This window comes from Schistocerca nitens, chromosome 5 (genome assembly GCF_023898315.1).
Source record: "Schistocerca nitens isolate TAMUIC-IGC-003100 chromosome 5, iqSchNite1.1, whole genome shotgun sequence".
Classification (NCBI taxonomy): domain Eukaryota; kingdom Metazoa; phylum Arthropoda; class Insecta; order Orthoptera; family Acrididae; genus Schistocerca; species Schistocerca nitens.
Window position 1 is genome coordinate 484,823,511 of NC_064618.1, and position 144,179 is coordinate 484,967,689.

Sequence of the window (144,179 nt, forward strand, 5' to 3'; positions counted from 1 at the left end):
TTTATATTATAATTTTGTTCTGTGTTGTATGTGTCAATAATTTCTGTGTAATGACTGAAGTTAATATTTTGTATATTGTTGGTAGGCATGTTATGGGGCGATATTCAGCTGGGTTTGCTGTGTCTGCTTGATCTTTAGGTTTCAGATAAGTTATTCCATGTGTAAGTGTATCAGAGATTGTAACTGTTAAATAATTTAGTTAGATGTGAATGTGTTGAGGTGAACTTCTTTGGCCAGAAATTTGCTATTTTATCTTTTCCATGGGCTTTCCAATTGTGAGTAGAATTAATTGCTTGGGTGACTTCATGTTGCAAAATTATCACTTCAGGCATTTGTGGTATCATCTTGTATGTGTCTGTTTCTGCTTGTATCCAACGTGCATGCCTGTTATGTTGTACCGGGTTTGACCATATGTGCTCCAGAAGTGTTCCATGTCTGTTATGTTTGGTGGATTGTCTATTTTAATGTGTGTGTTTTCTATTGTCTGGTAAAATTTCTTCTGGTTTGTGTTGAATGTTTGGTTTTGTTTCCTTCTATTTTCAGTTTTTTTGTATCTTCTAATTCGTTTGGCCAATGCTTCTTTTCATCTAATTGCTCTATCGCTTCTTGTTGTGAGATTTTACCTAACCTTTTTCGTTTTTTTTTCTGCTATTCAATTCTTATAAATTGTGTTAGCTGTCCGATGTCTTTTCTCAGTTTCTCTATTCTGATCTGTAGCCTGTGTTGCCATGCTGGTTTTGTGGGTTTCTTCTATGTGTTGGTTGGTTCTGATCTCTGATTAGTGTGTATATTTAGTGTAGTGAGTGCTCCTATATAAACCAGTAGTTGTAACTCTTCCATAGTTGTGTTTTCATTTATTTTGTTGTGTATGATTGTGTTGATAGTTTTTATTGTTGTTTCGACTTGTGGGTTATTTGGCGGTCTATGCAAGAATGGTCTAATGTCTGTATTTGCGTCTTTGTATTCTATATATGTCAGCTGAAATTTTTCTTCTATATCTAACATGTGTGTCACTTCGTGTTCTATTTGTGCTTGTTCTGGTGGCTGTCTTAAGATTTCGTTTTCCTCTGATTGTTTAATTGATGCGTGTTGTTCTTTGTTTGTTTGCTGTGTGATGTTTGAGTCCATTACTGTATTTTCTTCTTCTTCTGATTGCACATTATTTTGTTCCAGTATTTGTTGTACTTGTTGTTTGATGTTTTCTAATTCTGACTGGGGTATCCTGTTATTTTTTATTATTACACAGATCTGATCAGCTAGTCGTTGTTCTGTTAAAAATTTTAATTCTGGGTATCTGGTAATAAATGTTGTGTATACTTGTGATCTGTATCCAGTTGTGTTGGTTCCTAGGTTTGTTGCTTGGTAATAACAGAACATGAGGTGTCGATTAACTTCATCTGACCATTATTATTATTATTATTATTATTATTATTATTATTAACCATAGATAACATTGGCATAGAAACAAAACAAGTAGAGATTTGCTCTTCAATTTTTTAATTTCTTTATATTCATCTCTGGGTGATAGCAGATGGAGGTATTACGAGTTCGGCTGAATTAATATTGTTAAAAAATCTGTTCGTCTCTGTAAGTGATAGTGGGCGGACGTATTAAGAGTTCCGCCACATTAATATTGTTCCAAAATGCGTATTCTAATCACAAATTACTTAGGAGATGAAGTTTATTAAAAACACCATCTGTTCATCATTCCACCTGCGCCGAGAATCCTGCATCAAGAGGATCAAAAACAAGAGGAAGGGGTGTGAGCAGCGGAGGGGCGATCGTCATGACCAGCTCTATGCACAATGGCGATAAAGAGAAGTAAGTAAATTTAAATGGTGAATGTTGATCTTAAGATGTATTGACTATTTAAGGTGTGTTGATATTAATGCCAGCTAAAGTTCACTCAGGTTATGTGTACCTTCCAATTTCTTTCAATTATTGTTTCAAAAATTTCCTTTTTAATTATTTAAGCACCAATTTTTAATCATTTTCCATTACATATTACATTCTATCTGCCCCTCCCCTCCACCACTCCGCCACTATTCACCACTTATGTTTCCCTCGTCAGGCAGACTGCTACTGTGATCATTTTACTGTACAGGAATTTCTTCTGGCCCTCTCTTCTTATGATTCAAATCCCCTGGTCCTGATTCAATCCCTAACAAATTGCTTCAACAACACAAAAAAATCAGATTCAGCATTGAAAGCAAATTGTAGCTGCTCACTTTTGCTACACCAGCTTATGCAAGACCACCTGATGAGCATTCCTGATTGGAACTAATTTATAGTTATAAGCGACATTGGCAGATTCCAAAAGAAAGAATAATAATCGGAAGAAAAATGAAGCCAATATGATGATGAATATGATGCAACAAAAGATTAAAAATAAAAAAAATATTGAAACAGATTCACTGAAAATAATAACCAGTCATTTTGGTAAAGGTTCAAAAAAGAAAAAAAAATTATCTGCCAATATTCGAACCTGCATCCTTTTGCATTGCAGACTGTGATGAACCACTGCGCTAATGTCCTTCAGATTACATCGTTATTTTATCTGTAGGACCAGTTGCAGTGATCATTTTCTAACCTTCAAAAAGTTTGGTCACCTTGCACCATGCCGTATGAAGTTTATCTACTGTAGGCTGATCTCTGTGATGATGATTGAATATGTGAAGCAAAATCGTGTAAAAGAATGCAGTAGTCTTTGGCTAGTGAAGCAAAATCGTGTCTTGTGCAAAAGAATGCAGTAGTCTTTGGCTAGCGATATGTGTGAAATGTCTGTATTTAATTACCTTTGTTTTCCGTGTACGTGTGTTTTGGGTGTGTTTATCGTTTATGATGAAATGTGAAATATAAGGGCCGAACACAGGACTCAGGGTCCAAACAGAAGGAAAGAAGCCAGAACAGAAATTGGAAGTTAACTGACCATTTAATGTAACAGTTTGGCAATGGTGGACAGTCTGGCTGTTTTCATAAACTCGATGTCCTTTGCTTCCTTGCCTGCATCTCTTGGAGCATGTATCATTCGACACTTCCTGCCTTTATTAGGGTTGGGGACTATGATTGTTTCAACTGGACTATGATTGTCAAGTTTATGGCTCAGATACCCCTACCACAGTACTGGTCTTGGACTAGGTTCACCATCGTGATAATCATTCAGCCTGTGGTGCCTTTCTCATGAGCCATGTTGATAGTCTTCGGGTTGGTGTGGGAAGCCCTCCCCATTGGGTTTGGGCGTCCCAACTCCTGGTTCCCTGTGCCACCACTATGTGTCTAATAAACTCTGTGCGATCAAGGAGACTCTCACCACTTGGTGTTCTTTCCTCTGCCTCTCCTAGCAGGTGTCTTTTGTCCTCTGCCGTCTTCGATCCAGTCATACTACTTTGATCCATGGGTGTTTACTCTGCAATGAGCTGTTCCCACCTACCTATGTAGTTGCAGGTCTTCCCTCATGGTGATCCATATTTTGCTGAACTGCCCCTTGCTTTTCACCCTTCACACTAAATACAACCTCCCACCTTTCTTGTCCTAGGAGTCAGCAGATGACCCTCGCATGGCTACATCTATCCTTAGTTTTCTTCACGAAAGTGGTTTGTCCTTCCAGGTTTAGGTACCTGAATTTCCTTTTCAAATTGGTGTCCCTCCATTAGCATTGGCGTTGGTTATGGAGACCTTGGCGTTCTCTCAACACTGGCAAGGTTCTCTCCCCTTTTCCCTATATTTTGTCATATCTTTTGTGCTGTTTTGTTTCCCCTTTCTATGGTATTGTTCCGATTGTGTCATGATCGTGGTGTGGGGATTTAGAAGGGTCGACAGCGGTGCTAGTGCCCCAACTTACATAATGTCTCTGGGACACCTATGCTCTCGCTGTTCACCACCATCACTCCTCATCCTCATCCTGTTCTTTACTCTTCCTGCTGTTCTGAAGTTCTACCTCTTTGTTTGCCTGTTTTCCCTTCGCCTTACATGGACTGTGCTCTTTGTGTAGTTCCTCCCTTGGTCCCTGCCACCTTAAATCATAGGATCGATGACCTTGCTGTTTGGTCGTCTCCCCCAAATAACAGACCAACCGTTCATATATTTTTGCTAGGCCTTTGTAGAGTGAATGTATCCAAAGAAAGAGCTGCCAAATAACTACATACACAATTGTAACAATCACTACTTTTACATGTGTTTGTCCATACAGTAAATTACTTTTATTTCTTATTTCTCTGGGCTTATAATAATGCCAAAGTGCCTAAGGCATTAAAACAGTAGCCAGAGGTGCATTTTGTGTCAGTCCAACAACACGGAAATTTTGTCCATATAGAAGAAGAATCTAAACCACTGAGAACTTGATGAATAAACCTATGCCGTGAGTTCACTGCATTTTTTAAACTACATGACATGGTTGTATTCTAACAGATCGAATGGAGTAGTAATTGCTGGTGTTTTGACATTTTCCAGAGCCACTGGTATTTGTGAATATACCGTTTTACAGTCAGTGATGCCAAAAATCTGTACTCAGGCATTAGCATTGTTGGCCATGACCGGCCTCATTTGAGCTCTTCTGTTGGGAGAGTTAATTTGGAGTTGGAACGGCTGCTTGGGTCGGGTGTGGGGGCTCATATTGGTGTGGTTCCTGTTGATTATCTCAGCAGGTGGGACTATACCAGGCACGGCCTACATCTCAACAGGAAAGGGAAGGGGAAACTGGCTGGGGTAATAGCAGGAAATTTAAGGGGGGGAGGCACTGCCATGAATGGTAAAATACCAGTGGTTACAGGTGTTGGAGCAGCACCTTTTTTAGGATAGGTAAGACAGAAAGATGTCAAGTTCTACAAGAGGTCAGGATTGAAACAAATCTTCAGTTTAGGAAAGAAATTAAATAGCACAATTCTAGCACATTGGATCACCAATCACAGCTATCAATTATAAATTTTCACCGATCACCAGAAATTTTATCTCCACCAAGTTGTATCTCAGTCCTAGGTAATTGCATTTATGAATTAAAGTCACCCAACCCAGTTGACATAATCTGCCTCTCTGAACACCGTGTGACCACTGGTATAGGAACTAGGCCTAAGCACAATGAGAAACTCAGACAGGAGAGTACTGCAAATGTTAGAATAAGGAAAGGTTCTCATAAAAGTATAATTAAAAATAATGTAAGTATATTTCATCAAAATATTGGGAGTTTAAAGAATAAAGTAGATGAGCTTCTGGTTTGTTTAGAAGATTTAGAAGCTGAGAATGAAGTAGATATACTATGCCTGTCTGAGCATCACATTGTTACTGATATGGATAAGGTAAATGTAAGTGGATATAAGCTCTCTGCACATGTAATGAGAGAAAATATGGAGAAAGGAGGAGTTGCCATATATGTCAAAAGTTATCATTGTGCAAAAAGTATAGAAACAAAAAAGTTTTGTGTAGAGAAACATATAGAAGCATGTGCCTGTGAGCTTAAATTAAATAAAGGCACATTTATAATTGTAACTGTATATAGGTCCCCATCAGGAAATTTTCATCTATTTCTGAAAAATTTGGACTCCTTGTTGTGCTATCTGTCAGACAGGGGGAAGCAAATTATTATTTGTGGGGACTTCAATGTAGATTCTCTGAAAGAGGGTAATAGGAAAAATGACCTTGAAGTATTACTCGGTTCTTTCAATTTGACACCCGTTATTGATTTTCCTACTCGGGTGGTAAAGGATAGCAGCTCACTGATAGATAACTTCTTTATAGACCAAGATAAGTTTAACCAGATAAATGCTCAGCCTGTTGAGAACGGTCTTTCTGATCATGGTGCACAGCTAGTTACAATATATGACATAGCTCCATTCAGCAATACTAAACAGTCCTCCAAAGTAGTACGTTCAGTCAACGATTTAACAATTGCAAATTTCAGGGAAAGCCTACAGCAGTTAGACTGGGATGAGGTGTACCGTGAACCTGATGCCAATTTAAAATATAATTTATTTCATGACATTTTTGTAAATGCATTTGAAAACTGCTTCCCCAAGAAAATAGTTAAATATACTCGTAAGAAACCTTGTAACAAACCCTGGCTTACTAAGGGTATAAAAATATCTTGTAACCGGAAATGGGAAATGTATCTGACAGCAAGAAAGAGTAGTGACCCAGAAACTATCAAAAATTATAAAAACTACTGTGTTATATTAAGAAAAGTTATTAAAAAATCCAGGAGTATGTGTATCATGTCTGAAATCAGCAACTCGGATAATAAAATTAAAACAATTTGGAATATTATTAAAAGAGAAACAGGTCAACCAAGAGCAGAGGAAGACAGTATTACCATCAAATTGAATGAAAACTTTACGAACAAAAAGTCAGAAGTTGAAAATATTTTTAATAATCATTTTCTAAATGTTGTGGATATAGTAGGATCCAGGTGTTCATTAGAAGATGCTAGGCTGTTACTGGAAGAGGCCATACCTATGCAATATGATACAATTGAAATCTCACCCACTTCTCCCTCTGAAATTAGGAAAATAATAAACTTGCTTAAAAGCAAAAACTCACATGGAATTGATGGCATTTCCAGCAAAATACTAAAAGCTTGTTCTCAACAGATAAGTAAGATTCTCAGCCACCTGTGTAATAGCTCTCTGGAACAGGGCATTTTCCCTGATAGACTGAAATATGCTATTGTTATACCTTTGCATAAAAAGGGGGATTGATCTGATGTCAACAATTACCGTCCAATCTCCCTTCTAACAGCTTTATCCAAAATTTTTGATAAAGTAATGTATTCAAGAGTAGCTTCACATATCTGTAAAAATGAAGTACTAACAAAATGTCAGTTTGGTTTCCAGAAAGGTTTTTCAACAGAAAATGCCATATATGCTTTCACCAGTCAAATTTTGGATGATCTGAATAACCGAACACCACTCATTGGGATTTTTTGTGATCTCTCAAAGGCTTTTGATTGTGTAAATCATGAAATTCTGCTAGACAAGCTCAAGTATTGTGCCATGAGTGGGACAGTGCACAAATGGTTTAATTCGTACCTAACTGGAAGAGTGCAGAAAGTTGAAATAAGTAGTTCTCGTAACATGCAAAGATCAGCACATTCCTCAAACTGGGGAACTATCAAGAATGGGGTTCCACAAGGGTCAGTCTTGGGTCCTTTGTTGTTCTTATTATATATTAATGACTTGCCATTCTATATTCATGAAGAGGCAAAGTTAGATCTCTTTGCTGATGATACAAGTATAGTAATCACACCTGACAAACAAGGATTAACTGATGAAATTGTCAATACTGTCTTTCAGAAAATTACTAAGTGGTTCCTTGTAAACGGACTCGCACTGAATTTTGATAAGAGACAGTACATACAGTTCCGTACAGTGAATGGTATGACGCCATTAATAAATATAGACCTTAATCAGAAGCATATAGCTAAGGTAGAATATTGCAAATTTTTAGGTGTGTCCATTGATGAGAGATTAAATTGGAAGAAACACATTGATGATCTGCTGAAACGTTTGAGTTCAGCTACTTATGCAATAAGGGTCATTGCAAATTTTGATGATACACATCTTAGTAAATTAGCTTACTACGCCTATTTTCACTCATTGCTTTCATATGGCATCATATTTTGGGGTAATTCATCACTGAGGAATAAAGTATTTATTGCACAAAAGCATGTAATCAGAATAATAGCTGGAGTCCACCCAAGATCATCCTGCAGACATTTATTTAAGGATCTAGGGATATTCACAGTAGCTTCTCAGTATATATACTCTCTTATGAAATTTGTTATTAACAACCAAACCCAATTCAAAAGTAATAGCAGTGTGCATAACTACAATACTAGGAGAAAGGATGATCTTCACTATTCAAGATTAAATCTAACTTTGGCACAGAAAGGGGTGAATTATACTGGCACTAAAGTCTTTGGTCACTTACCAAATAGTATCAAAAGTCTGACAGATAACCAACAAGTATTTAAGAAGAAATTAAAAGAATTTCTGAATGACAACTCCTTCTACTCCATAGAGGAATTTTTAGATATAAATTAAGAAAAAAAAAAAAATATTTAAAAAATAAAAAAAATAAAAATAAAGAAAAACAAAAAAACACAATAAAATAAAGTTGTTATATTAACTTAAGTATGTTGTTAAATTAACCTAATTATGTCATGTATTGGAAAATTTGACTCGTTCCACATTCATGATCCATGGAACTAGTATTTATCTAATCTAATCTAATCTAAAGTCTGGCACATGAGGAACTGCATATTTATCTGGCACTGTATGAGCGATAAGTACTCTTTAGTCACCATATGGGCACCATGCCTTCCTCTTCTTCATTAATAACATGTGAACTGGTGAAGCTCACTGGCTATTGGAGGGTGCTACTACAACTTCTTGTATTTATGTCTTGATGTCTGCCCTTGCCACCAAAAACATTATGGATGTTAATCTTTTCACTTTAGCAGTGAACTGTGAGGTCCAAATACAGTGGAACCTTGGATAGTGAGCACAATTCTTTCCATAATCACGATGCAAAACACTCTTTAAGCGAAACAATTTATCCCATATAAATTAATGTAAAATACAACAATGCATTACATGCAGAAAAAGTAGTAAAAGTTTTTTTTTTTTATCTTAAGCATGCCATATATTCAAAGAAAATTATACATACAGTTCTATGTACTTTATTATTCATGATATGTAACATTTCATTTTAGTAAGAAGGTATCCATAGTCATTTGTTTCTATCGACACTTGCCGCAAATGTGACACAGGATTACTGTCAAATAAATTTATAGTGTGTAGCCACTGCTTTATTGGGGTGATGACTTTCAATATATTAAGCAACCGATTCCAGTGCATTCAGAAGTTCCCTTATTGCGCCAGAATATTGCTGCTTTGCTTTTACCACCACCCCCTCCTCCTCCTCCTCCTCCTCCTCCTCCTCCTCCTCTGCACAACTTCCTGCTGTGCAACACACTGCAACTTCATAAGCTCTTCAGTAGTCATTTCTTGGCTGTGATCTTCCTTGAGCATACTGATATCGTTGTTATCGACTTCTAGTCCCAAGCCCTTGTCTAAAGACAGTCTTTTTTACTACAGACTACACCAGTACTGACTCAAATGCCTCAGGGTCACATTCGAAACGCAACCCAGTGAAAGCTACTTCCAAGCAGAAGTAAGTGTTCTCTTCGTAACTCCATCCCACGCCTTTTCGGTCATCTTGACATAGGCAATGATGTTGAAGTGGTATTTCCAAAACTCTTTGAGAGACAGAGATTGGTAGCTTCAGTCAACTCAAAGCAATGCACGAAGAGTGCTTCAGTTTAGAGCTTCTTAAAGTTAGAACTAATCTGCTGGTATATGTTGCTGTTGTTGTTGTTGTCTTCAGTCCTGAGACGGGTTTGATGCAGCTCTCTGTGCTACTCTATCCTGTGCAAGCTTCTTCATCTCCCAGTACTTACTGCAACCTACATCCTTCTGAATCTGCTTAGTGTATTCATCTCTTGGTCTCCCTCTACGATTTTTACCCTCCACGCTGCCCTCCAATGCTAAATTTGTAATCCCTTGATGCCTCAGAACATGTCCTACCAACCGGTCCCTTCTTCTTGTCAACTTGTGCCACAAACTCCTCTTCTCCCCAATTCTATTCAATACCTCCTCATTAGTTATGTGATCTACCCATCTAATCTTCAGCATTCTTCTGTAGCACCACATTTCAAAAGCATCTATTCTCTTCTTGTCCAAACTATTTATCGTCCATGTTTCACTTCCATACATGGCGACACTCCATACAAATACTTTCAGAAACGACTTCCTGACACTCAAATCTATACTCGATGTTAACAAATTTCTCTTCTTCAGAAACACTTTCCTTGCCATTGCCGGGCTACATTTTATATCCTCTCTACTTCGACCATCATCAGTTATTTTGCTCCCCAAATAGCAAAACTCCTTCGCTACTTTAAGTGTCTCATTTCCTAATCTAATCCCCTCAGCATCACCCGACTTAAATCGACTACATTCCATTATCCTCGTTTTGCTTTTGTTGATGTTCATCGTATATCCATTCAACACACTGTCCATTCCGTTCCACTGCTCTTCCAAGTCCTTTGCTGTCTCTGACAGAATTACAATGTCATCGGCAAACCTCAAAAGTTTTTATTTCTTCTCCATGGACTTTAATACCTACTCCGAATTTTTCTTTTGTTGCTCAATATACAGATTGAATAACATCGGGGAGAGGCAACAACACTGTCTCACTCCCTTCCCAACCACTGCTTCCCTTTCATGCCCCTCAACTCTTATAACTGCCATTTGGTTTCTGTACAAATTGTAAATAGCCTTTCTTTCCCTGTATTTTGCCCCTGCCACCTTCAGAGTAGACCAGTCAACATTGTCAAAAGCTTTATCTAGTCTACAAATGCTAGAAACGTAGGTTTGCCTTTCCTTAATCTAGCTTCCAAGATAAGTCGTAGGGACAGTATTGCCTCACGTGTTCCAATATTTCTATGGAATCCAAACTGATTTTCCCCGATGTCAGCTTCTACTAGTGTTTACATTCGTCTGTAAAGAATTCACGTTAGTATTTTGCAGCTATGACTTATTAAACTGATAGTTCAGTAATTTTCACATCTGTCAACACCTGCTTTCTTTGGGTTTGGAATTATTATATTCTTCTTGAAGTCTGAGGGTATTTCGTCTGTCTCATACATCTTGCTCACCAGATGGTAGAGTTTTGTCGGGACTGGCTCTCCCAAGGCTGTCAGTAGTTCTAGTGGAATGTTATCTACTCCTGGGGCCTTGTTTCGACTCAGGTCTTTCAGTGCTCTGTTAAACTCTTCATGCAGTATCATATCTCCCATTTCATCTTCTTCTACATCCTCTTCCATTTCCATAATATTGTCGTCAAATACATCGCCCTTGTATAGACTCTTTACATACTCCTTCCACCCTTCTGCTTTCCCTTCTTTGCTTAGAACTGGGTTTCCATCTGAGCTCTTGATATTCATACTAGTGGTTCTCTTTTCTCCAAAGGTCTCTTTAATTTTCCTGTAGGCAGTATCTATCTTACCCCTAGTGAGATAAGCCTCTACATCCTTACATTTGTCCTCTAGCCATCCCTGCTTAGCCATTTTGCACTTCCTGTCGATCTCATTTTTGAGACGTTTGTATTCCTTTTTCCCCTGCTTCATTTACTGCATTTTTCTATTTTCTCCTTTTGTCAATTAAATTCAATATTTCTTCTGTTACCCAAAGATTTCTACTAGCCCTTGTCTTTTTACCTACTTGTTCCTCTGCTGCCTTCACTACTTCATCCCTCAGAGCTACCCATTCTTCTTCTACTGTATTTCTTTCCCCCATTCCTGTCAATTGTTCCCTTATGCTCTCCCTGAAACTCCGTACAAACTCTGGTTTAGTCAGTTTATCCAGGTCCCATCTCCTTAAATTGCTGCCTTTTGGCATTTCTTAAGTTTTAATCTACAGTTCATAACCAATAGATTGTGGTCAGAATCCACATGTGCCCCTGGAAATGTCTTACAATTTAAAACCTGCTTCCTAAATCTCTGTCTTACCATTATATAATCTATCTGATAGCTTCTAGTATCTCCAGGATTCTTCCACGTATACAGCCTTCTTTTATGATTCTGAACCAAGTGCTAGCTATGATTAAGTTATGCTCTGTGCAAAATTCTACCAGAAGGCTTCCTCTTTCATTTCTCTCCCCCAATCCATATTCACCTACTATGTTTCCTTCTCTCCCTTTTCCTACTCTCGAATTCCAATCACCCATGACTATTAAATTTTTGTCTCCCTTCACTACCTGAATAATTTCTTTTATTTCATCATACATTTCATCAATTTCTTCACCATCTGCAGAGCTAGTTGGCATATAAACTTGTACTACTGTAGTAGGCATGGGCTTTGTGTCTATCTTGGCCACAATAATGCGTTCACTATGCTGTTGGTAGTAGCTTACCTGCACTCCTATTTTTTTTATTCATTATTAAACATACTCTTGCATTACCCCTATTTGATTTTGTATTTATAACCCTGTGTTCACCTGACCAATAGTCTTGTTCATCCTGCCATGAACTTCACTAATTCCCACTATATGTAACTTTTAAATTTTCTAACCTACCTGCCCGATTAAGTGATCTGACATTCCACACTCCGATCTGTAGAATGCCAGTTTCCTTTCTCCTGATAACGACGTCCTCTTGAGTAGTCCCCGCTCGGAGATCTGAATGGGGGACTATTTTACCAAGAGGTCGCCATCATCATTTAACCATACAGTAAAGCTGCATGCCCTCGGGAAAAATTACGGCTGTAGTTTCCCCTTGCTTTCAGCCGTTCGCAGTACCAGCACAGCAAGGCGGTTTTGGTTCGTGTTGCAAGGCCAGATCCGTCAATCATCCAGACTGTTGCCCCTGCAACTACTGAAAAGGCTGCTGCCCCTCTTCAGGAACCACACGTTTGTCTGGCCTCTCAACAGATACCTCTCCGTTGTGGTTGCACCTACGGTACGGCCATCTGTATCGCTGAGGCACGCAAGCCTCCCCACCAAAGGCAAGGTCCATGGTTCATGGGGGTAGGGCTGGTACATAGGCTGGAGTAATAGAGTAGTGTTGGGAGGCAGTAATTGGATCTTGATGAATTGAAATTCTTCAAGGTGGTGGTCTTGTAGGCGTGGAGAATGAGCAGGAGCATCGTCCATAACAAGCAGGACATGGAGTGGTAGATTCATGTCAAGCAAATATTTTTTCACTGACGGACCAAACACTTCATTGATCCAATTACAAAAAAGATCATGTGTCACCCAAGCCTTTTTGTTGGACCCCCACATTTAACCTGCTGTTTTGGACTTCTCACTTCTTGAAGGCTCTTGGAATTGCTGAATGGTAAACAAGCAGTGGTTTAATTTTCAAATCGCTGCTTGCATTGACATAGAAAAGCATTGCGAGACGGTCTTTCATTGGCATGTGACCGGGCAATGCATTCTCCTCTGCTGTTATAAAGGTATGCTTCAGTATCTTTTTCCAGAATATACCTGTCTTGTAACAATTAAAAACCTGTTGCGGCAGATAACCCTGAGAAGCTCCTATCATCTTGAAGTTCCTGATGAAGTTCTCTGCTGCCTTTGTGTTGGAGCTGGCTTCTTCTCCATGCCTCACAAAGCTGCGGAAATCTGGTTCTTCTCTTAAACTCCTAGAACCACACATGGCTTCCCTTAAACGCTTCTTCAGCCACTGATGATCCTGGCATCTTCTTAACGAAGTCTGCGAAAATCATTCTCGCCTTCTCACAAATGAATTTCTCGTTAACAGTGTCACCTTCCAATTGCTCTTCATTTATCCATATAAGGAGAAACCTTTCGACATCGTCCATAAAACGAAAACGTCGTTTAGACACTCTTGTCACTCTCTTTGTAGCACTATCTCCTTAATCTTGTCGTTGTTCTTGAGGAAGGTGCAAATAGTTAAGGTAGCTCGATAGTTAAGGTAGCTGTTGAATGAGCAACCCTCACACCACGTTCGCGTTTTTCAGTAATTTAACGTTTCGTTTCTAATAACATTTTCTTTCTCTTATGGTCGTCCTCTTGCGGCTTTATACTAGGGGACATTTCTACGCAGGTTATTAAAATTTGTACACAAAAAACGCCTGTGCTGACACAGGTTTAGAAAAATGTGTGATAACAAACTACACTACGATGGTTGCAGAAAGAGCGCTAAACCCAGATGGCAATACCTACTAAAGACTTTGTTCATATGCCGCTGCCGACAATGAAAGGTGTTCATATCGTTGAACGTTTCACCTGCCGCGCGGGCGCGAACGGCTGGTGACGACATACTAAATCGTCCTCATTCGTTATGCGAAACATTTTTTTACAATTTGTTTTGCTCGTTATGTGAATTGTGCGTTATGGGAGGCACTCGTTAAGCGAGGTTCCACTGTATGTTACACTGTGGCATGTTTGCATTGCCGACAGGACGTTGCCACTACGTGATCTCTGGAAACTCTTGAAAATGATGTGTTCAAAAGGAGAGTTAATTTGCAGTAAATAGACTTATGATAGAGGCAGGAGCCATCCCTTGCGGAGGTCTGCAGCCAACCAAAAATGGTGTAGAAGGTCAGCTCTTATAAGAGGCCAAGTGACAACAGCCATGATGAAACACCACCGAATCATCGTTTTCTGACCAAGGTCCAATTCAGTTCTTTTTTGAGATGTCTGAATGTGGGAGTTGTTGGCAGCTGTCAGCAGCTACATGCTAAGAGAGTTGTCTCCGTCAGAGCCGTGTCGCAGGAGCATACTACACTTAGAGCCCATGTCTACCAGAAATGTGGTGCCAGGCAGTTTGTAAGTCACAAGCAAATCTCTCTAAACTGTTCCTTCTGCATGTGCAAAAGCAATCTTCAGTATTCTGTCGACCTATGAAGAATAACTCGCTGCCTTTTCCATATCAGTTAATCTTAATTTTTCAAACCTGTGATCCTCAAAACCTGCCATAAATGGGCAGGGTGTTCAGCGTCCTGGAAAATCGAAAAGTCGAGGAATTTTTGTGTTTTGCCTAAAAAAAAAGCCTGGCGTCTCATTTTAATTTTGGCAGAAGCATTTGCTTGCCTTCTGCTTGACTTGATGCAGTACTGTGTTCGCTGTTCACCCTCAACTCGGTGCTGTGAGAGCACCCTTTACTGGCATTGTGGTATCCCCCGACCTTTGCTCTTGCGCAGTCCAATGCAATGCCAACCAGCCCAGCCTGGCCGAGCCCAGACAAGTTGTGTGGAGGTTCGTCATTGCAGACATTGAATGGCTTGCGTGTCTGGCCATGCTACACTGCATTGTTATTGTTGTCATGATTTTATGTAAAAATAAACTTCCTTTACTTTACGTCTATGGGCACAACTTTTATATCACACTACCGGTTTCAGTCTATAATGACCATCTTGAAATCTGTTTCATAAAAACATGTCCTAATGTATGGAAGCCATATTGCCATCATCAAATGTTAAACACAAAATCAGCACCAGTGTCATAAAAAATATATAAATAACAGCATATGGAAGTATCGTCTTGTCAGCAGCATTACTGTTCAAAACTGAAAGAAATAACCCTCCCACAAATTGCTGCAGATTTCAATGCTAGGCCATCAACAAGATAAGTGTACGAACCATTCAATGAAACATCATCGATATGGGCTTTCAGAGCCAAAGGCTCACTCATATACCCTTGATGACTGCACGACACAAAGCTTTATGCCTCACATGGGCCAGTCAACACTGTCATTGGACTGTTGATGACTGGAAATATGTTGCCTGGTTGGACAAGTCTTGTGTTGAGCGGATGGACATGTACCGATATGGAGACAACCTAATGAATCCATGGACCCTGTATGTCAACAAGGGACTGTTCAAGCTGGTGGAGGCTCTCTAATGATGTGGGGTGTGTGCAGTTGGAGTGATATGAGACTCCTTATATGTCTAGATATGACTGACAGGTGACACATACGTAAGCATCCTGTCTGATCACTTTCATCCGTTTATGTCCATTGTGCATTCCGACGGACTTGGGCAATTCCAACATGGCAATGCGACACCCCACATGGCCAGAATTGCTACAGAGTGGCTCCAGGAACACTCCTCTGAGTTTAAACACTACCACTGGACACCAGACTCCCCAGACATGAACATTATTGAGCATATCTGGATGCCTTGCACATTGCTGTTCAGAAAAGATCTCCACCCCCTTGTACTCTTACGGATTTATGGACAGCCCTGCAGGGTTCATGGTGTCAGCACTACTGACATTATTAGAGTCCATGCCACAACACGTTGTGGCACTTCTGCATGCTCGCAGGGGCTCTACACGATACAGTTTCTTTGGCTGTTCAGCTTATGTGCAACTGTTAAGCATACGGACTGCCTACATGAATCAAGGGGCTACCAACAGTGTCTCCTCAATGACCGGTCAGCGATCATTGCAGCATATGGGCCTTCGCAGCAGGTTCCTGGTTCTTTCGCGGCACACTGGTGAGTGTCCAGATAGTTTTACAAAACTCAGGGAACGCACGTAGATTCACTGGCACTGAAGGAGTGTTCATGGGAATAAGTGTCATTTCTCCCCACATGGAAGCTTGGAGCACTATGTGTACTGACTAATTGGGTGGTAAGAAGCCATTGCTCACCCAGAATCACATTCGTTGTAGCAGAATTACTATGCAGAAAGGCACTCGGCGCCTTCACAGTGCTATCACCTGTAAGTCCACACTGAGAATTGGACACACCTCTTGGCTGATTTGGTGTGAAGTGACGTGGAAACAATGGAAGCATTGTTGTTGGTTCACTACACACTGCCAAATGAGACACTTCGCTCAGGTTTTGGCGAAACTGCATCAAACTGAGGCACGCAATGTTCGTGGAATTCACAGGCATTGACGAAGAGGTGAGACTGACATTCCTCACAACAAGAAACGGTTGAGTTGGAGGTAGCTGCGGCATTGCAGAACAACAGACAGACGCGGGAGATTTTATATTTAAAATGCACGTCACCACTGTAGGAAGTATGGTACTCGGGATAGTAGTTATGTATAATGTATGTTATGTATAATAACAACTAACAGGTTGTACGATTCCATACACATACATTATATTGTCCTACAAGATACGAAACATCTTGTACTTTGTAGGACAATAAATATATTTTTACAGAATCATACGACCTTTTAGTTGTTATTGTACATAACTACTATTTTGAGTACTGTAGTTCCTAGTTCTACAGCTCTACATAAAGCGCTCAGAAACTGGACAAGATTCCAGTGAATGCAAGTACAAATTGTCTTAAAGTCACCATGCATACTATGTAAGCTACATATTCTGAAGTCCAAAAGCATCAGACTCTCTGGATTACCTTAAACTTTGACCTGGCTTTTCAGCGCTCTTAGGAATGCTTTATTAACATTAGTGCCATCCGTGGACACATGGATCAGAGCGAGCTAATTGCAAGTCCAGAGAGGTTAAGCTACCTTAGAGCAGCGATATTGTTCTGGGCGACTCCATATAATCATGAAAAACTACTATAATAACTAGAATTAAGACCAGTATCACCTTGTACCCGCCGGCCGCGGTGGCCGAGTGTTCTAGGCGCTACAGTCTGGAACCACGCGATCGCTACGGACGCAGGTTCGAATTCTGCCTCGGGCATGGATGTGTGTGCTGTCCTTAAGGCCCGTCCACACGTTACGATCTGTCTGCGCAAATGTCTGCACACATCACATCTGCGCAGACAGATCGTTGCGTGTGGACAGAAGATTTGCACCAACCTGAGGTGTGTGCAAACCTGGAAGTTGGAGTTGGAGGTTTGAGCGAAACCTCTCAAATCTGTGGGTTCAAACCACATCTGCGCAGACAAGTTGGAGCGTGTGGACAGGAGATCGCCGCAAATCTGGCGCGAAACAGCTGTTTGCTCAGTCTAGTGTTTGTATTTGTGCGCACAGGGCATTAAATTGGCTGATACTCGTCAGTGTTCTCGAGAGTTTGTAAGTGAATTCATTGAATTTGTAGAAACCACCCATGTTTGTGGAAGATTAAAAGTAAAGAATATAGTGACCGAGACAAAAAGATTGCAGCATACAATGCTCTAATTGAGTTATCCAAAGTTCAGAAATCTAGATCTGGTGTAGGAGTAGATAAAGTATACCAGCCAACGTTATAGTATTTTGATCTGCTTGGCTTTCTTAGTGATCAAGAAACACCAAGACCAAGCAGGAGTACAATTGAAGATGAAATTGGAGTGTCAATGTTACCGCCAGCCGTTCATGAGGAGAAATTGCCCTTCTCATACAAGTATTTTTCCTCATAATATGAAGGGTTACAAGCTTTAAGAGATAATTATAAGTTTCGACATCCATCCGCAAATAATTTCGCCAGTCGTTAGGTTCGTCCTGCAACTCTCTCAGTAAATTTACGTGAGAAAACTGTTTTCGCTTTAGCAGCCACTGTCTACACCATTTTGCCCGCTTTCTCTGTTTCCTGCGGTTGGTCGGAATGTTTTTTGCAACACAAGTTGCGAACACAGACCACAACAGAACTTCCTCCATTTCTATATTTCAAAATAACTGAATTAAATGTTTGACGTTTACGGGGAGCGTAGTCGCTTGCCACTGATATTTCTTTTCTACACCGACAGATGGCGAGCGAGTAGTAGATTGGGGTTTGTGTCGTGTGAACACACCACATTTGCAGCGATCTTTTGCATGTACAGACATCTGCACCGATGTCTGCGCAGACAGATCGTTGCGTGTGGACCGGGCTTTAAGTTAAGCCCGGTCCACACGCAACGATCTGTCTGCGCAGACATCGGCGCAGATGTCTGTACATGCAAAAGATCGCTGCAAATGTGGTGTGTTCACACGACACAAACCCCAGTCTACTACTCTCCCGCCATCTGTCGGTGTAGAAAAGAAATATCAGTGGCAAGCGACTACGCTCCCTGTAAACGTCAAAAATTTAATTCAGTTATTTTGAATTATAGAAATGGAGAAAGTTCTGTTGTGGTCTGTGTTCGCAACTTGTGTTGGAAAAACCATTCAGACCAACCGCAGGAAACAGAGAAAGCGGTCAAAATTGTGTAGACAGTGGCTGATAAAGCGAAAGCAGTTTTCTCACGTAAATTTACTGCGAGAGTTGCTGGGCGAACCTAACGACTGGCGAAATCATTTGCGGATGGATGTCGACACTTGTAACCCCTCATATTATGAGAAAAAATACGTGTATGAGAAGGACAATTTCTCCTCACGAACGGCTTGCCAAGCAGATCAAAATACCATAACGTTGGCCGGTATACTTGATCTACTCCTACTACAGATCTTCTAGATTTCTGAACTTTGGATAACTCTTTTCTGTAAACAGTTCGCAACGATTTTTTTTAAATATATATTACTGTTTCTCTGTTGGCCGAGGCGTCAACTGCCCGCAATTTTTCAATTAGAACATTGTATGCTGCTGTCTCGGGCACTATATTCTTTACTTTAAATCTTCCACAAAAATGGGTGGTTTCTATATATTTCAATGAATTCACTTACAAGCTCTCGAGAACACTAAAGAGTATCAGCCATTTTAATGCCCTGTGCGCACAAATACAAACACTAGACTGAGCAAACAGCTGTTTCGCGCCAGATTTGCGGCGATCTCCTGTCCACACGCTCCAACTTGTCTGCGCAGATGTGGTTTGAACCCACAGATTTGAGAGGTTTCGCTCAAACCTCCAACTTCCAGGTTTGCACACACCTCAGGTTGGTGCAAATCTTCCGTCCACACGCAACGATCTGTCTGCTCAGATGTGATGTGCGCAGACATTTGCGCAGACAGATCGTTGCGTGTGGACGGGCCTTTAGTTAAGTTTAAGTAGTTCTAAGTTCTAGGGGACTGATGACCTCAGAAGTTGAGTCCCATAGTGCTCAGAGCCATTTTTGAACCTTGTACCCTGTACAACATATCATGAAAAGACTAAATAAATAAATAAACAATCAAACGAATAAATCTATTTAAAAACGAACCCTCCCACCAAGCTGATTTCAACGATATAGCAAGCACCTTTGTTTTCCCACAGAACTTTGGCGCTGTTTGGTGGGTGGAAAATGAAATAGTGTCAGTCTTGGCTCAGCAAATATTAATGGCTGTTTTAAAGTGTGTAAAAGAAGTAGAAAGAGTAAAGAAGGACCAGAAGTAGGTGAAACCAAAACCTAGGGTCACTATTGGAATTCCTAAGAATTATGGCCATCAGCTAGAGTGTAAGTCTTTGCATGGCAAGATGCTTATAGTTCATCACGCCATTTTTGAGACTATGGCTGGCTGCCCAGGTTGAGACGTTTCTGACTAGATTTCAGTCAGATGCTCCCTTAGCTCCTTTCCTCTATAATTCTGCGAAGTCTGTGGCCAGATAATTAATTAGCAAATTTGTCCCAATAAAATTTAACAAAATGTGTTGCAAACTAAGAAAGTGGGCATCGGGTAAGAACCAAAAAACCTCTGGGTCAAGGTGACATATCAGAGAAAGATATTTTGGAGTTCTGGAATGAGTATCTTACATTTATGAAGACTCTGGTATCCAAAATTCTGGATAAATCGCCCCTTGCTTATTTCATTACAAAGGGCATTCCATGTTCAGTCCCAGAAGTGGCCATTAATGCCGATCATGAGGAGAGATGGTTAGGCATAGGATTGCTTAGGTCGTCTTGAAGCTCACGCCATTGCCTCCGAGTTCCAGACTCTAATACAGATCTTTTCAGTAAAGGAAATCCTCAAAGAATTTTATGCAGATCATGTTCACACCAGTTAATTCTGGATGATGATCATTGGGGTCCAGAGTGGGCATGAAAATGTGAAGAGATTTATCAAGGTTGCTTACAGTCTCTTCCACAGAAAATGCCACCCTTGAAATGGGTATGTCAGACAACTCCAGTCTCGTCAAAAATCTTTCTCATAGTCGTTCGTGCTGTTGGCGATGCGGTCAAGGTCGCTGAGGGTGTTGATCTGTAACTATCATAAAGCAGTTAATACACAGCTTCCAAAATGCACATCGTAGGTACAGTGAAATGGTAGCAGAGAATAGGACAGCTGAAAAGTCCTCAAAAGAAAATGAGAGGAAGAAGAAACTGCGTAGAGGGCTACAAATTATAAACACAAAACTCATGGAAAATGCTGAGAAAGAGGTTTCTCAGATCGCTAAGAACTATTTGATTGTGACTTCACTTTATGTCCATGATGTGTCCTTACCAGATTATTCTATTACTGTTTCTTCGATAATCATATTTGAATTTTATTCTTAAATCTATATGTAAAAAGCGTAATTTTTCACTGAAACATATAATGTCATTTTTATGTCTGTGTGCTCCCAGCATCTGATTGTTCCTGATTTAAACTTTTATTAATGGTATTTTACTTCCTTTGCGACCTAGTTTCATCCTTTACTGTCAAGTCGCATTAATGGACCAGCTGTCAAAAGCCTGAATACTATCCCCAAGAATAGGTGTATGCTCGTATTCATCCAGCGTACCTTCCAGAATGACGAGATCACCCAGGATATGCCACAAAAACATTTCCCAGATCATAAAGCTCCCTCCTCCAAACTGGACCCCTTGCTTCCAAACGTTTCTCGTCGTACACACAAGTGGCCCTCTGTCGAATGGAGCATAAAACGTGATTCATCTGTTAAGGTAACCTGTCGCCACTCAGATATCTAGTTACTATATTGGCGTGCAAATTCCAGTCTTCGTCGCCTTGAAAAGTAGTCAGCATAGTTGGATGAACCAGGAACCTGCTGTGGAGGGCCATAGACTGCAACGTTCGCTGAACGGTAGTTGAAGAGACACTGTTAGTAGCCCTCCGATTCATCTAGGCAGTCCATGCACTTAACAGTTGCACATAAACTGAACAGCTAAAGAAACTGGTACAAATGCCTGATATCATGTAGGGGCCCTGCAATCACTCGGAAGTGCCGCAACAGGACTTGGCATGGACTCGACTAATATCTGAAATAGTGCTGGACGGAACTGACACCACGAACCATGTAGGGCTGTCCATAAATCCATAAGAGTACGAGGGGGCGGATATCTCTTCTGAACAGCACGTTGCAACGCATCCCAGATATGCTCAATAATGTTCATGTCTGGGGAGTTTGGTGGCAAGCAGAAGTGTTTAAACTCAGAAGAGTATTCCTGGAGTCACTCTGTAGCAGTTCTGGTCGTGTGGGGTGTCGCATTGTCCTGCTGGAATTGCCCAAGTCTGTCAGAAAGCACAATGGATGTGAATGGATGCAGATGATCATACAGGATGCTTCCATACGTATCACTTGTCAGAGTCGTATATCATTCCATTGATTCATGAGGTAGTCTCCATAACCGTACATTTCCATCTGCTCAATACAATTTGAAATGAGACTCATCCGACCGGGTAACATATTTCCAGTCGTCAACAGTCCAATCTCAGTGTTGACATACCCAGGTGAGGCATAAGGCTTTGAGTTGTCCAGTCATCAAAGAGTATATAAGTGAGCCTTCAGTTCCGAAAGCCCATATCGATTATGTTTCGTTGAATGCTTCACACTGACATTTGTTAATGGCACAGCATTGAAATCTGGAACAATTTGCGGAAGGGTTGCACTTCTGTCACATTGAAAGATTCTCTTCAATCGTCGTCGGTCACGTTCTTGCACGATCTTTTCCCTGTCACAGCGATGTCTGAGATTTAATGTTTTACTAGATTCTTGATATTCACGGTACACTCTTGAAATGGTCATACGGGAAAATCCCCATTTCATCGCTACCTCAGAATGCTGCGTCCCATCGCTCGTACGCCGACTATAACACCACTTTCAAACTCATTTTAATCTTGATAACCTGCCATTGTAGTGACAGTAACCGATCTATCAAGTGCGCCAGACACTTGTCTTATATAGACGTTGCAGACCGCAGCACTGTATTCTGCTTGTTTACAAATCTTTGTACTTCATATGCCAGTTTCTTTGGCGCTTCAGTGTATATTCACCTGTACACATCTCTGCAGCTGTCATTAACCCCCTAATCTACAGCCTGTCGCGCAGCACTGGTGCCTCAACACTGGTTTTGGATAGCACAGTATATTTAACCCATGGTGGCATGTGAACCGTTTACAAACGTAGCTATATCAGAAATGCTTCCACCCTTGGCCAGCAAGCCAATGATCATGCTCTTTTGGACGTCAGATAAATTGCTCCGTTTCCACGTTACGACAACAGCTGTACTCTTTTCGGTGTCCCCCAATGCGCTTTGTATACCCTCCACTAATAGTGCTTCCACCTGCCATCTGTGAGTGATTATTGCACTTTGACATCGAGCAGAGGTGGTGGTCACATGAATATGGCTGACCTGTGTAATCTTCCTGTAACTTTTTTGTTCACATTAAATTTTATACTTAATTCGATTGTCAGATACTGGGACGTTTATTTCCTGCTTAAAAGGAACCATTTCATTTAAGTTTTTTTTTTCTTTTAACTCAGTGAATAGCCCCAGTTATGCTCCTATATGCTGACGAAATTCGTAGATCGATCAAAACTGGTTAAGGTCTAAGCACAATGAGACCCTGGAAAAATCAGAACCTGTCCTGGAGAAACTGTAAGACTCAGACTTTTTTGAGGTCACTGTTAGACACGCTGATGAGATTTAGTGATGTGTGGTGCTTTTCGTTGTAGGTACTCCATCCTTTAAATAACCTCAGAACCCTGATCTGGTGCGAACTTTACGTTGTAAGTTCTGGAATGGCAATGAGTGTATCCAAATTGAGGCCTATTGGCCATGTCGGTTTTCCTTTGGGGTCTGCAGAACATTAATGTGTTGGGGTGTTAAGGAACAGCCTGCTTGCTGAAGTGCCTATTGTCTCTGCTGGACCATTTGGTACTGTAGCCAGAGGAGTAACATATAGTATGTTCATGGATGTCTTCTCTGTTGTGCAGTCAAGTGACATATGTGACAAAAATACCGCAGAAGTCTTCTCGCATAGTGGATCTTGATGTACTCAGTGGGTCAGAATTGAAACCTACCTCTCCTTGTTACCTGTGCGGAAGGGAGAAATAGGGGGGATGGAGGTTGGTGACACACGGCTACTTGCACCCTTTAGGGGCCGTCACATGCGTTTGGGTGATTATATGGTTCGGGCCTTGCTGCTAAACCTTTGGTGATACGATACTAACACCAGCCGCGAAAACTATGCTACTTGCCTTCTTGCTCAGTGAAAGTGATGGTCAGTTTCCGAAATATTTCTAACTTGCCTTGTAAAGCCGCTATTGTGGCATGCAGTGCCTGTACACTGGGTGTCATTTTCTGTGGGGGTGGGGTTCTAGCAGTAACTGTTTCGGTGATTTGTCTCCCAATTTCGCACCACACATAAATTGCTGATACCGTAGCTTGTGAATGAGAGAAAAATATTTGGTTAGACAAGTTTTTCATTTGAAATAACATTGAGAGCGAGGACCAGCCTCTGCCTGAACTTTCTGCATTTCGTTGAGATGGGTCACAAGACAATGAAAAAATTCTGTAGATATGCGGACGCTACACTGCTCAAAAACGCTTTAGAATTGCTTAAACCACAAATGTGGCCTTTCGTCCAGAATGGCAGGAACTTTACATGGTTGACCTTCCTACCTTGTGATGTTCCTGGGGATTTTCTTTCTGGCTGTGGAGTCGGTGTTGAGGTTATCCATTGTAGCAGCGCAGATGGTGTTCACTGTTTGTGGGATCACGACTATAGGATTTTATGATAGCTAGGGATATAAGAGCTATTCGTAAGTGAAATCCACACTAATCCAGAAACCATACGTTTATTTTAAATACAAAAAGACAGTTTACAACTAACAGGTTACTCGGGCAATGCACTCGCAAACAGTAAACAAAGAAAGGTAAAAGAAAAGGTCACATACATGGATTAACTTATCTTGTCCTTGTCTCGTAGATCGATAACTGCGGTCGCCACACATGTTTCTGGAAGCTGGTTTCTGTGGATGGTTTCCATATACATATTTGATCCGCAAAGATAGAGTCTGGTCGCAATCTACGCTACGGAGCAGCCTGTAAAGTAATTTGTACAGCACAAAAGAAATGGCGGTAGGACAAGGATTTCGAGGTTTGATGTTGTGTGTTTCATTAGTTATGGAATGGATCCTGCTTGCAGAATGTTGGAGAAAAGTTGGACTAGTCATGTTTTAGCATATTTTCTGCATTCCAGGAGGAATTCTATAGATATACTATCAGAATCTGGAGTTTTACCTGATATAATGTCATGTGAAGTTCTTGAAACGTCTTCGGAAGTAATTGGGAAAGAATCTGGGCTATTATGTGAACATTTTGCCAACATATTTCTCAGTTCTCACTTCATTTGTGTAGGGCGAGGGCAGAAAATGGATGGTTTAGATGTTGAGACGATGTGTGCAAAAACTCTATTCGGTTCTATGAGGTTGTCGCATGTTATTTGATTTGCACCTCCTACTTTACACAATAAAGACTAGGCTTTTTTGCTTGATTGTTAGAAGTCAAGATTTTCAACAGTGGCCAGCCATTTCTGGTGGCGTGTGGAATCTATTTTATGAAGCAGTTCGTCTGCTAGTTCTCGTTTTTTGGTTGAGAGAAAGTTCTGTTCCATTAGGCAAAATTAGGCAGCTGCCTACGGCGACAAAATTTTAGGAGCGAAAAAGGGCGGAAAAAATTAATTTCAAATCAAACGATGAAAAAATTGAGCAAATGAGAAGAAAAAGTGAAAATGAGAGAAATCTGAAACCACGAATTATTTTTAAAACTATGTGGAACAATTACTTAAGAAGTTTATACTTACTTTGATAAAAGTGGTTAATGAAAATGATGAGATTTATTCTTCACTCTAAAAATAGTTTAAGTAAAACATAAAGAAATAACGACGATTATCCAGATGACCTGTTTTGATGCTTCAGCATGTCTCCCACCAGTATAGCATAATTTCTGAATTCAAGGAAAAATTCATTTGCACCAGAAATAGTTTCACACCTTTTATTAGTCCATTTTCTTGCAATTAAATAAAATAAATGATGGATGCCAAATGTGATTGTACTAGTATAATCAGTTGAGTTCTAGCTTATATGTTTAGCACATCATTCGTATTTCAGTTATTTTGGAAAATTTCATAAACTTAGGACAAAAAATAAGAAATTGAAGATATTTGTTGTCTTCAGTCGGTTTGAAAGGAACTAAGGACAAAGCTTGAAAGTTGAGGACATGGGGTCACCTTAGTTTAACCATTAAAAACGTATTAGGAGATTTACATTGTTGAGCCTTTGGATGCTGGTGGTGGTGATGATGGGATGGGGGGGGGGGAGGACAGTAAAAAGAGGGGGGTGTCATTTTTCAAGTCTTGCCTAGAGCAGCAAAACACCTAGGAAGGGTGCTGTTCCTCGTACAGTTTCTAACTGATCTCAGACCATCCAGAGATGTACTCCTTCCAGTAATCTCCGAAAATAAATTTTCTTTTTGTGCTTGATACTGCACCTAAAAATCTTCTATAGGTATTGCTCAAAAGGAGAATCCATCGAAAGATCTTATCAAGTTTTTTTTAGAGAAGTTGGCGGAGTCTGCTATCTGAAAGCTCCAGTGTTGACAAGGAATGGAATTTATCACTAGGATCTGCAAGCCCACTTCTTTTATTAGTGGTTACTGCTGAGTGTGTGGAATGTTTGTGTGATTGCTAATGGCTGGACGTTATGATTCAAATTTACAAAATGTAGATCAAGATTGTATTCTTGCCTCCATGCAGCTGATCTAAATTTGAATCCGTCCTTGGCATTGAAAATTAGGTAGATAAAATGTACGAATGTACGTAGGGCATGTTTAGTTAGGAGTCCCATTTCAGGGAGTTTGGCCACTTTGTGCAAGTTTTTGTATTTGATGTCATTTCGGGGACTTGTGTATTGATGATGATGAAATAGTGAAGAGTACACAACAACATCCAGACGTGAGTAAAGAAAATCTTCGACCTGCAAGGGACTCGAACCTGTGTTCTGTCAGTGCGAGAGGGCATGCTACTGGGAATTAGAGGTACCGGAGTGTGCAGCAATCTGGGCCACCACCTCTGAAGGTCTCGCTGTATGGTGGTACAACAGTCAATGTGTGGTTTTCATGAGCAATAAAAAGGGTGGAAATGGTGTTTATGTTGATCTCTATTCCAATTTTCTGTACAGGTTCTGGAACTCTCAGAACTGAGGTGATGCAAAACTTTTTTTGATGTGTGTATATACTCCTGTCAATAGGCATGCTATGTTGAATGTACACTGCAGCAACATCCTCAAGTGAAAACTTTTTGATGGGACCTTATACAGTGCAGCAACTCATGGAGGTCCAGTGTTGGCTGTAATTATCATATGGCAGCGAAGCTTGGTAGATATACTCATGCATTAACGTGGTACCGATCTAAAGTGACAGAACGTAGTTCCAATTTTAGCCATCAGTTCCAATTTTAGCCACCAGTTGCAAATCTGGTGCTGTACAGTATCTCGTTGATGTCCCCTGTGTCCACATTGTGCAAGAGGTGGTTAATTATTGAAATCAACATTGTGCGTTTTTCACGTGTTTGATGTTTTTTGCCCACATCCCGTTACTAATCCGCTACATATGGAAAAATTTCAACACGTCGTTTTTGCATTCACAGTGCCAGATTTGGACCTGTTGCTAAAATTGGAACTAATTTTTTTCCCAGTGTAAAGTGGTTCTGCATTAACACATTAGAATGTCTACCAAGTTTCGTTGCCATACGATAATTGCAGCCAACACTAGACGTCTGCACTTGAGTTATAACCACTCGGTATATTGTAAACAGTACCTAATGGTTCCATAACACTTTTATGAGGTACGCTAGATATTACCTCTACCTCTGTCAATTTCGTCCTGTTAAGAATAACGTGTTCTACATCTAATCTACATCTACATCTATATCTATACTCCCAAACCCCGAAGTGAATGGCATGTAGGGGGTTGAAGTATATTCCTAGAGTCGTCTGGTTCTTGAAACTTAATTAGTAGACGTTCTCGGGATAGTTTACTCCTATCTTCAAGAGCCTGCTAGTTTAGTTTCTTCAGTATCTCTGTAGCACCCTCCCATGGGTCAACAAAAACCTGTGACAATTTATGCTGCCCTTCTCTGTATACGTTCAATTTCCTCTGGTAGTCCTATTTGGTACATGTCTCACATACTTGAGCAATATCCAAGAATGGGTTGCGTGAGTGATTTGCAAGCTATCTCCTTTGTAGACTTTCCACTTCACTTCAATAAACTGAAGCCTACCATCTGCTTTACCCAAAACTGAGCCTATGTGATCATTCCACTTCGTATCCCCACAAAGTGGTACACCCTGGTATTTGTGGGAGTTTTCCATTTCTAACTGTGACTTGTTGATATTATAGTCATAGGATGCTACTTTTTTTCGATTTTTGATGTGATCAGTTTTACATATTTGGACATTTAAAGCAAACGGTCAATATTTCTAACACTTTGATATCTTATGAAGACCTGACTGAATATTTATGCAGTTTCTTACATATAGTACTTCATTATAGATAACTGCATCATCTGCAAAAAGTCTGAGGCTACTATTAATATTGTTCACAAAGTCATTAACCTGACAGCAAGAGTTCAAACAGCTTTCCTGGAGTACACCCAAAGTTACTTCTACATCTGTTGATGACTTTCCATGTGAGATAACATTCTGCGTCCTCCATGCCAAGAAATCCTCAATCCATCACAAATTTCGCCTGATCATACTTTTCATAATGAGCATAGGTATGGTATGGACTCAAATGCATTGTGGAAATCGAGAAATACTGCATTTACCTGACTGCTTTGACACATGGCGTTCAGAGTGTCATGTGAGAAAAGCATTAATTGGATTTCACATGATCTAGTTTTCGAAACCCATGGTGGTTGGTACGGAGGAGGTCCTTCTATTCGAGACATCTCGTTATGCTTGACCTCCAAATATGTTCCAAGATCCTACAACAAGTGAGTCACGCATACTGGACGGTATTTTTGTGGATCACTTCTGCTACCCTTCTTGCAGACAGGTGTGACCTGAGCTTTGGTGAATGTGTTTTGTTCGAGGGATCTGTGATAGACTGTAGTTAACAGAGAGTTTAAATGAACTGCAAATTGGGTACATAAGCTGATAGGTTTCCATCAGGCCCAGGGACTTGAGTTCCATCTCTTGAGAAGTCCTGAATCCAGTTACAACAAATCTGGCCTGACAGTCAGAAAGCTCCTGCGGGGTGGACAGAAATATGGAAACCCCGCGGGAAATGCATGCTTCAATATAAATGCAGTTTGTATTGTTGTATTTGACCACGGATGGCATCTGTACACTCTCCTAAACACGTTGACAATGTCAGTCATGGTCAGAACAATGTTGTGTGTAGTTGTTTGAGCATTGTGTCAGAGGTCAGTGTATTTAACCATGGGGAAATTGTTCGTGCTCGTATGGTGGTACCACCATAATCAAGACAGCCAATGTATTTGGTTTATAAGGGCACCTTATCAAAGATTTATAACACATTCAGGGAATGCAGAAAATCGTCATCCCCTATGTCACAACAGAGATGGAAGTACGTGTTGGATGATGGTAACAGACTGTCATTGAAAAGGATTGTGATGAAAAATAAGAGGACAACAGCTGAGAAAGTCAATGCAGTACTGAATGTCGCACTTGTTAACAACGTGAAGGGAGGTCCATAGGCAGTAAACTACAGGACAAGCTGTACTTCCAAAAACAAACATCAGTAATGCAAGTGCCCACAACATAAGAACATGGTACCAAAGCTATAAAACCTTGGCTTTGGAGCAATAGAAAAATGTCATTTGCTTGGATAAATCTTGTTTCATCCTATTTGCAACTTCCGGGCAAATTTAGTTTTAAGAATGAAATGTGGTGGAAGTTCGGTCATAATTCAGGCAACCATATTATGATATTCCATAGGCCCATGGTTACTCTGCAAGGACGCATTAGTGCCAAGGATTATGCGACTACTTTGGCTGTAGCAGTGGGGCTACCTTCTTATGTGCGCATTTTGTTAGTGCAGGTTGCCTTCATCAGGGGCAGGTACACAATCAGAGGCAGACCTATTGTTCTCCTTTGATTGACATGTACTTAACCTATTGTTCTCCTTTGATTGACAGGTTCGTACCCTATTGTTCTGTTAAGGTCTTCCATGTTGCTGTACTTAACCTATTGATCCCCCCACCCCCCTCCCCCCTCAGGAAGGGAGTGCCAGGCCATTTTGTTAGTGTGGGTTGCCTACATCAGGGGCGGGTATGCACTCAGGGGCGAACCTATTGTTCTCCTTTCATTGACAGGTACCTAAGCTATTGTTCTGTTGTTTTCCATATCATCCTGATTTCCTTTTGACTGACAGGCACTTAACCTATTATCCCCCCCTCCCCCGCCGGCCTCACGCCCTCCCACAACCCTGTCCTCCTCACTGCTACAGGTACACATTCAGGTCTGAGTTATTGGAATAGCCCCCTTCTCACTCTTATCAATTTGATTGACTACTTAATTAAATTGATCAATTAGTGAACCTCTCTGGTGGGAAAGTGCCATGCCCCCTGCCACGCCACCCAATAAAATGGTGGGAAGTTCAAATTCCATCGGTACAATACAACCGCTACTAACCTATGAAAATGGTGGGAAGATAATTTAGAGCACATTGACTACTTAATTAAATTGATCAATTAATTAAATTCTCTAGTGAAACGTGCCATGCCCCCCTGACGGGAAGTTCAAATTCCATTAGGACAATGCATCCTCTACTAACTTAAGGAAATGGTGGGGAAAAAAGGGCACCTCCACTAACCTAACTCATCTGACAGACACCTCTTTCTACAAATTGGCGTGAAAAAGACTCAGTTGATGGATCATTTGGAGGGTATTCGATTGCAGTGTATGTAATATTGTTTAAACAATTTAGACATTTTGTGGAATAGTTTATTTAAACAATTTAGGGGATTCAAGGCATTATATGGAATATATGGAAATTGGTGGAGAGGAAGGATCTCATAACAGGAAATTCGAGGGTATATTGTTTATTTAAAAAAAAATCAGTTTGTGGGGATTTCTCTTGTTCATCATTACCTGCTGTCTGGAAACACGTAGGTCTTACAAGAAGCGATTACATAGAGCAAACATGATGCATAACCTAATGTTCGGCACTGTACTCTGGGTGTCTTACCTCATGTTTGGGCCTTTGTTGGCACTTAACCTATTGTTCTGTTAAGTGGTTTTCCATGTCACCTCCATTTCCTTAAAATATTCTACCGCCATTGATACCAAATTAAGTAATTAGTTATGTCCTCCCACCATTTTCTGATACACTTTTCGAATTTCACATGCTTTTGAACACCATTTCTGGCGCATTCTTCTTTGCCACACACCCCCTTAAACTTTTGTACTGCGTTGTACAAAAAAATTATGCAAATTAACCTAGTGTTCTGCACTTAACCTGCCGTTCTGCCCCCATTAACTACTGTACCTCTAACACCACATTGGTATAAAAAATTTATGCAAATTTATTAAAACGGTATTCTTCATATGTATGTGGTAGTTTTTCTTAGTTTGCAGCATCCTATTGGTTGGTGAAATCGATGGAATGTAGCTTAAATAAAAGACTGCTAGTAAAAAACACATCTCGCCAGTCGATGCCCGACGCCGCCGCTGCCGCCGCCGCCGCGAACCTCCGCCGGACGAAAACCAGCGCGAGCCATCGCTCTCACACCGCTGCAGGTGAAAGTTGGGTCTATTTTCGTGTATACAGTTAAAATTCTTCGAGTGTTATACTGACGTCACAGAACTCCAAGGCGCGCTCACGCTGGCCCCATACGCGATGACGCATAGCTGTGGTACGGTCCGACATCGAGAGAGATGTTCAATGCTACCCAGAATAGCACAGCACATGTAGCTACAAACCCTCCCAACCGCATCTAACAAGGTTCTCAACTTTATACTGAAGTCACATGACTATGTAAAAATAAGAATCCAGTCAACCTCGCGGAAATTGTATAGTGTCCCAGAAATATGCACAGAAATTCTTGCCCTAACAGAACCTGTTTACGAAAATAGCGCAGAATTGTGTCGAATGCAGTATTCCTTGCGGACTTAATGTGGTACCCCGTAAATCACGTGTTACGCTTCCTGCTTTCAACACACACAAACGCTCTCTCCGCTATGTAGAGGCTCCTATATCCCAGCACAAAGGATGTGAATGAATCGAGCATTATGATTGACTCTTATCGAATTTACCCATTGCATTACTGATGCCGCCCGTATCGAAGCACCATCTGCCTTTTCTTTCTTTCTTTCTGCAGGCGAGACTTTCAGCGATTATTTTATACATATCGTCATATTGCACTGACAACTAAATCTTACAAACTACCATACATATCGTTATATACGGAAAGACTCTTACTCATATACACTGCTCTCCCACCGATGACAGGAGCTTGAATAGTAGAACGTGACCCATTAATATATCGTCTCGTGCCCTACATAAAGGCAAATACAGAAAAACTCATACTCAATTACACTGCTCTCCCACAGAGGACAGGAGCTTGAATATTAGTGCGCAAAACCGATCTCCAACCCAGAAATATATCACCGCATACCGTGTCGAAGTAGTAAGCATACGATTCGTATCCTGTGCCAAACAAAATCATCCCTTTTACATCATTCATACATATACCACTAAAATGGGCAGTGCCGTATGTATACTCCTCTCAGCACTAGATATTTTCCTGCATCCAACAATCACAAGTCATCCACCCCCAATGCGCGACCAGAGCACCCACAACAGACCAAAGTCGCTCTCAGAAGTGTTCTACAAATTCGGGATCGTTTCCCCTCAGCATAAACACGTTACTGTTTCTGCTCCGAACCTGCTGCCTTGCTTACTCGCTTTTCTACACACGTCTCCAGACTCTGGGATTACAAGAACACATGTATTTTTTCGCATGGTTCCCCATAATATTGTACCATTTTCGCAGTACTTCTCGCTATCAAGCACTAGGCAGCATCCTACTGATCGCTAGCGCAACTTACTACCCAAGATATAGACTGGAAATTACTTATCTACAAACCTGAAACTTTAGCTAGGTGGGGCATGCTGTAAACCACTGACTAACTAGAAACTTGTCACATCCACGAAGACATTTACTCGGCAACTGTAAACAAATAGAGGAATGAGATATTTCCACTCTCGAATACCGATGTTGGTGATGTAGTAGATTCCAAATCATCCCCATAAGGTCAACTAAAGTGTTTCTCATGTCTAGATTCAGGCAAACTTGTCTTCCACACGCTAGATGCACACACCACAATCGACCTACTCTCAACTAAATAAAGGGGCGAAATTGTCAGATGCAGTTAACCAAACATGTGCGGGAATAACAATCCAGTGTAAACGCACCTCCACATTCAATCTTCTCAAATTTCCACGCAATCTCGAAAACTATCCAACACATACTAAGTATTAGTTTGCTATTTGCTCGTCTAGAGGTCAACATGGTTAATTCATCTACATTCCTACACTCCAACAGGCATTTCCAGTCTGACACCTCCTACCAGTAATGGGAAACGTGAATCACCTCCACACAGGTCATCAGCGCTGCAGGCCGAGCACATACAAGTAGAATGTTTATCCTAAGAAATAGGTCACATTTATATTTTATCCCTGTACCTAGAACTAAATGTTATGATCGTGGACTCAGCTGAACGACATTCGACAATAAGCAAAGTATTGGAAATACACTTTGTTGTCAGCTGTGGCTCTGGAAGTAGAAATATCAGTACCATTCTTATGAATCGACATACTCTTCCCATGCAATCACAGTACTCCACATCAAATCTATACCTTTCTTACGACTAGACATAGTCACTTCCTTTACACATGTCAGAACACAAACACATAATTTATAAGCCTGATGTGCAAATACCAACATATCATGCACCCTCTACTACTAAGTATAATACTTCGTCAATAACCGATCGCTGGCGATACGAAATAATACTGAGAGAAAATCAACTATGTGTGGACATGTCTCATAAGTTTTTTCTTGTGAGTGCTACCACTGTGTCCTAAAAAGAGAGATGTAATCGGCCAGATGTTAAAAAAATGTCGATCGCAACAACTACTGTATGTTACTGTCACAAGTAGTCATGTTTCTACAGATGCACACAAGTATCCATGTTAAAAGCTATACTGGCTTTATAAACCGAGGTACGACATTACCTCTGAATGAGGTGGATTTTCTATCTGGACAAATGCCTAGACGGTGATCGCTGGAATGTATATTATCAGACCAGCACTCCAGTTACACTTAGCCCATGATGCAACGTCGTTATAAAATCACTGAATTTTGAAAGTGATTCGGCTAAGGGACGTGATACGTAAGCAGTATTTGCGACTCCCTCACACCACCCCAGCTAGATATTTCTATGGTACATGTAACGTATTCTGACTCGATACCATATCACAGGTTCTGCAATGTATCCACTGAGTTATAGGCGATGACTGATTGAGAAAGAACACAAACAGCAGTAGTAGACAATGTAGTGATTGAGGTCATAAGAAAATGTACATAAGCTTTTCAGATCTCTAGTGTTACACTATCTGCTAGAAATGATGTCCATTATTTGGAATCAAGTCTTTCCATTCAACCACAGGTGAATCATATTTCTAACACTCTCATATCTCGAATCGAGACCCCATTATCGAATATGTTTGCTACAGTAAAATTCCAACGTGGTTTTAGTCACCCCCTATGCATCTTGCAACTGCTCACATTTCTACAGCTTAGCGCATGTGATAGTTCTAATTTAAGTCGGAACTGCGCAGAAGTCGGAGAATGACATATCCACCACCTTCTGCAAACCCATGTAGACATACAGAAAACAGAGCAAACGCTCTCCAAATGTGAAGGTGACTGGATACGGTCGAGTACAGTGCTATATTATGCCTCCCGATCAGTGCATTTGGGCTAGGTGTTGGCAGCTGTGCTACATTTGCAAGCAATTTTACAACACAGAACGAGAGGTTAATTCATGATCGCATGGATATATACATCCGGCATGAAATCGATAGAATTGCGAAAAATGACGAGGGAATAGGTATGAATTGACCGAATATACACCGAAATGCGGGGAAATTGAGGAAGTACTTGCTTATCTTCTGGTTCGCGCCGAACGATTTGTACATGGGAACAAGTATGCAGCAACAAAAGGAATCCGAGAAAACGTCGACATCGAAACGAAGGGAATCAGGGAGGCAGTCAATTTTTTTTTTGCGTCGAGGCAGCATTATATTGTATGTCTATTCAGATACCAGTGATACACGTGGCCGGCCGATGTGGCCGAGCGGTTCTAGGCACTTCAGTCTGGAACCGCTACGGTCGCAGGTTCGAATCCTGCCTCGGGCATGGACGTGTGTGATGTCCTTAAGGTTAGTTAGGTTTAAGTAGTTCTAAGTTCTAGGGGACTGATGACCTTCGACGTTAAGTCCCATAGTGCTCAGAGCCATTTGAGCCATTTTTGATACACGTGAGTTGACTACTGTATTTGATGCTTTTCAGGAGGACAGAGAAACATTCACCTCTAAACTTACTTGCTTTAAAGGATAACAGAGAGTGGACGGGGTGATCGATTGTGATGGATCTGTAACGAGGTACAATTTAATGGTTGACTGGTGCATTCTAGAGAAGGAGAAGTTGCTGCTGGTCAATTTTTTTCCAGTGTTCTGTCCGGATGCAACAGTTGCGTGACATAGCCTGCGTTCTACTCGTATACAGCCACATGTTCTGTATGTGGTTTAAAGCACTGTCTACTTGCGATCGTTAACGGTAAACCTGTCGGTCATCAGAAGACTCCCATCTCATGTGTGATGAAACTTGACACATTCCTCTAAAGAAACTTTGGTTTATGCGATGTACTCCAACCCCCCCCCCCCCCCCCGTCGCATCTTGAGTGTAAATCGAGACTTCAGCGTCATAACTAAGGTATTGATAGGTGCTTGTAAGGCGCTGCAGTCCCTGTGTACATATTTGCCTGACAGATGTGCTGTTTACGGAGTTAGTGACGGAATGACTTGTAATTTTCACACGTCAGAAGCTGCTGCTATGCGATTGTCTGTTTCCTTGTAGGAGGTATCCCCTGCTTCTAATCATCATTTTATATAGTCCTGATGCAGGCATCGTATAATTTCTGAACCGTGATCGGATATGAACGGTGGAAAGCTATATCGTGCTTGTATAATGCAGAGCAAATGTTTTACGGAAGTAGTTTTTTCGTTTTACGGTTCGATAACATAGTTTATCATAGACAAACCGAGAAGAAGGATCTATATCATGCGCTTGAAATATATTTCTCACGTTGGAATATTAACAGCGCTACATTCCATACGACTGATAGGTTGGAAACTCAGGCGATCTAACATTATAGCCCGTTTTAAGTGTAGAACGTTGTAGCCTTAGGAGTGTGTGTGTTTATGTTCTCTCTTACCTATACCTTCCAGGTACCGATCCTAGACTCTAGAACAATACACAGTTTTAATCTGCCAGAAAGTTTCATATCAGCACACACTCCACTGCAGAGTGAAAATCTCATCCTGGAAACATCCTCCAGGCTGTGGCTAAGCCATGTCTCTGCAATATCCTTTCTTCCAGGACTGCTAGTGCTGCAAGGTTCGCAGAAGAGCTTCTATAAAGTTTGGAAAGTAGGAGGCGAGGTACTGGCAGAATTGAAGCTCTGAGAATGGGTCGTCAGTCGTGCTTGAGTAGCTCAGATGGTAGAGCACTTGCCTGTGAAAGGCAAAGGTCCCGGGTTCGAGTCTTGGTCCGGCACACAGTTTCAACCTGCCAGGAAGCTTCATATTAGCGCACACTCTGCTGCAGGGTGAAAATCTAATTCTGGAGGACAGAACATCTGTCTTGGATGGTACATCATTGACAGATTGAGAAATAACTTCAGGCATGCTCCTGGGAATTTTGTCAAGCCTTCTGCTGTTCATGACCTGGTAGACAATAGTGATAGTAACCTTAAGACGTATTTCAGATGATACCAGTGTCCATGATGAAGTACGAGTAATATCTGGTAACAACTGCTCAAATAACCAGGGAATTAATTACACGCTTCTGGACGTTCAGACCAGTTGTTTTTTCCATTATATGCACAATATTTCGATGACCGACCCAGGCATCTTCTTCCAGTGCTCTGGTTGGAGTCCAGATAGCGAGTAGGCATAACAGCAAAACTCACAGCACCTGAAGAAGATGGCTGGTTTGGTCGCCAAAATATTATGTATGGAAAGGAAACAACAACTAGGTTGAATGCCTGGGCATATACCATCAATCATTAATGCTGAGAAAACCTTAGAGATCACCTGTAGTCATATCATAATAAAATTTCAAATGGTATCAAGATTGGCTGCTTGCTTTAAATCGAGGTCGGTCACAGTGTGCCTCATTGCATGCGATCACGATGTGTGGGCTGCATGCAGGTTGAGGCTTGGCTTCTTTCAGCTTTGGCCGTTCCTTCTTGGAAGTACTTGTTACAGTGAGACATTTCATTAGTGTAGTGATGCGGGATTTTTTGGTAGCCACAACTCTCTTCACTTTGGCAGAATCGTGGTGTCAGCCTCGTTTACCCTTCGCTATTTGTTCATGGTGTAATGAAATTCGTGGATCCATTGGCTGTTTGCACGAAAAGTGGCAGTCTACCAATCTACCGTCAAAAGCCTTTAAAAACCAATGGGGATGACAGAAGAGAAGGATAAGAATTTTCAGTATTGCAGAACAGATATACAGACGTATAATCGGTTGGTATCGCAAATTTCCTATGGAATGACATACCTTGCAATACTATGCAGAATAAGATTTAATACATTAGGTAACAATGAAGAAGAAAAAAATTACTACATTGACAGCTGGAATTCATTGCTATGTACATCAAGATGCACTGTGTGCTAAATTTGTGGGCATGGAAGACACAATGAAATTTGAAGTACAAACAGTAAATTTTCTAAAGGCGCCTGCATTGTTCCACTGTCAGTTGAACAGTTTTCGGTGGAAATGAACAAATTGTTTGAAGACTTTCCGATATATTACTGCAAAGTATGTTGCTTAACTCAAACGGTATGCCTGGGATGATTTTTCTATTTAAAACCTGCTATTCTTGAAATTATGATGGAAAAATATGGGCAAGAACGACAATTAGAACATCTCGTGTGTTTGCAGATGTCGCGTTTTAAGTGAACTTGACTGCCCGCTGCCCACAGTAAAACACTGCAAGACGACGATTCATTTATTTCTGACTTGATCAGGATACATTTAAAAAGAAAATCACATAATGGAAAGGACAAATTCTGACAAAATACACTATCCGTTTCCCTAAGATCATAGACGTTAAGGAAAAAGTTAGGTTTGAAGAACTCATTGTGACCTTAAGGAATTACAAGGAAAGTTTTCTAAACGTTTCGAGGACACTGTCAGTCTTACATCTGGTTTCGAGGCCGTTGCCTTTTTAATTGAAAGCGCCCAGGCGGATATGCTGCCCTGCAGTGTAATTCCCATATGTAAGATAAATTCTTTTGTGGTAAAACTGCCCAGTCTACAATGTTTTCCTCGGGAAGAGTTTCCACGTCTCCATAATGAGATTGCAAATGTGATAAAATATTTCTATCAACATATGTGTGTGAAAGGCTTCGATTACGAAGCTAAGTCACGATTATGTGGCAAACTGAGTGCAGAAATCTGTGAAACTGTCTGTGTGTGTCTGTATGGCAGTAGTCTGTACCAGATAAAAATTATATTATGTCTTCAGGGTGCCAAAAATAATTAAATAATAATGTAAACTTGTTTCGTTTGAGATCTACGTTGTTGAGAAATATGATATCAAGCTGTATATAGTGCAACTGCATCGACATCTTAATGTAGTATTCTTGCAATTTACCCTTCTTCACCCTCCTCATGCTCAGACAATTTTGTGTGGCAGCGGAGGAAGTGTGCAGGCATGCTAGAGAGCTTTGGCATGTGAGCAAAAACACTGCTCGTGTGCCAAATATGTGGCTGTCTCTGCTTTAAATGTTCAGAAATATAGAACTGTGTACTTCACAAAACGCAGCAATGTAGTATTTGGTGGCTAAAATGTCAAATAGACAATTCATACGAATACCTGTGTCTAACAATTTTTGATTATAGGTAATGGAATGATCCCATACAGTCAGTACCAGATAAAGCAGCTGGCAGACCATGGTTCGTTGTGAGGATACTGAGAAGCACAGTTAGTCTACAAAAGAAGTGCTGGCAAAAAGTATGATCCTTCCTAGGCTAGTGGTCAGTTCTGTGGGACTTGTACACAATAACTCTTGTGGGAAATATTGAAAAAGTACGAAAAAAGAGGAGCATTAAGAGTCACAGATTTGTTTTACTCTTAGGAGAGTGCCACAGAAATGCTGAGCAGCCTGAACTATAAGTCACTTGCAAATAAGTGGTAAAATCGCACAAAAGTTTAGTCCCAAAGTTTCAAGAATCAGAACCAAGTGAAGAATTTAGGAATACTCTACAGGCCTATAGAGACATACGTAAGTATTCATGCAATAACTCATCCCGCACTGCATACGCAAGTGAAATGGGAAGAAACCCTAATTTGCAGTACAATGGGAAGTACTAGTTGTGTGTATAATTCGATATAGTGAGATAATTTTTTTGTGTTGCACTTGCAGCTCGCAACTGCGGGATTGTAGTACTGACGTGGCTGTAGAATAGTATTTCACAATACAGGCAAAACACCCTCATAACCGTCGCCTCTCTTATATCGTTTATTAAAACACACAGCATATTATACATCTAAACCACTCATGAATGATTTATACCATATTCTATGTCACAGACGAGGCAATAATGAGGTGTACTGTCTTGAGAAAAAGTCCTGAGAAAAAGTTTGTTGGTGTTCTGGGTTCCTAAAAACATCTATCACTTCAGATTCTCTACATAGAAATTACACAGCTGAAAAATGATACAATTGTCTGTGGTAATCTTGAGTCTCTCGTCGTTTTGAAACAAAGCATTACTTGATAATAAATTCAACTGGGAGGAGCACACCACAGAACTGCTGAAGCGTCTTAACAAATCTCTGTGTGCAATGCAAATTTTGTCAGACATAGGGGATATAAAAATGAAAAAGCTGGCATACTATGCTTACTTTCATTCCATAATGTCATATGGGATTATTTTTTGGGGTAATTCATCAAGCCAAGCTAAAGTTTTCCGCATAAAAACGTGCAGTGAGAGTTACATGTGGTGTGAACTCAAGAACATCCTGCAGAAGCCTGTTTAGGGAACTAGGGATACTAACTACTGCTTCACAATATATTTATTCATTAATGAAATTTGTCATTAAAAATATATCACTTTTTCAAACCAACAGCTCAATTCATGGAATCAATACTAGAAATAAGAATAATCTTCACAAGGATTTAAAGTCACTTAGTCCTGTACAAAAAGGTGTGCATTATTCAGGAACACACATTTTCAATAACTTGCCAGCAGCCATAAAAAGATTAACAACCAATGAAATTCAGTTTAAGAGAAGCCTAAACGATTTATTGGTTGCCAACTCCTTCTACTCCATTGATGAATTTCTTAGTAAAACCAACTGATTTGTATATAAGTACAACATAACTTCTGCACAATTTCGGTGCAGTAATGTGTTCATTGAAAATTTGTGTGTTTGTGTGTGTGTTAGTATAATCTAACTTTTGCACCATTTCAGTGCAGTAATGTGTTCATTGTAAATAAGTATTACGGTAGTTGTATTACCTTATAAATAAATAAAAAAACTTTTTTATTTTAAATTTAGTGCATTAGTATTTGTAAAATGACTCTTAGTGTTCATTAAAAAATGACGATCATTCCACTAGGAACCTGTGGAATGGTACATTAGCTTATTTGTTTTAGTTGTAAATATTTGTCATGTATTGTTGTTTTTCTGACATGTTCCACATCCTGGAGGACCTCCTCACTACGGATCAATTGGAATGAAAGTAAATCTAATCTAATCTAATCTAATCTTCAAGTGCGAGAAAAGGTACGACGTCGACACAATAGAATGGGCGGTCGAAAAGTTTCCATCGAAAAGACTGGAGAAAACTACGAGCTGCGTTGTATGAACGCGCCTTGGCCTGGAATAGTGCTATCCTGCACGAGAGTTCCCACGCCGTCGAGATTAGATGGTACCTCTGTATTTGGTGAATCTTTGCGATATACGTCACCTGTAATTTCTCCTCCTCATTACATAAGATCAATCAAAATGTTGCCCATTTCGTCCAGATAACGATGGCCTTTGTTTTTCTACTTTAATAAGGAGATTGTTTGAAGTTTTTCGGCCTTGGTGAAGTTAAATGGCGACACCACATTCACTGTTGTTTTGATTCTTCACCAATGTTAGATATCCGTATCTCGAAGAACGTGGCAAGACGACTCTCCATCTAGTCGATAGCAGCCGAAAACTTTCGTTTGCTTGACATTCTTTGATTCTGTGTTTTTAGTCAGTAAACATATTAGGTACGCACCTTGCACACAGTTTGTGATATCCGAGCTTTTCCATGACAGCTGGATAAACAGGGGCACATCCAACTTCAGGAAATTCATCATGCAGAGTACCAATCATCAACTGCCAATGTAGATCATATTTTCTGGGCTACTAGTTAAATGATTTAACTTGTCTAGATCGTAGGCCTGCCACTCTGCTTTTCATCATGCACATTGGTACAGCTACTTTAAAAGTCTCGATACTATTGTCTAATCCTTCCTTCACTCATTACTGTAGGCCCATAAAACAGCCATAGGTCCTGATGGCTTTGAGCATCTGTACATACTTTTGTAGGCGAAAATCGAAATACAGCACACACTTTGCAATTTAAGGTAGCAACGATAATCAACACCATTCTTGTTTGCTCTCACCCTACAGTGAAACTGTAAGAAAACAACAACTTGTGTGGGTTTGTAAACAATCATTAGGTGGTGCTGCATTCCAACTTTGTTTTCCTGGCTGCCAACATTTAATTGTAAGAATACTCTTTTAACACACTTCGTATTCCTAACATTTGTCTCCTACAGTCGTAACTACTGCCAGAATTCATAAAGGGTAAGAGATGTCAGCTCTTTATTTAGGTCTTTCCCCATTTTTTAGACATAAAGCGTCATTTCTTTAGTGATACTGCGTATAATTCTTATAAATATACGTAATATTTTACAGCAGTTCGGCTCTCCCCATTTAGTATATCTCTATGTTCACACATTATACATGCAGCATTTTCCTTTCAGCTTAGTCCTTGCTTACTCTCTCTCCCCCCCCCCCCCCTCCCCCTAACACAATGAGAGGTGTCTGGTCTTTGTATATAATCAAGTAATGATGTGCAGTATCCTTTTTAGAAAACTAAGAGCTTCCTTACTAAATTATAACTTTGTGTTTTGTGTACCGGTACCATTAAGTAGTTACGGATCTATTGTAATTTTTGTACCACATGCGTCCACTGACTATAAACAGTGGAGTGAAGATATTCTTAACAAGTAAACGATGGAGCCCATGCGCTCTTTATACCGTTTGGTCAGTTCTATACCGTTCTAACTGGACTTTGCTCTCCGGAGGTCGAGAAGTCCTTGAACCCTCTGGGCTCTGCCGCTCGATAAGCATGCGGCGATCTTGGGAGAGGGCAGAGGATCAAGCATGGTTGTCATATTTTCAACAAAAATGATGTAACTACGAGGCTGCGTTATCATGAATTGATTCAGGGGGACGGGCGGGGACATAAACACGAGAGAGACTGTATTGGCGTATTCTTCCGTACTATTAGGCTGCATGAGTAGTTTTACATCAAGAAACTGCGAAGGTTCGGCGTTGTGTTAAAATTTTTCGGTAAACGCAATTTATCAAAAATGAAAATAGCTAGTGATAGAGAATGTTGAACTTTTAGGCTACAGGTGCCATGCTTTTATTTTCCTTCGTATGATCACGTGGTGAAGGATTTTATCTGCCGGTCTGTTTGTTGATAAGAACATCTTTGGCAAGAACTGTGTTCAGTGGCAAACTCAAGTTGGCTATCCGTGAACGCTGTAACAGTTACGGAATTAGGTTTTCAAACTTTACACAATGGTTGTTTCCGTGCATGTCATTTTGCGATCTAGGCATATTTCGGCTCTTACATGTCGTGTGCTGCATAAAATAAGTAATGTAGAAGCCGGCAGTAGTAGTAAAAGGGTAAATTTTGCTAGATGTCTCAGCACGACAGTTCCGAAGACAACAGGAGGTAGGTGCAATGATTTTGACGATTAACCATTACACACAGTCATTTTATATGTTGGAATAAAGTGCAAAATAAGTTCAATAGTTTTAGGGTTATTTCTTTGTGCTTCGGCCAGATGTCTACCGGGCTCGTCAGTCAATACGCATGCGTTAGGCAGTTACAGTGACTGAAGTTTCTAGTTGTATAGAATTTGTCAGTAGCTATTGTGAGAGGAGAACATATTCAGTATGAAATGTGACACCTTTATGTTGCCATAAGGGAAAAAAATGGCAGTTAAATATGCAGCTGAATTTTCTATTCTCAACTTCACGTTATTGCTCGTAACACACAATTTTATATGCACGTGCTCTTTCTACTAAGTGAAAAGTTTTTAAACTTATAATTTTTTTAGTTTACATTATTTCTTATAAATTCTAGTTTACAAGGGCATTTTTGGATAAGCCACTGCGTGACTCGCACTTTAAAGGTATCCACCGTCAATATCTTCATTTGGTAACTAGTTATTAAAAACAGCTCCTTTGACTTAGGGGCTTTTTGCTGTTAATCTTCTGTTAACCGTATGAAAGTCTTTTCTATGCCTTGTTTCATAGTTGTGAATATCCACGTTTCTTTTTGTGGCCTTACTGTCTTTAACAATCATTATAGTTTCTGGTATATACATGGCATAAACAGTGAGAATATTGTCTAATGAGTAGATGTATGCATGAAGCTCCTGATTTTTCTTTTGCTATGGTCAATGCTTGCTTCTGCAGTATGAAAACCCTTTTCATATTAGTTTGGCATGTCACAAGAAAGGGCACACTAATCTATAGGCCTAATACACACAGTACATATGGTTTCAGGATTAAGGTATAGTGACAATCTTTGTAATACTTTTTTTTTTATACAGACATAATCAGCTTGCTGCTTCTATGAAAGTCGATTACATAAGCATAAACACAAGAATTTACAATTGTACAGTTTTTTTTTTTTTTTTTTTAATTGATCACAGTATTTTGTCTGTTTGGCCCACTTAGTGTGACTGTTAGGCTCATAGGTCCTGTATTCAGATTGTACCATAAGTAAAAGTAACTTAAAATTTTAAACAAATATTTAGGAACAAGTCGTTGCTAAATTCAGTAACATAGCCTACACATAAATTTTTCACAGCAGCTTGGAAGCGCATTTATTATTACACGAGCACCTTAATTAGCTACATCCATTCTTACTGCATCATGTGATCAGTTTACTTCATCGTCCTTTTTGCACAAAAGACACAAATGTACACTACATCGTCATACAATCAGTAATATGTATAGGTAATCAAAACATTAGTGCTGTCACTGAAACTAAATTTCTATGGACTCATATCCAGGAAAATCTTAAATTGATCTCTCATATCACATCCCTAAATTTAAAACTAGCAAAAATGAGCTATGTATTAATAATTCTTTGCAACAATAGGCCTACTACTGCAGAAACAGTTAGGGCTGTATACTTTGCTCGTGTACACTCACTACTGAAGTACGGTATCATTTTCTGGGGAAATGTACAACAGTCAAAACTTTTTTCAGGAAACAAAAGGCAATTATAAGTATAATGAAATAAGTGAGGCAGCAGAAAACCATGCAGACCCGTCTTTAAAGATCTTACCCCTTCCCTCCATTTATATACTGGAAGTAGTCATGCATGTAAAAAAAAAAAAAAAAAAAAAAAAAAAGTACTGAGAAAAAGACCTTTTTCCTCAAAACAAAGGTGTCCATGATTACTGTACCAGGTCAGTGACATACATGTTAGTCATTGTAACACCACATTATACCAGAAAGGTGTATATCTTGCAGGGGCAAAACTATATAACAGATTACCATGACATATAACCTCTCTTCCTGAACGACAGAGCTTTAAAAAGTCTGTGAAGCCTACCTTCTGAAAAACTGCATCTATTCACTCTCACAGTATCTTATGCTAGAAAAATTTTAATTTGTATCTTTAATTATAGAAATAAATTATAAATATACAGTAGTTAATAAAAATTGTAAGTATTAACTGTATAGATCCAATTTGTTATAAAAATTTAAATGGTGTATGTTTCCTGTTTGTAAAACCAATAGATAAAGTTTTCTGTCTGATATCCTGTGTACAGTATAAGTACTGAAAGAGATATTTATATGGACAGATAAATACATAAATTGCATATGAATTTACAACAATTAATGAAATTGGAAAATGTTTACAGGTTTTACATTATCTTTGTTGGCCATAGTTTACAACTGCACCTTTTTGCATAAAAAACACAAATTAGAAAATTAAGACATTTAAAATTCACATGAAAATGTGTTGGGTCATCCCATGGTAACTCACGCTACAAAGTGATGTTTATATAATAAGTTTTGGACAGTTAACAGAAGGAAATGCTTCTATTAAATATTTTTTATACCTTAAAACGTACTTCATACAGAATGCTGTATAAACCTAGATCACAATAATTGTTACATTGCTATATTTATAAAACCAAATCTTATAACTATTCTTGGTAACTCACATTACATTTCCAAGAAATGGCTTTTGCATATGATATAGAAAATACAATAGTCTGCTCTGTTTTATGTGAACATTTCTTGTAAGTTTTACACACAATACCAGAAAATCTTATAATTATTTTAACAAAGTTCTAAACATTTAATCTCCAATAAAATAAATATTAAAACATAATGAACAAGTAACTCACATTACAACATACAGTGACTCACGTTACATTGTCGCAGATCACAGTCAAACTTTAAATAACCACGGCAATTTACAGCACTTGGAGGGTTCACTTTTCTGACAAGCTTGTCTTTAGTGTAGTATATCTCACCTTTACTTTCAGGCCACTTCCAAAACTTCCCAACTTCCATCATAACATCAACTTTAAACTCACCATTTTCATACAATTTTAGTAACATTACCAGGAAAATATGTATTGTCATATTTTACCACCACCCAGTCATCTACTCATATATCTAGTGATTTTTCTGTTCTGTTAGTGTTTTCCTCTGCAGCTGATGAAGTGATGTGTCCTACAACTTCATTATTATAGAGTTCCAAATGATGAATTTTAGAAATGTTCAAGAAAGGCTTGCAGTTTTTGATTAAGGTCAAGAGATGTAGTTTTTTGCTTCTTTGGCTAAAGTCTTCTTCACCCATAAGAACTGATGTGACATTAGAAGAATAATTCAACAATGCTTTTACAAAATCTGTTGCATTGTTTACAACACATTTCGTGCTTTTCACATGAGACCAAACTTGGTGTTTGACAGCCCCACCAATTCCATACACTGGCCCATGAGAAGTTGCAAAGTACTTCCATGTAATTCTTTTGGCATGACTCTTACTTAGAACTTGTATAGCCAATATATCTGCTTTTAAACTGGAAAGTAAGACCATCTGACCCAGATTGCAACGTCTCTAATATTTTTGTGTTTTTGTGTGGTCCAGATTATCAGATATACCAACACACAGGGGTGAGAAGCACCTGAATGCCAAATCATGGCAGTAAAAATACTAATTAGATTCTGCTGCCAATGTGCACTTTGAATTTCATATTAACTTACACTTGTAACATTTTCAGGAAAATCAATTTGCATCATGGCAGTTAGCATCGGATTCCTTATCGTTTTGATAGTTCTTTTAGTGTTCTCTCTTGGAGTAGCAGTGCTCTAAAAGTTTAGGTCCAATGGTAAGAATATGATAAATAAGATTCTGTAATGTACCTTCTTCCTCTACTTTCAAAATTCTGCCATCACTCTCGTACCACACATACCATTTCATGCCGTACTCTTGTACACCAGTACACAAATCAAGAAGTTTAACTGCCAATAAATCTTTGCATTTCATGCACTTTCCCAACCAACAGTCAGCTGTAGGCTCTGCATAGAAAAAATTCTGGCCAGTTACTGGTGCACTCAGATATTTGAGGTACTATGCTATGAAGAGAGTTAATAGCACAGATGAAATTCTTGTGATATCTGCAGAGACATGCGTTGGGAATTTATTGGCAAGCATGACATGTTGGGGTTTTAATTCTCCGAATTTACTTTTACCAATCACTTTGACATTTTCTTCACAAAACATTGCATGGGCTTCTTTCAAAGAAAACATCAAGTATTGTACGTTCAACTTACTCTTACCTTTGTCATCTTTTACAGTCACAACGTCTTTGCGTCCAGGGCCTGTCTGCTAATGTCATCCCTTTCATAGAATTTGCTCACTGCACTTATTGTTTCATCACTTATTTTTTGTTTAGAGACTCTTTCCACTTCTAAAGGTTCAACAGATGTATGATACAACCTTCTAACAACACATTTTTGTTTTCTGGGTGATGCTGGAAGTACACGTTTCACTTTTGATATGGCTTTTCCCGATGAAGACCATTTTTTATATGGTGGAGAAGCAGAACTACTTGGTGTAGCTGAACATGCTTCCTTTAGGCGCTTCCGGTACTTGGCAACTCTTTCTCTAACATTCAGTTTCCTGTCTGCAGCAATCCTTTCTTGTTCTCTTTTACTCAAACATTTTTCCTGTTCCTGCTTCTTTTTCCTGAATTTTTTCATAATTTCCTTGTGTTTGATTTTACACTCTTCATATCTGCCTTCGTCTTTCAATTTCTGTCTTCTTCTTCTTCTTCTTCTCATCTTCACTTAAAGGCATTCCGCAAAAATTGAAAATGTTGCAAAGTAGAAATAGCTATTCCCTATGGGATTTTATGTGGCATATGGAGGGTTGACCGAAGTGTCCGATCCCACCCGTCGGCTTTGACCCATGACGTAAGGCTGTTGTGGTGTGTGACGTCACGGAATTTAGTTTGTGAGAGTGGCGTGTTTGTAGGTGTTGATGTGATCGGTGGTGTTCTCTGATGGTGTGTTAGGTGATGTTTCTGGTTTAGTTTGCGAGTGTGGCGTCGTGTGTGAATTTTGGTACATTGCTTTTTTTATGTCTATGGTAGGTATGGATATGACTGACAGGGTCAACAGTTTTCGGTTGTCAGCTATGATGGGGGACAGTGCGTTGTCTCTAATAAAATTTCTTCAACTATGCGGATTTTTGGATGAAGTCGTGAAGTGAAGTGTTCAGTATGACGTGAAGAAATGGGGCTTACTTAAAGTTCACGCGTCTTGGACCAGGGACGGCTGTATGTGGAGATGTTGTAAGGATAACAGGTCAAGGGAAGTGTTCGATCCCAATGTGTGGCTGTGAATGTTGTGGTATTGGTATTGGGAGATGTGTTTGAGCTATATAGGTCAAGGGAAGTGTTAGGTCCTAATTTATGGGATTGGGAGCTGCTGTTGAGCTATATAGGTCAAGGGAAGTGTCCGATTCCAGATGATGTGTTTAGTGGTATTTGGGGAGTATTGTGATGTTTTTTTTTCGCGTGGTTTTTTATGCGGGTGGGTGTCTAAATTTGTTTATATTTAGGGGTCGACAGAAGCGTCCGATCCCACGCGTCGGCTTTGACCCGTGACGTAAGGGTCTTGTGTGTGACGTCATGATGGCGCGGAGTTTGGTTTGAGTGTGGCTGTCTCCAGTTATGTTTTATCTTATTTTAATTACTTTTCTGATCTGTTCGTTCTATCTCGTGAGATTTTTTTCTTTTTAATTTAAAAACACTTATTACTTATTTTAATTATCTGTTTCCTCCAATTTCTGTTTTAGTTTATTATATTTATCTTTCTGATCTGTTCGTTCTATCCCGTGAGATTTTTTTAAAAAAAGACAAAAAACACTAATCAGCTACTGAAGCATCTTTATCTTCTATGGGTTGCAGGGGTTACGACCTCTGGGGAGGTGGGTGGGTATTCATGCATGGCTGTCTTCACTTACACGTTGTAGCTACGCAAGGCGTCTAAATTTGTTTATATTTAGTTTGCCCCCCACCCAAAACACCGCATTTCCCGCGCTTGTCACGTTAGTGTCATTAGGCTTCTTGTGGAAAGTGTGTGTGTTTGTTTTTGTTTCCGTCATATTTGTGACGTCATGGGTCAAAGCAGACGGGCGGGATCGGACGCTTCCGTATTTCCATATTTAGTTTGTCCCCACCCAAAAACCCCCTATTTCCCGCGCGTGTCCCGTTAGTGTCATTAGGCTTTTTGTGGAACTTGTGTGTGTTTGTTTTTCGATATATTTTCGTCCTCATAATGTGTACGTAACGACTATATATGCGCCATATTGGAATCGTGGTTTATGGTCGTTTCCGCCATATTTGTGACGTCATGGGTCAAAGCAGACGGGCGGGATCAGACCCTTCCGTATTTCCCATATGGAGATAAATATACATTAAATATGTTGAAATATATTGTTAGTTGTGTTGTATGTAATTCAGAACCAATCTGACTGCTCAAATTTATAACTAAACGTACAAAAATTATAGTAACTCATGTTACATAAATAAAGGTAACTCACATTACTTGAATTAAATATCCTATACCATGAGAAGGCTTCCAGGAGGAAATTTGAGACACCAAATTATCAGTTACTCTTCTGTGAAGGACAGAATGGCATGTTTCTATACTTTATGTATTTTGTGAAAATCTTTAAAAAATTGGCATTTGGTAACTCATATTACACATTTTGGGTTAGGTTATATAATTTTTTTGTATTTATCATGCTTTAATTGTTTGCTTCTAAAAATATACCAAAAAGAACTAGAAGTTATGCACTTTAAAGTGATATACAAACAATAAAGAATTATTATAAATTTCATGATTTTTTTTTTTCCTTACCTTGAAATTGCTCAAATCTTCTGCATGAACAAACTTAACAATATAGTCATCAAAACAATGGCTCCCACAAGTAAACAATAGGTTTTGGAGGGCAAAATCAATCTTGTCAACAAAATTCAATGCCCAACCTACATATGTAACAGGGGAAAAGATTCCCACAGAAAAATTAATTTTTTGGTAATGATTCCGCGTTTACATGGAATGACCCTGTTGTATAGTAGTCTACTTCTTTATGCTAACAAATATTTATTTGTGCTGCAAGAAAATTTACTGAAGTGATAGCTGTGCACAGATTTTTTAATTTTGCAGTCTGTTTTACCTAGCCACACTTAACACAATCTGTACAAATTTTCCATTATCACTATTTATTACAATAGCAACATACACATTTAGGTTTTAACCCGATAGGGACTCAGCTACACCATAGTAACACATCTGCAGTAGGTAGTATGAACAACTGTTTTGAATGCCGAAATATTTTTGATAATTTTGATGTCACAAGGTAGTTTGTTGTACAGCTTGTTTCCTGCTTGGTGTGTTCCATTTTATGTGTGTGGTATTTGAATATTGGACATGTATATTTCTCCTGTTATGTGAGTGAATACCTTGCTTTCTGACTCCAAACTGATTTTTATTGTCTTAAGATTTTCCTAATAAAAAGCAAAATATACAAACAATCCAATGGAGGGACTTCAATAAAGGCTTCCACAAGCTTTTGTGAGCTCCCCTTTCCATGGCTTGTGCCACTCTTTTGGGTTGAGAAACAACTTGCTAGCACTAAAATTACCTGAGAAGTTTACATCTTGCAGAAGTTTACATCTTGCAGAAGTTTACATCTTGCAGAAGTTTACATCTTGCAGAAGTTTACATCTTGCAGAAGTTTACATCTTGCAGAAGTTTACATCTTGCAGAAGTTTACATCTTGCAGAAGTTTACATCTTGCAGAAGTTTACATCTTGCAGAAGTTTACATCTTGCAGAAGTTTACATCTTGCAGAAGTTTACATCTGCTGTGACAAAGTATACATTTTTTATTGTTTGCTTTGATGTGCGACTTGAAAGAATTTTAATGCAGTAACAGTGGTGTTCAGTTTATTGGTTATATGTTTAGTATGAGGAACCCATCTCAGATACTCGTGGATCCATATTCCAAGAAACTTAGTAGCGTTCACATTTTTTGTGTTTCTGGTGAATAAATTTAGGTGGGGCTAATGGGCTGCTTATTCTGTACTGTGCGTAGATTCATAGTAACTGTTTATTGGATATTTATTATTAGATTGTTTGCAGAAAACCACGTTGTAATTTCTGAGGTGCGTATTTTGATTTCATTCCACAATTGCTGGACAGTCATTCCTTTGACTAACACACTTGTCATCAGCAAATTTATTATACTTGTGATGTGGGCTGGTTGGCCCCAGCTCATTTACATAGAGCAAAAACAAAACTTCTCCCTGAATGGAGCCCTGTGGTACACTACACTAAGTGCACAGTTTTTCAGTTTGAGAGGTCTTCATGTTATTTCATTCTTGGAATGCAAGTTCAACTATTTGCTCTCTATTTTGTATGTAAGACTTAAATCACTCATTAGCTAGTCCCCTAGTACCTACACATTGTAGTTTTGTAAACAAGATGGTGTGGCTTATGACGTCAGATACCTTTGAGGGGTCTAGAAAAATTGCAGAAATACACTCTCGATTGTTAATTACATTTAAAGTGTCATTCAGGAATGCCAAAATTGTAGTGTCAGTAGATCTGGGTTTAAGAAAACCTTGCTGAGAGTCTGAGAAATAGTTACTTTTTCCTGTAAAGTTTATTTATCTCTTTGGTAGATTTTTTTCCATTATTCTGGAACACCCAGATACAAATCATATTGGCCTATAGCTGGATAATCCATTTTTATCCCTTTTTTGTAGAGGGGCTTTACTCTGGCTGTTTCCAATTTTTTTGGGGATATGCCCTCTGAGGGTGAACAGTTACAGGCTTGACTATGAACGGAGCATTTTTCTGTACAATGAAGACAGGTTTATTGTCTATAACAAATGAGTATTTTGATTTGAGTCACTTAATAGCGTCTAGCATTTCTTTCTCACTAATCGGGTATAGGAAGAGAGTTTTATCATTTGACCTACATCTGAATTGATTCATTACTGCATACTGAGAGTTTTGCTGTGTGAGGTTTTCTGCTACCTGTGTGAAGTATGCATTAAATGTATTTGCAATTTTTCTGTGGTCTGATAATACAACTGATCTTTCTGAGGTGTTAATATTCTGAGATTCTACAATTTTTTGGTGCTGTTTCCCTACTTACAATATTCCACAAGGTGTTTATTTTATTTTCAAAGTTTTATATGTATTTCCAGAATGAAATTTTCACTCTGCAGCAGTTTGTGTGCTGATTTTATATGTATTTGTTTTGGCTTCTTTTGTGAGCCTGTTGAGGATTTTCTTGTAGCGTCTGAAATATGGCACAATTCTAGAGATGAGTTCTATTTGGACATTTTGTGTAGTAATGTTTTTCTTTTGTTTGCAGGTATTTGTATTGTTGTTGTTGTTGTGGTCTTCAGTCCTGAGACTGGTTTGATGCAGCTCTCCACACTACTCTATCCTGTGCAAGCTTCATGTGATCCCTTGATGCTTCAGAACATGTCCTACCAACTGGTCCCTTCTTCTTGTCAAGTTGTGCCACAAACTCCTCTTCTCCCCAATTCTATTCAATACGTCCTCATTAGTTATGTGATCCACCCATCCAATCTTCAGCATTCTTCTGTAGCACCACATTTCAAAAGCTCCTATTCTCTTCTTGTCCAAACTATTTATCGCCCATGTTTCACTTCCATACATGGCTACACTCCATACAAATACTTTCAGAAATGACTCCCTAAAAACTTAAATCTAACTCGATGTTAACGAATTTCTCTTCTTTAGAAGTGCTTTCCTTGCCATTGCCAGTCTACGTTTTATATCCTCTCTACTTTGACCCTCATCAGTTATTTTGCTCCCCAAATAGCAAAACTCCTTTACTACTTTAAGTGTCTCATTTCCTAATCTAATTCCCTCAGTATCACCCGATTTAATTCGACTACATTCCATTATCCTCGTTTTGCTTTTGTTGATGTTCATCGTATATCCATTCAACACACTGTCCATTCCGTTCCACTGCTCTTCCAAGTCCTTTGCTGTCTCTGACAGAATTACAATGTCATCGGCGAACCTCAAGGTTTTTTATTTCTTCTCCATGGATTTTAATACCTACTCCAAATTTTTCTTTTGTTTCCTTCACTGCTTGCTCAATATACAGATTGAATAACATTGGGGAGAGGCTACAACCCTGTCTCACCCCCTTTCCAACCACGGCTTCCCTTTCATGTCCCTCGACTCTTATAACTGCCATCTGGTTTCTGTACAAATTGTAAATAGCCTTTTGCTCCCTGTATTTTCCCCCTGCCACCTTCAGAATTTGAAAGAGCGTATTCCAGTCAGCATTGTCAAAAGCTTTTTCTAAGTCTACAAATGCTAGAAACGTAGGTTTGCGTTTCCTTAATGTAGCGTCTAAGATAAGTTGTAGGGTTAGTATTGCCTCACGTGTCCCAACATTTCTACGGAATCCGAACTGATCTTCGTAGAGGTCGGCTTCTACTAGTTTTTCCATTCGTCTGTAAAGAATCTGCGTTAGTATTTTCCAGCCGTGACTTATTAAACTGATTTTTCGGTAATTTTCATATCTGTCAACACCTGCTTTCTTTGGGATTGGAATTATTATATTCTTCTTGAAGTCTGAGGGTATTTCGCCTGTTTCATACATCTTGCTCACCAGATGGTAGAGTTTTGTCAGGACTGGCTCTCCCAAGCCTGTCAGTAGTTCTAATGGGATGTTGTCTACTCCCGGGGCCTTGTTTGGGCTCAGATCTTTCAGTGCTCTGTCAAACTCTTCACGCAGTATCGTATCTCCCATTTCATCTTCATCTACATCCTCTTCCATTTCCATGATATTGTCCTCAAGTACATCGCCCTTGCATAGACCCTCTATATACTCCTTCCACCTTTCTGCTTTCCCTTCTTTGCTTAGAACTGGGTTTGCATCTGAGCTTTTGATATTCATACAAGTGTTTCTCTTTTGTCTGAAGGTCTCTTTAATTTTCCTGTAGGCTGTATCTGTCTTACCCCTAGTGAGATAAGCCTCTACATCCTTACATTTGTCCTCTAGCCATGCCTGCTTAGCCATTTTGCACTTCCTTTCGATCTCATTTTTGAGACGTTTGTATTCCTTTTTGCCTGCCTCATTTACTGCATTTTTCTATTTTCTCCTTTCATCAATTAAATTCAGTATTTCTTCTGTCACCCAAGGATTTCTATTAGCCCTCGTCTTTTTACCTACTTTATCCTCTGCTGCCTTCACTACTTCATCCCTCAGAGGTACCCATTCTTCTTCTACTGTATTTCTTTCCCCCATTCCTGTCAATTGTTCCCTAATGCTCTATCTGGAACTTTCTACAACCTATGGTTTAGTCGGTTTATCCAGATCCCATCTCCTTAAATTCCCACCTTTTTTCAGTTTCTTCAGTTTTAATCTACAGGTCATAACCAATAGATTGTGGTCAGAATCCACATCTGCCCCTGGAAATGTCTTACAATTTAAAACCTGCATCCTAAATCTCTGTCTTACCATTATGTTATCTATCTGAAACCTGTCAGTATCTCCAGGCTTCTTCCATGTATACAACCTTCTTTTATGATTCTTGAACCAAGTGTTAGCTATGATTAAGTTGTGCTCTGTGCAAAATTCTACCAGGCGGCTTCCTCTTTCATTTCTTACCCCCAATCCATATTGACCTACTAAGTTTCCTTCTGTCCCTTTTCCTACTGCCGAATTCCAGTCACCCGTGACTATTAAATTTTCGTCTCCCTTCACTATCTGAATAATTTCTTTTATTTCATCATTCATTTCTTCAATTTCTTCGTCATCTGCTAAGCTAGTTGGCATACAAACTTGTACTACTGTAGTAGGTGTGGGCTTCGTATCTATCTTGGCCACAATAATGCGTTCACTATGCTGTTTGTAGTAGCTTACCCGCATTCCTATTTTCCTATTCATTATTAAACCTACTCCTGCGTTACCTCTATTTGATTTTGTGTTTATAACCCTGTAGTCACCTGACTAGAAGTCTTGTTCCTCCTTCCACCGAACTTCACTAATTCCCACTATATCTAACTTTAACCTATCTATTTCCCTTTTTAAATTTTCTAACCTACCTGACCGATTAAGGGATCTGACATTCCACGCTCCGATCCGTAGAACGCCAGTTTTCTTTCTCCTGATAACGACGTCCTCTTGAGTAGTCCCCGCCCGGAGATCCGAATGGGAGACTATTTTACCTCCGGAATATTTTGCCCAAGAGGACGCCATCATCGTTTAACCATACAGTAAAGCTGCATGCCCTCGGGAAAAATTACGGCCGTAGTTTCCCCTTGCTTTCAGCCGTTCGCAGTACCAGCACAGCAAGGCCGTTTTGGTTAGTGTTAAAAGGCCAGAGCAGTCAATCATTCAGACTGTTGCCCTTGCAACTACTGGAAAGGCTGCTGCCCCTCTTCAGGAACCACATGTTTGTCTGGCCTCTCAACAGATACCCCTCCGTTGTGGTTGCACCTACGGTACGGCTATCTGTATCGCTGAGGCACGCAACCCTCCCCACCGACGGCAAGGTTCGTGGTTCATGGGGGGGTATTTGTATTACAAAAGACAATCCAGTTACTTTTTTACATTTCCTTTTTATATTTTTTCCTTTTTCAGGAGGAAACAGAGATATAAGTAATAAGCCACTAATGAAGCTATTGAAATTGTCATCAGTATTTGAGTATTTATGTCTTTCTTCCCAGTTTTCTTTGCCCAAGCAGTGGTGAAATTAATTTGTGAATGAGATCATGGCATAGTAAGGAGCTGTAGTTTTTTTTTTAAACTATGACATGCATAAGTCTCTGGGAGATGTATTTTCAGTGGTCGTAATATTTTAGTCCTTTTCTGTGGTACAAAGCACCTATTTTGAGGAGAGTTTTCCCATCTTCAAATGTAATACATTTTTCCAAAGGGGCGGATGATTCTAAATCGTTTATGTAAAAACGTAAGGGCTTCTTCATTCAGCCTAAGATCAAGCCTTGTGTACACAGTGTTCTTTTTTCCCCCCATGCCTGGCGTCCACTTAACACTGTTTCCTCCTTCTGCATTGACTTGACTATTTGTTGCCTGTTTTGAAGGTAAATAAAGTTATAATGTTTTGCATAGCTCAGGGTTTTAACATCGGTATCCTTTGAGGTCTAAAAATACAGCTGTTAAATGTTCTTTATGTTACATCATTGTTAGGAGAAGGAAAACTGCTGTTTTACGGAAGTGAGTGTGGAATGTCAGATCCCTTAATCGGGCAGGTAGGTTAGAAAATTTAAAAAGGGTAATGAATAGTTTAAAGTTAGATATAGTGGGAATTAGTGAAGTTCGGTAGCAGCAGGAACAAGACTTCTGCTCAGGTGAATACAGGGCTATAAATACAAAATCAAATAGGGGTAATGCAGGAGTAGGTTTAATAATGAATTAAAAAATAGGAGCGTGTTTAAACTATGAACAGCATAGTGAACGCATTATTGCAGCAAGATAGACACGAAGCCCACAGTAGTACAAGGTTATATGCCAACTATGTCCACAGATGAAGATTGAGGAAATGTATGATGTGATGAAAGAAATTATTCAGATAGTGAAGGGAGGTGGAAATTTAGTAGTCATGGGGTGACTGGAATTTGATAGTAGGAAGAGGAAGAGAAAGAAAAGTAGTAGGAGAATATGGAATGGGGGTAAGGAATGAAAGAGGAAGCCACCTGGTCGATTTTTGCACAGAGCATACCTTAATCATAGTCAATACACAGTTTAAGAATCGTGAAAGAAGGTTGTGTACATGCAAGAGGCCTGGAGTCACTGGAAGGTTTCAGATAGATTATACGAGGTGTGGCTAGAAAAAAACCGGACTAGTACTGGTGAAACAATAAAACAAATGCAATAAGGCTGAAAGTCGCGTGGCCTGTCACGTGACTCTCGCTCCGCCTACTGCTCGAGTTTCATCTGCCTCCTGCACTCAGTCTGCCCGTGGCGTCTGTTTTAAGTAGTTGACGTTTTGTCTGTGCGTCGGAAAATGTTGAGTGTACAGAAAGAACAGTGTGTTAACATCAAATTTTGTTTCAAACTAGGAAAATCTGCAAGTGAAACGTTTGTAATGTTACAACAAGTGTACGGCGATGATTGTTTATTGCGAACACAAGTGTTTGAGTGGTTTAAACGATTTAAACATGGCCGCGAAGACACCAGTGATGACACTCGCACTGGCAGACCATTGTCAGCAAAAACTGATGCAAACATTGAAAAAATCGGTAAACTTGTTCGACAAGATCGCCGTTTAACAATCAGAGCAGTGTCTGAGTTAACAGGAGTTGACAAGGAAAGTGTCGAACAAGTTTACCGATTTTTTTCAATGTTTGCATCAGTTTTTGCTGACAATGGTCTGCCAGTGCGAGTGTCATCACTGGTGTCTTCGCGGCCATCTTTAAATCTTTTAAACCACTCAGACACTTGTGTTCGCGATAAACAATCATCGCCGTACACTTGTTGTATCATTACAAACGTTTCACTTGCAGATTTTCCTAGTTTGAAACAAAATTTGATGTTAACACGCTGTTCTTTCTGTACACTCAACATTTTCCGACGCACAGACAAAATGTCAACTACTTAAAACAGACGCCACGGGCAGACTGAGTGCAGGAGGCAGATGAAACTCGAGCAGTAGGCGGAGCGAGAGTCACGTGACAGGCCACGCGACTCTCAGCCTTATTGCATTCGTTTTATTGTTTCACCAGTACTAGTCCGGTTTTTTTCTAGCCACACCTCGTATAATGGTAAGACAGAGATGTAGGAATCAGGTTTTAAATTGTAAGACATTTCCAGGGGCAGATGTGGACTCTGACCACAATCTATTGATTATGAACTGTAGATTAAAACTAAAGAAATAGCAAAAAGATGGGAATTTAAGGAGATGGGACCTGGATAAACTTAAAGAACCAGAGGTTGTAGAAAGTTCCAGATAGAGCATTAGGGAACAATTGACAAGAACGGGGCAAAGAAATACAGTAGAAAAAGAATCGGGGATGGTTAGAGGACAAATGTATGGATGTAGAGGCATATATCACTAGGGGGTAAGATAGATAGTGCCTACAGGAAAGTTAGACATTTGGAGAAAGAGAACCACTTGTATGAATATCAAGAGCTCAGATGGAAAACCAGTTCTAAGCAAAGAAGGGACAGCAGATAGGTGGAAGGAGTACATAGAGGGTCTAAACGAGGGTGATGTACTTTAGGGCTATATTGTGAAAATAGAAGAGGATGTAGATGAAGATGAATTGGGAGATAAGATACTGTGTGAAGAATTTGATAGAGCACTGAAAAACCTAAGTCGAAACAAGTCCCCGGGAATAGACAACATTCCATTAGAACTACTGCTCGCCTTGGGAGAGCCAGCCCTGACAAAACTGTAGAATTGGGGAGAAAATGAATTTGTGGCACAACATGACTAGAAGAAGGGATCGGTTGGTATGACATGTTCTGAGGCATCAAGGGATCACCAATTTAGTATTTGAGGGAAGCGTGGAGGATAAAAATCATAGAGGCAAACCAAGGGATGAATACACTAAGCATATTAAGGAGGATGTAGGTTGCAGTAGTTACTCGGAGATGAAGCAGCTAGCACAGTATAGAGTAGCATGGAGAGCTGCATCAAACCAGTCTCTGGACTGAAGAAGAAGACGAAGACGACGACGACGACTGTTCCATCGAAGTAGCAGCCACATAGACGAAATTAAAGCATAGTTTTCCTTCAGTATTTTGGCACATAGTCCTAAAGACATGGAACAGCTACAAAATCAGGAAGGGTTTCAGCTATTTCTGCTGCAGATTTCTTTAACATAGGCTCAGGAATTTTGTTACGTGGCAGACCTTGAAAACTTTTCTTTCTTTTCTTGGTTATGAAAAAAGTGTACTTTTGTTGATACTGTTTTGTGCTTGTTCTTCTGTATCATTTGCTACAACCAATTTTACACAATTTCCAGCTGTGTCTTTGGAAGAGGGATTAAATCTATTTTTTACTTTGTAAAGGTTCATTATTTCCTCTGCATATCTGACCAAAATCAAGTTTTGGTTTTCTGTGAGTGTTTTTTCTTTTTTTCCCTGTAGTAGTATCCCACACTGACCATTTTGTGTGGGATATTTGTTATGAGGTATGCTTTTGTCTGCTTTGGTATTTCATAAAGTAATCCTTTCTTCTTTGGGGACTTATGAATCCCTAGTGAAAACTGGCTACTCCTCCAGTTCTTCCTCATTAATTTCCTTCTTTTGGTAGGGAAACATAACTGTGAATGATAGGATAATCCATTAATTGTTCACTGGTGTTGTTCAAAACTTCTTCCCATACCTTCTTAGCAAGGCAGTGTACAGATAAATATATGTTCTGATCACTGTAGCTTCTTACTTCATTTGTTACATAATAATGTGAAATATGCTCATGAGCATTCAGTTCAAACGAATTTGTTAAAGGCTTGAAGTTGTATGGTCACCAAATTTTTTAATATTGACCTCTTCATTGCTCATCTTTATTACATTTGTAAATACCTGGTTGTTGGTTATGACTTAGGCAGTTGTTACTTCTGTTGGTTTTAAGTTCAGAGTCAGAAGGTGGCTTAGCAGATCTTTTTTTATTTCCATTGAAAGTAAATATTAAAAATGTCATATACAATCAGGCTCTTGTGTCCTTTTTGTCAAACTGTAAATTGGTGTCTTTGTTCATGGGAAGACAAATGTTATCCTTGGATAGCAATTTTCAGCACTGGCAAACTCACAGAGCACGTTAAAGCTAGTTTCCTTCACCTCAGCATGCAGCGTTATTTTCCAACCAAATGCGCTGTTTTATGTGCCAATGCTTTGTTCACACCACCTTGGGTTGTAAGGGATAATCCACACGTGACAAATGTGGTAAGATCTCCCATGAAGGTGTTGGTTGTTCATATCTGCCAAAATGTGTGAACTACTCTGGGAATCACCCTGTCTGGAGTAGAGACCGCAGTGTCTTCCTCGAAGAAAGGAAGATACAGGAGATCAAAACAACTAAGCATATGTCATATGGTGAGGCAAAAAATCTATAGCACCATGCAGCCCCAAAGTTTGCTACATCCTTTGTGTTTGATCTTAAACAGCCAGTTCAGAAGGGAGATGCTGCTACACAAACGGGGGTTACTAATGTCAGCATAAGTACCTGCAATATCCAGTGCACTCATGCTGCTGCAGTTATTTCATAACCTTCACTTCCTCGCAGACCGTCAGGCAAGGCTATGGTAGCTAACATTGTGCAGCTCCCTTCTCCAAATATTCCGTCTAACGCTGCCACTATTACTGTGATTGTGGCTCCGAAGCCTACCTCTGGCGAAAAATTAAAGATTAAGCATCCACCACAAATGGAGTCGAGAAGTAAACTGTAATGGACTTTGATATCGGACTGGGGCAATCATATTGCCCCAAGACTGAATCTCACCCATTACAGGTTTGCCTTCCCGGCAGGAGGACAAGTTGAAAGTGCAGCCCGTGTGATAGATGGCTCCCATATTACAGTGGTACATTTATGGGTTCAGGACACATGAAGGAACTGAAACAGCTAACATTGGACTGCCCCCTGTACCTGTGTTTACAAGAAACACATTTTAAAGCCACTGATGCCCCTGTGCTAAGGGGCTAGACCCTTCACTGAAAGGATGACCTGATTGGGGACCAAGCCAAGTGTGGCTTGCTGTGTTTGTCTATGATGCACACCGTTCCTTTTGCTCTAACCTGGCTACCGACACTGCAGGCAGTTTCCATTGAAATTCATGTATGTCAGAGGATCACTATTGGCTCACTGTATCTACCTCCACAAGATGCGTTAGACTCAAAGGCTCTCACAGATCTTATGGGACAACTCCTGCAACATTTCTCCTACTGTGAGATTTCAATGCCAGTCATGTCTTGTGGGTCTTGACCTCTACTTGCTCTCAGGGTCAGATTTTGGAGGGCCTTATGGCATCTCACGAGTTGTGCATCCTCAACACAGATACTACCCATGTATTTCTGTGCTGCAGCTACTGGATCATTCTCAGCCATTGATCTCTCTTTCCGCTCTTCAGCCCTCGCAGACACTTTTCAATGGGAAGTCATTGATGACCTTCATTCCCACTCCGCATCCACCTAATGGGTGGAGCATTCCCTGAAAAGCAGCCACCAAAATGGATGGTCAGCAAGGCTAACTGGATGTTGTTCTGCCAGCTGGCTGTGTTTGAATACCGTGAGTGTGTCCAGGATAAGTGGACCACATTACATGAGTTATCTATCATGCCAGTGACATATCCATCTCAAAGTCTGCAGGTCACCTTAAGAGGCAACCACTCAGCAACCCGGGTCAGACATGCAACTCTTCAACTGCTTAAGTACCACCCAACAGCAGAGAACCTCACTACATTTCAGGTCGCAAGAGCCAAGACTTGTCATGTAAGTAAGGAGAGCAAGAAAAGGTCGTGGCAAGCATTCCTGGACTCCATCATCTACTCTTGTTCTACAGAAGTATGGGAAACCATCAGGATGATTTCTGGTAAACAACACTCAGACACATTGCACAGGTGCAGACAGAGCATTTTGCAGAAACTACTGCCAATAGCAGCCAGAATCCAGTGTTTTGCTACTACCCTGCAACTGTAGAATTTCAGATCCAATAATTGTCTTACAACTATCTTTCTGCTTATGGGAGCAGGTATTGGCACTGTCTGAGACTAAAGATACTGTGCCCCATATCTGGTACTGCATGCTGAGACATTTGTCAGCAGTGTCAAAGGAAATCCTTGTTGACTGTTTTAATTTGATATGGCAGACAGGTCACTTCCTCAAGTCACGCAGAAAGACTATTTTTGATATCTCTCCTCAAGGACCACAGGTGTACCAGTAGTTACCCAAGTATTGCTTTAATGAGCTTTGTAGCAAAAACCTTGGATCAAATGGTTAACTGTCATCTGATCTGGTTATTAGAGACCAGGCAACTCCGTAGTATCTCTGTGTGGATTTCGGATATTTTGGTCCGCTGTCGACAACCTGATCCTATGAGATGCAGCTATTCAGCAGGCTTTCCTATGTAAACATCACTGTATCGGCATTTTCTTTGATATCGGCAAAGTGTACGATAGTACTTGGAAACACAGTATTCTCACACAGCAGCTTTCATGGCCACCTCCCCATCTTGATACAGTCTTTCCTGCCTCAGTGGTTTTTTTTAGGTACTGAGTTGGTGACACATTGTCAGATCATTGAGCAGGAGAATGGTGTTCCTCAGAGTAGTGTTTTGTTACCATCTTTGCCATAGCCATAAACAGTATAACATCTACCACATAGAGCCCCGTACAATGATTCTTATTTGTGGATGATTTTACTGTGTCATCCTCCTCCTCCTCCTCCTCCTCAAGTGTCACAACAGCAACTCTTAAGTTGCAACTTGCAGTGCGGAAGTTAGAAGAGTGGGCTGTAAAGATGGTTGGACATCATTATCTATTTTATAGCCTCAGTGTGGTTTCTGAGCCTCATTTTTTATTCCAAAGGGGTAGTCACCACACCTACGAGACATGAAAGCCAGAACCCAGAAGGCACTGAATATTATAAAATGCCTTAGCTATAGTTCTGTGGGAGCGGACAGGGCACGTCTTCTACATCTGTCGATGACTCTCCATCCAATATAACATGCTGTGTTCGCTCCACCAGAAAATCTTCAATCCAGTCACAGATTTTGTCTAATATCCCATATGATCATACTTTTAATAATAAGCATGAGTGTTGTACTGAGTCAAATGCTTTTCAGAAATCAAGAAATATGCATCTGTCTGACTGCCCTTATCCATGGCTTTCAGAATGTCGTGAGAAAAGTGTGAATTGTTTCACATGATCTGTGTTCTCAAAATCCACACTGTTTGGTGTGGCGGATATCATTCTGTCTGAGAATATGATCTAAGATTCTGATTTATTGTTGTGTCCTCTGTTAATTTTTTTCACAGTTGATGAAGGATATAAGTACATAATATGTAGCGAAGTATTTATTGGAGATTTTTTATATTATTTAATAGTTTTTATCAACAAAAAAAAATCACACATGACAAAACTATACAAGTGCAAAGATACAGAATGACTGGTGAGTAATTACCTTCAGGTCATGTAATCATTGAATTTTTATAATGTCCAATTGATTCAGTTGTAACTATTGTAGAATCATTCAAAGAGATATAATCAGTCGAATGGAAATACCTTGGTCATGCAATATTAGTTGGAAGTGACTATAGTCTTGCAGATATATGGGCAGTCATTCATCTGAAGTAGTTCTGAACACATTTACCGAAAACTGTCTCGAGCTGCTAGTGTGACGACCGATGCGGAATGGAAAAATTCTGTCTCGTGACTTCTCGGTCTTTGAATTTAAAGTGGTTTCCTTATTGGGTTTTGGCTGCTGATAAAAAAATGCTATTGAGTAGAAAAGAAGTAAGTGTGCATTTTGAATATTAAAACACGGAGAGTTGGAGGTTGTATGTAAGAAGAAATGAAAAGTTAATTGAAGAGTGAAGACCAAAGCATTTATGATCAGATGGGAGGTAAGTAACGTCCATGAGGGAATGTGAGTTAGGAGTTGGAATTGCATTAACAGAAACTTAGGGATGAGGCAGTTACATCAACAATATAATGGCGATATGTTGCAGGAGGAATTCAGGGTGGCGATAGTATTAGGAAGTTTTTGTGTAATGTTAGTGGTGGGAGAAGCTTAAGAAAGTTGTAAAAATAACAAAGGTTTACTAGTTAGGTATGAGGCTGATATATTAAATTATTGGCAGGACCGTATTATGATTAAATAGATCCTCGTGACCCAAATTTTTTATTTACATGGTATGCAAGTTTAAAACTGGGTTATCTGTATTTTTTGTGGACAATCAGGGTTAGTTTGTAGGCTGCAACATGAGTTTGTCAGAGAATCCAGCACTAAGAACTTAAAGTTCAGAAGAAAATGAAGGGACAGAGGGAGGTCAGGTGAAGTAAGACTTGAAGACTGCAAATACAAGCAAGCACCTGTAATGTATGAATAGAGAAAGGATTAACTGACAAAGAAAGAATACAGAAATGCAAAGCTTTCACAAAGAGCTGTTACAATGGCAGGTATATTGGTAATAAAACTGTCCAAAATATTAAAGTAGCAAAAAATGTAACAAACAATAATCAGTAGATAGGTCCAATACAGAAAGTAGCAATATTAAATGAAGCTGAGTGAATATATGTTTGATAAGAAAGCAGATATACATAAACAAGCAATGCACAAGTGTATGTATGTGTATAGGCAGATAAAGAAACCAATGTTCTGAAATGCACAGTGATTACAGAAAAGAAAGAAATCTGTTTTTGAGTCTGGTTTCCTTGTTTTCCTTCCAGTAATAGCAAAAAAATTATCATTGACACAACATAAGGGACATCATAATTATGCTCAAAATGAGTAATATTTGTATTGAACAATACTGAATAGTGTAGGCAATCATCTGTTTTGAATTAGAAACAACTGCCCGAAAATTTTCCGTAACTGCCATACAGTGTCATTAAAAAAACTGCAGCACAGAAATGTTCAAGGACATGAAAACACTAGAAATTCATAATATATCATAGTGTTCATATTTGGAAGCTTGCTCTTAATGTGTTTTCTTTGTAGGTTTAAGTACACTTTCATTTCTATTCTCGCTTTGTACAATATGTAATTGATGTGATGGCAGAGGTGCTGCCTATTTCTTACTTTTGTGTGGAAACATAAGACAGAGAAGAGCCTATTACCTTTAGCTTGAATAACTTGTTAAATGTGATTTCTTTTTTTTCCCCTTGCAGATCTGAGGTTCAGTGCAAAACACGAATGGATATTGTATGATGGAAAAGTGGGCACAGTTGGAATTTCAGACCACGCACAGGTGAAAGATGGTCATTCACTACTCAAATTCTAAATATGAAAATTAGCATGAAATGAAATGGATGAGGTTTTATCTTTGCTGAATTGTGTGTCCTTTAGTGTAGAAAATTTTGATTGGAAAAATTCATGCCTTGCAAATTTTCATGTAGAGGATTTTATAAATATGATAGTAATAGTGTTTATAAGAGCCTTATATTGATAAATTAATTGTCAGATTTATAAAAAGAACAATAGAATCGCTCCTTGCTTTTTGTTTCATCCTTAGGAAACTTGTTAGTGTATAACTTCTGTTTAAAAGAAGTTAGGCTGTCAAAAGTTTTCCCCGTTTGCATCTCTTTATTCATTTCAGTTAAGAAAACATGTGAAAATAAATTACAAACCAGTATTTTGATGCAGAGAAGTGGCTGCAGTAATAGCTGTGCATGGATGAAATCTAAATGAAGATTGATGTTACTTGGCAAGGCAGTGTTTATCCAGCCATTGGGAAAATAAACTTGGTCATGTGAGGAGGTACAGTCACGTTTCAATTCAGAAGAGCGCACATTGTTATCTTGCAGTGTGAGTGTGAGAAGTGATCACAGAAAATGCCTTCATGGGAAGCTGTAAGAACTTGATGTCAACATCAAATAAGAATGAGAAAGGTGTGATGTTGCTAACAAAATGCAATGGAATGTGAAAGCAAAGGTTAACAGGCAAAAGTTAAGTCAGTGTTGTGCAAATTACAGGAGGAAGAACATGATACTGAGTGGAGCTGGATTCAGATATCTGCCCCAGAGCAGATTAAGTAAAAGACAGACAATAAATATTTGATATAGAGAAATGTGATAGTAGACAGTAATTTCTGCAGTATTATGAACAATACAAGGAAATATCATCTTTGCAAAAACTTCAGAGCTTTTGAAACTTCCTGGCAGATTAAAACTGTGTGCGCCGACCGAGACTCGAACTCGGGACCTTTGCCTTTCGCGGGCAAGTGCTCTACCAACTGAGCTACCGAAGCACGACTCACGCCCAGCCCTCACAGCTTCAGAGCTTTTTTTGCACAAAATTGGAATTTCAAGTTAGCAAAGATATTCTGAGGAAGAAAGTGTTCCATCTGTGTTGTTGTTGTTGTTGTTGTTGTTGTTGTGGTCTTCAGTCCTGAGACTGGTTTGATGCAGCTCTCCATGCTACTCTATCCTGTGCAAGCTTCATCTCCCAGTACTTCCTGCAACCTACATCCTTCTGAATCTGCCTAGTGTATTCATCCCTTGGTCTCCCTCTACGATTTTTACCCTCCACGCTGCCCTCCAATGCTGAATTTGTGATCCCTTGATGCCTCAGAACATGTCCTACCAACTGGTCCCTTCTTCTTGTCAAGTTGTGCCACGAACTCCTCCCCAATTCTATTCAGTACCTCCTCATTAGCTATGTGATCTACCCATCTAATCTTCAGCATTCTTCTGTAGCACCACATTTCGAAAGCTTCTATTCTCTTCTTCTCCAAACTATTTATTGTCCATGTTTCACTTCCATACATGGCTACACTCCATACAAATACTTTCACAAACAACTTCCTGACACTCAAATCTATACTCGATGTTAACAAATTTCTCTTCTTCAGAAACGCTTTCCTTGCCATTGCCAGTCTACATTTTATATCCTCTCTACCTCGACCATCATCAATTATTTTGCTCCCTAAATAGCAAAACTTCTTTACTACTTTAAATGTCTCATTTCCTAATCTAATTCCCTCAGCATCACCCGACTTAATTCGACTACATTCCATTATCCTCGTTTTGCTTTTATTGATGTTCATCTTATACCCTACTTTCAAGACACTGTCCATTCCATTCAGCTGCTCTTCCAAGTCCTTTGCTGTCTCTGACTGAATTACCATGTCATCGGTGAACCTCAACGTTTTTATTTCTTCTCCATGGACTTTAATACCTACTCCGAATTTTTCTTTCGTTTCCTTTACTGCTTGCTCAATGTACAGATTGAATAACATCAGGGAGAGGCTACAACCCTGTCTCACGTCCTTCCCAACCACTGCTTCCTTTTCATGCCCCTGGACTCTTATAACTGCTATCTGGTTTCTGTACAAATTGTAAATAGCCTTTCGCTCCCTATATTTTACCCCTGCCACCTTCAGAATTTGAAATAGAGTACTCCAGTCAACATTGTCAAAAGCTTTATCCAAGTCTACAAATGCTAGAATAGTAGGTTTGCCTTTCCTTAATCTATCTTCTAAGATAAGTCGTAGGGTCAGTATTACCTCATGTGTTCCAACATTTCTATGGAATCCAAACTGATCTTCCCCGAGGTCGGTTTCTACCAGTTTTTCCATTCGTCTGTAAAGAGTTCACGTTAGTGTTTTGCAGCTGTGACTTATTAAACTGATAGTAATTTTCACATCTGTCAACACCTGCTTTCTTTGGGATTGGAATTATTATATTCTTCTTGAAGTATGAGGGTATTTCACCTGTCTCGTACGTCTTGCTCACCAGATGATAGAGTTTTGCCAGGGCTGGCTCTCCCAAGGCTATCAGCAGTTCTAATGGAATGTTGTCTATTCCCGGAGCCTTGTTTCGACTTAGGTCTTTCAGTGCTGTGTCAAACTCTCGCGCAGTATCATATCTCCCATTTCATCTACATCCTCTTCCATTTCCATAATCTTGTCCTCAAGAACGTCGCCCTTATATAGATCCTCTATATACTCCTTCCACCTTTCTGCTTTCCCTTCTTTGCTTAGAACTGGGTTTCCTTTTGAGCTCTTGATATTCATAAAGTGGTTCTCTTTTCTCCAAAGGTCTCTTTAATTTTCCTGCAGGCAGTATCTATATTACACCTTGTGAGATAAGCCTCTACATCCTTACATTTGTCCTCTAGCCATCCCTGCTTAGCCATTTTGCGCTTCCTGCCCATCTCATTTTGGAGATGTTTTTATTCCTTTTTGCCTGCTTCATTTACTGCCTTTTTGTATTTTCTCCTTTAATCAATTAAATTCAATATATCTTCTGTTACCCAAGGATTTCTACTAGCCCTCGTCTTTTTACCTACTTGATCCTCTGCTGCCTTCACTACTTCATCCCTCAGAGGTACCCATTCTTCTTCTACTGTATTTCTTTCCCCCATTCCTGTCAATACCATAATGTTCCATCTAAGAGATCTGATATTAAAAGAAACCAGAATAAATGAGTCATTGTGTCCAGACGAAAGAATGTACTTGCAAAAAGTGCAGACTACATTAGATTTTTTTATGAAAAATAAGGCTTTCGAAATTGAAGTGGGTATTAGTTTTAGACGAACTGTGGATTCATTCAGAGTACACTGTGAATAGTTGTTGTAAAGTAACAGTATGCAAATAGTATTCTCAAACAACAGTATTGGTCAGTGTTTCATTCGTGTGAATGCAGAGTTTCATTTCCTGTTCACTTCTCCTCTGTGTCAGCAATGGAAAAGTCAGATTTATCATATAGAAATGGAGAAAAAAGGAAAAAATATATAAACCCAAGGAGACCTAAACTTTTGGCATTAAATAAGTTCATTCCACAGACAAAATTTTGCAAGAAAATGGTTCCTTTCCTATTTCTGCTGTACTATACAGTCCTAAATCCTATAGGACTGGTGTGGAATCTTTGAAAGGATAAGATGAATAGTCTGAATGTGTCAGACATATTGCTCAGTAAACTAAAAATAACACATGATGGTTTTGCTCCTAATAAATAAATATTGTGCGTCACATAGCATTTGGCAAGCCTTTTGATATCAAATATTGCTTATGTGACTTGTGTGTCAATTTCACTGCTTCTATATTAGGGATCGCAGTTATTGCTGAAACAGTTGGTTTTGGGTTATATACTTCCTTTTAACCTGACTGTTAAGACTGCTCAAAAAAATGGTTTCTGAAGTAACTGAAGGTAGGTTTTTTTATGGCTATTATGTCCAATAATAAACAGAGATAGTGAACAAAGATTGAAAAATTCTAATGCAGGTGAAGGAGAGGGAGATCTCCATCGATATGGGGTTGAGGCTGTGGCAGCAATTGCTCTCATTGTCTCCAGCAAAGATGGTGGAGGACCTGTACTATTGGGTGGGGAATTGTAGGACTCCCCTCCCAATAGATGAAGGTGCACTACACAAATGAAGCAGCTTAGGTAGCAGACGGTATACAGACAGCAAAATTAGACAGTGTTCAGAGTAAAGACACTTAGTCTGTCAACATTTTATCAGTAAATTGTTGAAGTATTTGTAATGAAGTTCCTGAATTTACTGCTCTCCAGGAAATTTCCTGCAGGAAAGTTCTTACATTCAAAGTATTCTCAGGACCAAGAACTGGCGAAACCTGAAGTAGAAAGCTCTAAGACATTTACCAAGTCATGGACTGTATGTCGGGAAGACAGATTAGATGCTACAGGAGGGGGGATGTTTGTTGCAGTTGACAAAAATATTCTCTCTGCTGAGATTGTATTTGAGTGTGACAGTGAAGGTATCTGGTCACACATAACAGGTGTATTTGAAATAAAGGTAATTGTTGGATGTTTTTACCAGCCACCCAAATCTGCCATGACAGTTTTTTAGTAATTCAAAGGAAATCTATGGTCAGTAGCACATAAATACCCAAACCACTAGTTGGTGGTGGCTTTAACATATCGAGTATAGATTGGGACATCTATGGATTCATTGTGTGTGTGTGGGGGGGGGGGGGGGGGGATAGACAGACAGACTTGCGAAGTGATTTTGAGCACAGTTTTCTAAAAACTGTCTTCTACATCTACATCTTCAGCGAACCTCCTTCACAATTCTCTATCATTCCAATCTCGTATAACGAACAGAAAGAACGAACACCTATATCTTTCTGTACGAGCTCTGATTTCCCTTATTTTATAATGGTGGTCATTTCTCCTTATGTAGGTCGGTGTCAACAAAATACTTTCACATTCAGAGGAGAAAGTTGGTGATTGGAATTTCATGAGAAGATTCTGTCGCAATGAAAAACACCTTTATTTTAATGATGTCCTGCCCAAATCCTGTATCATTTCAGTGACACTATCTCCTGTATTTCATGATAGTACAAAATATGCTGCCCTTCTTTGAACTTTTTCGATGTACTCCCTCAGTCCTATCTGGTAAGGATCCCACACCGTGCAGCAGTATTCTAAAATAGGACGGACAAGCGTAGTGTAGGCAGTCTCCTTAGTAGAACTTTTACATTTTCTAAGTGTCGTAACAGTAGAATGCAGTCTTTGGTTAACCTTCCCCACAAAATTTTTTGTGTGTTCCCTTCAAATTTAAGTTGTTCATAAATGTAATTCGTAGGTATTTATTTGAATTTATCGCCTTCTGATTTGACGAATTTATCATGTAACCGAAGTTCAACGAATTCATTTTAGCACTTGTGGATGACCTTTCACTTTCTATTATTTGGGGTCAATTGCCAATTTTCACACCATACAGATATCTTTTGTAAATTATTTTGCAATTTGTTTTGATCATCTGATGACTTTATTAGTTAATAAACAACAGCATCATCTGCAAACAACCTAAGATAACTGCTGTGATTGTATCCCAAATTGTTTATACAGATAAGGAACAGCACTGGCTCAGTGACTGTCAGACCCATACAGCACCTGGAACCTGCTTGTCAGACAAACTGGGGAGGCCTTACGTACGGCAGCTTGGGAAGTCTTTCTCCGCTTGCTATGCCCTATGGCGACCTCCCACTCAACCATGGGTGAGGGGTGGGCTGGCCCCCGGTGAGGACCGATCGGAGGACTTGGACGTGCTGGATGTCCGTTGGATCCCCACAGCTGGCCCACAGCAGTGGTGTCCACCCACTGCAGCCTCAAGCTGTGTAATCGAAGCCATCACAGCCTGAAGCTGAGAGCGAAGTGTCACCTACTAGGCTCACATCCGCACACAACAATCGCAGTCCCTGTCCATACTAAAGACCGTGGAAAACTAAACTATGCAGATAAACGAACTATCGGCTCGTGCCGTGCAACTCTACTGCAGACCCTGACGAAAATGCAGGAACTGTATCTAATAATTTAGATTAATACGCAGAGATTCAGAAACCTAACTACTGAAGCACTCAGGTGAAACTATATAATTTGTCCCTGATTAGTAACTTGAGCAGCTAGTTTGACAGCCCACACTCAGTGGGAATATTTTAGACCTTGTAGCTACAAACAGGCCTGACCTTATTGACGGCAGCAGTATCGAGACAGTGATAAGTGATCATAATGTTATCTCAGCAACTATGGTTACAGAAGTTAATAAATCAGTCAAGAAGGTTAGGAGAGTATTTGTTAGAGCAGATGATCTGTGGTTAGCAACTGACTTTGACAATGAATTGACATAATTTAGTTCCAGTATGTGGGGAAGTACATGCGTAGTAAGTGGATTAAGGATGGAAAGGATCCACCATAGTTTAACTGTGAAATCTGGAAGATGCTGAGGAAGCTAAAGCTGTTGCACTCTTAGTTCAAAAGAGAATGTGTAAATATTGGAAAGCTAAGGGTAGTGGAGATTTATGCATCTGTAAAAAGATCTGGCAGAGAACAAGAGAAAATTCTGGTTCTGTGTAAAATTGATAATGTCGTCTAATGCTTCCATCCAATCACTCATCGACCAGTCTGTTGAGGCAGTAGAGGATAATAAAACAAAAGCTGAAGTTTCAAGTTTCGTATTTAAGAAATAATGCAGGAGATCACACAGTCATAACTTTTTTTTACCATCACGCAGACACCTGTATGGACAACATAGTAATAGGCATCCTTGGCACGGAGAAGCAACTGAAAGAGTTGAAATTAGATAAGTTGCCACATCCGGATAGAATCCCAGCTTGGTTGTAGAAAGACTACTCTACAGCACTGGCTCTTACTTATCTCGTGTTGTTGTGAATCTCTTGCCCAGCGGAAAGTCCCAAACAATTGGAAAATACTGTTGGTGACTCCTGTATATAATAAGGGTAAAAAATGGACCCAAAAAATTAAACCTATGTCCTTAACATGAGTTTTCTGTAAAAGTCTTGAATGTATTCTCAGTTCAAATATAATAAGTTTCCTGGAGACAAGAAAAGTTCCTGACCACGAATCAGCACAATTTTAGAAAGCATTGTTAGTGCAAAACAAAGCTTGTCCTTTTGTCACATCATATATTGTGAACTACAGATGAAGGGCAACTGGCAGATGCCACATTTTTAGGTCTCTGAAAAGCATTTGACATAGTGCCCCACTGCAGACTGTTAACAAAGGTGCGAGCATGTGAGCAGATCGAAAACTTCTTAAGTGATAGAACCCAATATGTTATCCACCACAGCAAATGTTCGTCAGACAAAGGTATCATCAGAAGTACCCGAGGGGAGTGTGATAGAACTATTATTATTTTCTATATACTTAAGTGATCTGGCGGGCAAGATAGGCAGCAATCTACAGGTATTTGCTGATGACACTGTGGTGGTTCAGGAAAGTGTTGCCATTGAGAGACTGTAGGAGGATACAATGACTGAGACAAGATTTCTAATTGGTGTGATGAATGGCAGGTAGCTGTAAATTTAGAGAAATGTCAGTTAATGCAAATGAGTTGGAAAAACCAATGTGTAATGTTCAAATACAGAATTTCTAGTATGCTGCTTAAGAGTCACGTTATTGAAATATGAGTGTAACCTTGGAAAGCAATATGACATGAAACAAGTATGTAGTGCTTGTGTTAGGTAAGGCAAATAGTCAACTTCAATTTATTGGGAGAATTTTGGGAAGTTTTGTTCATCTGTAAAAGAGACTGCATATAGGACACTAGTGCGATGTAATTCTGGAGAAATTCAGAGAGGGGCTGCTAGGTCTGTTACTGGTAGGTGTGAATGATGCACAAGTATCATGGATTGGCTGCAGGAACCCAAATGGGAATCCCTGGAGGTAAGGCAACATTCTTTTCAAGGATACTATTAACAACATTTAAGCTGACTGCAGAATGATTCTACTGCCACAAACATGCATTTCTCTCAAGGACCACGAAGTTTAGAGAAATTAGGGCTCATATGGAGGCATGTAGACAGTCATTACAACCTTGCTCTATTTGTTAGTGGAACAGGAAATGAAATGATTAGTAGTGGTACAAAGTACCCTCTGCCATACACCAAACAGTGGCTTGTGGAATGTGGATGTAGATGTAGGATACTGGCACAGCGAGAGCGGAAGGTCACAAGTCAATGAGTTCCATGCATCTTTTATAATGTGATAAGATTATGGCCTTCAGGCCCTCTCTTACATTGGACCAGGGTTTCACACACACACACAGTATAGGTATAGCATTTAAATTTGTCTTGTCTTCCAAGGAACATTATGGATGTTTTCTACTTATATGATGATGTGCTTTCTCTCATTTTTCATCACTTGAAGCAAATACATCATCGCACTTCATTACTATTGAAAGCACTTCTAAATTAGGAATGATGTCATTCTGCAATACTACCAATATCCAAGGATGACAGCAAAAAACTACCATATAGACCAGCTGTTGGCATGTGTTCCTGCATGTGCAGGCCTGTTGTGTAATAGGCCATGCCACTAAGTACATTAATGTCTTAGCAATGCTGTGCATATAATAACTGAATATTCCAGAGCAATAAAGTATTTTAACACTGCTGCAGTGGCAAACTGATATGCTGGTTTTTTACCCAGTTCGCAGTAAAAATGAAAAAAAACCTGTTGTAACTGAAATGAAGCAAATACCAAAAAATACCATTTATCTAAAACTAAAATACTGATATTGGTTTAACTTGTCAGTTCTTCCCATACCTATTCCGTACTCGAGCAACTTCTCAGTCTCACAAGTCGAGAGAATGCTCCTTCCAGACCTTGAAGTTATCACTGGAAATCAGACCCTGGACCCTGACATTAGCAGCCAAAAACTCTTAACTGCTAGACCATGCAGGCAGATTAATTTTATTGCTGTGACGTTAGTTTTAGTGATGTGGCTTTAGGAAACTAAAAAGGCTATTTATAGTGATTAAAAAAGTTTGTGAATACTTGTGGAGGAGAGAGACTTTGATGGTGGAGAAAACTGAAAATATAACAAAATCATTTGGCTTAGATTCAAACAAGGAGTCTACACAATCACCTCTGACTGAACCAGCAGACAATGAATGTGAACATCTACAGCTGTGGAAAATGCACACATCACTGCGAAGAAAGTTTTACAGATACTGCCAAAGAAGTGAAGTGTCATGAACAGTCAAGATGAGATATACTGTGTGTCTTGTTTTTGTCCTTGTTCTAAATGGGCACTTCATTTAGTGACGCTTATGGATGTGTAGAATCTGGCAGCACTCTATTTGTAGGAGTAATGGAGTTTTTCCTGTTACTGCCTCCCCTCCCATGTTCTTGGACATAAACATTAACATCAACATTCATACTCTGCAAGCCATCATACAGTGTCTGATGGAGGCTACATTGTATCTCTACTAGTCATTTCCTTTCCTCTTCCACTTACAATTGGTGCAAGGGAATAATGACTGTCTATATGCCTCCATAAGAGTCGTAAATTTTTTTATCTTGTCTTCGTGGTCCTTAAGTGAATTCTACATTGGTAGCTGTAGATGCACTGTACAGTCGGCTGCAAAGGCCTAAGTTTCTTCAGTGGTGTTTTGTGAATTGTCTTCCCTTCATGGTTTCTCATTTGAGTTCATGAAGCATCTCTGTAATACTCGTGTGTTGTGATTGAATGTATCAGTAATAAATCTAGCAGCACACCTGAGAGTTGCTTAGATATCTGCCTTTAATCTGACGTGGTGGGACCCCAAACACTCAATCAGTACTCAAGAATTGACTGCACTAGTGCTCTGTACATAGTGTCGTATATAGATGAGCTAGACTGTCCTAAAATTCTCCCAATAAACCGAAGTCAACCGCTTCTACTACCTTCCTTACATGCTCATGACATTTCATGTTTCTTTGCACCATTATGTCTAGATACATAATTGACATGACTGTGTAAAGCAACAAACTTCTAATACTGTATTTGAACATTGCAGTTCTGTTCTTCCTATTCATCTGCATTAACTTAAGTTTTTCCAAATTTAGACCAAACCACCACTCATAATACCAAATGGAAATAAGTCATCTTGTATCCTTCTACAGTTTCTGAATGATGATACTTTTTCATGTACTACAGTATCTTCAGCAAACAGTTGCAAATCGCTGTTCACCCTGTCCACTGCATCACACACACACACACACACACACACACACACACACACACTCACTACTGGCCATTATAATTGCTGCACCACGAAGATGATGTGCTACAGATGTGAAATTTAACAGACAGGAAGAAGGTGCTATGCAAATGATTAGCTTTTCAGAGCATTCACACAAGGTTGGCGCTGGTGGTGACACCTACAATGTGCTGACATGAGGAAAGTTTCCAACCGATTTCTCATACACAAACAGCAGTTGACCGGCATTGCCTGGTGAAACGTTGTTGTGATGCCTCGTGTAAGGAGGAGAAATGTGTACCATCACGTTTCAGACTTTGATAAAGGTCGGATTGTAGCCTTTCGTGATTGCAGTTTATCGTATCGTGACATTGTTGCTCGCGTTGGTTGAGGTCCAATGACTGTTAGCAGAATATGGAATTGGTGGGTTCAGGAGGGTAATAAGGAATGCCGTGCTGGATCCCAATGGCCTCGTATCACTAGCAGTTGAGATGACAGGCATCTTATCCGTATGGCTGTAATGGATCGTGCAGCCATGTCTCGATCCCTGAGTCAGCAGGTGAGGACGTTTGCAAGACAACCACCATCTGCACGAACAGTTCGACGACATGTGCAGCAGCATGGACTATCAGCTCGGAGACCATGGCTGTGGTTACCCTTGACGCTGCATCACAGACAGGAGTGCCTGTGATGGTGTACTCAACAATGAACCTGGGTGCACGAATGTCAAAACGTCATTTTTTTGAATGAATCCAGGTTGTGTTTACAGCATTGTGATGGTCGCATCTGTGTTTGGTGACATTGCGGTGAATGCACATTGGAAGCGTTTATTCGTCATCACCATACTGGCGTATCACCCGGCGTGATGGTAAGGGGTGCCATTGGTTACACGTCTCGGTCACCTCTTGTTCGCAGTGACGACACTTTGAACAGTGGACGTTACATTTCAGATGTGTTACGACCTGTGGCTCTACCCTTAATTCGATCCTTGCAAAACCCTACATTTCTGCAGGATAATGCACAACCGCATGTTGGAGGTCCTGTAAGGGACTTTCTGGATACAGAAAATGTTCGACTGCTACCCTAGCCAGCACATTGTCCAGATCTCTCACCAATTTAAAACTTGTGGTCAGTGGTGGCTGAGCAATTGGCTTGTCACAATATGCGTCGCTACTCTTGATGAACTGTGGTATCGTTCTAGTATAATATATTTGTCCAATCCTTTGACACTTCCCTGAGGCACTCAGGCTGTTCCCCTTCTCTCTGATCTACAGTCACCACTGGGGACAGTGTAATGGGATCTATTAAAAAGGTAATGAAGCCACTCACATATCTGGGAACCCATTCTGTGTGCTATGACATTTGTTAAGTCTGCTGTGGGGGCACTGTGTCAAATGTTTTTTGGAACATGACAGTACTGGGCATCTTGGACAGATAACCAGTTCTTATGTTTCACTTTGAGCATTTTTCTAATTGTACCGAGATCTAATATACATTATCTAAATGTAATGTCAACAAGGTACAGCCAATTCTGTCAGACACATATGCTTTAAGTTTTGAAACTAAATTTTAGTAAAATTTAAAAGATAGAACACAGTAAATGGAGAGGTGCAAAGCATTACATTTCATAAACAGGTCTTCTGAATTGTGTCATTGGTATTATGAACTGTACCACTAAATTTTTTTTCTCTTTCAAAGCAAATACAAAAAATTTGGTATCAGCAATATTTATTTTAATTTTTCAGACATTAAGAAAGAAATCTGAGCCCTTAATACATATTCATTATCTAAAATATTAGCCTACTTTTGGACTTACACTGAACAGTTTCAACATTAACTATTCATTCAGGTTTGCAGCCATCATGATTCAATACCTTTTTCTTTGCACATACTTTTGCACATCGGGTATGCAATCATACACCACATCTGAGGCACTTAATCATGTACCGTTTAGTTTCCTTAGACCGACTTTCATTTCTCTCATATTCTGTATCAAGGAGGACATCTTGTAAGGACCACCGGTGATTGCAAAAGCAGATGATGTTGCTCTACTTAGTTTTCTTTGTCCTTTGGGAACATGTCCAATAGCATCAGTACCCCTCTCCTTGTCTTCTTGGGACCAAAAACCATATTCCATTGGTACCACTACGTGAAAAAACTGCAGTGTTGTAAGATAAGTTACAATCTGATATTATCATCAGCAGCATTATTTATAGTTACTGATTCACTCTTACTACAACATCACTGGGGCTCTAGTAACTAGTTTTTATTTTGATTAAAAACTGAGGAATGTCTTTTTTTAAATTACATGATTACTAGCATAACATGGCATATAATTGTGTTTCAATAAAATGATGCAACATGTGAAGTGCAGTAAGACAATATTTGTAATTGTAATTATAGATATGACATTTGCTCCATTTCAAGGTTAAATAAAATGGAAGAATAAAGCATGTGAAATTCAATCTTCCAATAAAAACCATAAACTATAAATAGGCCCCCTTCATTGGCTACACATGTAGCAGAACAATAATATTAGATCAAATCAGTTGGTAAAATATGTACGGTGAACATTATTTTAAAATGTGCTGCTGCAGTATATAATAAGTGGTGGTACAATTTGATATATTTTTAGACATGCTTTTTACTGCAAAGGGGCTACGATTTAAAATTTTGCTGTGCTGTAGTATTACTGAGTAAGCGTAGTTATATGCTATATAAAGTGTAAATAGACTTGACATACCTGTAAGAGTACAGATGCTTAACATCACAAATATTTACTTCATCAGAGCACAAAATAAATTAGTTACTGCATGCCAGAATTCTCAGTAGTCTGATGAATGGCACTTACAACAGCTAGATACAATCTAAAATGCATTCTATCCATGTGGTAGCATCATGCAGATATTTTGTTTTGCATGTGTGAAAGAAGACTGTGAATTCATTTGATTTCAACTGTACTAGGTTTTAGTGATACATGAAAATTTGTGCGAGTTGATGACTCGAACCTGAGTTTCCTTCAGGCGAGCACTTACAATAAGTGGGAAATCATGGCTTGAGTCCCGGTCCAGCATTAAGTTTCAAATGCTGCTGTTGGGTACTAAATCTGTGCATAATGGAGCTGATGTCAAGGAATTTGCAGCCAGTGCGTTACTTTCGAAGTAACTGAAGTGCAATCTTCACTAGAGCAGCTGAATAGTTTTGTTGTCACTTCATGATTGCATGTAGCCGCGTGGGATTAGCCGAGCAGTCTAAGGCGCTGCAGTCATGGACTGTGCGGCTGATCCTGGCGGAGGTTCGAGTCCTCCCTTGGGCATGGGTGGGTGTGTTTGTCCTTAGGATAATTTAGGTTAAGTATTGTGTAAGCTTAGGGATTGATGACCTTAGCAGTTAAGTCCCATAAGATTTCACACACATTTGAACATTTTTGATTGCATGTAAAATTATATATGTGAATACACTATTAATTGCAAAACATGTTAAAAACCAATAATTAGCAATAGTATTCTAACTCTCCTGGTTTTAAAATTTGTTAATCCACTATTCTTCATAGTTGATTTTGATATTGGAAATTGCTGTCATTTGAGTGTCTAACATTCTTTATGTTACTAATGTCAGCATACATTTTTAGGATTCGTTGGGGGAAGTGGTGTATGCCCAACTGCCAGATGTAGGATCCATTGTCAAAAAAGATGGTGAGATTATAATATTGATTTATTCATATTCAAACAATGGAAATCCAGGATGGAGTGTAACAATACCAGAGAAGGAAAGTTGCTAATCATCATATAGTGGAGATGCTGAGTCGCGATAGGCACAACCAAATGATTCACACAATTAAAGCTTTCGGCCATTAAGGCCTTTGTCAGCAGTACGCACACACACACACACACTCACGGGAACACAACTTGCACACATGTCTGCAGTCTCAGAGAGCTGAAACCACAATGTGAACAGCAGCACCAGTGCATAATGGGAGTGGCGACTGGGTGGGGGCGAGGAGGAGGCTGGAGCGGGGGGAGGGGGAGGGATAGTATGGTGGGAGTGGCGGACAGTGAAGTGTTGCAGTTTACACAGAGGGGAGGAGAGAAGGTGCGGAGGGGGGAGGGGGTAAGTAGTGGAAAGGAGAGAAATAAAAAGACTGGGTGTAGCGGTGAAATGACGGCTGTGTAGTGCTGGAATGGGAACAGGGAGGGGGCTGGATGGGTGAGGACAGTGACTAACAAAGGTTGAGGCCAGGAGGGTTACGGGAATGTAGGATTTACTGCAGGGAAGGTTCCAACCTGTGCAATTCAGAAAAGCTGGTGTTGGTGGGAAGGAAGGTTCCAGAACCTCAACTACCTCTCCCCCATTTGCTTCACCTGGTCGTACTCAACCCAACAAGCCACCTTCCTAGATGTTGACCTTCACCTCAGAGATGGCTACATCAGTACCTCTGTCCATATCGAACCTACTAACCACCAGAAATACCTCCACTTCAACAGCTGCCACCCATTCCCTACCAAGAAGCCCCTTCCATACATCCTAGCCACCTGTGGTCGTCGCATCTGCAGTGACGAGCAGTCTCACCTCGAATATACCGAGGGTCTCACTGAATCCTTCACTGACCGTAATTATCCTCACATCCTTGTACAAAAACATATCTCCGATGCCTTATCTTTCCAGTCCAGTCTCCCACCACCTCCCAAAGTCCCACAGTCTGGCCACAGAGGTGCATTTCCCTCGTAACTCAGTAACATCCAGGAATGGAGCAACTTAATTACATTCTCCCCCACGGTTTAGATTACCTCTCATTGTGCCCTGCCCTGAAATGAGAAATGTCCTGCCCACTATCCTTCTCACCCCCCCTTCCTGTGGTATTCCACCGTCCATCCAACCTTCACAATATACTCGTCCATCCTTACACAACCCCTGCTCCCAATCCCTTACCTCATGGCTCATACCCCTGTAATAGACCTAGATGTAAGACCTGTTCCATACATCCTCCTACCACCACCTACTCCAATCCGGTAACTAACATCACCTATCCCAACAAAGGCAAGGCTACCTGTGAAACCAGTCATGTGATTTACAAGCTAAGCTGCAGCCTCTGTGCTGCATTCTATGTAGGCATGACAACCAACAGCCTGTCTGTCCGCATTAACGGCCACCGACAAACTGTGGCCAAAAAACAAGTGGACCACCCTGTTGCTGTACACGCTGCCAAACATGATATCCCTCATCTCAATGACTGCTTCACAGCCTGTTCCATATGGATCCTTCCCACCACCAACAACTTTTCTGAATTGCGCAGGTGGGAACGTTCCCTGCAATACATCCTACGTTTCCGTAACCCTCCTGGCCTCAACCTTCGTTAGTCACTATCCTCACCCATCCAGCCCCCTCCCTGTTCCCATTCCAGCACTACACAGCCGTCATTTCACCGCCACACCCAGTCTTTTAATTTATTTTATTTTTCTCCTTTCTGCTACTTACCCCCTCCCCTCTCCGCACCTTCTCTCCTGCCCTCTGTCTAAACTGCAACACTTCACTGTCCGCCACTCCCACCATACTATCCCTCCCCCTCCCCCTCCCCGCCCCATCCTCCTCCTTACCCCCACCCAGTCACCACTCCCATCATGCACTGGTGCTGCTGTTCACATTATGGTTTCAGCTCTCTGAGGCTGCAGATGTGTGTGTGTGTGTGTGTGTGTGTGTGTGTGTGTGTGTGTGTGTGTGTGTGTGTTATTGATTTATTCATATCAAATATTTGCGATTTTGTTGTGCTCTAAATCTAAATTTTGGGACGCTTAATTGCTTTAGCAAATATAATTGTTGTAATTTAATCTCTTTTGGTTTTGTAAAGCAACAGTTATCATGAACAAATCCAGATTTGTCTGATTGATAGACAGCTGAATAGATTATTTTTTTTAATATAAATACTTAAGAATGGTGTTGTATTTTTGTTTATGTATAGTTTTAATGTGTTGTGATTCCAGATGAATGTGGTGCACTGGAAAGTGTGAAAGCTGCCAGTGAACTGTACAGTCCTATATCAGGAAAAGTAGTAGAAAAGAACACATCTGTTGAAGAAAAGCCTGGTTTGATAAATAAATCCTGTTACAAAGAAGGTAATAATATAGTTGTAAATTAAGAGAAATCATCGATACACTCCAATTACTTTTCAGTAATGTAGTTATTTATTCCAATATTAAATCACTTTACATGCTTACATTTTTTGCATGAGAGAAAACACAATAAACCTTTCACAAATACTGCGCACACAGTAAAAAGTTGCAGTGTTATTTTATCCTTTTTTGTTTTTTAATAAAAAGAGCTTGAGGTGATAGTTTTAATTTTTTCACAAAAACAGACATAATGTCTGATGGGATAGCAGCAATCAGTGATTGTATAATGTTACTTATAATCCGTCTTGATTGCAAAAGTTTTTATTCATATGACCGGTTTCGGTTCATTCAGAACCATCTTCAGATCTGTAACGATAATGAAACTAATTTACTATTTCACGGAAGCAAATCTTTTTCTTCCTATCTAATCAACATCAAATGTACCAGAACGTACCTGATATTTCAGTTACAGGAGTAACCTGTCCAAATCCAGCAACTTTCACATGCTGCGTCACATAAAATTGGTTGGCAGAATGCACGTCATTTATATTAATTATAACACTATTACCGACAGGTGGCGTCTGGTACATTTGTTACATTCCATTTGCACATACTGTATTCAGTAGGTTTTTTGATTAACTTTTATCTCCAAAAATACTTAATTAAAATATATATTTGTCAAGGTTAAAATCTGTACTTATCAAAATTAAAAAACAGTAAAATTATCATTTTTATATGATCTAAAAAACATAGGGCGATTTATATATCGCCTGGCGTCGTTGACGGGGCCCTCCTGCGCGGCCCTCTTGCCCACGGCGATGGACATCAGACAACTGAGCGGATTGCGGCACAACACCGAAATGGCGGGTACCACAGAAGCAGACTGTAGAGAAAAAAAAGTCCACACGAGCACCATAGATATATAAATCGCCCTATGATTTTTACATTGTATAAAAATGATAATTTTACTGTTTTTTAATTTTGATAAGTACAAATTTTAACCTTGACAAATACAGATTTTAATTAAGTATTTTTGGAGATAAAAGTTAATCAAAAAACCTACTGAATACAGTAGGTGCAAATGGAATGTAACAAATGTACCAGACGCCACCTGTCGGTAATAGTGTTATAATTAATATAAATGACGTGCATTCTGCCAACCAATTTTATGTGACGCAGCATGTGAAAGTTGCTGGATTTGGACGGGTTACTCCTGTAACTGAAATATCAGGTACGTTCTGGTAAATTTGATGTTGATTAAATAGGATGAAAAAGATTTGCTTCCGTGAAATAGTAAATCAGTTTCATTATCGTTACAGACCTAAAGACGGTTCTGAATGAACCGAAACCGGTCATATGAATAAAAACTTTTGCAATCAAGATGGATTATAAGTAACATTATTTAATTTTTTCCTTAAAAAAATAAAAGAAAGAAAAACTGTTGTTGTGTTGTTAAACTACTTCCTCCAGTGTTACTGTGATGTAACTGTGTAACTTCAGTGACTGCCAGAAACTTATCATTTTTCCCGTACAATTGTATAGTCAAATTTTTGTGCCATGGTTAAGTTACTGTTGTAGAGCATGTCTTCAGCGAACTGAATTAGCAGGGAAAGGTGGCTAGCTTTGATAGTTCACATTTAGCCACAAAAATCGTGTATTTTGTAATGTAGTTGCTAAAGCGGAAGTGTCATCAAATGTCATTCTATTTAAGTAGTTTCCCTTTATACTTGGCATAATATTGTACACTGATCAACCAGAACATTATCATCACCTACCTAATAGCCAGAATGTCCACCTTTGACACAGGTAACAGTGATGACTCATCAGGGCATGGAAATAATGAGGTGTGGGGGGCCGCTGGAGGGAGTTGGCATCACAAGTGCACACACAAGTCATGTAATTCCCGTAAATTCCAGGGAGGAGAGCTCTGATGCCACATTCAAACACTTCCCAGATGTTTTCGATCAGGTTCAGATCTGGCAAGTTGGAGAGCCAGCATGTCAGTTGGAACTTGTCATCGTGCTCCTCAAACCACTCCAACACACTTTTGACCTTTTGACGTGGCATGTTATCCTGTTGAAAAATGCCACTACCATTGGTAAACATGAAGGGATATATGTGGTCTTCAACCCTTGTACGATACTCCTTGGCCATCCTGGTGCCTTGCACAAAATCCACTGGACCCATGGATGCCCACGTGAATGTTCTCCAAAGCGTAATGGAGCCGCCACCAACTTGTATCCATTCCGAAGTACAGGTGTCAAGGAGCTGTTCCCCTGGAAGACGATGGATTCACGCCCTCTCATTGATATGACGAAGGTGATAGAGTCATCAGATCATGCAATGCTGTCAGTGCGCCAGTGTCCAGTGCCAATGGTCATGTGCCCATTTCAGTTGTAGTTGTTGTTGTTGTTGTTGTTGTTGTCGTCATAGCATTAACATTGACACATGCTGGGGTTGTCGGCTGCGGAGGCCCATTGTTAGAAATGAATGGTGCACTGTGTGTTCACACACACTTGTACTCTGCCCAGCATTAAAGTCTGATAATACTTCCACCATAATTCGCTACCTGTCCTGTTTTACCAGTCTGCGCAGCCTATTATGACAGACATCTGTAATGCGGGTGGCCACCCAACCCATCTCATCTGGACATGGTTTCACCTTTGTTTTACCATGTGTTTAAGATGCTCACCACAGCAGTACTGAACACCTGACAAGTCATACAGTTTCCGAAATGCTTATGCCAAGCTATCATGATCAGCACTTCGTCAGACTCAATTAGATCATGTGCCTTCCCCATTCCAAACACAGAGCATGTTCACTGATACTACACACACTGTGCATGTGTCTGACTAGCAGTCACTCCTCACCGGGTGATGCTGCTATCGCCTGGATAGGTTTACATCGATAGTGGGTTGCTGATCATAAAATTCTGACTGATCAGTGTATATTGCCTGATGATATAACTGGAAGATGCCATCTGTTTGAGTAATGATTGCAGTATCAGTTGTTAAAAGGCTGTTCTTAGAAAGATAGTTCAGTATTCTTTTATGAGCTACCTCATCCACAGTGAGACCTGGTTGGTAGGTACTCAGAGAGCACACAGGGTAAAGTTATGATTGTGGATGGGGCCGTAAACAGTTGCTGTGAGTTGCACAATCAAACACACAACTTTATTTTTCTATGAACCACTCATTTACACATTGCTTTAAAAGATCACAATTACACAATACAGTTGAAGGCCTAGTTAAAAAAACTTGAGATGCTTTCTGGGCTGAAAGCCCAAAACCACACCAAAAACAAGAACGGCTGAAGGCCTGGCTTAGAAATCAAAAGCAATTAAAAATAGAAGGTAATTTTTTTTTCCTTTAGAGAAAAAAAAACCATGCAATTGAAAACAATTAGCGGCTGAAGGCCTACACTACACATATGAAGGACAACTATAATAAAACACATTAATAAACAATTTTTCCAACCAAGAAATATTTTTTAAACTTACAACAGAACAGCCAAAAGCCTAATTAAAGAAATATTAACTTATTGCACGGCTGAAGGCCTGAACAACATGTCAGACGGACAATTTAAAATAAACCCCTTCCTTCTTATAAAAAAATTTTGCCTGCAAAGAATACACACAGCTGAAGGCTTTATTAAAAGGGGTTCACATAAATCCTCAGCTGAAGGCCACACATAACACTGGGGCGTTAATGGCCACAGGGCAGAAAATACCACTGGCGCACTTCACCGGCAAGTAACAGTAAATTTAATAATTAATCACAATATAGGAAGATGGCTGCAAGATTTCATCGACTCCAACACATCATACGTTGCTGCTAGCCCGAATGGCCCAGGGAGCAACAACCTGCACATGAATGAAGAGATGTCACAATAGTTGAGATTTCATAACAGGTTAACTGATCACTCAACTTCAGCGTCTAGGTTCGGTGGGCAGCGAATTTTGTCACTCTCGCAGCTAGTGCCTCTCAGTCTGACAGTGCATGCACGCCGCCAGCAGTCCCGGCCTGGGTTCGCTCCACGGAGACTTCCTTGCTGCTCTGTCCCAACCAACTGACTACCTCAATCCAGCAAGCAGACACCATTAAATAACTGCTTAGTCAAAACCACAAGCTACACACGGTTCTGCAAAAACACTTCCACAAACAACTTGAAGAATGCTAAAACCAGTCACTGTGGAACAACTAGGAGGAATCACAAGTCAACATACACAGAGAACCTGGAAGTGGTAGGCGACCAAATACACATCGTCCGATGAGACGACTGACCGAATGACCAACCTAGGTCATCCCTACTGAAGTCAAGTGTGCTGGCAACAGTCAGGCGAGTCATGGCTGTCCGGACCTAACTGCTGCTCCGTCCCTACTCAACTCGCTCGACACACGACGAGCCGGAAATCCTAGCGGTCGCTCCAAAGATAGTACGACAGTGCTCTTATCTATAAGCGCTGCTGCTGCCACTCATGGGCGGGCAAGCCAGCAACTTAGTGACGCCAGTAAATCAAATAAGAAATGAGACGTCAGTACCGTCAAGACATGATGTGAAGCTATAACGGCACAAACATGAGCCGCGCACGGCTCACACAGCAAAAATGAGAATGTGACAAAGAAGATGCAGTCTACAATTAGAGGTCACTTGCTTAGTTCAATTTTAATAACAGGACAGGTGGCAAACTGTGGTGGAACTAGCATGAGACTTTAACAGTGGACAGAGCGCAAGTGTGTCTGAGTGCGCAGTTTACCAAACACTTCTAATAATGGGTATCCATGCATGTGCCAATTCCATAGGGTAGCATTCAGGAAATACACATTTGCTCGCTGGTGGATTGCAAAGATAAGTATCAAGTCAGCACAAGATTACTGTGCTTTTGTTGAAATATCATAACCAGAACAGTTATTACTTATGATCCCTGTGACATTGGATGTGGCAAAACTGATGTCTGTTGTTAAAACTGCAATGCCTTTCTAAGTAAATGTAACTTTCTTCCTGTGTTGTATGCTACTTACAGGAAGAGTTCATTGAATTTAGAGGCCAATGATTTCAATTTAACATTCTCACTACTGATGTTGTTAGAGAGTTGAATATCATTTATCTTACTGAAGTCACTTGTTTCATGTCTAAAATGTTCCCAATTATTTGCTAGGTTGTGGCAATTTTGAATTTTTTTTAGGTTTGGTCACAAGGGGAAAAAACTTTAGAAGAGTTGTTTTGCTGCCTAAATTATATAAGTAAACAAGTCCAGTTTATTTTGGATGTTTTAGTTATGACACAGACTGATGGAAGGTTGCTACAAGCTATTCAGACCATATCCACAATAAAAGAGGGATGTCTTGTTAACAGAGCCAAAAGAATTTGCCCACTTAAACTCAGGTAAAACATCTGAAGCATGCGTTTGAGAAAAATGGGTGTTCAGGAGAGGAACTAGAGTTGTATGACCAAATAACAATAGGCCAAAGAAAAAGGATAAAATGCAGCCATGAGAGAAAACAGTTTTCTCCTTTATATTAAAAAAATAACTGATCAATTCAGAAAGATTTTATAGAAATGTAACACCAGGCCAGTTGTTAGGCCAACAAAGAAATTATGTCAAGCCCTCAGAGCTGTAAACAATAAATGACCTGGTATGTTGGCATGTGAGTTGTTACAAAATTGTGTATACTTGTGTGAGGTCTACATCAGAACTAAAAAGATGTGAGTTAATACACGTTTGGAAGAACACATTAGCCATCATTGGCTTGGGGAAGTAGAAAAATTAGCTGTAGTAGAACACACTCTTTGGTCAGGAAATCATAAAGTGAAGTTTTCCAAAATCAAAATTTATCAGCAATGACGAACTGTTATCAGTGGCTGTATAGATAAACCACTGAAATAGTGATACATGGATTGATAGATAAGCTTCATCTCTGACAAATATTACCTCTGCTGATCATGTGTAAACTTTTACAATGCCCCTTTCCACAGTATTCATGTTGTTCTCAGATATCTCTCCCATCTGTCAACAAGACTTAATTGGAACCAGGACCACCTCTGAAGATGTCTGACCCAGTTCTGGATGAAGCATAATGAACGAAACAGTTTCATAAACCACAACCATATATTCCAGAAGATTCACCAGCAGCTAAAATATATTCTCCTTTTTCTTATTTATACAATAGAAACACTTTGCCACCAATCCTTCTAACCAAAACTAACATAAAACCAACACTGAATCTTGCCTCTCCCAGTTCATGCGTCAGTCCTGCCTTTAACCTCTCTCACTCCAGTCAGCTGCTTTCTAGTTACTTTCCAGCAAGTCATTACTTGCAACCTCCGAACCCCCTCTTTTTCTATATCCCCATCCAATAACACGTAGCTCTCAGCAGAGAATATAGTAGCCATTCTCAGTCGTAAGTCAGACCCTGATTTGATCATTCTCTCTGTGAACAAAGGTTCCCCCACTCGTACCGAATTAGAGTGATTACCGACAGAAGGTATTTTAGCAACCTGGGTTGAGTGAGGTCGCTATATTCTAGAGGTAGTGGAGAGTCGGGTTATGGAGGCAGTGGAGCTGACTAGGAAAACTCTGCTGCAAGATATAGCATATTTTATTCATCTTGGATAACAATATCAGAGTACTGTAATGCCCCTGGATTCACCCTTTGCCAGTGTGTGGTCCACTGGTGACGTCAGAAGGTTTTAGTGATGGGATGGTCATTTGGTGTCTGTGATCTGCACTGTTGGCACTGCTTCTCGCAGCAGTGTGTGGCTGAGCTATCATTATGTGGCTGTGAGTGAGCAGTGCCAGCAACACATACATCTGCTGAATTTCTGTAGGCGGTCATGGTTACTGGATTAGAAGCTCGCCCTGCTGTGGAGGGATGGAGTCAGTACTCTACCCTATCTGGGAACTGCTGCCCTCCAAGGCAGACTTTTGATGCTGTTGTGGTGTGGGGGAAAGGGGGGGGGGGGCAGCAGACTTAGAATCAGGAGTTGGTTTGGTGGAGTTGGCTGCCCAGACTGGTGTTAGCTGTTGCCTGGCAGATAGCATGTTGATGGTTGACCTGGACCCAATGTTGTGGAGGGTCTACCATACTGCACATAACTGTCATAGAAAAAGTGTGTACTTACAGCGATTAGTAGGACTCTTGTTGTGCTGTTACACTGCTTCCACGCATGTACAGATGAACCACATCTGTTTCCCAATGGTGTTAAAATATACTGCAGGTCACCATGTCATTGCATTACGTTTCTGTGATGTCACCATGATTGTGCAGCTTAACCTGACTGCGACAAAGAAATTACATATCAGCACCTCTGTGGCTGGCCACGTGCCTCACATATGGCTCCTCTCTTTGGGCGACCCGTGACAAGTCTGCAACAGAAGACTTCCTTACAAAGTTATGACACATATTATTTTGCAATTTTTGCTCTTACATCAAGAACAAACTTTTAAAAAGGGGCATATTCCTCCCCTACAATTCCCAGCCCATTGGTTCCATGGTCCTTAAGCAACTACATAAAACTTCCATTCTTGTTTGAGCTACCTCTTAACCATTAAACCCCACAAAACAGTAAATGACTATTTACATGAATATCGTCTTATTGTGCCTTTGACGTCTCGTGTGGTAAGCAGCAATACTCATTTCTACAACGCTCACGGTTTCTTGTCCTTCAAATCACAACTAATTAAGAGTACAATACAATTACTTTTAGCTTTTGCACTCATCATACCTTCTTACGTACGAACAGCTAACTAGGCAAAAGGTATCTTATGTACTGCAGGATCGCATTGGCAAGCTGCCCTTCGCCTAAAGAAAGTGAATGCTGTGCAAACAGTCACTAACACAGTGCATGTGGATGTGACATTTGAGATCTTCATGTGGTGCTGCTCCTTCTGAGATCACTGAGCATGTGAAAGCATTTGCTCTACAGAAATATGCCCCTCTTGCATGCCTTTTTAGTTGGTCTAAAGGCAGGATGAGGATCCAATGTTTCATTCAGGTAGGGCTAGGAGTACTGCTAGTGACTTCTCTGGCCAGTACAACTATGGCTGTGTAATGTTAAAGTTTGTTTCCCCTGTAACAGAGGCTGCCAGATGAAATGTCTGCCCTGTTATGTCACAGTATATCCTGTTAATAAGTATCCCACTCTTGTGCTGATCCAAAAATTCAGGCTCCGTGAGCTTACCTTGCTTTCACCAGTTTGCTACTACCATTTCAGTGCTGTTTACAAAAACCACCCACTGCAAACCCGCTTGCTGAAAATAGGGTCGTGTCTCCAGTATGTCCCTTGGGCAACCCTGACCTGCCTATCTAAATACAACTGCTTCTGACAGTGATAGAGTTTGGTTAGCAACATCACTGTGTGATTGCCACCATTTTCTGTGATCAGCAGTACTCCTTTTGTCTTTACTTGGCCGAATTTTACCAAATTTCCCCAATTCAGTGGGTATGCATGTATGGTGTAACAACTGAATCTGGCTTGCCCGTTGCTAACTGGAAACCATGCTGTTATATACAGTTGCAGTACGTCTGTCCTGATTTTGATCTGTGCCATATGGTAATAACAGTGGTAGGTTCGACTTGTTTGGTTGAACTACAAGTTCCATTTCTGGCAGCAACTCCTCCTACACTTTCCATAGGCCTACCAAGAACTGATTTGGCATTAAGACAGCTGGACTCGCCCATCTGTGTGCTGCATGTAAGGCCTCTTCCTGCAACTCTTTTACCACTACCTGAGTGTTCCACAAGCTATTGGCCAAAGACTGCAACAGTCTTGTTACTACCATTCTCCTGACCAAAATATCCACCTGAGCCTCTGTAACTTCCAGGTCCCAGTTTATTGTATGTACTGCTGTCGACATATAATGTAGTTCCCTGACATCTGAAAACCATTTTTAATAACCTTTTCCCTGTGTGTAACCAATCCCACTTAAGACACCATACTGTGCGTGGTACTGCTTCCACTCTTTGCTGTATTGGCTTCACAGTGATTGGTGCAACTTACCGTACTCGCACCTCATTTCCTTCAGCATTTCTCTCCGTTCCATTTCCCTTCATAAATTCTTAAAAACATCTTCTAAATGCCTCACCTCATTACGCATTTTCCAAGTGTTCCATCAGAGTCAATGCCCGAGTGCCTTGTGAGTACCATGTCCACTTGCCTTCTAAAAAGTGCTCAAATTTCCATGGTAGCACCTGCAATGCCCCCACTCTACTCCTGGTGAAGAGGTGCAATACTGATTATATTCTATTCATCATAAGAATAAACCTGATGTAAACATTACGCCATGTATTCTTCTGCGTCTGCTTGAATTTCATTGGATTTTGTTTCACATGGAGTGAAAGCCAAGCTGTGACTGGTACAGTCAAGTAAGATCATAAGGACATGTTTTATGCTGTGTATCAATGCACATAGACTGAGCAATAATGCGAGACAACAGCTTTACCGGTACATTAAACTTGGGACAGCACTGGCGAGCCAGCGGTCCAACTAACCTGTAATGATGTGAGCAATTGCAGTTCAGGCATAGAAAGAGATGAGCAAAGAAACAATATATCTTCGAATGTCATTTAACTTTTAAAGAGAATGAAATAATATTTGGCAAAACTCCAGCACTACTGTGTGCTTCTAAGGTGCCAGATGGGAAGCATAAAATGGTCTCATTTTCACCTGACATGGTATTCTAATTACGAATAAAGGTGGTGAAAATTTCTGACTTAAACACAGCGTAATTTTTTCTGAGTGTGCTGCAAAAGCATACTGCAGGGATTTCACTATACTGTTGAATACTGAAGCCACTGAAGGTATTAATTACAGTAAGTTTTCTGGTAATCTCTTAGCGTCTTCCTTATCCGAATCAGAGAAATACATTTCTGTTTTGGAAGTGTCTCCTGCTATGTTGATAACGAGCCTATCAACAACAGAATCCATGAAACCAACCAGGCACTGCGTTTTCTCCTCTTCTTTTATGACAAGCTGTTCTATATCTGGCCAGCATTTGGCAGTGATGCGTGAAAAACCTGTGTGCATTAGTTCCAGTACATCTGACAGCTTAACAGTCTTGTTATTTCTCAGGCCAAATCCCGTAACTTGGCTCTAGATCAGTTCTGTTTGGTTCATATTGTAATGGTACAGTGGCAAATGTAAAAATGCAGCATTTGTATGGTGTGCTCGATGTTGTGAAAATGATTGTTTTTCATGGTTCTGCGACACTTATCTAAATCTGTGGTAGAAAACGCTGGACATAGCCCAAACAAAGAGTATCTCGTTTTTTATTTTTGCCATAAAAATTAAGTTGTTATGTTTCCGTAATTTAACCAACTTCTATCTACAATCTTTCATAAAATATCAATAATTAAGAATTTATATTTGAAATGAAAACAGGAGTATCGCATGCAATATGTAATTAGAAGCAATATGATGTGCATTATTCATAAAAAATTATCATGAATTTTACAAGATGTAGGTATTTCAAATGGAATGAGGAGAAACAATGCCTTAGATGAGATTTGATAGAGAGAACCATGAACTGTAATATGTTTACCAGTCCATTACACTACCGATTCCGCCATACGCTCAGTATGTGTTTGTGTCTCAACTGTTTCTAATACAGTCCCTCGGAAAACATCAAAGTTGACTATCTCTTAAAATTTATGAAAAACATTGAGAACAACCTATTCCTTGGCATTTTTAACAGTGTTCCATACGCATGTTTCATGACTGAACAGCAAGCAGCCTCAGCCGTTTTCATACTGTGCATTAACAGCGTGACAATCAGAACACAACATTGCAGAGGCTGTGACTGTACATGATTTTTTAAATAAAAACTAATTTAGTAATAATATATCTAATACATAAGTAGGGCCTGCTTCCAAGAGCAAACAACACCAGTGTACGTGTACTACAGCTTCTGTGACCAATCATTGTGTTTGTTTGCATCACGTTTATTCTTATGATGAACGGAGTATAGATAAGGACTCCCTTCATCTCTTACTTCAACCTCCAGCAACCTGGAAACAGGGAACTCCCATTGTTCCCCTCCCTCTCTCCATCAAGAGGTTGCCATTACGTAGACATAACAAAACAAAACTCAGTCCTAAAGTACCAAACTTACACACAACTGAACATAAAAGTATAATCCTACATATACCATGAACAAAACTTCTTCCTACTATCCTCATCTTCTACTGATACGCTAATCCTTATGCCTCTAAATGGCACATATACTATAACTACTCCATCCTATTTGCTTGGTCTTAATCCATATGGAATCCCTTGTAAAGATCATGCAATGTTCCCATACATCCTCTTATTCCTACTTATCCATACTCTTACCCTCAATGGATGATGACTCCTGCAACAACGCATCTGGAACACATCGAAATGACTTTAGATGCCCCACATGCACAATAGTTATTACAGTCAGTAATTGAAGCTTGATGTTTACTGGCAGTGTTGTCTCAGCTATCTAATATGGCCCTTGATAATGAGTTACAAATTTCTTGGTCTTATCCTTCTGCAGGTACAGGTTCAATAACATTATCAAATGACTGATTTTATGCTGTGGTATTATAAGCTACCTCATATGCTGCTAACCTGGTTTCAGAATGGACTTTTGAATTACATGTCCCAATCATTAGCCCATGTAATGACTCAACGTCCTTCCATTTGTGGGATGTACCATCTCCAGCTCCATCCCACAAGTGCAATGGACTTGTACATAACTACTTAGTCATAGCACATTACACAGCTACTTTAACCTTAACAAATCAAATGTAAAGTTGGTCCCTTGATCAGTGATCATAGTTTCTGGCACACCAGGTTTGAGCACCCAACTGTTGGACCAATGCTGCCTGTTGTCTAGGGATTGCAATCACTTCCACAACCTAGAAAAATGATCAATAATGGTTAATCCAAGCTGATTACTGACTGGAGTCTTTTTGAATGCCCCAAAGACATCCAACCCAATGCCTTTAAAAAGCTCCATTGCTTCTGGTAACCTCTGCAAAGGTATTAAGTCAAGTCTCATATCTGCCCACTGCATGTGTTGCACACAACCTCATACATACCAATCTGCTTTTCTTTCCTACACCTTTACCGGTAGCACACCATTACTCACCTGTTCATTGTTCTACTACCCCTGTGTCCTGATAACAAGTGGGCATGCACTTCTTTCAGTGCTTCCTCTTTAAGATATCCTGGCACTATTACTAATTGTCTACTACCTCATTGTCTGCTACCTCATTGTCTTACACAATAACACATCCCACACCGCGAATTGTGGATGTGATATACTGCTTAAATTCCAAATCTGTCTGTTGCGCTGCTTGCCATTGTGCAAGTTCATGATCCAGAGTCTGTATCACTTATTTTTCAACTTAAACTATCTTCATTTGTGTTTGTCTTACCAGACTTGTGTATATCTTCATACTCAAATTCACTTAACTTCAATTACCATCTAGCCAGCTTATTAGAAGGGTCCTTAAGCCCCAACAAGTGTTTAAGGACTGCATGGTCCATTACTATTTTAAACCTCTTTCCACACAAATAACATCTGAAATAAGTGAGTCCATATGTCACACTAATTACCTCATTTTCTATTGACAAGTAGTTTTCCTCTGCTCTGTCCATCTGCCTGGAGGCATATGGTACGGATGTTCCTTTCCATTTACCGTCTGACTGAGAACACACTCTATAGCCTGACTGAAAGTGTTCATTGACAAGAGAAACTCTTTCTCATAGTTCAGAAAAATTAGTACTCGACTTGACGTCAATGCTCTCTTTAACTCTTTGACTGTACCTTGGCATTCCTTCATCCATTCAAACTTAACCTCCCCCCCCCTTTTTTTTTAACTGTCATGCAAGTGGTCCCACTATATCTGCAAATCCTTCTATGTGAATTTTCTATAATAATTCCGTAAACCCAAAAAAGATTTTAACTTCTCAGCATTACTAGGAATCAGAAATCCCTGTACTACCTGCATCAAATTCGGATCCATCTTAATCCCTTCACTGCTAAGAACATGCCCTAGATATGTAACTTCTAATGCAGAGCAACATTTTTCCGTGTTGTAATGTTAAATTCACTGCTCAAAATCTTCTAAAAGGCTGTTGCTTATGCTCTGCCATGTCCTTCGCAAAAAAGATTACACAACACAGGTTCAACATGCACTAGTGAGGTTTCAGCTCCCTCAGCACTCCATCCACCAAATGCTAAAATATTGCTGGAGCATTTTTCAACCCAAACAGCATTCTGCAATGCTGAAAATGGCCCCAGGGAATTGAGAATGCTGTTTTTGGATGGTTCTTTGGGTACGGCGGTAGAAAAGTGCCTACAATGCCCCAAATTGTCAATAGTTTCAGTAATGTTTGGGTTTGGATATACATCAGTTATGGTTTTGCTGTTAACATGTCTGTAGTCCCAACAGAATCTATACATTTTGCTCCCATCTGGGGACTTAATTTAATACAGCTATGGCAGGTACACTCCATGGACTAGTACTGTCCCCCTCTTTTTTTAAAAAAAAAAAAAAAAAAAGGCCCTTGAGGAAAAAAGTCTTCAAATTCAAACAATAATCCATTTCCAATCTATCCATACCTCTACGATGCTCTAACTTCCTACACAATGCAGTTTTATTGGTGGTTTGCGCATTACTCTGGTGCACACTGACAGTCCCTATCCAAGACTTTCAAGCTATCTACCTACATTCCCTTGGTGAGCTTTATTCCATCAGCACCAATATTGTTCAAAATCATGGGCACTGCCTCCCCATCCAGTTCCTCTCATACAAATGTGTACTAAGCTTCTCCTTATGAAGCAACATGATGAGTCTAACATATCATTTTCTGCCAGTGGTTATACCAAGGACAGTGCATTTACTCAGGCCAACTTCTCGGTATCTTGCGGCACAGTAATGTGCAAATTAATCCTTGGTACTGTTGACTGCAGTTTAAATAGTTCACCCCTTAAGATTGGTGCACTTCGCAGTCTCTGCTTAACTAGCGACAGTCCCCCTAGCTGGAACTTTGTCCCCGTTAATTCAACTACATGTCGCCAAAGGTCAGTTTTGGCATGCTGTGTTGTCAGAAAGTCTAATCCTGAGATCATGCCGTAACCGTCATTGACTTGGGGTATAACGTCTACACATTTCCTGCATCCCCACCGGAAAATCTATCATTGCTGAACCCAAAGATTTCGCATCACCATTTCCAACTCCACATAAATTATATCACAGAGTGCTTAATCGGCTCTGGCCCATGAAATCCAAACTTGCCACTGACATGTTCCCCTCTGTGTAACAAAAACTTGTGCTTTCTACCACTGTACTACCTTCCACCTCTGCATTCACATTCGCTGCATCGAAATTTATCAGGAACTGCGTGTGGCTGGCCTGAGGTGTCCATTTACGTTTAACACCTGCTTACTCAAGCTGTGTTTTCCCTTACTATTTCTACAATCACGTTAGTGTTGTCCAACCACACATCTACTACACTGGCGTTAGTGACATTGCTTCTGAACTTGACCTTTCCTCCTACATCTGTAACATCTCACGTCGGTGGAAAATACTCTTCTATTATTCCGTATTCCTGTTAAATCAGTTTCTTCAAACTGGCAAATTTGAATACAGAGTATAAATCCTTTGGCATACCTGCTCTCATCTTTCTACACACATCAGGCAACAAGCCCCTCAAAAATGTGTCCAATTCTCCCTGCTCTGCTTCATGGAGTATGACAATTCGCCTCGTCACTGTCCCCTAATTCGTACGTCTGTACGATCGCTTTCCGTATTCTGTCTGCAAAATTCTCTACCAACTCATTATGCTTTTTTGACATACTACCAAACTCCTCACAAAAACCTCACACTGTTTTGATTCTTGCAATTTTTCAGCAGTCATTTTTTCAATTCATCAAATGTCCATGTGTCTCTTAGTCCCTCTGTACATCTGGCATATATTTTGGATTGCCCTACTAACCATAACTTTGTCAACTGTAATAACTGATCCAGTGACCATCCCCTAATATTAGCTGCTAACAGTAGGTCATCCAAAAAAGACATTACATTGTCAGTCAACTTTACAGAGAAGGGTGGGATCTAATAGAGGCGTAGGTTGCTCGGCTAATTCTAGTTCTCCCTCCGTAGCTGCAAGCTTATTACTCAAGTCAGCATTTTCTGCTTTCAGTTGCGCCATTTCATTAACCAATGCTTGAATTGCCTCCCAACTAGTGACACCCTTTGCTTGAGATTCTGCTGTTGCGGAATCTTAATCTCCAGTACACACCAAGAGATACAAAACACAACAAGTTTTATGATCCCATACAAACTCACACTGATCAGCCAGAACATTATGACCACTTACCCAATAGCTGGTATGTCCATCTTTTGCATGGATAACAGTGATGCGTTATGGTGTGGAAGGAATGAGGACTTGGTAGGTCGATGGAAGGAGTTGCCACCACATCTGCACCCGCTCGCGCGCACGCACTCGCGCGCGCACTCACACGCACACGCTCGCACACGCACACACTCGCACGCTCACGCACTCGCGCACACACGCTCGCACACGCACTCACGCACACACGCTCGCACACGCACTCACGCACACGCACTCATGCACACACTCGCACACGCACCCACTCGCACGCGCGCTCACGCACCCACTCGCACGCGCGCTCACGCACCCACTCGCACGCGCGCTCACGCACCCACTCGCACGCGCGCTCACGCACCCACTCGCACGCGCGCTCACGCACCCACTCGCACGCGCGCTCACGCACCCACTCGCACGCGCGCTCACGCACCCACTCGCACGCGCGCTCACGCACCCACTCGCACGCGCGCTCACGCACCCACTCGCACGCGCGCTCACGCACCCACTCGCACACACGCGCTCTCTCGCACACTCGCACACACGCGCTCTCTCGCACACTCGCACACACGCGCTCTCTCGCACACTCGCACACACGCGCTCTCTCGCACACTCGCACACACGCGCTCTCTCGCACACACGCGCTCTCTCGCACACTCGCACACACGCGCTCTCTCGCACACACGCGCTCTCTCGCACACACGCGCTCTCTCGCACACACGCGCTCTCTCGCACACACGCGCTCTCTCGCACACACACGCTCTCGCACACACACACACGCTCTCGCACACACACACACGCTCTCGCACACACACACGCTCTCGCACACACACACGCTCTCGCACACACACGCTCTCGCACACACGCTCGCGCGCACACACACTCTCGCGCGCACACACACGCTCGCGCACTCGTGCGCACATACACGCTCGCACACGCTAACGCGCTCGCGCACACGCTAACGCGCTCGCGCGCACGCGCTCGCGCTCGCACACACCCACACACACACACACACACACACACACACACACTCGTCACTTAGTTCCCTTACATTCTGTGGAGGGGACGATGAGCTCTTACCCCACATTGCCACATCCCAGATGTGTTCGATTGAGTTCAGATTTGGCAAACTGGGGGGCCAGCACATCATCTCAGACAGCTCCATTACACTCTTGGCCTTGTGACATGGCACATTATCTTGTTGAAAAATGTCACTGCGTTCGGGAAACATGATCGTTATTTTAGGAGTGTACATGGTCTGCAACCAGTGTATGATACTCCTTGGCCATTGTGGTGCCTTGCAGAATCTCCACTGAATCCATGGATGCCGACATGAATGTTTCCCAGAGCATAATGGAGCCACCGCCAGCTTGTGTCCATCCCACAGTACATGTGTCAAGGAGCTGTCCCCTGAAAGATGACAGGTTCACGCCCTCCAGTCAGCATGATGAATGTACCACGATTCATCAGACCATGCAGTGCTCTGCCTTTGCGCCAACATCCAGTGCTTATGTGCCCATTTCAGTAGCTGCTGATGCGGTTGTAAAATTGGCATATGCATGGGGCATCAGCTTTGGAGATCCATTGTTAGGAGTGTGGTGCACTATGCATTCAGACACATGTACTCTCAACAGAATGAAAGTGTGGTGTTAATTCCACGACATTTCGCTGGCTGTTCTGTTTTATCAGTCTGTCCAACCTATGATGTTCAACATCTGTAATGAGGGGTGGCCACTCAAGCACATGATGCCTGAACATGCTTTCACCTTGGTTTCGCCACTTGTTGTTGACACTCATCACAGCGCTCATCAGAACCAAACAAGGTGTACAGTTTCCAAAACGCTCATGCCAAACCTCTGGACCGTCACAATCTGCCTTTGGTAAAACTCGGATAGATCACGCGCTTTCCCCATTCTACACATGAACAGCATGCTCACTAACACTGCGTGCATCACACGTGTCTGACTAGCAGTCATTCCTTGCCAGGTGATGCTGCTGTCCCCTGGATGGGTTTATATTGATAGTAGGTCGGTGGTCGTATTGTTCTGCCTGATCAGTGTATATCTTGCATCTTACCATCACCCATCGTGACTCTGTGCACAATGAAGCATATGCCCGAAGTGATGAAAATTAACGTAATTTACTGGTACTGACCCTGAGTCAGCAGTGCTAGCGACACGTATGGTCTGCTGGATTCCCCTGGGCGGTTATGGATACTAGGTTAGAAGCTCATCCTAGTGCAGAGGTGTGGTGGCAGTACTGCTCTGGCTGCGAACCACTGCCCTCCAAGGCAGAATTTTGGTGCTGCTATGGCACCTGGGTAATGGCTCCTCCTTGTGCTGCCTAAGTTCACTGGGTAGACTTCAAATTGTGAGCTGGTCTGGTGGAACTGGCTGCCCAGAATGGTGTCTGCTGCTGGCTTGCCCATAGCATGATGGAGACAGATGTGCAGCTGATGTCTGGAGGGTCCTGCCAGACTGTGCTTAACCATGCTAGAAACAGAGGGTATTTATAGTTATTAGTTGTACCCTTGTTGTGCCGTTACATTGCTTCCAGGCACATACAGATCAACACCTCTCTGTCCCAGTGGTGAAGAAATCTACCGCACGTTGGCCCATCATTGCGTGACCTTCTAGTGTGTTACCTCAGTTGTGTAGCTTCATTTGTCCGACAATTGTACAAACAGGCTTTTTTTGTGAAATTACATATCAGCGCCTTCTATTATTCCTCCACAACCTCAACAGCTTTTCTCCTATCCACTTCGCTTGGTGCTCCTCAACCAAACTTTCAACATTTCTTGACATTGACCTCCACCCCTCTGATGGCTCCATAGAAACCTTAGTTCTTATAAAGTCCAATGTATCTCCATTGCGATACCTATCATCTTCTCCAGACTAACAGTCTAGCGACCCACGAATGGCACATCTGCGTTGATGAGCACTCCCTTTCCCACTATAATGAATGTCGTAATTACACCTCTACGGACAGGTGTTACTCTCCAAATGTAATCCACAAACAAATGTCTTACATCATATCTACACATGCTTCCGGTCTTGAAATTACTCCCAGAAACCATCTACAAAGGAGCACCCCTTTCATTACCCAGTATAACCCCAGAGTGGAACAACTTAACCACATCCTTCGCCATGGCTTAGACTGTCTCATCCTTGTCCACCTATTCCCAACGTCTTTTGCCCCATGTGATATCCCTGTGGAAGACGCAGGTGCAGGAACTGTCTTTTGCACCTACACAAAACATCCTATTGTAGCTATCAACAATGGAAAGTTCAGTTTAGAATATCAACAATATTAGGAAAAGACTAGATTTCTACTCACAGTAAAGACAACACATTGAGTTGCAGGTAGGCACAATGGAAATACCTTTACACGGTGAGCTTTCAACCAAATTTCTTCAGAAAAAGAGGAAAATACACATTTACCCAAGCAGGCACACCTGACACACGTGACCCTGTCTCCAGCCAATCTGGTCAGAATGCAACTGTCATGTTGAACAAAAGCAACAATCTGGAGTTGGGCAGGGAGGGGAGAGTGATAGCAGTGCACAGTTGGAGGGAGAGATGAGCACTGTCTGGCAGTGTGTGCAGGGAGCAGAAGGGGACGGGACAAGGCTGTCAGGGGACAGGACAAGGCTATCAGGCACAGCTTGGAAAGACTGTGGTGGAGGAAGCAGGGGAAAACAGAGTGGAAAAGGGGGGGGGGAGCAAAGAGGGGAAAAGAACAGTGGGTGCATTGGGAGAGAGCAGTGCACAATGAGGGTAAGGGGATGTAAAGTGGGAGGCAGGGGGACAAAGGGGGTGGAAACTGTTGGTTGGAGAGTGTGGGGACAAAAATAAAACATAAACTCTAATTCCTGATTAAAGCCTTAGGCCCTCCCCAGAACCTCTTGCCTGAATCCATTTCCTTCCTTGCCGTTACGACATCCCACACACCCACCTTTCACATGCTCCCTAAAATTCACAAACCCAACAATCCTGGGTGCGCTATTGTAGCTGGTTATTGTGATCCCCCTGAAAGAATTTCAGCCCTCATTGACTAACACCTCCAATCAGTTCCCCAAAGTTTAGCCTCCCATGTCAGAGATACCAACCACTTCCTTCAATGACTTTTCACTATTCCCATCCCTTTACCTCCTGGATACCTACTCGTCACTGTTGACACCAGTATCCTCCATGCCCATGGTCTTGTTGCTATTGAACTCTACCTTCTCCAACATCTTTCAGACTCAAAAACCAACTGCGTCATTCCTCTACACCTTACCAACTTTATCCTAACTCAAAGTGCTTTTCCTTTGAAGGGAAAGTATATAAACGAATCTGTGGCACAGCCATGGGCATCTGCATGACACCCTCCTGTGCCAACCTGTTTATGGGCTATCTAGAGGAGACCTTCCTACCCTCCCAAAATGCCAAACCCTTAGTTTGGTTCAGATACATTGATGAGATATTTTAATAATGTGGACTCAGGGCCAAGACACCCTATCTTCAGTCCCTCACAACCTCAACTCCTCCTCTCCCAGCTACATCTGGTCCTCCACAACCCAGCTTGCCACCTTCCTGGACATTGACTATCTCCTCTCTGATGTCTCCATCCACACCTCTGTCCACATTAAAACCACCAACAGTACCTGCATTTCAACAGCTGCCACCCCTTCCACACCAAAAATATCTGTCCCACAGAACCTGGTCACTGGGAACAGCATATTTGTAGTGACAAGAACAAATGACTGTCATGCAGTGCAATAGCTAATGCCTATGCACAAACACACATCTTGGCTAAATTGAAAGTTACAGTTGGTGAATCTGCAAATGATTGTATTAGCAAGTTATGTCAGTGCAACCAATAATTTGAAAAATATAGACATTCAAAGTCTGACTAGAGAACTTAAAAAGAAATACTCACACAAACAAAGGATCAAGCAAAGCAAAACAAGTCTGACCATTCATTAACAGAAGGAAATCTTGCAAAACCAAAAGGTACAATACTGACAATGTAAAATAAAGAACATGGGTCATAGGGAAATTCTCAGTTCCCAGACAATCTTTTTGGCAGTATTACCTAAAAATAAAGTTTTCACCTTCTGATGTGTCTTTCCAAAGTCATGAAGCCTTAGGAAGAATTTGTAGCTAACGTTTTCTGCCCCTCCTTGTTTATTCTCATTACTGTGCAATTGGAATAGCTAGTGCTTCCAACAACCCTCTGAAGCTCAATTTTAAATGTGATTTTTATTTCATTGTACGCACCTTTCTGCCAAATTTAATGGCGTTGCTTGTAATCACTTTTTCCTGATTAGGTAGAATGCTCCCTGCACCTACATTGCGCGAAGACTGTGGTTGAATGCTATGCAGTGAAGAGACATTAATGAGAATGCTCAAAGGGCACAGGTCAACAGGCAGTGTGCAACTGAAGCAGCATCACCTTTGGAATAATGGCCTGGACTTGGCTGGAAATCAGTAGGAGAATGCATTTCTGCACAGGTGCCATGTTATTTTGTGTGAGCTATAACACTGTGCACTACTGTGAATTGCAGCATATACAAGCCTATTTAAGCAACAGAACATGCAGGATTCACGTAGGGGATCAACAATCTGAACCGTTCACGCCACAGGCAGATGTCCCGCAAGGAGGCATCCTATTGCCTACCCTGCACGCGGCAGACATCCCCACTACGATGACACCAGACGAGACAGTTACACTATATGCAGATGACACTGCATATTGGTGCACTGCACTAAACACCAGGACCATACAACAGAACATGACAGGCTACCTACAAAAACTTCAGACCTGGATGCCAAAGTGGCGAATTCGACCTAACCCGACCAAAACACAAACCATACTCTTCCAACACAGACATCAAACCAGGAACAAAAACCAAAACACTGACAACATACAACTGACCCTATGGAACATGCCACTGACGCTCACAGACTCTGCGAAGTACCTAGGCATGTTCCTAGACAAACATCTAAACTGGCAGATGCACATCACCTACCTCCTCATCAGAACAAGGAAAAGACAAGGACTTAAATGACAGGTGCAGGGTCGCCTCCATGGCTGTCGCCTGGAGACGGCCCTGCACACATGAAAGACCTTCGTCAGACCAGTCCTGGAATATGCAGCCGCACCCCTGGCCAGTCTGGCAAAGAGCCAGGCTGAAAGATTCTACAGAACTGAAAGACGACTACTTCGTAGCATCACCAGACTCCCCCCCTCAGACACTGAGCACGACGTGTACGCCATCACCAACATAGAACCGCTACAAAATCGACTAACGAAACTATGCGCCAACTACGGCAGACACATATTGATGAAACGACCAGACGTAGAGGACTTACTGACCTCTACAATCCAGGAAAGGAGACACCCAAAGTACAAGTATATTCACCCAGCGCGCACAGTGGCACAAAACACATCTTCCCACTTCCCAGACCTAGCTCCCACCATGACCCCACTCATAAACGACGCCCACACTCCCCCCATCTCGACACCAGGCCATAGGCAACGGCGCTGCGCGCGCGCCCCCCCCCCCACACACACACACGCGATCACATACAGACAAATAAGCAACACAAACCGAAAAGCAAGAAACAATCACAAAACTAATCAGCAAAACAATAGCAATAATGGTAATAATAATAAGTAGCATAGTACTATACCCTTCTAGATGTAATTTACCCTAGATCCAAATCTATACCCTCCGTATGTACATAAGGTAACCGCAGAATGAAAATCAGCCAAATGTGAAAATCTGCATCACAAATCTCAACAATCTTCACTTAGTCACAAAATCCAGTCATACCCCATAGCACCATGCAACTAAAACAAATTTAAATATGCCAAAGCAGAAACAATTATGTACAACTAGTTGACAAAATAACGTAATAACAACAGCCAATGCAATACCTTTAGAGGAAAGACTCCTATATCTAAATTAATGTTTTCCTCATCCTTTTACTAATTATATGTTCCCTTTTCAATACCTTTATGAAATATCTTAAATCAATGTTTCCTTGTCCTGTTAATGCTTATCTGTTTCTTTCTGTGCTTTTATAAATGTCTATTAAATGTTAAAATCAAAATAGTCTAAATCCTATATTTTTCCAAAGTGATTATGCTTAGCACAAGTGCAAGGAAATGAAATAAAAAAGCAAAAATTGTATTCTACACCATCGGCCCAAAAAGAGCAATCAGCAAGCTCTAGTAAGACCCACCCTCCCCTTACGGGAGGGAATGAAATGTGCTTAAAAAAGAATTGCAGCATGGCTGTGCTTAGTCATATGGCAAAGTTTTCACTGTGGCCATATGTATGGTTCACTTGAGCAAGCAACATACACACACCAAAAAACAGCAAGCCTTCAACTTACTGTTGGGGGTGGTAGCGTGGAGAATCCATTCGTGTTTGGTACAACAGTGGCCAGAAATCTTGATCTGCCAGCAAGTATGAATACTGCGTGCTAACATTGTCATGTTGCTCATTTCTGTCACTGCAAACATGCAAGAAAACAAGGTGTTATACCGTACCATCAAGAAACACATTCACCATTTGGTCTTAGGACCTTCCAATTGGCAAAGATGTCTGACTTAGTGGTATGGTCTTACAAAAAAGTATTTGTTCAGTCAAGACTGGAAGACTTGTTTCTGTGAAGACCCAAAACCACTCACCATTCTTCAAATCACATTGTTGCCACAACACAAAATGGAAACATGAGCTCGGACGTGTGTTTGGATAACAGCAGTTGGAGTGAAAGACTTGGCCAGAGTTCAATCTAGTGTGCACACCTGTTTTAGAAAACATGTATGCTACCATCTATTCAATCTCTTGATCTGGCAGAAATGATGCCGGTCATTGACTTTATGCACAACAGCAGTAGTGTGTATACAGAAACAATATCTAAAATTAACTGAACTGACATCCAGAGGTATTTGTATTGGAATAGCCCACAATGCCTCCAGATGTACACCCAGTCAGTCATGTTAGGTAATAGGTGATTTGAGATTGGGGGCTGCATCATGAATGTACATGAGACTTTGCAAACGAGTCTTACCATGTGGGTGAACATTAGTTCAAGTCAGCATATTTTTAGCTCCTTTGTCCCTCAGACTCAACACTGTTTTGGATAGTGAGGGACAATGCATTCATCAAAAATAAGAAATGCATTTTGTTTTCTGTTCTCAAAATAGTGCAGTGTTTCCCAAATACATTGCACCATGTCAGTTCTGGACAAAGGATATGCATGGAGGTCGTAAGTATAAAAAAGTTTATTTTTGGTTTATCATTTTCATGGTCTCCTGTGTTCTCAAGTCCCTTAAAAAGTATTTTGATAATCAAGTAAGTGGAGCTTACTGGATGATTTTTATTGCAAAAATTATGAATTTTTTTCTTAGTTTAACCAAGCCAACACTTGGAAAGTTTTTGATTCAACCATATCAGGAGTAAGCTTATCAAATATGTACATCAATAATTTGATTCCAGAAAAAGTTCAGTGACCAGTCACTAAACAATTATTTACTACAAACCTATGGTTCATTCTAAAGTCATAAGTATGGAGTCCTCTCACCTTCAGGCGGCTTTAAACTTTTTAAAAATTATTTCAATCATTTTCTTGTAAAAATCTATTAATGTAAAAAAAAAAAAAATTATCTGCAACTATGTTTTTTCCTGACACGAAGGAAATCTGAAAAGTATGTATTGGTGTGGATCTATTATTAATGAACTATCTGAGGCTCTTTGCAATACACACACTTGGAAATCCCTTTTTCCACATATAAAGATATTATTATTATTATTATTATTATTCTTTAAACTTGTTTTTGATGTGTTACGTGTTCCCTAACCATGTCATAGACAGGAGTTCATTGTAATAAAGATAAATACATGAACAAAAAATCTTTAATGTAATGAAATATCTAAAACTAACTCTCCTAAATAAAAGAAGAGAGGCCAGAACCTGTCACCCACTGATTTTGGTGACCTTTGAAATACTCAAAAGTAACAGCTGTGAAAGAGTTTGTGTGAAAAATCTGAGTCAAAGGTGATGATGTAGGATCTATTCCAGACCAGGTGAAGTTGTTAGAACACTCAGAGATAACGGAATGTTATACATACATATCAGGCTCACATCCTTATAGTTGCTGAAAAGTTGAAGAATTAGTGACTTCAGTTCATTACACATGTACTTGAAGAATTCTTGTGTTATCTGGAACACTGTCCACGTTGCATAGGGCATGCATCCACATCTGTTTCTGTGCACATGGGTTTGAATTACACCCCTTTTTTTCTTGTTCGAAAGAGAATGAAGGCCCTCACAAAATTGTTACTTTAAATAAAATTTCATTGTGAGTAATCACAAAAGTTTGATCTTCAGTACCGATTTACTGTGTGATTTCTTTCCATGTGTTCCCCCCCCCCCTCACAAAATGTTATCTTTGTTTATGGAATGATAAGATGAAAAGGTGACCGTAAGTGTAATGCAATTATTGCTGTAATCTCTCACTTTGTTTTTCAAAGACTCGCTTAGTTTCTTCATCGTAGTAAACCTTCGGTGTGATGTGCTGATATTCATCATTGAGGCAGTGATAGCAGGGAAATGTACTGCATCCTCAGTATCTGATTAAAATCAAACTTGGTATATTTATGAAGATACGTCTCTAGACAGTTAATTTTGATGCATGCCATGCGTACGATAACTTTATGGGAAGTATTGGGACTGACTAATGATGACTGTATATCTTCATGTAAAAAAAGTTGCAAGAAGTGTAAGTCAAATGTGTGCAAGTAAGTAGCCTGTAATGTCAATACAGAACACACACCTCTTGACGACCATTTCAGTTAGCAAGGAAATTACTCTATAGTTAATAGAAATCACTGTCTTAAATTTAAGAGTTATGTTGCAGGCATGATATGTATAAATAAAATTTCCTTATTTTTGAGTGTTCTAACTGTACCACATGAACCAAAACAGATTCTGTGTCATGGTTTTTTTTGACCTATATTTTTTGGAAACTAGTAAATTAGTGTAATGACTTCAGCCATTTCAAAGGAGTGGTCTTAGACTAGTAGATCATTGAAATCAATGAATGAGATGATCTGGCCTCTCCTTGTATGCTTTCTTGGTTTGATATTGTTAAACATGTTGTTGTTTTTTATGAAAGAGGACTATGGAAAAAATAATGGTTAGGCTTCAAGAAATTATGACAAGATTAACCAGGTTTCTTGGCAAAAAGTTTTACAGTAGTTGTTTGCTGTCTTGTGTGTGATATACAAAAAAATGTATTGCACCACTGAATGTAGTAGATATATACACAGCTTGTGTTGACAGTGTCATCCATCCTCAAGGGTTGTATGCTGCCACACTATTCACCATACATGTCACAAAGTTTTTTATTTATTTTTTAATACAAGTATACAAATATTGGCCTATATTTGTCATTTAAAGGATTGAATACAGAGGACAGAAATAGAATGGAAAGCTGTGCTTACTGAAAACTCTAGAAACAAGGTTGAGAATGACATTAAATGGAAGCCTTGAGACATGACTGTTATTTATACAAGGTTTAGGAGCAACCTTGACAGAAGGGTCATTCACAATTCATCTTGTTAATTATGAAATTTGTGTTGATTGCATCTGCAAGATCAGTCTCAGCTTTGTAGAGAAATTTATTGCTTTAATCTTAATGGCTCCAAAGCATTTTAGATGTGCTCTGATTTCCCACGTGCCCTTCAAGCTATTGCACAAATTCATGCAATAGAGAAACAAGTTCACAATATTTAAGACTCCCTTCTCTGCTTGCAAAGGCACTAAAGCAGAGGAGGTAGTATTATTCAACAAAGAGACAGTCATTTGTATTCAGCGAAAGCAAAATGAGCAACCTCTTCACTGGTACTTAAACAGGATATGATTTTCTCAGCTATCCTGTGTAAAGGATACTATCATATGATACATGGAGTCTTTTTTAGCTAACAGGACCTATGTGATTACAGCTTTCTTGGCTTTCTTTCAGTAAAGCTCATGTAGGGAGTAGCTATAAAGCTGTCTACTAACGTGACCTGTTTTAAGGAAACCAAGTGATTCTTTTTTATAGTTATCACCATCTTAATATATCAACCTCAGTTGTGTTAATTTGCTTGTATGTATATTTTATACCATTTCTTCTTTTTAGGTTCTTGGGTGAGTTAGTGTGTGTGTGTGTGTGTGTGTGTGTGTGTGTGTGTGTGTGTGGGGGAAGTTTGACGGATTCTAACATTATTGTATGGTTTTATTCAATTTACCTCTCAGTTTGTTGTCACGATAATTTTTGGTTACCGACTGTGATTTTCTTCACTGCAGAAATAGCATAGAGGGAAGAAGTCCAACAACAGATAGCAAAAGATGGGTTTCTAAATACTGTGGATTAATCTTCCAGTGCATGCAACGAAATCTCTGTATCCATAGAAACAAATATGGTTTATTATTGATACAGTACTTCTAAGAAATCTGTATTGACAGTTTGAAATTGCATAAATGATTATGTTTCATTATATTTTATATTTACCTGCAGTGGAGGTACCAGTCAAGATCTGTTGTCTGTTCTAGGTTGGCTGTTCAAAGTAGAGGTTACAAAACCAGAGGAACTAGAGAAGCTGATGACTGAGGCAGATTATAAAGAGTTCTTAAAGTCAGAAGAAAATTAGGCTGGGATATTTGTTTGTTACGGAATATTCACAATGTTCTGGATCATAATTGTTATTGAAAGAACATCATTTTATTAAATGGCTTTTTATATGTATAAAGCATTTTGTGTAATGACTACACATTTTTGAAACTGCATTTTCTGTTATGATGTGTAATATGTTTTAGTCATGTTGAGAAGGAAATGAAGCTGCACAAAATGAGTTTTCATATTTATTGCAATTAAAGGCTTCTCTGTAGCATCTACATTTTATTTTATCATTACTTTTGTCATTAACTATGGCTAATATATCGGGTTCTACCAGTATTTTATATAAAGAAAGTCATAAGAAGTATGTGTAAGACAATGACGACAGTGAGACTATCTTCCAGAAGTTTACTGCACACTGGGTCTTTCATGACCATTAGCCTTAATCTATTTGTTTGACCTAACGGTAGCCAGTTTGTCAGAGCATTTCAAACGGAAATAAATAGTCATAGAAGCCAATTAGTAAGTTGGAGCATTCAGCTAAAGACAACCATGTTTTTGAAATGCTGAAACCTAATGTGCTTTTGTCATAGGACACCCTGGAATCAGTGGGCTAAGGCAGACAGATATATCCAGTATTTCTCAATTTCTAAAAAGTTAGTTCAGTACCACATCTACACTTGTCAAAACTACAATCATATGGGGTATCAAGTGAAATTTGTGGCTGGATTGAGAATTTCTTAGTGCAGAGGATGCAGCAAGAGATTCATTAATAGGTGTAGATGTAACTTTGGGTGTGCTCCAGGGAAGTATGTTTGGACTCTTGCACTGATTTTTTTATATTAATAATCTTGCAGACAATAGTAACGTCAGACTTCCTGCAGATGATGCAAGGATACAGTTATCTATAATGGAATACGATCTGAAAGAAACTGCAAAAATATTCAGTCAGATCATAAGATTTCAGAGCTATGCAAAGACTGTTAACTGACTTAGAATTTTAATTTTCTATGGCAATGTAACATTATTAAAATGTAGATGTTAATATATTCTTGCCTTATTTCCTAACTCATTGGATATGTCAGATTTAACCATTTGAGTCTGTAATTGCAGACGTTAAAATCAAAATGGTAGCATCTGTAGTCATATTAATAACATAAATGGCTTTTCAATATGAAAGTAATCTTAAATTAAAAAAAAAATGCCTGGATAGCAAAAGTTTGAGATTCAGTGACCTTTGTGTATGGCACTTCATGTAAAACGTAGCCCGTGGGTCATGAGACATTCCTGAAATTCACTGAATCGAGTATGGTATATAAAATATGAGGATTGTAGAGTATTGCTCTGTTTTGGATAAAGTTCTGCAGATGTCCATGCATGTAGACATTGTATATTTCCACATTTTTAGCATTTCTTGGCAATGGCTGGTAGTATGAGAAGAAACATTGTGAATTGAAGGTGCGACACTACTGGAAGCTTTTAGAACCCAGATCCATCTGGCATATTTAGTTGTAAGAAGGATGGTGACATATTTTTCAGCTTACATGACAAATGATTCTCTGGTACACTTATTACTAGTTACTATCCATTATACATCTGCATTCTACAAAATACTGTGAACTACATGGCAGGGGATACATAGTAGACTTGCTTGGGATTATTTTTTTTCATCTTAAAGAGTCTGTTCTTTCAGCATCTCAGTGAACATGTGACAACCATGGGTCAAACAAACCTGTGACAGTCGGCCAGAGTGGCTGTGCGGTTTTAGGCGTTACAGTCTGGAGCCGAGCGACCGCTACGGTCACAGGTTCGAATCCTGCCTCGGGCATGGATGTGTGTGATGTCCTTAGGGTAGTTAGGTTTAATTAGTTCTAAGTTCTAGGTGACTGATGACCTCAGAAGTTAAGTCGCATAGTGCTCAGAGCCATTTGAGCCAAACCTGTGACAATTCGTGCTGTCCTGTGTACGTTCAGTATTGCGTGTTAGTCATACATGATTGGGGGTCACACATTTGAGAAGTATTTTAGGATGAGGCACATGAGTGAACTGCAAGCAGTCTCCTTTGTGGACTGATTGAATTTTCTTAGTATTCTATCAAAAAACCGGAGTCTGCTGTCTGCTTAACCCATGACTTGAGCCTATGTGGTACATCCATTTCGTGTGTCTACTAAGTGTTACACCTACATATTTGTATGAGATTACAGATTCCAGCTGTAACTCGTTGATATTATAGTCATACGATATAAGTTTTTTTGTGTTGTGAAGTGAAATGCTTAGTTTTACATTTCTGAACCTTTAAAGCAAGTTTCAGATCTTTGCACCCTAACTGAATATTTATACAGCTTCTTTCAGACAGTACTACACTACAGATAACTGCGTCATCTGCAAAAAGTCTGAGATTACTGTTAATACATTAACATACAATATGAACAGCAATGGTCTCAACACACTTCATTAGGACACCCCCGAAGCTAGTTCTACATCTGACGATTACGCTCTGCCCAAGAAAACGTGCAGCATTCTCCCTACCAAAAGGTCCTCAATCCAATCACATATTTCACTTTATACACAGCATGATCGTACTTTTGACAATAAACTTAGGTATGATAGATAGTCAAATGCTTTTTTGAAATCAAGAAATACTGCATCTACCTGACTGCCTTGATCCAAAGCTTCCAATATTTCATATCAGAAAAGTGTCATTGGGTTTCACATAATCAATGTTTCCGGAATCTTTGCTGGTTGGCATGGAGGAGGTCATTATGTTTGAGATACCTCATTATGTATGAGCTCAGAATATGTTCTATGATTCTACAACAAATTGATGTCAAGGATATTGGACATTAGTTTTGTAGATCACTTCAACCACCCTTCATATGTAGATGGGTGTGACCTGTGCTTTCTTCCAACTACTGGGCACAGTTTTTTTATTCGACAGACCCCTGATAAAGTATAGTTAGAAGAGGGGCTAACTCTGCCACAAATTCAGTGTAGAATCTGATAGAGATTCTGTCGGGCCCTGGAACTTTGTTCAGTTTTAACGATTTCAGTTGTTTCTCAACACCACTACAATTATTTCACTCCTCTTTTCATTGGTACGAGGATTCAATTGGAGCGATTCTCGCGGGTTTTGCTTTGTAAAGGAGCATTTGAAAACAGAGTTAGGTATTTTAGTTTTTGCTTTTCTGCCCTCCGAATTTCAGTTCGTCCCATTTGTTGGGGGCTGGACACAAACTGTGGTGCCATTAACAACCTGTACATACGACCATAATTTTTTGGGGTTTTGTGATTAAAGTTGATACGTGTGACTGTTTCGGGGTTGTGCGCGAATGTGGTTTGCCCCTCCCTGACCGTCGCTGGCTGGATCCAACCGGAGTTAAACGTCCTCAGTATTTCGATCTGGATACTAAGCGAGTCACGTTACGTGGATTTCTTTTGTTTGAGTGGAGGAAGCTAGGTGACGCGCGCGGCTCCGCTTCCGCTCGCCGATAGTGTGTGCGAGAGAGGACAAGACACGCAGCCAGCTGTTCAGGAAGCTGTGGCAGATGCCGTCATTCAGAGCAGAATAATCAGCCGACAGGAAGAGTGTCTTTTCAATATATGTCTTGCCTTGTTTACGAGATCATTATGGCGGAAGTGACGGTATTATGTTTTGCGCAGTTTGTAGCGTCCTTTATCAGTTAAGACATTTGTCGTATTTATTCTCCAACTTCAGGACGACTGCGTATGACTAAAGCGCAACGACAGTTTTTTCTCTCTTTTTACACAGAACTCTTGAATCGTCTTGCAGTTAAACGTATAGAGTTCAGGAAAGTCAATTAATTAATGCATATATATCTCCATATACATTCCGATTCTTTCCCTTGATTCAATAGGGGCACAACGTTTTTATGTTATTCACGTCATTAGTAGAGGTCACTCAGACCCCAATTCATTGACTATGTATGGCAGATATGTCTCTGATATATGTGCGACCATCGTACAACGAATGGTTTCAATCTCCAAAATGGTTTTAGAGGTTTGCTTAACAGCCGGTTAAAGTTGCCTCGGGGCAGTGGCATAGTTTGCCTTAGAAGGGTCCTGATCAAAATCTGTCGCGGGGCCGTTTTGCCCGACTGTAGCGAAGCTCAAATGGAAGCTACAGATTTTTCACAAAAGAAACCATTTGGTTTTAAAAGTAGTTCTTTTAAAATAGGATTATAATTAGATAGTAAATTGATGGTAATAGATCGAGTGAAATTTCCATATTCGGAATTAAGGCCTCTTAAAGGTAAATTGCATGAAGCTAGAGTTTTCATGGTCAGATGTACATTGTGTAAAATTGCTTCTAACTGAAACACCGTTGGCCCATGCGGAAGAGTATGATTTGCTTTGACCATCTGCAAACAACCAACAGAAGTGACAGTACGGTTTGTTTAAAATATAAGAATAACAAGCCGTGGCCTTGAAATGTTTATACTAGCCGTATTGAGATGTGGGTAATGTTAGGCTGAAAAACATAGCTCTTTGGAAACGGTCCTTGTGGTTTAAATGGGCCCAATTTAAAAATTATTTTTCGTTCGTAATCAGAAAGGCTGTCACCAAAATTTCCTCTATGTGACGAAGATATATTATGAAATTCCCCAGACTTATTAAGATATTCGGTATGTGTTTCTTCATTTCCCGAGTCTCTGGCAGGCAATGTGTTCCAGATTAATTGCCGGCCGGTGTGGCCGTGCGGTTAAAGGCGCTTCAGTCTGGAACCGCGTGACCGCTACGGTCGCAGGTTCGAATCCTGCCTCGGGCATGGATGTGTGTGATGTCCTTAGGTTAGTTAGGTTTAATTAGTTCTAAGTTCTAGGCGACTGATGACCTCAGAAGTTAAGTCGCATAGTGCTCAGAGCCATTTGAACCAGATTAATCTAAAAATGAAGTAAAATTAATATTGAGAGATTTTGGAAGTTATTTTTCAAAACTGTGGCGTTAAAAGTGTTACTTAAACATTTAATTTTTAAAATTAATCTTTAAACCTGACTCGGCGAACCAAAATTGTTTCACGGGCCTCCTTGATTACGTGCAGTGTCAAAGCGGGCCATATTTTATAGATTGTTGTGTCGTAAGATCGCTGCGGTTTGGGGGAGGGATGCGAGGTGCAGTAGGCGTATGAACATTGGTGCGGTGGGAGTGAAATAAATAGGCGTAATTTGCGCCATCTTATTCAATGCAAGCAACACACACACACACACACACACACACACACAAAACCATTTTCCTGTCGTGCCGCACGACTGCTTTGGTGGAGATCTAGGCCTAGTTTAGACGACGACATTGGGTTGCGCTACTCGTTGCGTGGAATGAGTTGCACGCAAGTGGTTGCATATTTGACTGTACACACTGCGACATCAGTATACCCTTTAGTTTATTCGTTTTGTGGGCCCCTGAGTCGTGTCTGAAATTGAAGTTTTGGCAACTGGCTGCTGGCAGCTGCACGTTGCACGAGTTGTGATGGAGTTAAAGCTTGTTGCGTGGAATCGCTGCTCAAGAAAAAAATAAGAAACCTGTTTCAGTACGTGACTGGATGGAGAAAAGACGTCACCTCGGTTGCTCAGCATCCTTGCTGAAATAATTATAACGGAAGACCCAAGAATTATTTTAATTATCTTAGAATGCCACCAGAACTGTTCACGTTTCTTCTAAATAGAGTTAATTATGTGATAAGGAATGAAGGTACTGTAATGCATGAAAGACTGTCGCCAGAACTGAAATTACATATCATATTGCGTGCATTACAATCGAGAACACTCGACATGCAATAAGTTGCGAGTTTAGTTGGTGGTGACGCCTTTTCATTAACACCATTAATTATTAACATTAACAGCAATAATTATTCGAAGCAGGCCGCATTAAGAGAAGAATGGTTTGCAAACTATTCTCCTGAAGATAGATCTGTACAGTGGCAATATTTGAAAATTCTAACATGTGTCAATGGGGAGCACTGCTGCGACATTTTAAATAGATGAATGTTGAAGAAAGAATGCAGCTTCCTTAATCTGTATTAGTCTTGTAGACGAGAGCATTGCCACAGCTAGAATTACACTTGCTTGTATTTTTCGTTATTCTGTTGTATATGTGTTCCTAACTCAATAAATTTTGCCATGCAGCTCGGATATTGTCAAACCATCTATTTTATTATCGCATATGAAGGTCTCAGGGGCAGCAATACGTTGCTTATTTTTGTAATCAGCATCACTGAAATCCCACAAACACCTATGCAAAGCATAGATATCCAAAAAGCGAACGTTATTCTCTGTCCCCCAACTCATATTTCAGTTTGTTAACTGATGCTGCAGCACAACACAAATGATCACTGCATAGATTGGCTGATGCTTCAAAGCAGCACGAAAAAGTTCTAAGCATCACGGGCAAGATTCATTCAAATCATAGGGGATCATCAAAATGTGAATAAAATAGTGGAGCACAGTGGTTAATTAGGACCGGAACGGCGTTTTGACACCACCGAGGGAAGATTTTTTTTTTGGAACCGAGTGGACCAAGTCCGCTCCGGAGATTGAAAGTAGTACACTTATTTTAAAACTTAATGTGCGCAGCGGTGAACGTAACAGTGATCGGTTTAAAGTTAAGAAAGTGTGTTACGGATTTGTTTGGAAAAAAATAATAATTCCATACGAAAATCTATTTGCAGTAGCTGCGAAACTGCAAAATGCGCTGACACCTCTCCGAATTTGTGCTTTTCTAATTTGTAATCCTCTGTGAGTTCGGTTTATATCGAGATATATTTCTGTTGATTCATGTTACACTTCCGCAAAGTTTACTTATGTAATGTTCCTGATCTTTTTCGATGTATAATGTGCCTTTCTTTTCTTCAGTATGGTATTTTTTCATCCTCTCCATTCGTGGCAAATGAACGTTGCATAAATACTATGTAAGCTTATTGACCTATGATGTTTTCCAAGGTGCATCAAGATATGTAAAAAACATTTGTAGAAGCTCTAAGTATAATTAATGGTCTTGGGGGAATATATAATCAGAAAAGTCAACACATCGAACATACCATCCTGGAATTTATATCGTTGATTCAGACGTTTTCGTCTAACCTGTAATCCATAAATTCATCGAACTTACTCGAAAAATTCGATTATCGTCCTTAGTTATAACAAATTTTCCACCGGGCCAGTTCTTTCAAGGAACTATTTTATTGCTATTGAAGCTATCAGCCTTATTTTGTTTTCATTACGCGTGGCAAAGAGCAAATATCTGTAAAACCTACTTTTATAATCTTTGGTTAAATGTACCGCACGCGCTGACAATAGCGGCTCCCGACCTACAATACGTTAGAAACGAGGCAACAACGGGTAGTTTGCTCTGTAGTTAAGTTTCTTGCATTCATTTCGGAAAAAAAATTACGGCAACATTCTAAGTTTGTGTTAAAATTAAATTTAATTACGCCTGTGACGGAAAAAAGTTCGTAAATCCCTTTAACCGAAATCCGTGTTAACCGATAAAATTTACAATTAGGACTAATGTATTCCTGTCTGGGCCATGCTTTTTTTTTTTTTTTTTTTCGTTAACCATCAGTTTGTCGTATGCGGTTTCGCGCCACTGAGGGTGAACAGTAATATCGTACTATACTGATTACAATTTTATTTTATTGAATGTGTACTTAATAAAGCCTAAATTGACTTTATTTTTCATCGCCCTTTCCACACCAAATGTGTTGGCCGGAAGAGATCTCTTCCTGATATCTCAGTTCTGTAAACAAGTTTAATTTATCACTATCGTATTAATTGTGTATGATAAAAAATTTATTTAATTAATACACTCTGCACGAAGCGCATAAAATTAAACATCCATGTACATACACCTAATGCGGGAAAATTTGTGTATATAAAATTATGGACTGTATTTACTTATACAAGGTGTTACAAAAAGGTACGGCCAAACTTTCAGGAAACATTCCTCACACACAAAGAAAGAAAATATGTTATGTGGACATGTGTCCGGAAAAGCTTACTTTCCATGTTAGAGCTCATTTTATTACTTCTCTTCCAATCACATTAATCATGGAATGGAAACACACAGCAACAGAACGTACCAGCGTGACTTCAAACACTTTGTTATAGGAAATGTTCAAAATGTCCTCCGTTAGCGAGGATACATTGATCCACCCTCCGTCGCATGGAATCGCTGATGCAGCCCTGGAGAATGGCGTATCATAGCCGTCCACAATACGAGCACGAAGAGTCTCTACATTTGGTACCGGGATTGCGTAGACAAGAGCTTTCAAATGCCCCCATAAATGAAAGTCAAGAGGGTTGAGGTCAGGAGAGCATGGAGGCCATGGAAGCCATGGAATTGGTCCGCCTCTACCAATCCATCGGTCACCGAATCTGTTGTTGAGAAGCTTACGAACACTTCGACTGAAATGTGCAGGAGCTCCATCGTGCATGAACCACATGTTGTGTCGTACTTGTAAAGGCACATGTTCTAGCAGCACAGGTAGAGTATCCCGTATGAAATCACGATAACGTGCTCCATTGAGCGTAGGTGGAAGAACATGGGGCCCAATCAAGACATCACCACCAATGTCTGCCCAAACGTTCACAAAAAATCTGTGTTGATGATGTGATTGCACAACTGCGTGCGGATTCTCGTCAGCCCACACATGTTGATTATGAAAATTTACGATTTGATCACGTTGGAATGAAGCCTCATCCGTAAAGAGAACATTTGCACTGAAATGAGGATTGACACATTGTTGGATGAACCATTCGCAGAAGTGTACCCGTGGAGGCCAATCAGCTGCTGATAGTGACTGCACACGCTGTACTTGGTACGGAAACAATTGGTTCTCCCGTAGCACTCTCCATACAGTTACGTGGTCAACGTTACCTTGTACAGCAGCAATTTCTCTGACGCTGACATTAGGGTTATCGTCAACTGCACGAAGAATTGCCTCGTCCATTGCAGGTGTCCTCGTCGTTGTAGGTCTTCCCCAGTCGCGAGTCATAGGCTGGAATGTTCCGTGCTCCCTAAGACGCCGATCAATTGCTTCGAACGTCTTCCTGACGGGACACCTTCGCCCTGGAAATCTGTCTCGATACAAACGTACCGCGCCACGGCTATTGCCCCGTGCTAATCCGTACATCAAATGGGCATCTGCCAACTCCGCATTTGTAAACATTGCACTAATACTAACCTGTTGATGCTACGTACTGATGTGCTTGATGCTAGTACTGTAGAGCAATGAGTCACATGTCAACACAAGCACCGAAGTCAACATTACCTTCCTTCAATTGGGCCAACTGGCGGTGAATCGAGGAAGTACAGTACATACTGACGAAACTAATATGAGCTCTAACAAGGAAATTAAGCGTTTCCGGACACATGTCCACATAACATCTTTTCTTTATTTGTGTGTGAGGAATGTTTCCTGAAAGTTTGGCCGTACCTTTTTGTAACACCATGTATAGATGTGTACTGCCTGTGTTCAAATTCAGCGACTAGGCGATAGACCTAGATCCAGCTTTTCAGACGCCGTTGCTCTCGAGCGACATGCATCGCATGCGCACCCTCACTCCAACCCTATAATTTGTTACCATAATTCAAATAAAAATATGTATGTTGTACATTTCCGCGACGACGTGTAATGATACTTACGAGTCGTACGTTACACAGAGTAGAACGCTACATAACGTGATGTAAATTATAAACAAGAAGTTTTTTTCCGTGGAGATAGGTAAGTTTTTAGTACTTACAATTACAAATTAAATCACTCACAGAATCTTATTGCTGAAAAACTGAAGAAATTTTGGGCAACTTCTTTATAATTTCCTCCTCCACCTCATCTTTATTTCTTCTTTTCATAGCTTCGCTGCCGGCCGCTGTGGCTGCGCGGTTCTAGGCGCCTCAGTCTGGAACCGCACTGCTGCTACGGTCGCAGGTTCGAATCCTGCTTCGAGCGTGGATGTGTGTGATGTCCTTAGGTTAGTTAGCTTTAAGTGGTTCTAAGTCTAGGGGACTGTTGACCTCAGATGTTAAGTCCCATAGTGCTTAGAGCCATCTGAACCATAGCTTCGCTGAGGAGCTTATGACTCAGTTCCTTCACAATTAAACTTATTAACGAACAAATAATCACAACATTTACACCGTATGAATGTCATTAACCGCGTGCACAGATTGAAATAAACACGCAAAGATTGTTCTCATTTAACAGAAAAGGAGAAATACCGTAATCATTGTTTGCTGAGGTGTGCCCCGGGAAACCTCAGACGTTCAGTGTTGCCAAAATTTGGACGCTGCATTAATTAAACGTTTGGGCTACAGCGTAAGACATAAGCGTTCATCTTGAGTGATATTGTGAAAAACGTTTTACGAATTTTTGCTAACATATGTCGAGGCCCCTGTGGCCAAAGGGCGCCTATCATTGACACGGCGGTAGCTACGCCCCTGCCTCTAGATAACGGAGTGCATAGAAAGTCGTCCTTCACGTTTAAATACAGTATCATTTGAGGGTTCATAGATGGATTGTGTCAGGTTATGTCCACAAAACCTTAGCCATATGTCAGACTTCGCATCCAAGCCTCTCAGCAAATTAAGTAATTTACATAATGTCGCTCCGAGCTGCTCAGAAACCTAGTGTCACCAAATAATTAAAAATTCCTTAATGACTGAAAAAGTCATGAACTTACTGATAAGCTCACAGCTGTCTACGCCATCACGCACCTATACGTGAAGAGACGATCAAAAAAATTTTTGTTTGGGGGCGTTGCTGTAGTGTATATGTAACGTAACGCGTCTCAGCTACGGATGTAGAAGCACCGATATGTAGGCAAGGAACCAGTGTGGCATTCGTGTCTGCCCGACGTGCGTGCGGTAGATGGGGAAACGAAATATGGCGACGTTATTACCGAATGCGTGCATACAGGACCAACGTGCTGATATTCTTTTCTTGGCTGCCGAAGGACGAACACCAGTAGACATCCACCGGAGAACGAATGTGTATGCGGCAGCATGCCTATCGAAAACCACCGTGGTGGAATGGTGTGCCAAGTTGTGCTGGCAAGGCAATGATGCTCACGCTATTCCTTGATTACAGGGGCCCATTGCGGAGTGATTTCAAGGAACTTGGCATCTCCATCACTGGGAAATGGCACTGCACAATGCTGGAGAATTTACGGAGTGCAATTGCGGCGGAAGGAGCCGGAAAACTGCGACAAGAGGGGCTGCTGCTTTATAATAACGCACTCTGCATATGTCAAATTTAGTAACGCAGAAGTTATGCCATCTCAAGTGCAAGACCCTGGGGCATCCGACCTATGTTTCTGATCTCTCATCCATGCGAATATCACGCCTTTGGCCCATTAACAAGGTCTTGAAGGGTCGACAATTCCTGTCGGACGAGGGTGTGCCGCAGGCAGTTAAGATTTCTTCATGCAGCAGAACACAGTGTTATAGATTTTTTTGATATCAGGTAATGCAGCACACTTTCTAAACAAATTAGAAGTATTTGGAATATTTTTGAACCTGCTTAGGGCTATTAAAAATGCAAAGAAATTGATGCAATTTTTTTCCAAAATGCTTACTCAAATTGAGGTACCATTAAATCCAGGCAGAGATTTTCCATCAGATAGCAACTTTCCTTTCATTTCTCTTCGTAGCTTGCACAATCTAGCACCCATCTTACACATGTCCACAATACTTCAGTTTTGTTACCAAGGCATCATCATAAACATTGAACTCATTAGAGTTCCCATCGCCTAGGTACTTCATATATCTAATGTGATAAATGGGCACCGACCTCAGAAATATTTGTAGAGCTCCATCACACTCCAGACCTTCGCTGTAACCTTCATAATTCTTAAACCATGATGTTCAATATACCCTTCGGTGTTACCATGGCAGGTGTGGCAGTACTTAGATAAGCACTCAGCATCAACAGCTTTTCCATTCTCCAGAGAAGTAGCGCTTACAACACCATTCTAGGAACGATGTCCTTGAAGTTGCCATATCCCATCAAGTGCAACAGCAATGTCCTTGGTTCCACTAATATTTGCAGTTTCTTCTACTGCACATTTCATAGATGCTTTAGACACAACCGTCAAGGCACCTAAAAACATTTTTATGTACTTGCTGAACCTACTGGGAGGACGAGGACGAGGAAGAAGAAGAAGAAGAAGATCCATCAAACCACAAAACGTCTGAGCAGCCTTTTTTCCTATTGCATGCATTGCATACACTAACTTCAAATTCACATCAAATGAATTATGCACAATGTTCGAAGTCATTTTCGAGGTAGATTTATTGCAGGATCCGCACAGAACAACTAATTTTGACGTTAAACCCTTCCTGCTACTCTGTTGTTCATTTATTTCCAGACAGCCTACACCATCACATTGTTTACACTTCACCACTTTCTCTATCAAAGAAAAGATGTCCACATCAACAACAAGAAGTCCACTACAAACAGCGTCATTGTTAACACAAAAATTTGAATCACCAGGAGGCGTTCCATGTGGGCGTTTCTTTCCTGAACAACTGATACATAGGTTACTTTGAGTGTGGCTTGCTTTGTTTGTGAACTGGTTACGACGGAATTTCCTTTTATTGAATTTCTTGATGTGTGGCATAGTTCGCATTTATTGCACACTAAAGGATGTGTATTTCCACAAATATATGTAGCACTTGGGCAACATACATTCATTAACTCCTGAACAAACTCTTCAACAAAAAAAGTAAATACTAGTAAAGTTAATCATTTAGAGACACTAGAAACCTGTTCTGTTACCAACATACACAATGTATCACAAGTATAATCGCTGGAAACAAAGTCCACAGTTCTTTTCGAAATACACCGTTTCTGTAACAGAAATAAAAGGGGTGTGGCAGCATACATGACCGTAACTATAAAATTTGGTATATATAGGTAAGTTTTCATTTGAAACCCTATTATATATAATCAATGTAATCAGGAAAGACTTTAGAATTTAATAAAGTATAACAAAATTATATTTTTCCACCATTTATAAGTACTCTGTATCCTTAAGGGTCTATGTTTCGCAATTGTAAAAGACTGAAAACACGAGTGTTTTAAAAAGTACCATCTTAAGAGACACCTTTAATTTTTCCCTCCTGGATGTGATAACTCGTACTTAATAAAAGATAAGCTTAGTTTCCCCTGTCCCTTTGAACATAAACAACAATCACCTTGTGATTACTGACCAGTTAGCACCTCACCCACAGTTTCCAGAGTCCCGAAATATGTTGTTCACCATCAACTGTGCGAATAGTTACGCAAATTTAACTTATGTAATAAAAATCAGTCTGATTTTCGTAAACTATGAGCACAAACACTGCATTAAGACAACCGATGGCCTGAAGTATGCCAGGATGATGCCCAGTTAGCCAGATGTCTGGTTGTAATGGGAAATTTAATGCCTGGAGTGGACCAAAATTAGTGATCATGATGTCAACGGCCCAGATATCGGTAGAGAATTTTATGCAACATCCTAAAGGTAGAAGCGGAAGATACCTCTTCAGGGCAGGCCTGCCTGGGAATGTTACCCAGTGGGCGCAGAAGCGGTGAGGTAGCAGTCCCATCACCAGCTTAACCTGCCATTGCCCATAATCCAGGGGTTTCATACATACTCGCACTTTTCACAGTACACAGCCTCGGATGCATAGCATGGATTACCGAGACGACTTAGGCAAGTACAGGATAAAAATAGCTAAATCAAAGGTAAGAGGGACTGGAAATAAATAGACCATAAATTAAGAGGTAAACAAACTGATATGGCTGTTATAACAGAAACAAAGAACTGAAAAGGAACAACAGATATCTATTATTACACAGTGGTTTACAGCAGAGTATTTCAAAATACATCAGCAATTTGTGGGGTAGCAATCCTGATGGATAACAAATGGGAAATAAAAAGTATAGAATATTTTTATTAGTGAAAGAATTGTCACAGATAAATTTAAAACTGACGGGGGAAGTTTGATCGTTACTTGAACTGATGGACCGAGTAACTGGGGGGGGGGGGGTTATGGAACTAAATGACCAGGTCATCAGTCCTGTGCAGTCAACTAAAAGTGGATAGATCGAATCAGAGGAGTCAAACTATAAAACGAAGTTAAAACACACACAGTAGAAGATAAAGAGTAGTCTAAATCTAAAAACTGAAAAAAAACAGAGGGATAAAAGAAGGGTCCTTGCAATTGAGTGGTCATGGGCCCCAGAAAGAGAAAACATGGAAAGGCTCCAACAACCACCACCCTGACCCTGCTCTGGGAGTAAAGCAGAACCTTGTATCTGAAAATGAAAACCACTTTCTTGGAGGAAACTGAGGATCAGTTTAACCACCCATGAATCATCTGCTAATATTAAAATGAAGGAATCTGGAAGACTATACTTGGTATGAAGGGCCAAAATATGGGGTATGTCAGTCTGGCTCAACAACCACATTATGGTGATGGTTGGTTATGCAAGAGGAAACGATGAGTGAGCCTGGTATGACCAATGTGCAGATGGTATAAGGCAGTGGACCCCCTCTGAGAGGAGCAGAAGGAAGAGCGCCAAACTGCAGTAGACTTCTTGATTGTACAGGGTTTATTACTGAGAGCAGTAGCACACCAGATGTCATTCAAATTTTGGGCAAAGAGATTTGAGGTACATCCGCATATCCTCAGCTGAAATTATGACAGGGAATGGGGGTAAGTATCCGCTTCTCTAACCAAATTGTCATCTAATTCATTCCCTTGGATGCCCACATGGCTTGGCATCTAGAGAAAGACAACTGAGCAGGTGGTATGGCCAAGGGCAGAGAGAAGATAATGGACAGCAGATACCAAAGAATGATGAGAGTAGCATTGGTTGATAGCCTGCAGGCTGCTCATTGACTATGTCAATATTAAAACACTGTGGAGGAAGGCCTGATTAATAATGGCTAGCAGCTCTGCTGTGAACACACTACATGATCCTGGCAATAAATGGTGTTCTAAGTCAGTAGGATACGTGAAAGCATATCTCACCTTATCTATTGTCTTAGAACCATCAGTGTAGACAATGGTGGCACCCTGGAACTCTGCAAGGATGGAATGTACAAGACCATAGGGGCAACAGACACTGTAGAATGCTGGAATAGGTTGGTGGTAATTTGTGGTCTAGGCACCATCCAAGGGAAGGGGGATGTGTGGGAGAAGTAAATGGGTGCATTCCAGTGAGTGAAGGTCGAGATCCGAAAAGAGGGAAGTGGGATGCTTCTCAACTGGAAATCCCACCCATGGGTGGTGATCAGGAGTGAGACATCCCTCGTTTGTCAAGAGGACAGTGTACACGAGATGGTCAGAGAGATTACTGAATGGCGATTGTGTAAGAAACCAGGAGGTGTTTCCATCATATTTGTGGAGCGGGGATCCACACTTCTGTGAGGAGTGTGTCAACTGGTCTAATGTGAAAGGCACCAATAGCCAGACGCACCCCATAATGATGAACAGGATCAAGTATTTTCAGTGTGGAAGGAGCTGCTGAGCCATAACCTGACTACCATAATCTAGCCTGGACAAGACCAGAGCGTGGTAAAGGTGGAGAAGAGTGGCTCAGTCTGCACCCCAAGATATGTGGACCAGGAGGCAGAGTGCATTAAGCTTCCTCATGCATGTAGTCTTCAGGTGGTGAATATGGGGCTGCCACATCAGCTTTTTATCAAAAATAAGGCCCAAGAAACGGGACTGTGGTACAACGTATAAGATCTGGTTGCCTAAATAATGTTCTGGATTGAGGTGTACTGTAGGTCGATGAGAAAAATGCTTAACCCGCGTTCTGGAGGGAGAAAACTGGAAGCCATGGGACCATGCAGAGGCCCATCTGATGGCGCCTTGGAGCCAACACTCAGCAGTTGCTACGGAGTGGGAGCTACACCAGATGCAAAAATCGTCTACATACAATGCTGAGGTAACCAGAGGCCCAAAAGAGGTTAAAAGCCCATTGATGGCTCTGAGGAAGAGTGTGACGACACAGAACCCTGTGGGATTCCATTCTCCAGATAAAAATCTGGAGGGGGCTGCGAAAGGCGCCAAACCATGTCATATGACTCATATAGGTCAAAGAAGATGGCGACAAGGTGCCGGTGACAAGGTGCCGGTGGTTAGTAAAATGCTGTCAGATTGCTGTTTCCGATCTGAGTAATTAGTCAGTTGTAGATCAGCCTTCCCAGAAGCCACACTGATATGGGGACAAAAGGCCCCAAGATACCCATCATAATCAGGAGCTAACCATCCTCACACTCACCCTGTCCTCAGGCCACAAGTGGCCCATAGGGGACCATACGACCACTGTGTCATCCTCAGCTGAGGATGCGGATAGGAGGGACGTGTGGTCAGCACACCGCTCTCCCAGTCGTTATGATGATTTTCTTTGACCAGAGCCACTAGTATTCAGTCAAGTAGCTCCTCAATTTGCATCATGAGAATGAGTACATCCCGAAAAATGGCAACCATCCTCTCAAGCAGTTTATAAAGTACATTCATGAGATTAATTTGGCAGTAGCTGTCAAGAGATGTTAGGTTCTTGCCAGGCTTAAGAACAGGGATAACTATATTGTCTCGCCATTGTGAAGGGAAAGCACTCATGAGACAAATGTGGTTGAAGACCCTGAGTAGGTGTTGCCTCTCGGTAACGTCCAAGTGTTGGATCATGTGAAGAGGTAAGAGCCTGCAGGAATTCCCATTCAGTGAAGGGTTCATTGTAGGATTCAGCTTGGTGAGGGATGAAATGGGGGTTTGTTCAACTCTACGTTTCTGCCATGAAAGGTAGCAGGATAGGAAGAGGACACTGATGCTATCCCAAGGTGCGTCATGAGGTGTTCTGCAAGAACCAATGGATCAGTACACAGAGGACCATTGAGGATAAGACCCTGGACAGTTGACCGTCACTGGCAACCCAGAAGGCTGGGGAACAATGGCATCACCAGAAAGTGGTCACTTCACAAAGATCATCATGGTGTGACCAATGTAGGGAAGCCACAAGAGCAGAGGAGGAGAATGTGAGATTGATAGCAGTGAAGGTGTGATGATGGCACTGAAATGGGTAGAACTGTCTTTGAGGAGACAGCGGATGTTGTGCATTGAAGGTCCAAAGAAGGAAATACGGGGGTGGGAGTTGCTGTAGTAAGGTAGACAGTTCAACACAAGCAAGTGGCCTACCTGGAGAGAGGCAGACACTACAAACAGTGATTGCCAGAGTTATTTGGTCTCTAACCACTATTGCTTCTAGGTTGGTATGAAGGGGCATCCAGTCACTAATGACAATGGAGTGAACCCAAGTGCAAACCCCTCCAAACGCTATCCTGGAGCTCTCCAAATGCTATCCTGGAGCTGTCACAGTTTCAACGGAACACCCAGTAACCACAAAAAATTGGAAAGTGACCATTACAGAAGTGCGCTTCTTTAAGAGTGGGACAGAACACAAAATAGGAGGAAACAAGGCATTGTATTTCTGGTAGGTGGTGATGGTATTCGTTGCAATTCCAATAGATTATCATGTGGCTGGAGTCCAGGTTAGACATAAAGAAGCTGATGGGTCAGTCAGTGATTGTCACTGACAAGGATGGGGTGACATCCATAAATTAGATGTAGACTCAAGTTGCAGGGGGGAGATGGCAGCTTCTGGGGGCCTTGTCCTGGGATTTATGTTTCTTCTTGTTCTCTTTTGGAGGTGGAGGGTGGGGTACAGAGGGGGTACAGGCTTCTGCAAGATCCAAAACCTAAACAGAGTGGTCTACGTTGGGCACACAGATGGTGCATCTTGTGGCCGAGCTGTGGTAATAGGCTTCTGGCCTGAGAGACACCAAAGAGAGAGGTCCTGGGGGGAGTCCCATCACTGGCAGGTGCCAAAGAATGGGCACTTCTTTGGATGGGAAGGAGGATTGGCTATCAGAGGGGATGGTGTGGGAACTGCAGGGGAGGGGGAGGGGAGAAGGGGACAGGGCTGAGGTAAGGAATAGGTAGTTGGGGGGAAAGGATGTAACAGAGGAAAAAGTTGAGGAAAGTGGCACTGGATGGAGTCTGTCATATTTTTGGCCAGCCTCAGCATAAGACAGGTGGTTCAGGGACTCTTCGATCTTTTTTTCTTTCTTGTAAGATGGGCAGTCTGGCAAGCAAGGAGAGTGACGGTCATGACAACTTACACACACAGGTTGTGGAACACAAGGGCTTCCCTCATACTGTGGGTGTCCACAGCCACTGCATAGAAGGTCTGCTGTACAGTGGGAAGACATGTGTCTAAAACCTAAGCACTGAAAGCTCTTATGGGTGGTGTGATAGATGGCATCATGTCACATCTGTGGCACTTAACCTTGACGTTCTCTGTAAGGATATCCCCCTTAAAACCCAAAATGAAGGCGCCAGTACCAGTGCAGTTGTCTTAATGACTGTTCTGCACATGTCGAACAAAATGAATGCCATGTCGTCCCAGATTAGTTCAGAGTTCCTCATCAGTTTGCAGGATGAGTTCCCTATGAAAAATAACTTCTTGGACCATATTCAGAGACTGGTGAGGTGTAATAGACGCTGGGACATTGCCAAGACAATCACAAGCACAAAGAGCTGCAGATTGGGCTGCAGGAGAAGCTTTGACCAACAGGGAGCCTGATGGCATCTTACTGAGAGACTCCACTTCACCAAACTTGGCCTCAATATTCTCCACAAAAAACAATGGCTTTGTGGCAGTGAATGTGTCCCTATTTGTCCTAATATAGAAAGAGTGGCAAGTGCATCATCTGACAATGGCGAGCCTGCCCCTCCTTCCACTGTGTAGCCAGGAAGGTACCCTGCCAGGCCATGCGAAGCAGCATTCAGTGATCCTTCACCATTTGAAGAGACAGCTGTTTGAGAATGGCCAGATTTTCAGCTTGATGCACTTCTTGCACCAAGCATCCATCCTGATACCATCCACTCCGATCAGGCATGGGTGACTCCCAGACACAGCAAGGACTGCCTGGCACAGTGGCCATTGCTGAGAGTTACAATGCTCCAGGAAGACAAGCAACCACTCCTTGGCATACATGGCGAGGGAACAGCTCAGGTATCAGTAATGTGATCCCTGTGTTGTAAGGGAGCTCAGCCAGATAGGTACATAACAGTCCCACACAGACTGGCCACATGTGCTGGTGACCTAGCAGAGTGGAAGGGAGCTAGGGTGGGGAAGGAACAGAGAAGAGGAACCTACACCATGGACACTATGGAGGGAGTTCTTCCCCAAATGGCACATACTAAAAACAGAAAATTAAAAGTCAAGGTCAAAATTCAAATGGGGACCTAAACGACAAAAAGGATGAAAGAGAACAGACAGGAGGAACAAAATTGCAAGCAAAACAGGGAACCAGATGGACAGCCAGGTCGACATAAATCAGAACACCGAGACAGGGGGAGGAGGGGGCAGTGGCGAAGAAGTGAGGGTAGGGAGAGAGGGCCAGGGTGAAGGAAATGCAGCCAGGGAAGGTACAATGGGTTGCAGTAGCTTGGGGCTCCGTGTGCTCTATGCACGACTTCACGAAAGAACTATGAGTCCCCTTGGGTAATCGTTACCTGAAGTCTGGAAGAAAACTGTTCTATGACAAACTGCAAATGGTCCTAAATAAAGATAATAAAACAAAAAATGGTGAAGAACTTCAGACAGTTCGTAATCTTCAACCAGCTTAAGATCACTAACAGGTTTTTGGGAAAAAAGAGACACATAAGAGAGAGCGACGTCCGTTCCGGTCACTAGTCATTGCAGGAATTGCAACAACAGCTAAGAGGAAGATACGTAGGCAAAAAAAAAAAAAAAAAAAAAAAAAAAAAAAAAAAAAAAAAAAAAAAAAAAAGACGAAGCTTGAAGATGGCCTTAAGTGGACTACAGATATACACTCCTGGAAATTGAAATATGAACACCGTGAATTCATTGTCCCAGGAAGGGAAAACTTTATTGACACATTCCTGGGGTCAGATACATCACATGATCACACTGACAGAACCACAGGCACATAGACACAGGCAACAGAGCATGCACAATGTCGGCACTAGTACAGTGTATATCCACCTTTCGCAGCAATGCAGGCTGCTATTCTCCCATGGAGACGATCGTAGAGATGCTGGATGTAGTCCTGTGGAACGGCTTGCCATGCCATTTACACCTGGCGCCTCAGTTGGACCAGCATTCGTGCTGGACGTGCAGACCGCGTGAGACGACGCTTCATCCAGTCCCAAACATGCTCAATGGGGGACAGATCCGGAGATCTTTCTGGCCAGGGTAGTTGACTTACACCTTCTAGAGCACGTTGGGTGGCACGGGATACATGCGGACGTGCATTGTCCTGTTGGAACAGCAAGTTCCCTTGCCGGTCTAGGAATGGTAGAACGATGGGTTCGATGACGGTTTGGATGTACCGTGCACTATTCAGTGTCCCCTCGACGATCACCAGTGGTGTACGGCCAGTGTAGGAGATCGCTCCCCACACCATGATGCCGGGTGTTGGCCCTGTGTGCCTCGGTCGTATGCAGTCCTGATTGTGGCGCTCACCTACACGGCGCCAAACACGCATACGACCATCATTGGCACCAAGGCAGAAGCGACTCTCATCGCTGAAGACGACACGTCTCCATTCGTCCCTCCATTCACGCCTGTCGCGACACCACTGGAGGCGGGCTGCACGATGTTGGGGCGTGAGCGGAAGACGGCCTGACGGTGTGCGGGACCGTAGCCCAGATTCATGGAGACGGTTGCGAATGGTCCTCGCCGATACCCCAGGAGCAACAGTGTCCCTAATTTGCTGGGGAGTGGCGGTGCGGTCCCCTACGGCACTGCGTAGGATCCTACGGTCTTGGCGTGCATCCGTGCGTCGTTGCGGTCCGGTCCCAGGTCGACGGGCACGTGCACCTTCCGCCGACCACTGGCGACAACATCGATGTACTGTGGAGACCTCACGCCCCACGTGTTGAGCAATTCGGCGGTACGTCCACCCGGCCTCCCGCATGCCCACTATACGCCCTCGCTCAAAGTCCGTCAACTGCACATACGGTTCACGTCCACGCTGTCGCGGCATGCTACCAGTGTTAAAGACTGCGATGGAGTTCCGTATGCCACGGCAAACTGGCTGACACTGACGGCGGCGGTGCACAAATGCTGCGCAGCTAGCGCCATTCGACGGCCAACACCGCGGTTCCTGGTGTGTCCGCTGTGCCATGCGTGTGATCATTGCTTGTACAGCCCTCTCGCAGTGTCCGGAGCAAGTATGGTGGGTCTGACACACCGGTGTCAATGTGTTCTTTTTTCCATTTCCAGGAGTGTATTTGGTAGACACCCCTGTACAACTGGTTTATTTCGTGCATGGAATACTGAGTACAAGCAAAGTGGGCTATCTCATTGGCGCAAAATGACAAGCACCATCTACACTGAAGAGCAAAAGAAACTGGAACACGTCGTGAAGGGCCCCTGCGAGCACACGACGTGGCGTGGACTCGACTAATGTCTGAAGTAGTGCTGGAGGAAATTGACTCCATGAATCCTGCAGGGCTGCCCATAAATCCGTAAGAATACGACAGGGTGGAGATCTCCTCTGCCCGCATCTCGTGGTCGTGCAGTAGCGTTCCAGCTTCCCACGCCCGGGTTCCCGGGTTCGATTCCCGGCGGGATCAGGGATTTTCTCTGCCTCGTGATGGCTGGGTGTTGTGTGCTGTCCTTAGGTTAGTTAGGTTTAAGTAGTTCTAAGTTCTAGGGGACTTATGACCACAGCAGTTGAGTCCCATAGTGCTCAGAGCCATTTGAACCTTTTTTTGATCTCCTCTGAACAGCACGTTGCAAGGTATCCCAGATATGTTCAATAATGTTCATGTCTGGGGAGTCTGGTGGCCAGCGGAAGTGTTTAAACTCAGAAGAGTGTTTGTGGAGCTACTCTGTAGCAATTCTGGGTGTCGCAGTGTCCTCCTGGAATTGCCCAAGTCCGTCGGAATGCACAATGGCCATGAATGGATGCAGGTGATCAGACAGGATGCTTACGTACGTGACACCTGTCAGAGTCGTATCTAGACGTAACAGGGGTCCCATATCACTCCAACTGCACACGCCTCGCACCATTACAAAGCCTTCACCATCTTGAACAGTCCCCCGCTGACATGCAGGGTCCATGGATTCATGAGGTTGTCCTCATACCCATACACGTCCATCTACTCGAAACAATTTGAAACGAGACTCGTCCGGCCACGCAACTTCCAGTCATCAACAGTCCAGGCGAGGCATAAAGCTTTGTATCCTGCTGTCATCAAGGGTACACGAACGGGCCTTCGGCTCCGAAAGCCCATATCGTTGATGTTTCGATGAGTGGTTCGCACACTCACTTGTTATCGGTCCAGCATCGAAATCTGGAGCAATTTGCGGGAGGGTTGCACTTCTATCACGTTGAACGATTCTCTTCAGTCGTCGTTGGTATCGTTCTTACAGGATCTTTTCCGGCCGCAGCGATGTCGGAGATTTGATGTTTAATCGGATTCCTGATATTCACGGTACATTCATGAAATGGTCGTACGGGAAAATCCCCGCTTCATCGCTACCTCAGAGATGCTGTGTCCTATCGCTTGTGCGCCGACTATAACACCACGTTCAAACTGACTTAAATCTTGATAACCTCCCATTGTAGCAGCAGTAACCGATCTAACAACTGCGCCAGACACTTGTCTTATATAGGCATTGCTGACAGCAGTGCCGTATTCTGCCTATTTACATATCTCTGTATTTGAATACGCATGGGTGTACCAGTTTCTTTGGAGATTCAGTGTTAATTTCTAGATAAAGCCTATTTTGATTGCATTCGTGGTAAAACAAGCAAGGATTTGCAGCACTGTTTTGAAAAGTCATTTTCTTCATGACTTTCATAAAACGTTGGACTCCATGGAGATTCCGTTCCAAGAGACAATCTCAATTTTCCTTCTTGTTGTTCCTTATACACTTCTTCTACAAGTATTCATTCAAGAAGGCTGTTTTCAAGTCAGATTGAGTTACCAGCATCTTCTTTGAAGCAGTTACCACTAGCAAAGCTTGAATGGTGTCATAACAAGCAACATGACTAAGCGTATCTTCATAATCAATTCCTGTTTCTTGAATATACGCTTTGACAACCAGTAGGGCTTTGAAGCGAGTACTTCCATCAGCTGCAGTTTTTGAGATTGAAGCCAGCGATAGTACAGTACTTGGGCCTTCGTGTGACGCCCAACTAACACTCTCTGATTGTTTCTCTTAAGTTATTCAGATTCTTCATTTATAAATTGCATCTACTTTTCCTTCTAGTTTGACTGCAATACTTCAGAATAACAGTTTTGGTCTTTATATCAGTCGCTAACAACTTTTGTTAGCATCGAGAATCCATCACTTCCCGTCCAGGCTGAGATCAGACCAGCATGGTATCAAAAGCAGACAGTGGAAACAACATAGAGGCAGTCCTAAAAAGGATCTAAATTTTTTTTTTTTTGTTTCACGTCTCTCTCTAAACACTGAAAATATTTCCAGTAACGAGTTGTTATTAACAACATCACATTACAAATGAGTAACTTTCCATCAATGTACTATTCCATCGGTATTTTCCGAAAAACTCATTCCACAACTACGAAATAGGCAAGATTCCTATGATTTCTGCATGAAGCCGACACTGTATGTAGCACATAATGCATATATAGGGTAAGAAGAAATCCAACACTGATGTTCTACGCTCTCGCTGGAAAAATTAACTTTCGTAAAACATCTAGGAGTAAGCGTCTGGAGTGAGCTAAAGCATATGTCGGGTTTGCATTCGTTTGCAGGAATCTTAAGGAAAGTTCTTAGTCATGCATGCAAGAAGACCGTTATTTTTCACGAGTATTTGCTCGCTGACCTGACAAACTTACCAGGTTGGATTAATAAAAGAGATATGCTTTTCTGTGATAGGATGGAAATAATATTACAGAATGGCCGCCACCACTACCACCACCACCACCAACAACAACAACAACGAGGGTTGCGTTGTTCATCATGGAGAGGTACTTTGTTCAGTGTATGAGTGTGCCGGTTGTATGGATGACTTGTCAATTTTATTTTGTGATGAGGTGATGCTGTCGGGATTAGATCATTTGTGCTTAGTCACGTACGCCGCAGAACGTGTCTGTGAATTGACTGCTGTTGTCTATTTGGTCTTCCATTGTATAGCTGGGTACGAAATCGGTCGTTGCAGCGTCTAAGGAACTATTACGGCATTCATGTAAATCACCTCAACAAAAAACTAGAGAAAGGTACTGATGGCCGACTTTATTGAAGGTTTTTATTCTCTTGGGAATGAATGCAATTATTCTGGGTGCTTTCTTCAGAGTATACATGTCTGCAGCATTATTTCTCCCCTGCTACTTCTGTGAACTCTTTCTTGACGTCTGATCGGAAAGTTTTGTAAAATTCATTGGGGATACCGAATACCCCTGACGCCCGTGTTTTAGCATGGTTTTTATTATGTCTTCTTCAGATATTGTTCTTATCACACTCGCAAATATTTGTGCAATCTTGTAACAGCTGTGCTATTTTCGTGTATCATTACATATGGTTGTGCTGCATACAGCCTTTGGAAATGATCGTTTGTATCTCCCCCCCCCCCCCCCCCTTCCGGCTAACATGTTTGATCCCATATGAAAACACGATATTGTCTATATGTCTCTGTCGTTATTACAAAATTATCACTACTGTCTAATTGTCGAGCAGTGTACTATTCCTTCGTCATTTTCCTGAAACTCATTCCACAAGTACGAAATTGGTTGGTTCCTATGATCCCCACATGAAAGTTAAGAACTGCTAATAGGCATGAAAAAACGGGATGCATTCGTATCTTTGTTACTAGAGGCAGGCTTACAACTCCGATTACGCGGATTATTCAGCAATTATTTTTGAGTGTGAATCCACTCTCGTAGCTTGTTGTACATTTTTCGTAACACACCACAAATGATACACGAAAAAAACTGTTCAAAATCAGAATCACTTCCCGAAAGATATCAGGTATGAGATAAATAATTCGAGTTGTAGATTGGTCCGGATGAGTAATCTAACGTATTTTACCGTAGCTTATTGCCATAGTGTAACTTAGTGCGATTTAAACACATACTGTTATGTGTTTGTATTGTTAGAGTGCCGGCCGGGGTGGCCGAGCGGTTCTAGGCGCTGCAGTCTGGAACCGCGCGGCCACTACGGTCGCAGATTCGAATCCTGCCTCGGGCATGGATGTGTGTGATGTCCTTAAGTTACTTAGGTTTAAGTAGTTCTAAGTTCTAGGGGACTGATGACCTCAGAAGTTAAGTCCCATAGTGCTCAGAGCCATTTGAACCATTTATTGTTAGAGCATTAAGGGCTCGGACATACGGATGAAGCTGACATCACGAACCAACCAATCACGTAATACATTTTCATCAGTAGTGTCAACATGTGTTCTAATTTAAGAGTCATGTACCGATAGCTGAAATGTCATCATGATCTCGTGACCTACTTATACGAATAAAACTATCCAGCATTACAGTCATAAACCATTCCTCCAGGAAAATATAATACAATACTAGCTGAAGCACAATGTTATGAAAGCGGTATTGTAAAATTATTCTCATATGCAGGTGTCCACAGTGAATTAAATTACAAATGGCGTTCAAAAAGTTTCCACAGTCGTCTCAATTTTTTTTATGTTTTGCAGGAGGAGAATCAAATTTTTTGTGAACATATTTGGAACATTTAGCTATACATTGAGCCTACTCAATGTAGCCTCCATCAGCTGTGACGCATCTGGCCCAATGTTCTTTCCATGATGTAAATGCACTTTGGTAAAATTCTGGGGATTGACTTTTACACCATCGCTTGACACAGGAAATAAGGTCTTTCTCACTATCAAATGTTTTACCGCGCGGGTGAGCCTTCATACAACCAAAGAGGTAAAAATCAGACGCAGCCAAGTCTGGACTGTAGGGAGGATGAGGAACAATTTTCCAACCCATTTTCCTGATTTTCTTCTGCGTCATAAGAGCTGTATGGGGTCTGGCATTGTCATGGTGTAGTCTGATGAGCTGACACTGAAGCTGTGGTCTGTGGATCTTGATGGCACGTCGCAGCCTGTCCAATGACAAAAAGTGACGGTCCCAGTTAATTGTGGAGCCAGGTTCCAAAAAGTCAATGAAAATGACACCACACTGATCCCAGAAGGAGGAGGCCATCATCACCTTTCGGGCAGCTGTTCGTGAAAGTCTTGGTTTCTTCTTCTGAGGGGAATCCGGATGACGCCACTCCATGGATTGGGTTTTGCTCTCAAGTTCCCGAAAAACAACCATGTTTCATCCTGGTTAATGCCGCCGTCAAAACAGTTTCCACTCTTCAGTAAAGTTCTTCATGAGATCTCGCGCACATTCTTCCTCATAGTTTTCATTTCTCTTGTCAATAATCTAGGCACCCAACGTGCACAGATTTTTCTGTACCCTAGTGACTGTACCAATGATACCACAATACCCAATGACAAACGAGTCATTTGAGCGAGCTGTCGTGTCGTCACACTTCTGTCATTTTGGATGATCCCCCAATGGTCTCCTTATTCACATCACTTACTGCCGTCGATGGTCTCCCGCAACGTGGATTGTCCGCTAGAGAGAAATCACCTTCTTTAAACCTCTGCAACCAGCGCTGGACACTGCTGCGATACACTGCGTCCTCCCCATAAACAGGGAGCAACTTCCTGTGAATCGATGTGGCAGAGTCATCGCCAGTCTTGAAGAGGAACTCCATCACCGACCGTTGTCGCAATCTGACATCTACTTCACGATTCATTATGGCTCAGCTGTAAATAAAAGAAAATACTTTTATATGCCAGCTTATAGCTAAATGTTCCAGTATGTTCACAAAAAAATTCGTTCTCCTCCCGCAAAAAATTAAAAAAAATTAGAGATGACTGTGCAAAACTTTCTGAACGCCCTCTGTATGTTGCAATACTTGCACTTGGCGGCTGAACACGAATAGGGCCTCCCAGCCAACAATGCCGTACGATTATTTCATTTCATTAGTGGGTTTGTGTGGTAGCAGAATCAAATATTTTTCTCCGTTCTGCACATTCAGCTGTGGCCTTCAGTCGGTACTAGGTTAGTGAAGTGTACTAAAGTGCGCGTCATTTATGTTGGCGGCCGAGTTTAGGTTCGTTCTGCGCATCTGACGTCACAAAACACAGTCAGCCAATGAACAGAGAACGACATTGCCAGATCTCGACTGCAGTGCAGAGCATGGACGAGTGTCTTCAGTTTTAGAATCGTTCAATCATAAATAAAGTAATAGAACAAAAGCAATGTCTTGATAGCAGACTTTCTTTTATACTGCTTTCTCGCAATAAAGAACAGCGGTAATTGTTTATTTCCTATTGTATTTCGATGAAGCGTGAGTAATTCATAGTTATACCAACAGTGTTTGTCAGTATTTTGTGTGACGTGTTATAGTCCTCACGGCATTATGAAAGTGGACGTGCCGTGATAGCGTAACGGTTAAGGTGTTGGGCTTCTACATGAAAGGTTATGTAGTTCAAACCTTGTGTAGTGCTTAATATTTTCATGATTTAAAAACAATATCGAAGTGCCTTACTTCACGAATTATATTCGTTTGAATGCAATTTTTTGAAATTTCTAGTGCTTTGTCTCTTCATTAACCCTTTCGCTGCTGCAGACACGTGCTCCCCGCATTCCGCGCTGTGGGCTATTTTGTCATCACTGCACTGCTCGCCTGTGGAGACACATGGTGTTCCCACTGCTTTGACACGCTTATCATTCGATTTCACAAAAACTATTTGGCCCAAAAATTTGATTTTTACACGGCTTCTTGACTGATACCTTCCCCCCATAAATGACTTAATTTTGTTTCGATGTTCAACGCAGTTATTATGCAGCATTAAATGTAGTAAACCATTGCACGAAATTTTGAAGAGTTCGCAGAGGTAGAAGTCCATAGCGTATACTTTCCGTATGGTCGATTTTAATTGCCACAATGTTGAGAATGAAATGTGGACAAGATACCTAAATTTGATATAAAATTTACTGTATAACAATATCTCATTTAATTTAAGTACCACATAGGTGTCGTATGTAATATTGAGAAATATTCCGTCTTTCGCGACTGTAATAAAAGTTTTATTTACACCGGACGCGTTTGGCTTTATTTTAAAGCACTGCAATCAATGAAAGGTATGGCACATACACAATGGTACTCATGTTCTCTTTCTTGTTTTTGTTCCACAGTCGCAGTTTTACCAATGGTACTGAAATATATTCCTCTTCTGCAACTGTAATAAGCGACTTATTTAGAGCAGACGCGTTTCTCTCTTTTGAAGCATCTTCAGTGGACAGTATTTTGTCTCCTCCATTGCCAAGTCACCTTTCGTAGTTTTGTGCAGCGGTAACACAATATTCAACGTTTGTGTTGGCTGATCAGTGTTTTAGCAAATAAATGATGTTTGTGTGTGCCACACACAAAAATTATATTTGACATAGGTCAGAGCACTTCACTGATAGACGGCATATTCAAGTCCTAATGTTTTTGTAAGTCCACAGTTTTGTTTAATGTATTTTGTCTACTTCCTTTTGATTGATTGAAGTGCTTTAAAGTAAAGCTAAACGTGCTCAGTGTAAATAAAACTTTTGTTACAGTCGCGAAAGACGGAATATTTCTCAATATTACATACGACACCTATGTGGTACTTAAATGAGATATTGTTATACAGTAAATTTTATATGAAATTTAGGTATCTTGTCGACATTTCATTCTCAACATTGTGGCAACTAAAATCGACCATACGGAAAGTATACTCTATGGACTTTTACCTCTGCAAACTCTTCAAAATTTCGTGCAATGGTTTACTATATTTAATGCTGCATAATAACTGCGTTGAACATCGAAACAAAATTAAGTCATTTATGGGGGGAAGGTATCAGTCAAGAAGATGTGTAAAAATCTAATTTTTGGGCCAAATAATTTTTGTGGAATCGAATGATAAAGAGTGTCAAAGCAGTCGGGACACGATGTGTCTGCACAGGCGAGCAGTGCAGTGACAAAATCGCGCACAGCGCGGAATGCAGGGAGCACGTCTTTGTAGCAGCGAAAGGGTTAATGCGGCCGTGGTGGCTTTACTTCATAAACTGCGCGCTCCCCCCTAAACGTAAGCTATACTATGGCGCTGCTCCTATTGGCGCGTGCGTCGTGTGCAACTGGCAGCGCAGCAATCTCCCGCGTCTGGGCGGGCATGCGCGAGCCGCCAAGATAAAAGAATTGAACTATAGTTGCCTCTGAAATGCTACTCTTTCATCACTAAACACCCTACAGAAATGCATACAATATTCACGTTCCAATACCATGACTGTCATTCCACAAAAGCTGTAGGGCAGGTCTACATTAGTTCTGCTGTGTTGGTATAAGGATCAGACTCACACGTGACTATTAATAATTGCTTCCAGCCACAGCAGCACAGACAGCTGTCTTACTCTAGGATGGGAAGGTGCCGGTTTCGATCTCACATAAGTTGCTTGCATTGCATTTAGCATAACAATATAGCCAGAATGCATACCACCGGCAAATACTTTTTTTTTTTGCTGATAATGATTGACCGTACCCTAGTAAGTTGGATGATGAATCGCGAAAAGTGTTGTCACAAGCGTAATCGATTTCCATGTACTTTACCTCCATACCAACACAAATGCTCGTTAAATATAATTATTCCACAGGTTTAAAAGAAAACTCAGCAACGAACCGAAAGAATGATTTAATAACTTTTTCATAAGGTGGGGCCACAGTCATAATATATTCCTTTAAAGTTAGTACCGCCATTAGACTGTTGTTTATTTACAGTGTTACATTTACACTTACACAATCATGATTTCGGCTTCAGAGTGCCATTATCGAGTGTTTTAAGTGTTATAAATCGCCTCAGATGTCATACTGTCGTATTAAAATACATTATTAGACACATTGTCTAAGAGTCGATGTATCTGGCAGAGCCTACTGCTTTGTTTCATTACTAAGTACACCATCTTATAACAATACCTCCACTAACAGTTAATTAGTTAAAAAAATTATCTCGTCGCGCACTCAAAGTATGATCTTTTTATTGCGCAACTAAAAGGCATTTAATGTGGCAGGTATTGCTACATCAATTGCTTACAGTCATTGAAGAAAATTAACAATAATATCACTTATCTTGTATTTGAAATCCAACGACGATCTCGGCTCTAGCTTTGGCTCGTAATTAAAAATGTTGTCTAGGTATCATGACTATCGCTGTTGGTGCGAAAGGCATTCGGATGTTAATTACGCCGACTTGAACAACTTACGAAGACAGTCTTTCAGGATAATTTTCATTGCAATGTGCTTCATACTTTTTTAAATAATGGTCACTTGAAAATAATTCTTCACACTCACTTTTCACAGAAATTCACATTTATTAAACTTTTTATACTTTCGCATGTTCAAAACATTACTTCATCATATAATTTCGTAGCCGTTACTGCTCTCAATAAAACTCACAACATTTTTCATTGTCCACAACTCAGAATCATCTTTTCATTTCCAACACAAAGTCAAGACTGTTCATATTCAACACCAAAAGTTGACTACCCTATACGCTTCCGCGCCACAAGTCACAAGCCAGCCTCAAAGATAGCAACAAGTACAAAGATATTTACACTAGATATTATATCGATTTCAACATCTCAAAATATCGACGTACCTACATATAAAAATGAAACAAAATTTATAGAGTGAAAAATATGAGACATTACGTAGAAAAATATTCATTAATCTACGGCAGGGGTCTCCAAACGTTTTAGTCTGCAGGCCACATTGATTCCTCCACGAAGTCATAAGGGCCAAGATCTAGCTAGTGGGATTAAAGAACTCTAGCGCTCCATGATCACCGTAATGTAAGGCTAAAGAAAAGATGAAATCGCGAAAATCTATGGTTGTGGGAATAGCTTGCACTGAAACCAACAACGATTTTTATTTAATTACATAATTTTGATTGGTGGACGTATCTGACCCAATTTCTGGCATGTTTTATTCTGATGAATTTCACCGACAAATAGTATGTCACTGCACATTCTTCACGAAAGCGTCCTGCAAAGTTAACGAAATCTCAAAATCATTGTTAGCAACACTATTACTACAAGACGTAACAGAGGTAGAGTATGTCAACGCATTGTTATTTCAAGCAGTGCAACAATAAGTTCAGTTATGTAGTCTTGTAGCGAGTAGCAGAGCCAGAGCATATATTTGATAGTTCTGTTGCGTGATTGTGTCTATGTTGCGAGTGTCTCCCGAGTTTTTTAGCGTTTTATGCGCTGTACTAGTAGGTGTGGGACAATTCAAAGTTTGAATTCGAAGAGACAAGGAAAATCTGAAAATCGAAATACGTAAAGAAAGTGAAACCTTTCTTAAGAAGCATCTTCCATAATGATTGATTACTAAGGCTAGTCGCCGAAGTGGCATCCATTTGAAAGACTTGCACCAGACTCGTGAGTAGAATAAAATGCAAAATATTTTTTTACTTAAAATGTTTTCGCCAAACTAGTCTGTTAACCTTTTTTTTTTCACTATCGCACGGAGAATGGTCTGTCTGTTTATTGTGGATAGCCACAAGTTTAACCATGATCTTCCGCTTTGTAAAGATAGAGCTCCGACAATGTCGCGGTGCATTAGTCACGATAGGCCTCGAAACTCAATTGTTGGCAGTATAGGCACCACCTCAAATATTTGGCGGGCCTGATACCAGGGATGTCCGGCCAGCTAACGCGGGCCGGTTTGCCGGACCTCGCGGGCCGGTTTCGTCCCGCGGGCCGTAATTTGGAGACCCCTGATCTACGGTATCGAAAAATTTGGTTGGCGGGTGGTAATGGTTTCGCAAATAAAGATCCATTAAAATCTTGAGTCAAGAGTCATTCACTATCATACACTATGAAATATAGACAAGGAAAAAAGAACAATCATTAACAGAATTCCGAATACAGATAACGTTAAGGAGACGCAAAAAGATGTCACAAAGAATGATACCTATTAATTCCAGAAGTAAAAGTACCAACTGAGTTTCATGATCTCTGATGAAGTTATGCAATAGCCAAATGAACTGACATCATGGTAAGAAAAATCAGGTTAGGATCAAAGTCTACTGTGATTAACACTGAAAGTAGGATGAAGCACCACATAATGCTCGTAAAATACAGAGTGGTTATAATTAAACTGTCGCTACCTGAAAGGGTCCTCATGAAACACGAGAGCTCTCGTAGGAGAGTGAAACATCGTGGAAGCATTCAAGGACATACAGAAGTGAAATAACGAATAAAACATTGAACGAAACACATTTTAATATCCACATGAGAGGGCAACATTTGTTAATTAGGTACCATGTTTTCGTCCCACGTTACAAACATTGCCCAGTGTGACGACCATCTGCATCCACGACAACTCGACACCGCGCTATAGATGATTGCCCCACTCCTGCCCGGAACAACGGACCATGGAATGTTCAGCTGTCGTGATACAGCTCACGCACTACTTGAAGATCGCACATTGCGTCCTGCATTCTCAACCACGCCAATGATAACTTATTCAACAATTTATGGCGCAATTGGCCGTCGACCCCTCCCAGGAACAATTCCCAATACTGATGTTTTGATAAGAGCTTTACGACTAAAGCCCATTTCACCTTTTCTGGACGAATGTTGACTGTTTGCAACTGTAATGCACGCTGATGCATTTAAACCCTACGTCGCCTTACCAGTACCGGCGTGTAGCGGGAAATCATTACACTAACACTACTAAAATCCTGCAGCGCGCAGCCTGAATATCATTCCTATAATGTTGGCATCCTTACGGTAAATAGTTGTTTGTCTACACTGGCTCAAGCAGCGAACTTTTAATTATAACCACCCTGTACTATATAAAAGATATAAATAACTACTTTAGGCATACGACCTGGCCAAAGTTAACTATTACTTTATTTTGCTAATATAGTAAGAAATAGAATGTGTAAGAAGAGTAGGATTGAAGCTCCCGTGGGTCCAAACCAACTTAACCTGTGTAAACTACTGGCCATTAAAATTGCTACGCCACGAAGATGACGTGCTACAGACGCGAAATTTAACCGACAGGAAGAAGATGTTGTGATATTCAAATGATTAGCTTTTAGAGAATTCACACAAGGTTGGTGCCGGTGGCGACACCTACAACTTGCTGACATGAGGAAAGTTTCGAACCGATTTCACATACACAAACAGCAGTTGACCGGCGTTCCCTGGTGAAACGTTGTTGTGATGCCTCGTGTAAGGAGGAGAAATGCGTACCATCACGTTTCCAACTTTGATAAAGCTCGGATTGTAGCCTATCGCGATTGCGGTTTATCGTATCGCGACATTGCTACCCGCGTTGGTCGAGATCCAATGGAATCGATGGGTTCAGGAGGGTAATAGGAACGCCGTGCTGGATTCCAACGGCCTTGTATCACTAGCAGTCAAGATGACAGGCGTCTTATCCGCATGGCTGTAACGGATCGTGCAGCCACGTCTCAATTCCTGAGTCAACAGATGGGGACCTTTGCAAGACAACAACCATCTGCACGAACAGTTCGACGACGTTTGCAGCAGCATGGACTATCAGCTCGGAGACCATGGCTGCGGTTACCCTTGACGCTACATCACAGACAGGAGCGCCTGCGATGGTGTACTCGACGACGGACCTGGGTGCACGAATGGCAAAACGTCAATCTTTCGGATGAATCCAGGTTGTGTTTACAGCATCATGATGGTCGCATCCGTCTTTGGCAACATCGCGATGAACGCACATTGGAAACGTTTATTCATCGTCGCCATACTGGCGTATCACCCGGCGTGATGGTATGGGGTGCTATTGGTTACACTTCTCGGTCACCTCTTGTTCGCATTGACGGCACTTTGAACAGCGGACGTTACATTTCAGATGTGTTACGACCCGTGGCTCTACCCTTCATTCTATCCCTGCGAAACCCTACATTTCAGCAGGATAATGCACTACCGCATGTTGCAGGTGCTGTACGGGCCTTTCTGGATACAGAAAATGTTCGACTGCTGCCCTGGCCAGCACATTCTCCAGATCTCTCACTAATTGAAAGCATCTGGTCAATGGTGGCCGAGCAACTGGCTCGTCACAATACGCCAGTCACTACTCTTGATGAACTGTGGTATCGTGTTGAAGCTGCATGGCCAGCTGTACCTGTACACGCCATCCAAGCTCTGTTTGACTCAATGCACAGGCGTATCAAGGCCGTTATTACGGCCAGAGTTGGTTGTACTGGGTACTGATTTCTCAGGATCTATGCACCCAAATTGCGTGAAAATGTAATCACATGTCAGTTCTAGTATAATATATTTGTCCAATGAATACCCGTTTATCATCTGCATTTCTTCTTGATGTAGCAATTTTAATGGCCAGTAGTGTATATATAGTTACAAATGAAAAACACGTAAGTTGAATGTGAAATTAGTTTTCATTTTATCTTTTCGCTGAAGGTCTTGCTGAAGCAAAAATGTACTTTGAGAGGATAACACAACTGACACTTTTATATAACATATTGACCTTATTCCCAGTCTACGTTCAGGCAAGCGTGTCACACCCAAGTTTGGCACACGCATAGCATACACACATACACACAGAGAGAGAGAGAGAGATAGAGAGAGAGAGAGAGAGAGAGACTGATTTTCGCCGGCATCTGTTGTTTGCTGCTTCCGTCGTATCAGTGATTTCTGTCGGTACATCCATTGTGATTTTTGAAGTAGTGAATATTCCATGAGATTTCGGGACTGCAGGCGGATCATGTTTACTTCTTGCCACAATATTTCGTCTGGCAACCGCCCAGCCATCTTTAGGTGAGTGTCCGCCACTGGAGTCTATTAGTCTACGGTGTCTGCTTATAGCAAAAATGGGCGCGGAAACGCATGTGCATTGGCGGCCGTAAATGATGATTTTCCGATCAGCTCTCTCTCTCACGGATTCGCCAGACAACTTCGTCGCTGCATCTGCATGTTGATGTGGGATGCTTAATGTCAGGACCGAGGCAAGACAAAAACTTCTCCTACCGACATACGAGTATTTATGAATTTCTCGCGGTCTCGTAGTCTCTCAGCAAAAGAGAAGCTGTTCGTGTACTATAGTTGTACTTGTCATGGTAGTCTGTGCGAAGGCATTGACAGTTAAAAACTGGTTTAGCATTCGTGAGGTCCAATCATTGATCATAAAAGAGCAAAGGAAAAATTTGTTTGTGAGACAACGACACCAAACACAGGATACTGTTTACAGGTTACTGTGAAAGACGAACGTGCTTCTCAGACCACTGTGTCGTGGGTGAAATCTAAGGGGTTTCTCATAAAGAGAGAAAAAAAAAAAAGATATGTCGTTTTGAGCACAGCGCTGCCAGGCGTAGCGGACTATCCTCGATCTTCTTCGTCAGAAGGTAGTGCTTTAAAGTGTCGCCTGGCCCTGCAGTTGTTTACGTCCCCAACCCTTGCAGAGATGGTTTCAGTGTCTTTTCCCGGCTGTTGCATAAGTTTAGTGTGGTCACACTTCGTGCTGCACTTAATACGGCGTGCGAGGGATCGCCGTGCCAGGAACAACAGCCTTTTCCAAGTCGCCGCTGTGCCTGCCACAGTAGAAACCCTGTCATTGTTCGGGCTGTCTGAGGGTGTGCCGGCTACGTTACTGAGGTTAGGGTTGCGGAAACAGACTGGTTAAAACTGATACCGGTATTTTTGTTCTGAATAGCTCGTAATTTTCGGCATTTATTTGGTCCTGGTTGTAACCAAGCAGCGGTGGGTGCCAAAATTTTTGGCTTTAAATAGATTTTTTTAGAAAGAGTAATGTTTATGAACAGATATGACAAATATTGGCCATTGGCCACTGGAGTACTGAAATTTTTAGCTACTGTCATGAAGTTGTTTGTGATAAATGTTCCATTTCACGTAGCATCTAAATTGTTATCTGAACTTTTTGACAGTGCATTTCTTTTAGTATTGTCAGGAAAAAATCAATTGTATTCAAATTCTTGTTAAAAAGGAAATAACCGATTTGACTACAAAACTGGTTTTTCATTTGCAATAATTAAAGAAAAAAACGCTA

General features: G+C 40.9%; 1 protein-coding gene and 1 non-coding gene across 2 annotated transcripts; one reads left to right on the forward strand and one right to left on the reverse strand.

The window, feature by feature from the left end:
* Positions 1–42,483: 42,483 nt before the first annotated feature.
* Positions 42,484–108,282, forward strand: LOC126259904 (glycine cleavage system H protein, mitochondrial). The gene is made up of 5 exons (XM_049956993.1): positions 42,484–42,868; positions 64,597–64,676; positions 78,508–78,571; positions 80,855–80,986; positions 107,941–108,282. The coding sequence occupies exons 1-5, from the start codon at positions 42,712–42,714 to the stop codon at positions 108,036–108,038; spliced, it is 531 nt and encodes a 176-aa protein (XP_049812950.1). The 5' UTR covers positions 42,484–42,711; the 3' UTR covers positions 108,039–108,282.
* Positions 65,602–65,675, reverse strand: Trnas-cga (transfer RNA serine (anticodon CGA)). Its single transcript has one exon. It is a non-coding gene; the product is annotated as a tRNA-Ser (tRNA).
* Positions 108,283–144,179: the final 35,897 nt, after the last annotated feature.

Excerpts from the sequence above, each read along its gene's own strand:
- LOC126259904 (XM_049956993.1), top strand. The coding sequence starts at position 42,712 with ATGGTTGTTTCCGTGCATGTCATTTTGCGATCTAGGCATATTTCGGCT. Across the intron at positions 42,869-64,596 it reads AGTTCCGAAGACAACAGGAG|ATCTGAGGTTCAGTGCAAAA; the intron begins GTAGGTGCAATG and ends TTCCCCTTGCAG. Across the intron at positions 80,987-107,940 it reads TAAATCCTGTTACAAAGAAG|GTTGGCTGTTCAAAGTAGAG; the intron begins GTAATAATATAG and ends TGTCTGTTCTAG.